We start from the raw sequence: 123,437 nt of genomic DNA on the forward strand, positions 1-123,437 counted from the left end.
CTTATATAGCCTATCATTAAGCAAAAAAAAGTTTTCCCAATTGAGAAGTACTTATGGTTGTCACTTTTTAATTTCGCAGAATTTTAGATAAAGGATATTTAAAAAATCATAAATGAGTTCTGCCTTCAACTATCTATGAATAAATCCCTTAAAAATACAGAACTAGTAATTTTGAGGTAATTTAAACAAAATAAAAACATCCCTTTTAACTTATAATTTTTAATTTCATAATTTCTGTTTTGAGGTGAATTTGCAGTTCACTCTCTGTAGCCGACACAGTATTTAACTTGTCATTATAAATAAATCAATAAGTCTTAAACTGAAGTCGAGGCTCGTCCACTAGATGGCGCTGTCGGGCTACAGGTCGGCTGCACATCCAGCCGCGGAGTGCAGGTAACATTACGGTACCGCCTCTGCTGTCGGTCCAACCAACTTGGGACAACATGCCGCTTTCAAACAGAGTCACACCGCAGCAACTTTCCCTCTGTGTCTGGATTTAAATGATTATCCGGAGCGTCTCCTCGACACAAACCGCGAACCCCACATGGTCGACGCTGAACCCTGACTCTTGAAATGTGGACCGAACTCACCTGAGAGGACTGGAGGTTCAAAGAAGACACATTAACTTCCCCGAACGGGCTTGTTTTTTTGTTTTTTTTTGGGAAGTATTAACCCGCGATTTTTTTATTTTATTAAAATGGGTGTGCTGTGGACCAACTACATTTTCTTCCTGGCGTGTTGCTCAGGATTAGGATTTGGAAGCCCGAACAGATGCGACGAAGTGCGCAAAGTTTTCCAACTCAGACAAATTGGACCAAATCAATTATTGCCTTTAAGTCCCAGACCAGGTATGTTCCAGTTCCAGTTCCAGTGTGTGTTTTTTCCTGCAGTTAAATTCCCACAAAACAAATCAGCGGTACACATTATGTAACATTTCTTCTACAGCATTTTGTACATTTTCTTCATTTACATCCTTCATGCCAACCGCTTATTCCAAGAAATATAAGCTTGAAAAGTTATTCACCACACTGTTCCTCCAGAGCTCATTAACTGCACTGTAGCTTTTAACCTGTCATTTTCTGCCTTCTTGAAGTGCTCTTTGTAGTTACAAAACACACCTTTTTAAACACATTTTAGAGGCGTGTGTGCAGTTATGATAATAATATAGACAGTGGAACTGAAGAGCTTTGAGCTGTTTAAATGGCATCTTTTTGTGTGACTCTTAAATCAAGATATTTAGAGGAGATATTGCATGAGTCTTAAATCACTGCATGAATACATCTCACAGTTGAGTCCATTCCTTTTAAAGTGATATCTTTGAGATATCTTACTGTAGTTTATGTTCAGCAGTATGGCAGGTTCATGATGAATATGACTATATTATGTCATATCTCAGATACTGTGGATGATTTTCATTGCTCTTGAAAATCTGCTTTCATTGCACTTAATGCTGAGCAACAGGATAGGTGCGCAGATAGATTTCCCTTGTGTTTGTACAACAAAACTGACTATAAAAGGTATCACTTTTTGCTTACTTACACTTTATTACCAGCAGTGCACCGGCTCATATATAATGTGCTGTTTTAATCCCATGAAACTAGGAACTAAAGCTGCTCAGATTACTTGTTGGTCATGACAGGGGAGAAAAAAAAACCTCTGCTCTTTTCAGCTGCCTAAAGCAGTTAAGTGGCTTGCAGGGATAAACAGGAATTATTTTGTGTAAAGTTAGGTAAACTAGGCTTCACTTAACTTCATGAACACCACCCATAATGTAATTCCCCATGATACTTGTCCACAAGATTTGGGGGAATTATGGGTGTGGATATTGCATGTGGGCTGTCATTGAGTGGACTGCTGCTGCTGCTGCTGCTGCTGCTGCTGCTGCTGCTCTCTGTGCTCCTCTTGGAAAAGTAAATCTAAATGGTGTTGACTGCCATCCTGCCACAAACTGCTCCCTATAAACTTCACCACCCCTTTCCTCTGCTGCTGCTGCTGTGAGGAAGCTGATTCAATTGACAGAAAACCCTCAAATACCCCTTGAACCTCTAAATAACCCTTGTAATGCCATCACCGCTCCTGCCCCTGGAATAAGCCTGTGCATGTGGCTTCGTGGATTTAAATCTCTGTGCTGTTTCTTTGCAGAAATTGCCAACTGAAAAGTACTTCTCTGAGATAAAACTGTGCAGTGGGCATCACTTGTAGTTTAAGCGATGATAAGCTCCTGTAGAAACACTTGCTACTGTTTGTAACTGCACCTCTACTGACCTTTTCTGGCAGCCCAAGTCCAAATACATCTTTACATTGGAAAGATGTAAATCGTTTTCTTCGATGGATTGAGATTAATATAGTGAAAGGCATCAGATAGGATCATAGCAAGAGGTGTAGTCGATCCTAGAGCCTGATTGTAGAAGTTCTCTATAATTGAGTGTGGGCCTGTGAAAAATAACCTCCAGAAATTCCAGGAATCCGAGAGAGAGAGCGAGCTGTTTCCATGTAATAAGAAGTGCCAAACAGCCTCGAGTTTAGGTCAGAACACAGTAAGTCAGAAGTCTGTCACTTCGGCCAAACAAAGCTGATGTTTGTGGTGTTGGAAGTGGAAATATTTCTGGGAAGCATTAAAAAAAAAAAAAAGACCTGGGGCACTTTCAAGTTGTCTTATCTGGGGGGAGTTTGAATTCCTCCACGTGTGCCATCGCCTGCTCTGCTCCCTCCTCGCACAGGGAGCTGATAGCGTCTCTGGCAACAGCTCTGCATGCTCTGCCTAGGCATGTCAGAGAGGCTTTTGCAAAGTTTTGGGTCGCTTTTAAGATGTTTTGATTGTCCCGTATGTGTGCAGATTGCTTACATTTTGTTCGTAGTGGAAAACCTGAGACACATCACTTGGAGAGGCGATAACGCTCTGATTCAGATATACTCTCAGGATGTAGGGGTCTTCTGCACTAATGGAAATACATGACCTTTTTTATGTTCCTTTCACCTCATGCAAAGAGTAGTCCTAGTATTCAGATTTGTTGTCATGTGTTTATTTTTTATGTACCTTGTTCTTGCTAAACTGTGATTTCTCTTTATTGGCAATCTCTGTTCGGTCAGTCAGTCCACCACTTTGGCTCAGACTGAAATAGAGATTATGGGTGACAGTTTTTAAAGGAAAAAACAACACAAACCTCCCTGTTTCTGGAACCCTCTCCCTTCTCACAGGTTTTCAAGTTATTTGAATCATTTTTACTCTTATCAAATCATGTAATGTCCTGCGTGAAAGCATCTGCATTTGTCATGTTTCTCCACTCATTCGTTCAAGATTTTCCTTTTTAATTAGAGATAGATAAGATAAGATGATCCTTTATTGATCCCCCTGTAGGAGAAATTCAAATCAGACACAGCAGTATAGGGGAAAAAGTACAGAAGTGTAAAAGTACAATGGAGAATCACAAAATAAGAATATTATAAAATATAATAGAAAATATAATGAAATATATATACACTATATGCAATATGCAATAACATGGGGTGCAAAATAGTGTGTACCTGTCTGTATATCCACATGGATTGTCATGAGATCTTGTATTTTTGACTTTTCCTCTATAGCGCCAGCAACAGGCTGACTTTTGGTGGTTTTGAGTGAAACACCTGGATAGACACAAGAAGCACTTTATTGATAAATAAAAAACTTAAGGTACACACATCCATGCCCCCCTTGAGGATGAATTGTAATTGTTGGTGTCAGTTAGTGACCAAGTCCGAATTTAAATGTATCCAATACCAAAGTGACTAAACACCTACAAATCTTATGGCATTCCCATCAGCCTCGGGCCTCACACAAAACTAAAATGATGAACTTGGTAAACATTATACCTACCTAACATGAACATTCTAGCGTTGTCATTCAGTGTGTTAGCTAGGGATGGGATGATATACGATATTATTGCATATTGCATTTAAAAACTGATTAATTGATAATTGTGAATCAGGATAATTATGAATTATTCTCACATGGCTGTCTAGCTTGCCAGCATACAGTCCTATATTGAGTATAGTATATGTATATATTTATATAACATTTTCATTATTGTGATTATCATGCTAATATTGTATAATGCAATTTTTTGGCCAAGATAATTATTGTCATGCTGTTGTTAGCACTGAGCTCAAAGCACCGCTGTGCAGCCTCACAGAGCTGCTAGCATCGCTGTAGACTCCCCTCTTGCTGCTGAGTGCTACCACAGGCAGGAAAGCTGCTTGTCAGTTTGGACAGTTTCCAGTTTATCATACAGATAATACAGAAGATACTTAGTCACACTCACTTATTCATACCTTCGGGCAGTTTAGGGTGTCAAATCCACCTGACTTGCATGTCTTTGGAATGCGTAAAGGAAAGTGGAGCACCTTTAAAGAGAGCATGCAAATCCTCTGCCCCAGTTTATGCCTCTCATGTATTAGTATTACCTTGGAGTCACAGAGGTAAGCATTCCTTTGTCTGAAAAATAAGTACCTGGTTATGTTTGAAAAATGCTGAAGGTCATTTAACAACTTGTACCTGTTGTTTTTTTAAACCTTTTAACTGGTTCCTGTTCTGAAGGCCTTTCCATAATCCACAATACTGTCTAATCTTGATTTAAAAAAAAAAGATTTTGCATTTTCCAAGTCTCCTAATCCATCTTTCCTAATGATGTTAGCCGTAGGTGATATGTCTTTGCTTGAGGTGAACCAAAAATGTAGTATGTACTCGTATTTGACTATACTGATGTTACTTTCCTTACTTTATATTATATTTCTGGTGTTGGACAAAATGAGTAAAGACATATGTCATTTCCAGCTCACTGGATTAGGAAATACAGTTGCAATTTGAGAAATGGGTCAGCCAGATGGTTAGAGTCTTTGAGGATTGTGGAAATTCAGAACAGAGGTAAATGTTATTAAAAGACCGTTTGGGGTTTTTCAAACATTGCTGGGTATTTATTTTGTCACAGAAACAAATGCTTATCTCTGGGACTGGAATGTAACGGTAATACACGAGAGGCACAAACTGGGGCCGTCAAATCCCAGCAAAAGATGGAAACCGAGTCTTTCTTACTGGCTGTCTTAACCCTGTGCTACCCTGCTTCTTAGTTTTGTCCCATTGTAAATCCAGGCCCCTGTTTTATGTTTTTAATCTGAATGCCTCCTAGGTTCAGACCTTCAGGTGTGCGTGTCCAAGAACCTGACTTGCTGCACCAAGAAGATGGAGGAGAAGTACCAGGTGGCGGCCCGGAGAGACATACAGAACATTCTCCAGACGTCCAGCTCCAGCCTCAAGTTTCTCATCTCGCGCAGTGTTGCTGCTTTTCAAGGTAAGCGTTAAGTGGTTTGTGTGTTGTTATTTATGTAGCACTATTGGAAAAACAGAGTTACAAAGTGTTGTATGTACATGAAACCAAAGCAAAGCAATGAAAGATACGGGGAAGAGAGACCAAGTATGAGTTTGCAAAGGCAGTATTACAGAGGCAATTACAAATATGAATGTAAAAACAAACCGGACAGAAAGTAAATAAGTAAGTAAAAATTGGATCGCCTGATACCTTCAGACAGGGCAATCTAAAGTCTGGGGTCTCTAACAGCAAATCCAGTCACCTTTTCAGTTTTGAGCCGTGAGTTTGGAGCGTGTTTAGGCGTCACTGTTGTAGAGTTTAAACTTCATAAACGTGTGCTGAGGTGAGAGCGCAAATGTTTATGTGTATAATTGTATGTGTGTAGACGTTTGTGTGTCTTCTCCGAGTTGGAGTATACATTTAGGAGTTTGGGTTTGTGTGGGTGCTGTAAAAACAGTGGATGAGTCAGTGTGTGTGTGTGTGTGTGTGTGTGTGTGTGTGTGTCGTGTGCGCGCGTGCAGTGAGACTCCACATCAGAGCAAACAGAGCTGTGTCTGTCCTCCTTCCAGATCTACCGCTACACTCTGATCTTGAGATTAGATAGGTTTGCTGTTCCTGTAGGAGACTGAGGAGGAGGAGGCGGTCTGTAAGGGTGAATGTCTGTCAGGGACGTGTACTGGGGGGTTTGCTAATAGCTTCACTTCCTACGCACTTATCCCATCATAAACAGTTGGCTATCCATCCCCACATTTGTTTTCCATTCGGCTCCATCCTTTCACTCAGCAGTGACTGACAGTCGACTTACAGGGAACAACTTGCCTCTCTCTGTGCACTCTCCCTGTCCAGTGTGGGGTGTTTCTCCCACTCCAGCTGATAGCTGTCATATGACGGCTGAAATAGGTGGGCAACAAATGCGGAGCTTATGACATGAATTGTGCAGACGTATCATTAGACCAATCCACTTTAACGATGTCTCTCTCAGTTTAAAGACGTGCTGTTATCCTCCTCCGAAACTCAAATGATTTATAGAAGAGTCTTGCATGATCACAGTGTTTTAGTTGAGGTTTGCAGGGGCAATGCCTGTTTTTTGTCGTCAGATGTTTGATGTGTCTACTCAGGCTCTGAAGTTGAACTAAAATACTCAGCATTTATGATCAAGTTTATGGAGCATGCCGCCTCTAAAATACTGTCAACTTAGAACAAAGTTGCAAACAGCCTTATAAAAGTTGTTTGAGTGCAGGTTTTTTTTTTTTTAGTTTAAGGCGTTATTTTATCTATTTCTTATTGTAAAATTAAGTTTCAAGTTATGTGGGAGCCGGTGGGAGCCGAGCTCCCATTAGAAGGGGTCTGAGTTCCCATGAAAGAAGTAAAAATCTTACGTCTGTGGGGGTTGCATTACCAAACAACCATAATTTTAATGCATAGTTCAGTGTAATGAGTATTATATCTCTCTGTATTGACTGCTTGCTCTCTATTGGATTTCCAGCTCAAAACCCAATGTATCCTCCCACTAGTAGTGTGCTACATAGGAGAGGTTACTGCACACCCACAGTCAGCAGTGCGTAAAAAAGTGACGCCTACTTTCATATGATACCAAAAAGGATGGAAATGCGTTCTCCCTTTGTGATGGGTCTCGGTTGGCAAATGTCGGTCTATTGAAACTTTGTTTGTTGCAATCTACTTGATACAATTGTTGCATTTAGTGTGTGTGTGTGAGAAAGTGTAGGCTATTACTTTTTTTTTTATCTCCACCCCTAATGTTGCTTATTTTAAACAAAGCTCAGATGATAACTCAAACCCTGTGTAAAATCCCATTAAAAAGAACAAAATCAGCTAAATGTTGCGTCATCTCTCAATACTTGTTGACCTCCCAACACTGTCTGTGGCACTCAGCCCCAAATTGAAGATGTAAATCTTTTTAAAAGCATAGGCACAGATGTATAGCCCCCCCTCATGCAATTTTAAGCAAATGCTACTTTAAGCATCCGTCAGGAGTACATTGTTGGGGACTATTTCCAGCAACGGATTAAAACATATTTAGTGCTCTAGTGAGTATTTACAACAGCAGGACGGTGTATTTGGGATTGACTCAAATGAAAGAATATGTCACAGAGTTACAAGAGTGCTCACTGATGTGTTTTTAATAGGTTTTGGACAACAAAGCAGCTCAGGAAGAGAAGAGTAAGCAAAATCAGGCTTTGGCTACAAAGACAATCTGTGTTACTAGGATCAATTCATTGTTGGTTTTGGTCTTTTTGACAGTTGGAAAATATATAATATCACCAGCCTTTTCCTTTGATATGCCTCCTTAAATGTCTGAAGGTGTGTTTTTTTTCTTTTTCTTTCTGGCCCTTAAAGTTTTCGTAACAGCCTAGGAGCTGGCAGGTATGTTCACACAGGGCAAATCAAACAAGGCTGCAAGAACTGGTAGCTGTTTAAAAAATCCTTACAAAATGAGCAGCGCTCACATGGTTTCATCTGTGGAATGGCAGCCAGTGTGCGCTCCTGCCAAACCAAACAGAGTTCCCTGTCAACATCGGCTTTCATCAGTCAACAAACATCGACGGCTGCTCCCAACAACCAGGCTGCATAATACAAGTGGCAACAGACGCTCAGCAATTTAAGTCTCATATTGGAGTCACAGCAGCAGTATAACTGCTCTGAGTATTACATTTATTAAGTCATTATGTCATGTTCCCATGGTGCTTTTGTGATTTGTTTAATTACAGTTTAAACTACGGCTGCAGCTACGTATTATTTTCATTACTGAATAATGTGATTTCTTGGTCGTTTAAATAATTGTTTGGGCTCCAAAATTTTAGAAAATAAGGAAAAATGCTCTTCACACTTTCCCAAAGCCAAAGTTGGCACATTCAGATTGCTTGATTAGTCCAAGTCCATGTTCAGTGCATTTTCTTCCTCCATAAAACATTTGCAAAGCTGATGTTTAATATTTTAAATCCTGAGTTTACATCTATGTTTGCTTGCTGGCAGTCATCTTCTTCGTTGACTTTGTCTGGACATTACTTTGTTTGTTGGCTCCTTACGCCATCAACTGTAGATCAGGGGAATAGCGCGTAAGATGCATGCATGTGCCCCCTAGTTTGTGTACATGATACAAACAAAACAGGGAACTATTCAACATTGCATCATCTTTTTAATTGACTAATCCTATCAGTTGTAATCCAAACATATCTTGCCTTAAAAGTTATTGTGTAATCATTATGACAACTTTAGTTAAAATACACATGAAGAAATGTGTACCACAAACTAAACTATTCTTCTTCACCTGTCCAACATTGTTTGTCTTGCTATTGAAGTAAATCTGTGTTGATGAAAGCTGATACTTGTTCAAATGTTGATGCAGACTTTTTGAGACTTACAATCTTTCGTATCTGTTTACTCACACACAGACAGACACACAGACACACAGACACACACACACACACACACACACACACACACACACACACACACACACACACACACACACAAACAGAGAGAGAAAGAAAGCCACCCACGTGGCATTGTTCTATTTGGCCGTAGAGGTTTAAAGAGTCTTTGTCACATGGAGAAAGCACACTGTGGCACCATATGTATGGGAACCACGGAGGGACAGAAATGTCTAGTTGGTTCTTAGGTTTTAACAGAGTGTAAAAAAAGAGCTATTTTGCTGTTCATGTGCAGACATAAAAGAAACACAAGTCAAGCATTTAATTTCTCTTTCCTATCTAGGCAGTGTTCAATGATGCTGACTTAATATGAGTAAATTGTTTGTTATTCATCTTGTGTGACTGTTTCTTTTGTTTTGGGTGTTTTCAGATTTTAATGGAAGTGGGAAAGGGCCAACAACTTTATGGATCATCTTGAAATTTGAATAACATTTCAGCATTAAGCCTACCGTTTTGCTTCACTATAAACAATTTTGTGAAGTACAAGATTAAAATAGACAGGAGGTGGGTGGGTTGGGGTTTATGCAGAAAAACAAGTCCCTTAGTTTTGGTCTCCAAATGATTGGCAGCCTGGGCTGTAATTTGAGAGACAACAGAGAACAAGCAGAGTGTATAATGCATTACAACCACAGACAGGAAGAAGGATGAGTTAAAAGGGGGCAGGCTAATGTGGTCATTTGTTTTGCGCAAAGCCTTCAATTAGGCATCTTTATATGATGCAGCTGAAGGGAGAGGGGGGGATGAAGAAATTAGAGGAATGTAGATGGATAAAAGTCTGAAACACTCAGGAGACACGGAAAAATAACACCAACCAATAAAATGCTATTTAAAATGTTTTTTTCCTGGGGGACTTGCTGGTGTTTTTGTGCTTGTAATGGGCCACAGTTCTTCCCAAATCTTCAAGGGCCTCTTTTATGTTGAAAAGCGCTCAATACTTTAACATAATGAGTAACACGAATAAGCTAAAACAAGGGCTAGAGCTGTTAATTACGAGTGGAGCTTCAAAGCGCAGCTCATCCCGCAGTAATGGTTCATTACATTTTTCTCTTTTCTTCAGAGAAATTTGCCACAACATTTTAATATCTCGTCCTAAAATGAACCTGACCGCTGCCTTTCAAGTCATTTCACAGCCAAAAGATAGCTGGGCAACTGTGGGTGGAAAAAAATAGAAAGAATAAAGACTGAGCTGATGGCATACTGTCAAGCAGACGGCCTTTGAGCTTTCCAGCACATCTTTTTTTTTTTCTTTCTCTCCCCACTTGCTCATGGTCTGTCAGTAAGTCCCCCAGGATTGCATGTTTTCATCCACCGGTTGTGAGGTTCCTGCACATCGTCCTCACAATGCACAAATATGTAGCCTGCTGAGCGGGGCTTCAGGGGAGATCTTTTTTCATTGTGCGCAGGTTTGTCTTACATCCATGGCAACCGACCTGTGCAATCCCAGCTCCCCGTAGGGCAGGAGTCAAATAAAACTCAGAAACAGAACCCACAAGGAATCAGCTGTTAAGATGGCTGAGAGAATGTCTGAGGAGGGGTTCTCAAATCGTAGCAAAACGGTCTGAGATCACCAGATCAAAGGAATTGCCTTCCTTTGGGACGAGCTTTGATTTGAGGAACTATTTAGAAAGCAGTGTATTGCCTTGTACTGACTAAAGGATACTGTGGCTTCTGTAAATGATAAAATCAATGTCTTTCCTTTGGTGATGAAAGAAGGGATGGATTTTGTTAGAACCCTGCTGGTGTGGCAGTCAGTCATGGACCAAAATGAACCTATAAAATTATAAACTAGTAGTTTCACATTTTGGCTTGTGACCTCTCGAAGGAATAGTTTATTTTGAGAAATACCCTCATCCGCTTTCTTTCAGGTGAGAAGAGCAAATCCACTCGTATGTCTATCTGTTAAATATGGCTACAGCCAGCAGTCAGTTAGCTTAGCATAAAGACTAGAAATGGGGGGGGGGGGTAACAGCGAACCTGGATCTGTCCAAATGTAACTATCTACCTACTGTGTACGGAACATTTTAACCTATTCCTTTAAAGCAAGTAATGCCTACTATGCACACTCATTTCATAGCAAACCTAAGTGCTGACACTAAGTCACTATTTTGTCAGTATTATAAAAAAAAAGGTCTTTCGTGTCCCATATTTCATCTTAAAGCCTCCACCAGTACTACATGACTGTTTGATGAGCAAGTTGAGGCTGGCTGTAATAAATTTAATTCTACTGTTACTTGAATGTTTGTGGCATGAAGCTGTTGTGGCCATTAACACTCTGTGGCTTGTGGTCTTCCTTCCAGTCAATGTCTCATTTTGGTTTGTAGCCTGGGAAGAAAAAAACAGTTCTAGACAACACGAGACACAGGAATCCAGCAGACATCGTTAGTCAGCCTTTGCTTTTTTATTTGCGCCCCTCCTAATTGTGAGCTACTGTTTTGTCAGGAACGCAAGTGGTGCTGATGAATGTAAGATCAAACGGTCAGGACTGAGTGCTGGTTTTGTTGAAGTGGAAAGCTAGCCCGTTGTGCTCAGGACTTGCTATTTGCACTCATAAATGCTAATTGTGTTTCTGTTTACCAACTTTTTAAATGATGTGCTGCCCATCTTTTACTCTTTGAATTGAAAAAGGAACATAGTTGAGTGGCAGCGGCCCCACCGCTTGACTGAGTGGAGACCACAATCAGCCATCGAATTAGAACAACTCACTCAGTGCCAAACGAGGAGGTCTCAGTAAGGGGGGGGGTAAAGTTTTTTGATTTCTGCTGATTAGACAGATTATGTATTTGTTGCAGAGTTTCAGTTCATAAATTCTGGTTGTGTTTAGTCCATATATCTACAAAATGTCAAACAAAGAGCTTAGAAAAACAGCCTTTTTTCTTTCCTTTTTGCTGTTTGACAATGGATTTTTAACCTAATCCAGTGTGTGTTAAGTGCTTTAGTTACTTAAGAAGTAACATAATTTTGTCAGCCCATTAAAGATTTAATCCTTCATTTGTTACTGAAAAATTCCAAATCACCAGATTTGAAGATGCATGCTTTTCACACAGCGGTGTATTCTTTGTCTACATTAAAAATCTGAATGAATCTTTGATAGCTGCCTGCGGCTGAATGTTAAAGCTGTTTGGTTTGGTTGTAAGAGCTGAAAGCATTCATTTGGCTCATTATTTATATCACTAGTGAATCTATTTTGACGATTAACAAACTGACTGACTCTGATGTTGAAAGCCTGATAAGAGTCTATAAGCCCCGCTAGAAGCTAGGGGCGGTGCTGTAGTATAATGAAGAGTACCCCTGTCGACCATACACTATACATAGACTGCCTGGGCGTGTAGAGTACCAAGATGTTTGCATGCAAGGCGATTTAAGGAAATCATTTTGAATACCTATGAAAAACCCTTAAGTTGTATTTATTATTGTTTTTGACTAATACATGAATCAGTAAATGCAGCTCTTGCTAGCAGTAGTATTACACAGCACATCACTTGAAATGTGGTGGATGGTCAAGGAGTCAGTTTTTTAATCTAGTTCTCTATTTCAGGCTATTGTAACAAATGTCTGACTCACATGTAAAATTTTAATTAAAAGTGTTTAAAGCTAACATTGCTATCCATATAAGGTACCTTAATCAGTCACTATGACTCAGTCGTCTCTACGACTTGCCGCCGCAGTAATGGCGGTGCCGTTAGATTGCGGAACACACAAACCAATCACTGGATTTGTGTATTGTGTCGTGTGTTTTGGTTCTTTGTGTAATGTGCTCTGGCCCATTTACTAATCACATCAAATATATTGTGGATTGTCTCATTTGACCACTGGTCCACTGTTGACTCATTGCTTCAGTTGTCTGAAATAAACATAAACACACTTCTCCTGTGTTTACTAATATTCCAGTGTGATTACCAGGCTGCTCTTCAAGGGACTTCATGCAAAGAAAAAGTTGTTCTAAAAGCAGGGCAGCAGCAGCAGCAGCAGCCACCACACTTACCTAACTGCTCCTTTGCAATCCACATTTCTCCAAGAATTTCAAGTTCAAAACAGTAATTTCTTACCAAGGACAGATATTGTGCTGTGACCAGCCCTGAGCAGCACTGCATCACTGACTACAGTAACATAGTGTTCCCTTCCAGTAAACTTTCTATGTTGGTCACAAATTGGCTGCTCGCCTCAGTCAGGGAAAATATGCAGCTTTTTATAGGACTTTGCATTTTAGGATCTTTTGTCTCGAAAATGAGCATTCCTCGTGTTAAATTCCCCTCCAACATCAGGCTGTCTCATATAGAGGGTGCTTTTTGTTTTACCGTGTCAAAGGTTATGTTACTGGTTATGAAAAAAACACCCGATACTACAATATAAGAGGCGTGAGATAAAAGGCGTCAGCTTTTCATTTTGATTGGGAGTGAGCAGCATAGCAAACATACAGATCTGTGTAAAATGACTAGTGACATATTTGTAGATCTTTTTAAAGCTGTTTTTAGCCACATCAGTTGTTCATGTGGTCCACTACTTTGGACCAGAATGCAGTATCTCAACAGCTATTAGATGGATTGCCGTTAGATGTAATACAGACATTTATAATGCACAGAGGATAAATCTTTATGGCGGGTTGGCACAATATTTTGATATTCAGATATTTATGGCCCCTAGATGAGGAATGATTTTGCTGATCCCCTGACGTTCCCACTAGTGTACGGAGCCACAAGTGAGGTCGACATTTTGTGGCTTTGAGTGAAATGTGTCTGCAGTGTTTTGATGGTTTCCTGTGAAAGTCGGGACAGATGTTTATGCACACCTCGGGGTGAATTTAAATAACTTTGGTGATTTCATAAATTTTCATGTAGTTCCATCTTCAGGTCAGTATTTCATTGTGTCCAGTATTTTGGTTTATAAAGAACTACCTGTAGAACGTATGACATTCCCATCAGCCTCAGCTGTACTTTGTGTTTAGTGCTAATTAACATGCTAAATTAAGGTGAACATGGTAAACATTATACCTGTAAAACATGAGTGTGATAGCATTTTTACTGCAAGCAAGTTAGTGTGCTGATGTTAGCATTTACCTCAACACACCTCACAGTAGAACCTCATAGGGCCACTAGCAATCACTGTGGACTCTCAGTCATAACACTAGCAAACTATTACCTCCACAAAGAATACGCTTTTTTCTTGTCAAGCAGAATGTGTGTATCTTGTTTGTGTGGAAAATGAAAGATGGGAATGCTTTACTTTCAGTGGACAAACATTGATTCTAATAGTAACCAACCACCTCAGACCCTTGCAAGATGAATGTGTGATGAATACTTGCATAAACTGAACATATTGAGTGGTTGTTGGATTTGTTTGAAGATTTCATTGGTTGATTCTCACTGCTGGTCTAAAATCCTTTCTAACCTGCTCTCTGCTCCTTTGTGTGGGACTTTTCATTTATCAGACTCTTTGTCACCGGGTCTACAGCCGTGCCTTTTTTGTGTTGTCAGTCCTACAAGAGGAGTGTGTGTGTGTGTGTGTGTGTGTGTGTATACGTTGGTGTATGTGTGTGTGTGTGCCAGCCATTGCAGGGGCCTCTCCTCGAGATCTCCACAGAATTTGGGCTTGGCTTTGTGATTCAAGGCTGGACAGTTGATCCAGGGGAGGACAGAGAGTGAAAAAGAATGTGAAGAAGAAGAATGAGCGACTGATGGAGAGAAAGTTGGGAGGATGCCAGATTCTATTGAAAGTCTTTGCACAGCGTTTGAAGTCAGAGGATGAGGATTTAGAGGGAAGCAGGATTATTCAGAGTCAATACCCTTCAACAATCCAGGCAGTTGGGCTGCTGCAAAGAAACAACGTAGTCTGACTAACCACGGCTGTTTTTTTTTCTCTGTCTCCTATTGCAGCTCCTGTGTCAGACATGCTGGCTAATGTAGCGCTTTTCTAATCTCGTTGTCTCCCTCTTTACTTAATGGAATGGTTTGATATTTTAGGGAATATTTATGTTTTGTTTTCAGTAAGAGAGTTAGATGTGAAGACTGATATCACCACAATGGCTTAAGGTCAAATACTGCCCGCTGCTAGTTAGCTTAGCTGAGCAGAAAAAGACTGGAAATAGGGGGAAATGGCTAGCTTGGCTCTGTCAAAGGTAACAAAATCCGCCGAAATCGACATCTAAATCTCACTAATTAACTCATTATATCGGGTTTGTTAAATCCGCAACAAAAAAAATGACAATTTGCCTTTTTTTCTGAGGTGCCAGAATATTTCTTGCCTGGAAGCAGTGACTTCCTGGAGTCCCCACCGGTTGCCTGGCAACTGTTTCCAGCCAAGAAATAGTCAGGCACATAACCCATAAAATGGTTACTGGTGTTTTATTTTTGTTTGGCTTAAATATTGGGGCAAAACATGTTCATTAGTGAGCTTTAGAGGTGCTGCTAGGTGGATTTTGGTTTCCTTATAGACGAGTCTTTATGCTAAGCTAACCATCTGCTGGCTATAGCGTCATATCTAACCAACAGACCTGAGCTCTATTATTCTTCTCTGCCAGAAACCAAATAACTGTTTTCATTAACAACATGTTTCTTTGCTGGAGCACATAGGTCTCATTCTTCTCTTTCTCTTTTGTTATTTTAGTTTAGTTGTTGAGCTTTTGAACTGCAGAAACCTAAGGCGTGCAAATTGCAGTCTTATATTGTCTTTTTACATAAATAACTTTTTAATACCCGGCGTCCTCATCTGACATTCCACCAGAAAACCCATGAGAGCTTTTACAGTTTCAGACGTGAAGCTAATTGCTGATTCTCCATCATTCTGCGCGTGTGTGTTCAGTTTATTGCTGCTTAGGAGATCCAGTTTAGTTGGCACACTTCCTCAAATCTTGGGACTACTGCTGTGTCCCATAGGTGAACATCAGAAGTCACACAAACTTGCCGACATGAATACACACTGACTTTCTCTGTCTTATATTTCATCTCTGTCTCTTTCAAACACACACACACACACACACACACAAACACACTGCACTGTAACCACTCACTGCATAGAGATGAGCCCTAAAAATACACACACTAGTCAGCACTTTACATTGTTTGTCTCCTGTGTGCCCGTTTGAAATGGAGATTTATGGCTGCTGGCTGTTGTCTTAGGGCCATTTTCTAGATTAGATGATACAGCAGGCTGCTAAACAGGAACTGTATCTTTATGACAGATTTACAGTTTTCTTTTTCCTTTCAGAGATTTACATAGTGTTGTGAGCTGTGTGGAGACCAGCAGGGTAATATTCCAGTGTGATATTTGTGCAGGAGAGCTGACTGTGCAGCTAAAAAATTTACAACTGTTAGCAGTGTACAGCCAATACTGAGCTGACACACACAGCTTTCCACACAGACCATGTTACTTTTGATTTTGTGGTATGTTAAATGAATGGTTCAGGGCCATAATAGGCTCTTTTTCTGGAAATAGTCCTCAAGTTAAACCAAAATTCTTTAAATAATTTAGATGTCCGGCTCAACGATAAACCAGACACAAATCATGGCTGTGCTCTGGCACATCAGAACATTTGACTGGGAAAAATGCATCTCTTTAACTTATACCAGGAGGAAACTGCTCATCACAAACACACTTTTTATGAAAACATCAGAGTGATGTTTTTTTTCAGCTTGGACTCTTGGCATGTTTCTTAGGGTTGTGCTTCTCTGTTTCACTGTAGTTGTTTGGAGAAGAGAAATCACTTCTTCTGTCAGTCTGACGGAAGGAAGTAAGTAAGTAAGGAGTCTCCAGGGATTAGTCTGTAGTCGTCTGGACGATGAAATCCTAAACATAGCAACACAAAGCAACACACCAAGCCTACTGTCTGCCCCCACTATCCCCTCCTCTTCTCTTCCCTCCCTCATCCTGTCCTTCTCCCCTACATGGCAGATATAATGGCATAATTGTCCTGCTTATCATTAGTATCCTGGTATGAGTGACAAATGAATGTTGTCCTTACTGCTGGGAGACCGGTGTCTGATGGCCGGATCAGCTAATAAGTCTGGTTGATTCTGATTCTTGTCCTTTGGAAATATCTGCTTTGTCGAGTAAGACTCAAGCGGGCTTCAAGAGGTTTTATACATCCAAAGAATTTCTATAAAATACAGACCAGGCATCTGATTGAGACCTGTGTGTATTTGTCAAAATGTGTAGCCACACCAGGCTAGTACATGACACCTGTGTCTAATGGGGACCCTGCTTTTAATTGAAGTTTTATGGCACTCACATAAGGACACAAAGGTGATACATTAGGGTTAAAAATGTACACAAAGTATAAAGTAAAAAATATAAAATAACATTTAGGGCTACTTTACAAAACATGGCGGACTAGAGGACCCACTCCCTCTATAGATAAAAAAGGCTAATTTAAGGTAATTAAAACACTACTGATTATAGTCTAATAAAAACATACCTATGAATCTTATATTCCATTTCTGCTAATAGATCCTCCTTAATGTTACACACTGGCCCTTTAATTTATTCGCTAATAACCCATATACGAGCTGAGCAGGACAACAGGCTTTATGGGGTGCTCTGTGATGTAGATTTACTGTTGTTAAAAGCTGTCTCTGATATCACTGTCTCAGGAAGGTATACTACCTTTTAACAAGTTAGTTTTGCAGGAATCCCATTGTGGAGGGATGCTTTGTCATACTCAGTAAGGGGTTATCGTAATTACAAGTTCATCGATAACAAAATGGCTCCTCTTTTGTAGCCAGTCAACGAGGTAAAATTACACAGCTTACAACTTTCCGACCCCTTGAACCTAATGTTCCATATCATCTTTTTATAAATCTAATGTAATTATCCAGTTCAATAGAGGTAATCACTGGCGTGCTGTGAGCATTAGGCTCTCTATTCAGGCTTATGACAGCCCTGTTGGCTCCTTCAACGGCATCTAACAGCTCCCTCAGGCCAGCCACAGGAAACCCTCAACAGCCTCACACAGAGCCACCTTTGAAAGCTAATGAAAGCTTTATTATAATATTATTATTTTCACTCTGGCTCTTAAAACTGTGACAGCTCACTCTCTTTCTGTCTGGGTTTCTATCTGTGTGTGTGTGTGTGTGTGTGTGTGTGTGTGTGTGTGTGTGTGTCTCTGAAAATCGAAACGTGTGCTAAACCTGACCTGTGCAGACCTCATACATGTGCAGCATGTATGAGAGGATATTTGACCTATTCATAAGAGGCACACACACACACACACACACACACACACACACACACACACACACACACACACACACACACACACACACACTTCCCTACATAGAAGCACTTGTGCCCCATTTTATTGACCCTCTCTGCTTCTTTTCCTGAACGGCATATTAAAGGCTATGTTCACAGCAGAGCTCTGTGCTCTTTGAAGTGTTCAAGAGCTGCAACAGATCCTCAAATATTGACTTTTAAGCCTTCTGGAGGAAAGAGAGAGCAGCAGAGAGAGAGATTGAGAGAGAGGGAGAGAGGGAAGGAAAAGGGTACATGCATAGACAGACAGACAGAGAGAGACACAGGGACGTGTCTTTAGTTGTAGCTGGTGGGTGTTTTCAGATTTCTGACGGGAGGGCTGAATTTGTCTAAATATGTGTTTGCCAACTGTTAATGTATGTAGGGAGGAGCGTGTTTATTGATGTGAAGGAGGAAGTACACAGAGATAAGGGCTGATGGTAAGCTGAGTCTGACTCCAGGCAAAATAGATCAAAATGACTTACGGCCTTAATGTGCCTATCCTCTCCTTTCCTCTTTTCTTCCCTGCTCTCCTCTCATTTCCTTTATTTTTTCTTTCCTTTTTTTTTTACCTCTCCTCTCCTTATCTCATTTCTCTTCCTTTCATTTCCTCCTCTCAACTAATTTCCTTTCTCTGCCTTTCCTTTCCTTGCTTTTCCTCTCCGCTTGTCATTTTCTTTATTCTCATTTCCTTCATTCCTTCTTTCCTTTCCTCCCCTCTGCTCTCCTTTCTATTTTCTTTTCTTTCCTTCTTTTCATTCTTTCTCTGCTCACCTCTTTTCCTTTCCGTATTTCCTTATTTTCCTCCTCTCCTCTCATGCATAATTTTAACAAAATAAATCACATTTCACCCCCCTCCTCAACGTCCTTCTCTGAGAAACCCCGAGCCAGAACACACTTCTGTAACACCTCCGAGCAGGCGACTGTTTTCAGTTTTAAAACAATGCCCCCTTTATGGGAACTGAAGACGGAAGGAAAAAGAAAACATCCCAGGGCTTTTTAACTTTTTCTCAGGAACAGTTTTTTCTCCTCCATCTGCAGGTCAGAGTGGTCAGTCTTGGCTGCTGTTGCCAAGTTGAAAAGGAGGCAGATCGACAATCCAGAAGGTTGAAACTTATGTAGAGAAACATTTTGAGATGGGACAGTTTGATATGGCCTTCTCTATCCTGCCCACCACTCTCTGCAAACATGCTTGCACATGCCTTAACACACACAAACACACGCGTAGATAAAAGGGCCAGTTTTACTCAGTGGTTTGTTTGTAGATCAGAGCAGGCAGGTACACTGAGCTCACTCACGCACACTGAATAACACTTTGTCCCGATTTAGCAGAAGATTGAGGTGAAACACAGTCTGCCTTCACAGCCTCTGTGTGTGTGTGTGTGTGTGTGTGTGTGTGTGTGTGTGTACAATGGTGCTGTCTTGATGCTGATTCATTTGCCTTATCTGTTTCTTGTCACTCTTCTGTCTTTTCATACGTTCATTTGCTTGAGCAGCCAGCTTACTTGTCTCCTACTGGATGTATGGTTGTCAGACACTTCGTCAGCTCCAACCTGGAAAGCTCTGTGTTGTGCTGTGTGATAACGGAGCTCACAAACTAACATGCCTGTGAAAATTTGTCATGCCAGAATAGCTAAAATAAGATTATTTAAAACTCTTATCAAAACCCTGACAGGGCTGCATTCACTGGATTTTGGTGAATAAGTGCTTTAACGTTGTAAACGTGCAACGCTGCTCCTTGCAGAGATTACAGGCAGGTTTATTTTTACGTTCTATATCCAGCAGCTTAAGAGTCTGTTAGTTTGTTAGCATAACTCGGTCAGAGCAGACCAGCTTCCAGTTTAGAGCCTGAGAGGAAGGCAGGTAATATATTAAAACAGACCTAATTTATTACCAGGTAAATCTAAGGCAACTTTGCGCACATTTTTTGGGAATGGTGATTTATAGAGAGGCAAAGTGAAAGTAAATTCTTGATGTTCGGCCAAATAAAATAGCCGTCAAAGAAAGTTGATTGATATAATCAGGTAGAAGCGCATGTGGTAACACTTTACGGGTGTGTAATTTGCAGTGTAAGAACTATGTAATTGGTACAGATTTTAGGGAAAATAGAGACAGTGTTCAATTAGTACACTTAATACATAACATACAATTAAATAATTCCAGTTAATTGCAAGAATAACCTAGAGAGTGCAGATCTGCTGAACATGCAAAAATGTGTCAACTGACAAGCACACAATTAAACTTATCTGAAGTAAAAAAGAATATACTGAATAATGAACATTTACTTGTGGTGAAAAGGAGCTTTTTCCTTTTTAAATGAAATTCAAATTTTCTTTATAATTAGTACCCAATTTATAAAAATTGGTTGGAAGAATTCAGACTTAAATAAAGAATTACCACGCTTGTCTCTCTGCACTGTACAGGAACACAATTGGATTGCAGTTGCTCTACTGTACATCTTTTTGAGTTTGACATCTATCAGTGTCAGACCTTTTCTATTTTTTTAGTCACCACAAACATTGTCATGGAACTCAGTCCTGGAACAACAAAGCATACCGGTGCTTTTTCATCCTCTAATGAGCAACAATGAAGACATAGTTTTCTGTTGACTGTACTCTCTGTGCCACTCTGTAAGTCATTGACTTTCATTGTGTGTCTTTTGCTCTGGGATGAGCTGAACCCGCAGAGCCACTGACTCATCCTCTCTAGATGGAGAATGGCCTTTTCTGCAGCCTATCAGATGTCACTGGGCTTCTCTGTTGTGGTCGCAGCCATTCAGAGAGGATGAATCACATTAATAAAAGCCATCTTTGCTTTGCTCAACAGCTCAGCTGAGGTCGGCTGTTGGCATTTGAGTGCTCGAAACCTGGCAACATGGGAATCTTCAAACAAAGTAGCTGATATTGATATGATCTGTTCACACAACACAGTGCACATTTAGGGATGCATTGCGATGTAGTACATTTACTGTATCATGCATGCCTCTGCTTATTCTGTGAGTGTGTGAGAGAGAGCAGGAGCTTTTGGTGTTTTCTCTGTTTTTAAAAGGATCTTCAACTACAAAGACTCATCTTATTTCTCATCCAGCTGACTGATCCCTTTCCTGACATGTCTATGAATACAATCACACACAGAAATAAACAGAGTCTGGTTGATGCACTATATTTACAACGCCTGCACACAAGTGTCTGTCAAGCCATTGTATCATCTGATGTCTTTGTTAAAATTGCAGTAGGCCTACCACTTTTAGATTTTGAGTTGTAAATAATATAAAGCGTGTGGGATTTGTAAACCACATTTGATGGCCATATTTCAGTGTTTTTAATGATTATTAAAGACCTATTTGCTCACTCTATTTAATATTTTTAGTCACAGAAGCAAATTTTTTCTCACTGCCATCACAGAAAGGTGTGTCTGCCTAAGAAATCCTGATATCAAATAACATTTTATTTGTTTGAATGCTTTGTGGTTAGAATTACATTTTGTAGGTGTTTAGTATAGACACCTAGAGCAAATCAGGGTGACTAACAGTGAGAGAGGAGGAAGAGACAATCAATGAGTAACAGTGTCTGTAATATTTGAGCATAAACAGGTGATGTAAGTATATGAGAATGTGTGCAAATCTGCTGGTTTGGGGCTGTTTTTATGGTTTATATAATATGTTTTATATTCTTTATGGGTGTGTTGGTTTTACTAAAGGGAAAAATAAAAATCAAGAGTTATCTGTGGTTGTTTTTAAAGATGGTGGGCAGTAGTTGAGGGAACATGCCATACATGTTTATTCAGATTTAACATGCTGTTCTGTTTTCTCCTGCTCAACATCACACCGATCCAATTTCCTGCATATTAAAATGAAGAATGTCTCCCTCTGGTGGTGAAAGCAATGCTCTGCATTTTCCTATCAGTTCACATCTTCAACTAGCTTTACCTATACCTATGTTTGTGCTAACCTTACTGTATATTATAGGTTTCATAGTGGTTTAGTAATTGTTTTATTTTGTTCATCTGATGTCTCATATGCTTGCTTTATGTCACTGGTACCTCTCAAACCAATCAGACGACAAGGGACACACACACACACACACACACACACACACACACACACACACACACACACACACACAAACACAAACACACAGAAAGAGATGGCATAATGAAGTAGAATAAAAATCATTTTTCTCTGGTTTAGTGCCAACTGCCAGAAGCCCTGACCTTAAGTGTAAGTCATCACTCAGTTAGCTACCCCTGTCACAGTTAACCAGATCATCCTACATTAAAGAAAATGAGAAGTGCAGCAATTATGGGAGAAAGGAAGAAAATGGGATAAAATTGAAAAGCCTTTTAGACATGGAGAAAAGCTCAGCTACTGAGGAATTTAACTGAATGGGCTTTGTGATTGGTATATAATAGCCAATATATTTGGAAGATAGCCGGTGATACCCAAGCTTTCAAACATTAATTGTTCATATATCAGAATTTGTTTAGCATGCCAGCAGCCTAGGGAAAAAAACCCATGCTAGTTTGTGTGGCATGTTATAATGGGTTCTTATAGTGACTCTAAACGATGCACACAATTTCCTTCCTTAATTTCTTCAACATTCATCCGAAATCAATACCATCCAAACCAGTTAAATGTTCATGAGATCAAAACAGAATATGATGAAATACATTTTTCAACGTGTGCATGCTAATTGGTTTAGGATCCTTTCTTCTCATATGCTCTGTTCATATGCTGCTCTCTCCTTTTTAAAATGTAGGCATTTATACAGGGATTAAGAGACTATTTCATAAACCAATCTCATCCCTAATTCTGTCTAACCTTTCTCTGTATACATTTAAATTTAGATTTAGATGTTTTCTGTCAAATTATGTATGCTTTTTGTTTTGTATTCACTTATAAATATATGTTTTTAGCCCTCATATGAAGAATGTTTTGTCTAACTTGTTTTATTATCCCCTGTTTGTCTTGTCTTTATGCTGTTTTATCGCTCTTTGTCCTCATTGTGTGGAACAGCAGGGACACCTGCAGGAAAACACTTTTTAAAGTGAGTCAGGCCCACAGCTGCTAATGTTTATCATTGCTCTGCTGTTTTTCCTGCTGGAAAAAAAAGACTATTCAAACTATATCCAAATATATATATATATATATATATATATATATATATACAATGTTATCAACTGCCAACACACACGCACACTCCACTCCTTCAATTCTTCCACTCACATTAAGCAAGATACCCACCATGTGTCCAGCTGCTAGTTAAGTGAAGCAGACCAGACCCTTAGACCACGTTCAGACTGCAGGCAAAAGTGGCCCAAATCAGATTTTTTTTCGGGTCCAGTGACCAGGGCAGACTTCAGAAGTAGTGTGAACACTCAAATCTTGCCCAGATCAGATTTGTTCAAATCAGATTTAGACCACTTCCATATGTGGTCCTGAATCAGAAACCAGGTCTGATTTTTTTCAATGCAGCCGCAGTGTGGACAACGACGGCGGATTTGATGCGACTTTTATGTCAATCTACATCGACATTTTACACAATTATGCGCCGGCGAGTTAATAATAAGTTAATAATAAGTCATTTGCAGCCATAACCCTGCAAAAGGCCAAAATAGCCAATTTGGCTCTCTTTCTCTTCATTCTTCTCCTCCTCAGCACCTCCTCATTAATGTTACGGCTGCCATTACACAAACATTTTGAAATAAAAGTGAAAATGCTTACTTCCTCCATAACCTCCCTAACTTTAGTGCAACAGCGTGCTGCGTAGATGTCATTGTTTTTGTTCTTTTGTACAGTTCACACTGGAATCTGATATAGGCCACATTTTAAAAGGTATTGTGAACAGCAACATTTACACATTAATGCCTTGTAATGTTGATATGGTGACCTTGTCTAAGTCCAGTATTCACACTGATCTCCACCAACTCCTGAGGGAAATATCGGACCCTTTAGTTGCTAATTGCTCCACTATGTTCACTAGCTATAGTTTTGTCTGCTGTGTGGTGCTGAGCAGGCAGCGTACAGTGGCTTTATCAAAGCTTTTTAGCTGCAAACGACTGCCTGAAAACAAGTTTGATGGGAGTGGTGAGAGGGAACCAAAACATTAAAGTTGCAGGTTGTAAAACCAAAACAGTACTAAAATGTTAAATCCATTGAGCAAGGGAAAACTGCAAAGTCAAGTGATAATTTGCTGTGGGTTTGTCACTAAGAGTCTTATCTTTTACACACTGATCCATTGTAAATATAAAAATATTGATTCGAGCAGCTTCAAAGAAACATATTTGGTTTCAGAGCGTTAGACAGGCTTGAATATTTCAGCCACAAAAAGAGATATACCTTCTTCTCACCCACCTCTTTCTAACTTCTAAGCTACATTACTCCTTTTCCTTTTTTCCACTCCTTGTGTTATTTCTGTCCTCAGGCTTTCCCTGAAGCCTGGCCTCTGGTCTAGGCCTCCAAGTGAGAGACGCTGCTTCACACATCTCTCTTTGGTGAAAAATAATGTCATTAAAACTGCCCCGGACAGCTAGCAACCACTGCGTGGGTGTTCTTCTAATACAGCAGACTTGTTTAGACAGCAGAATTACTGATCAGCTTATTACCCATGCCTTTTTAAGTTTATGGACCAATCGTGGGAAAATTGTTAAGTGACTTGATGACAAAATTACAACCTAGGAAGCTCAAGAAGAAACCGGTGAGAGATAAAATGCAGACAAATTTGTTTACTACACGTACATTCGTTATATAGTTTGACAGGTGGGATTCATTAACCCCACACTCTGATCTGGTAACCCCCCCTGAAGCACGTGTTGTAATCCCTGTGGGACCCTTCATAACTTTGCCTGCTCTGCTTCATACACCCGAGAGCTGTAATAATCTGTAACTGTACTCCTCGAGCACATAGTTTTTTTTCTCTGCGTGCCTTCTGTTTATTCCATTGACGCAGTGACACAGCATCCACACTGCACTTTCACAGCTGCCACTCTTGTCTTTGCCATTCTTAGCACATTCTCTCTCTGTTTTTAATTTTCACTGACCAGAGTGCCTGTGTGTAGGAGGTGCAGCTTCTCTTCTCATCCACACATCTTTGAGTCTTAGATCTTGTTGGACGTATCGTGTCCGTAGGAGATCACTGAAGACTAAAGACACTGTGTTTAATGCTGCCTGCTTGAAACAGAGCGCCTGCAGGCATGCCAGACCCCTCTCTGCTCCCCTTCGTAGTCGCCCTCTCCAGGGGGCTATCGGTCAATCTTTCCACATCGGTGCATATTGTACAGCACTGGACCGTCTAAGCCCTCATCACACTGGTTACCCCCCACCTCAGACTCTCAGGCCCTCACCCTGACTATTGCCTCACAACTCATGACAGGCACATGATGTGAGAATGGCCATGGCTCAGGTATTAGCTGAGACAAAAACTGAAAAAAGAGAGACAAAGGGATAAAGGCGAACTGGTGAAACATTTTCTATGTTGTTGAGGTTTTTCCTTCATGTCTAGCAGGCAAAACATGTAGAGCTTGCTTTTCATGTTTCAGGGAAATCGTACTGTAATGTGTAATATTATAATACACTATTGGTGTGTTTTAAAAATAACAACATGGAATCACACTGGATATTTTAATGCTTCTCGGTGTCATGACTATTAATTCTGACTATTAACTTAAGCCAATCTGATGAATACTTGGATACAAGAAAGATGTACCATCTGATACACTTACACACTTATTATTAAGTCAGTTTACCTTGTACAAAGAAGAATGTTCATAAGCAGTCCTATACAGCGAATAAAAGAAAGGAGAAACGGCACTAATATTAGATCTGTACTGACTTTTTTCACAGTAGGAAATTTGGCATGTCACAAAAGTTGTAATTGATACAATTAAAAACAATTGTACTCCATGTAGGTGAGCTAGTTCAAAGTTGGTATTATGCATGCTGACTCACCGTCATGGTTCACTGTATCCCAGTTGTGGTAACTGAGAAAAACTGGATCATGCTATCCCTTCTCTTAAAGGTAGGATTTATACAGTAGTTTGACATTTTGGGAAACGTGAAATTCACTTTCTTGATAGGCAAACATTGCCAAAATGTCAAACTATTTCTTTAACTGTACTTCACTTTAAATTTTGAACAGAACTTCTGTCCTCAAATGTGTCTTTGACACACCAGGACATTTTCTCCCCTTATGTGACTGTTGGATGCCATAACGCTGCATTATCTCTGCACTTTCCCAAACAAGCGTACCTGTAACACACACAGAAATGCACTCGTAAGCAAAGCTAGATAGTGCTCACAGCGCTGGCTACACTGCTGTGACAGACAAAACAGCAACAGCATGATCTGCTTTTGCCTCCTGATGCAGCGGCCTGAGCATTAAAATCCATCAGACAGAAATATTTTCAGTAGTGGAGCTTAGCAGAATTTGCTTGACATTTACTTTCATGGTGATAAAAAATTCACAAGTGGAAAAAATCATGTGCTGAAGATAGTGAATACATGTTTTTGGGTTGAAAGTGAGCATTTTATCCTTGTAAAGCATGGAGTGTGAGGCAGGCAATGATGTCTTGTACGTGTGTGTTTAATGCAAATGATATGGATATTATTATAATTGCGAATTCTCTGAGAAAATAATTTGTAAAGTATATGGAGAATACGATATTCTCCATCACCACATCTCTTCTAACCTTTCTTTTCCCTCATTTCAGTGTCTAATCTTTTGTGTTTCTCCTCCTATCTCTAAACACTGCCATCAGTGCATTAAAATATGTGGCTCATCTAGGAGGCTGTGCCTGTACTAGATCATATTTGGATCCAAATGTGCACAGATGAGTATGTGTTGTTTTTACTGCAGGTTAACTTCAGAGATCCCCCAACGTCATATCAAGTTAAAACGTGTCAGGAGCCCGACCACTGATCAATCAGATCAATCCGATAAAACACAGTAATAAGTCCCACAGGATCCTGACAATGGTTATCCTAAGTTTACAATAATATTACAAGACTATCCACTATGTTAGCATCCACACTTAGATTGAGCCTGAGCCTTACTTTCAATATTTGCGAATTATTTCTGAGCTTTTCTCAAGCTTCTTATAATTTTTTACATTTCACATTTCATTTTTATTGTATATTTTTCCTGTGGGTACTATCTGACACGCACAAACACACAAACACACACACACACACACACACACACACACACACACACACACACACACACACACACACACACACACACACACACACAGAGCGTGTATGAGTGAATGTATATGTATGAGCTTGAACCAGTGGTGAGGATGGCAGTTTTTGAGGGTGTCAAATTTCCCTCTTTTGTATATTGTGTGGAACGTGTTCCCAGGTCCCACATGCTGATTACGCGCGTGCTTCTTTGTTTTATCCACTTGTTTCTGTTCTCACTCCAAAAACTCCCATGACATATGGAGTCTTTCTCTCCTCTCCTCTCACTGACACAACCACTCATGCTGGTTTGGTAGAAGTGGTTGGTTTATTAAAACACTCTCTGATGTGTTGTAACCGCTTTCTTTTTGTCAGCTTGGCTTTTGATTAGAGAACAAATTGCTTCCCTGAAGCTCTATAAGGGACACCGTATTCTATATAGCCCTGTTCATATTACAGCACGGTGGTTTCAGCCTTTAGTGTTGCCAGTTAGAGAATATTTAGGCTTTCATTTCTCATCAGGCAGCAAGGGCAACTTAACTTTGAAGCAAGATAAAAGATGATGACGTGTGGGAATGTGTTGTAGTCCCTCTATAATCTTTTGTCTGTTTTTCTCTCTTTGTCTCTCTCCTGCTGTCCATCCAACAGATACCTTTGAGGTCCTGATGAGGCAGGCGGAGAATCACACTAATGTGGTCCTCCAGGAGTCGTACCGCAACATGGCTGATCAGGCTGTGGGCCCTGTGCAGGAACTCTTCACCGATATCGGTCTCTTCCTGCTGGGGTCTGAGCTCAACGTTGATGACTTAGTACAGAGATTCTTCGACGCTCTCTTTCCACTGGTCTATAATCACCTCATCAACCCAGGCCTCAGCGACATATCGCCAGGCTATGCAGAGTGTGTAAGGTCATCCAGCCGTGATGTGAGACCATTTGGTGGGGCGCCCAGCGTCCTGGCTGATCAGATTGCTCGCTCAGGGGTCTCCGGGAAGCTTCTTCTTCAGGCGCTGCACCTCGGCATCGAGGTCATCAATACCACAGACCACTTACAGCTGAGCCGCGAGTGCAGACGGGCCCTGCTCAAGATGCACTACTGTCCTCACTGCCAGGTATGGATTCATGTGTCTGAACTGAGTTTATTGATCTGAATTAATGAAAGTCTTTTCCCAGCATCACTGATCTCAAAGTAATTTTCTTCACAGGGCTTAACCCAGTCCAAGCCCTGCATGGGTTACTGCCTGAACGTGATGCGGGGCTGTTTGGCAAGCATGGCAGAGATTGACACCCATTGGAGGGAGTTTGTTCGCTCCCTGGAGGGCCTGTCAGCACGGATGCACGGACCTCAGGATTTGGAGCAAGTACTTTTGGGAGTTCACTCGCTGCTTCACGATGCTGTTGGACATGCTCAGAAAAATGGACCCCGCCTCTCAGCACAGGTCAGGTCATCTTTGAGGAGAGATTCTGTATTGTTTAGGATGGTGGACTTGAAACCAGTAAATCTGGAAGAAAGGATTGAAAGTGGGTAAACATTTTTACTCAGTCCTGGAGAGATTTTTATTCTGAATTACACTGCTGTTCCAGCTGCTAACTCCATGTCTGATAGGTATGTCGTGTGGAGACCAAAAATAAATTGTTTGAAATTGCTCATACCACACACAACAGGTTAGTCAGACCAGTGCAGGCCAAAACTCTCCAAAAATGCATCCATGTGGGAAGCTCCAAGGTGGTCAGAAATGTAATAGTTTAACTACCAGGCCGACAAGGATTCAGGCCAAATCCAGAGTGTCAACAGCTACTCCTCAGGCTTTGACTTATTTACTCAGGAAGTCTTTATCCTACAAAAAAAATAACACAAGTCTAACTATTAAGTCTAACCATAAAGTATTAACATGTAACTTTCTGTCTACATTTATGTTATATGTTGTTTATTTGTAGTGAATCTTCTCAGGATGTACCTAAACTCAAGTCTTTTTTTTTTGTTCTGATAGAGACACCACAGCTCCATCTAGTGGTTGTCTTTGTCCCTGCTGCTCGATAGGCTGCACATGCAGTACATTAAAAAATTCGAGATGATAGGCTTGGTTGCACTAATGGCCTTAGTATAAACAGCTGTCACTCAGCTATCTAAAATAAGGCTTATTTGTCACACACCAGTACAATATAACAAGATTTAAATAGCCTGTTTCTCTCTCTGTGTTTAGACTTGAATTTGTGTCTGTCTCGTTGGGTAATAGGTGCACAAACTGTGTGGCCCCCCAAGCAGGAAGCTTGCGCAGTCAGTCAGCATCCAGCACAGCAGCAGAGAATCCATCCCTTTCAAAGCTCTTGTCAGAGTGTCAGGGGACTCGCTCGCTGTCAAGAGAAGGTAAGTGGTTGAAAGATGACAGATGTGTGCATAGAAAGAAGTGTCATTTTCAGATTTTAGTTCATTAAATCTACCATTAATATTTAAAACACCTTGTTAAACAAGTTAATAATGTGTGTGTGTGTGTGTGTGTGTGTGTGTGTGTGTGTGTCGGCATGTGGCTGTGTTTTCAGGGACTTTCTGAATGGTCTACGTTTCTACCGTACATACTACGGTGGCCTGGCAGATCAGCTGTGTGTGAGTGAGCTGGCCTCTGGTGACGGACTGTCCTGCTGGAATGGAACCGACATTGTTAAAAGGTTTGTCTTAAATAGGTCAATAAAACAGATTGGTGACAAATTCAATAAAACCAACATCAAGTGTCTTAGTAAGGTAGAAACCACTGCCATCCTCCAGAACAGCTCCAATGCTTCATTGCAAAGTTTTTCAAGGTCTCTAAAACTCTATTGGAGAGATCTTCCAAAAGATGTCCTGTATAATAGATAATGGACAGAGCTTCAGGGTCTGAAAATTAAAGCCAGTGCGAAGTGCCTTAAACCTGCATTATTTCTTATGGCCAGCAGGGGGCGTCTCTGTTGCTCTCACCTCAGAGACATAGATCTTGGATATGAATGGTTGTGAACTGGAGCAGACAAACTGGCCTCTTTAGTATCAGTCAGCGGCCTTGTCTCCATTACATCACAGCTCTCCATCTTTCCCGTGCTGTCATCACTCAAGGACCCCCTCATATATTCTCAGTGTGTGGTTGTTCCTCTTAACTGTCAGCTGCTGTCAGCACTGTAGAAATGGCAAGTGGGCCCGTATTTCAAACTACGGTGAGGTTGGAGTTGCCAGTTTGGGTTAGACGGTCCATTGTAAAGGATGACAGCCTTGTTGAGATTGTTTCACAGCAACTGTGTGAAGGTAAGAAAGAATTGGGGAGGAGGCGAAGAAGGTCTTTCACAGCCGTCTTAGCATCTCAGAGTGTCAAGGTTAAGTTTCATTCTGGCATTGACAATTTACTCCTTTCATGTTTTCTCATTTTCCAACATAACACCTCAAGTTTCCATTACAAAGGAGGCAGCCATCTCTGAGAATAGAGATGTTTCCTATGTGCTGGAGAAAGATGAGGGGCAGCAGGCTGCATGTTGTCTATCATCTATCCCAGCAGCCGCTAGGAAATGTTTATGGTCTGTGGGCCTTCTCTCAGCTCTTTAACCCTCCTTCCTCTTTTCCTGATTCACAGTAACACTTATTGATAGGGTTTCATTCACCCCAGGTCTACTCACAGGTTTTCATTTTGATTTGGTCATTTTAAAAAGAGTAAGAAATCTGAGAATTGAGAGACATTAAGAATCCGGGGAGACAAGGGTCTGGGGAGACTATTGAGTCGAGTCCCTGCAGCTGAGCAGGCTTCTTGCAGATATACAACCCTGTGCTCCTTTCTATTAGCCTAGAACCATAGATGAGTGCCTGGGAGTCAACACAAGCTGAGACAGAAGCAATAAATAACCTCCTGCCTACGGGTCATAACCCAACATCCACTGAGAGAGAGGGGAATAAAACTCACTGCCGGATGGTGGCTGATTTACAGAAGCTTATCGAGGCCTCAGAGACCTTAAACGATTGGTTCAGTTGCTCTGTGTGTGTGTGTGTGTGTGTGTGTGTGTGTGTGTGTGTGTGTGTGTGTGTGTGTGTGTGTGAGTGAAACTGTACATTTGAATGTGTGTGGATGCCCTTTATAACAGCTCTTTGTGCATGCTGGCGCAGATTGTTTTATGGTCTTAAAGAAGTAGTGAGTAGCACCAGAGTTTTGTCTTATTTAATAAAATGGGATGAGTACAAAAACATGACACAGGGGCCTGAGATTTAAGGGAGATATAATGCGCGTCCTCATCTGGGTCCTGGTAAACAAAAAGATAAAGAACAATCAGATAAGATCATAGAGGAAGAACACAAGCAGCTTTCAACTCAATGTCTATGTGAATGTAGATGATGGGGTCTTGCTTCAGGGAATATTTGGTAAACACGTTCTTTCTCTCAGTTTGTCTCGCACTGTCTCCTGCTTTAGTCCCTCGCTCACGCACTCACATTTTCTGATTGGTGCTATGACTTATTAACACTTTTGTCATCTTTTGTGAAAGCTAATTTTACCTGAAATATACCACAATGAGTCTCTGCATTGAACTGAAGCAATGTGAAGGCTGGTGAGTTGTTATTGTGCTCACATCCAGAATGTGAAATGATAAGCTAAATGACAGAAAAAAATAAGATTCAGTCAGGCCTTGCCAATCAAGCCTTGCTAAACAAGTTCATAAAATATCACCATTGGGTAAATCTATGTGTATTTTGCGGTATACCAGAGTTTTTAATTCTGGTCTGTCTGTGGTGATGGCCCCGGTATTGGTATGACGGTGCCCTTACACTGGTCACACTGCAAGACTGATTAAAAGGTTCTTGTGATTTATGTCACTGGACAGCATGGGATCAAAAAATAAAGCAGTTAAACATCCCTCAAACAGTGGCAGTGACGGTGATCTTGTTTGGTTGGAGACGCTGTCCCCGTCTGGGCAGAAAGGTTAACACATTCCCACATGCTTTCTCTATCCGTCATGGATACACACACACTGGAAGAATGGCAGGTTGCCATGAGCTGCCCACGCTCTACAAGTGCACACACACATCCCAGCTACCATATTTCTTTGTTTCTCTGTTGGAGTAACAGACTGACAAAACCAAAATCGCTTTAATTAAAGAATTGCAGGGATCTGCCTTCCTTTTCAGTTACCACACATTTACTTCCTAATTCAGTTCGGCACCTTATCTTAAAGATGTACTATGTCAGCGTGTGCAAGGTAGCAAATCTATTTTGGATTCTATATTATTATTTTAAAAAATCATCTTTTCCCATTTCCCCTGCCAATGGGGGACAACAACCAGGAGTTATAGCAGTGCTAAAAAGCTACAGCCTCAACAAGTACGAAAGTGTGATGTTTTATTCATGATTACCTCCTCTGGTGAAGACTTGCTTTAATTCATCCCCACCTGCAGTCTGTCTCATGGCTGCCAACACACACCAGGTGTTTGGGTGGTGTGTTTATATTTTCAAAGAGCCTTTTTCTAATTGAGTACAGCAGTTTTTTTATTTTTACGATAATAAGGCAACTGACCTTGCATGCTGTTGAAATTTAACACGGAGGGATGAGTACTGCGGGACGAATGCTACAGTACGTATTGTAAAGATGCTTGAACACAGGCGGGCAGATATTAGTGTGGCCTTTCATGTAGTAGACCACCCTTCATGCTGGAGTGGCTGTTTAAGCAACCAACCTTTGACCTTTCTCGTGTCTCTTCGCTGCCCTGTTAATCCTGAAGAGGTTAATCACATGGTAATTAGAGCCCTGGAGTTGTAGTGCAGGCCTCTCCTCAATGTGTGGCCAGTTGGCAGAGGAAAAGCTTGATTCTATAAATGTTGTCTATGCTGCTCTATTCCTGTCTGTTTTACTCTGTTCTGCTCTTTTCTATTTCCCATATGACAGTTTTGTCATTTGCCTATTTCGTCATTTATTTCAGTTTTGCTTCCATCCCCCCCGTTAGACATGAAGCTCAGGTGATTTGCCTTGGCTTAACTGAAATGACAGCTTTTAAGCTCTGCTAATAGGAATCCACTGAAGAAGCATCAAGAGCTTAGGTTATCCCAGCCTGCTCTAGGAACATACTTATTCATTTGAGGGTAGTCTGAGTCTCACTGCAAAATCCACATGGTGTTCCCATCAGGGGACAGTATCTGTTGAATTTTTAATTATAGCTCAGCTCTACTTTTTCTTTAGCTTGTGACCCCATAAAACCATTTGTGGCCCCTCATCTGAGGTTGCACATGTCTCTTGGTTGTTGGCCAACAGATAGCCAAAGAGCAGTTTTTCCTTCCCGGATTGATTTATATCAGTAATCTTTAGGTAAAATTATTTAATAATTTACAAAAAAAAAAACAAAGACTCCCTGAAGTCCCATAATACATTTTTAAGCTTTCCTATTCTGTGAATCATTTTGTGACCCCTGAGATTGACCTTGCGACCCCTTGCAGAGGTTGACAACCTCTGAAATATTCATCTTAATGTTCTGTTTGGGGTCCTGGAGACCCCACCCCTCCTTTGACAACACAGACATAATATTTTTTATTACTTCATGACTTTTCCTATATTTGTAACAATTGTCATTAATCATGAACTGACATTTTTCAAAAGCTGCAAAAAAATATACATTACTTCTGTTTGAGGTCTCAGAGAACTTTTTACACAGCATTGCCCACCCAAAAAGTCCCAAATAAGTTTACTTGAATTTCTGTTATTGCAGTTTTGTAAAATAATAGATTTAACAGGGGGTCACACCTCTTTGGGGTGGAGTCAAACAATATAATTGTTGATGTGTAGCCCATATAAGATTAAACAAAAACATGAAATATCTCCACAATTCTCAATGGGTATTTCTGTAATTTTTCACCTTTACTGAATAAGCAAGTCCAGTTTGTGGCAAAGGAAAGAGTTACTACGTCAATACTTTTCTATATACCGGGTTTTAATAAGATCAAAAAAGAAAAAATATTGTTTATTTTGCAATTATTACATTTTTTTATACACAGCAGTGGCGATGACAAGTGACAATAAGGAAGTGAGGCCAGTTTCAACAAAACACAAGTGTTTAGTATAATTACTTTATGTCGGACTCATACTACATGTATATATAGAAGAGGGCTCTCCTTATACTGCTTCAAAGAAACATAATATCACAGCTGGTTGTCTTTGCTCAGTGCATATTAATGCCGGCTCTTTGTCCATTAATAAACCTGCTGGTAAAGCTACGGTGTCCCATTCAGTAAAATGACTGTGGACATTGCAGTCGTAAATCCAAATGTTGGTGCTTCAGGCCTGTTTAGTGCTGTTGTAGCTCTCTCTGACCAGCAGGTGGAGCTCTGCACTTTGGATTACACATATACCAGAAACATGCCAGATTGCTGATAATTCCACTGCTGCCCTGCATCAGTTTTGATGATGTATGCCTTGGAGTGGTGGTTCTTATGCGTGTTGGCCCTGACAGTGACAGACAGAAAACAAAATTTAAGTGATAAACAGACACACTGCAGAACATCAAGTCTCACCGCCTCCTCCTGCATTCGTTTGCAGTGATGAACTGACCTAATTTTGAACGGAAAGGAATAACCTTTTAAACATGCACTGTCAAATATATTATGCATAGCTGTCCTCTTAGTCACTCTCATGCGAGAAAGTAAGATAGTTGTTTCCCTCCATCCCATGAAAAAAAGAAAAAACTGCTTTAAATAAATGTGGTATAGAATATCTAGTACCTCAAAGGCTACCAACAGTTCATAAAGTTGAATACAAATATAGCTGAGGTTTTTCTCTCTTCCTGCCTGGGAACCAACTGGGTAATTTAATGTCTTGTCCTAGACTCAAGCTAACACCAACCATAATAGTTTTGTTTTGACTCATTCTACATCTTAGTCTTTTTGGGGAAACTTTTAAAACTAGCAACAGCCCATAATTCACAATTTTTTAAACATCCAAAAATTAAACAAAAGAGAGAAGGGCAGCGATGGGTGGGCTGATTGGACAGGGAGAGAAAGAGAGAGAGAGGAGGGAAAGATGAGAGGCAGAGGAAGAGGAGAGGGGACGTTCTTGAAGAGCTCCTCTGTATTGCGACAGCTGGCTACTGCAGATAACCACAAAACCACTGGAGCACTTGAGGTCTGGGTGCTGCATGGCTAGAGTTCCACTCCAACATGACCTTATATCCTGCCTGGGTTTAGACGCAGGGGCTCGGTCAGAGTACCACATCCTGACGATTATCCCAAGTGACAGAATCAAGAACTCTGTCTGGCTGACTAAATTGAGTTCATAAGTCCCTCTTGCATGCGCATGTAGATGTGTGTGTGTGTGTGTGTGTGTGTGTGTGGGTGTGTGTATGTGCGCGTGTCTCTGTCTGCTTTAGCCCCCCTCCGTTCTCGAATTATGCATGATTGCTCTGAACAGATATATTTTCAATCTAGCTCTCTGGAAAAGAGAGATTTCATTTATTTGTGCTCAGATATTATCCCTGATGTTGCTACAGTAACTGCCAGTGAGACCACTGTGCAGAAGAGACAGTAAATTCTGAGTTGGCTGATTGCAGGTGGTGCACGTATATGTGTGTCTATCTAGTCCCATTCATTTTTCAGTGAGTCCACTCCCTTTTGCTTCTCTAGCACTGATTTCCCCCCTCCATTGCCAAGAGTTGGACGCCTGCCTCCAGCATCTGGAGCAGATTGTGACCCTGCAGTGTGCCAGGTAGCAGGACATTAACAGCCAAGGCCTTATTGTCCACTGATGAGCTGTCAGAGCACACACCCTCACCCTTGTGTGTGATATCAGCCTGCCTCAATCTAGCGTCGAGCACACACACTCGGTCCCTGCGGAGCACTCTTCCTCTTTACCTCAGATATAAATCAGAGGCCGCTGAAAAACGGGGAACAATGAGTTGGAAAAAATGTGAAGTTAATGCTCATAAAGAGGGAGCAGAGGTAGCATGTCTTTGGTGAGAAAACCCTCCGTGCGAGCAGGATCTATTTGTTTCGTCATAAAAGACTTAAAGAATTTGAGGTGCTGACAAAAAACATCCTGTCTTGTGATTGAATCACAAGGACGCAGTAATATTGTTTCTTGCAGTTCTTAGCAGAAACTGTTCTACACTACAGACTAGTAAACAACAGACTAATAGAGCAATTTCAGTAATGGACATCTACAAAAAAGCACCTGATATTTCTTTTCTTGTTTTGTTTTGTGTATGGAGAGTTGGTAGTGCATTCCCCGAAGTATTTTTCTCTGTTACTGAGACAATGTTGGAATGAATACAGAATAAAAGCTCAATTCCTAACGTTGAATTTAACACTTTCCTAAAGTAGCTCTAAAGCATGTCTGCACATGAAGTAGCGTCATGTGCTGCCTTATCAAGGGCGCCTTATTTCATATCGACTTTATGACTACATGTGGACCATATCCATGTTGAGTTCTGCTCCAGAAGAGACTTAATTTCTCTCTCGCAGGAGTGTGGCTGGAAACAAAGACTCTCATATCTTTGTATCATTGTCTTAGTTTATCTCACAGCTGCAGGCTTTTGACAATGCGTGTGGTACCTTCTGTTCCTTTGATTTCCCACTCATTTGTTAACTAAACATGCTTCCCATTTACTGCCACAAAGTGAAAAATGTAGTCGTCATTAAGTATTCATCACCTGTGCAATTTGTTTCTTCTTTATGCACGTTTAGCCTGGAGAATATTCTGAATGCGTAGGTAGCTCGCATTTGCAATATTGACAGTTTTAGAAGGTAACCTTAATGCTGTTTAGTCTTTTTATTATTTGTAACTTCACAAAATCGTTACATCCAGTGAATATGTCCCATATCTGTAAAATGTTCTTTAAATATAACATTCTGCAGCGTCATTTCCTCAAAAAATAAAAATAAATCTTGACGGTCATTTGAGCTCTGTTTTGTCTTTATTGGGGAGTTTGTACCCACAGAAGACTCAGCACCTCTTTATAAGTGGAAACCTACCTTTTAGCTCCTGACCTAAGCTGAAAGCTAGGTGTGAATATGCTCTCATTAATCTCACCTCCCACAGTAAAAGGTCTGTGTCTGGAGGCTCCCTGAGAATTAATCTAAATAACTCTTTCATTTCTCTGACATAAACACAAATGTCTCCAGCAACAATGTGGCACACCGCGGGATGCCCTGAGACCAGACTTTGCTCTCTTATCATTGTCCCTGTAATGTTGTCCTGCAGTTTCTATGGAAACCTAGCCGGCCTTATTAAAAAAAAAAAAAAAAAAAAAAGTTTCACCTTCTCTGAGTCTGCCCTTTACCTGACAGCCAAGATAAACGAGCAGGGTCCTGGGAGGAAGGCAACACAAACATGCATCTCTGCTCAGTGGCCCGTGCTCATTGGCTCTCTGCTGGAAGCCTTTATTTACCTTAATGCTGGGAGGTGGTGAGAATGGGGGAGGCTTGAGGAGGAGTAGCCAGCGGAAGGTGTGTGTGTGAAGTGGGGGGGGTTTGTGATTACTCACAATACCTCCCATCAACAACCTTGAACCATGCTGCAATAAAAAAGAAGAAAAAGAAGCAAACAACTCTTTCTGGCCCCCATAATGCACGCGGGCCAGATGATGTCATATGTCACCTTCAGCTAATGAAGGTGATGATGACATGCATGAGCGCCGCATACGTTCACCATCTGCTCGGTTCCACCACGCTGGAGCTGCTCCCCACAATGCTGCAGAGAGGAGTCGAGGCACGTCTGTACCACAGTATGAGTGTCCCTCGATACGTGTGAAAGGCCGCCGCCTGCATCCCGATGACTCGCCACAAGTTTAATCATATCTTCACGCCACAAGCTAAAATCTCTGAGGCCAGTTATTTTATATCACCTGTGCAACCAACACAGAGTCAGCTGACACAAGAGTAGTCGAGAAAAATCACATTGTAACTTTGGAGCAACATAACATGTCACATAATCATGTGTTAAATCTTTGCTTCTATTCTATCTCACAGCTCGTTCACATAGTTTGTTTACCTGAGAGAGAGAGAGAGAGAGAGAGAGAGAGAGAGAGAGAGAGAGAGAGAGAGAGAGAGAGAGAGAGAGAGAGAGAGAGAGAGAGAGAGAGAGAGAGAGCGCAGTGGAAAGATACTTGCCCCTTCACCCGGTTCATTTCCAGAAAATCTTTCACAAGTGAAGTTGTGTTAAATAAAAGATTACTACAGTGCTTTTACTTTGAAAAAGAAAAAACTGTACTGAAATATGTGAATATGACTACCATTCGATTCTTTCACCGCCCTCTTTTGCTGGGAGTCAATGTGAAATATTCACATTGCTTGTTTTGTTCAACAAGTCAAACAAAACCAGCAGCAAATCTTCAAATTTTATATGCTGGTAACCAAGAATCTTTTATCTTTTAGATATAAATCATTAATGGATTACAGTAACATAATTGTTGTGGATTTTCCTGTCAATTATCTAATTGATTACATGAATAAAAGTTTCAACTTTAATGTGAAATGTAATGTGTTTATAATGATCACAAACCAAGAAATCAATTCAGGATCATATTCACAAGGTCACCTCACTGATACAATGTCTAGCAAATAATTCTAACAACTGATTAAGCAGGTTTGATATTAAATGTCTGCTTTAAATGTGTAAGTTTTAATTACAATTTATTTTAATAAAAGCATTCATTTTAAACAAAGCTAGTAACAGAAGAAATGAAGAATGACACATTACAGATTGATACATTTTTGTGTTTAATGTTTTATTTTTCTGTTGTAATTTTCTTATCTATCCAGTTTATACATAAACATTTGTACATTTAGCTTTATTCTCTACTCAGATAGTCCAAGAAACAGGATGTGTATCTTTATCTTTATCGGTTTATTTTGTGCTTGTGTTGAGAATTGTCTTTCAGATTGATTACACAGGGAAAAGAAAGCCACTTTGTTGTAGCTGCAGGTTATGAAAGTTTTGATTGACAGGTGCTTGACTCCAGCTGTAGAGTGTAAAAAGGGGAGCACTGGTGACTGAAGATGATCTTTAGATAACATCAGATGACCTTTGAGAGCAGCTGAAACGATCAGTCTCCACGGGGATACTCTCCTCCTCTTGTCATGTCTTGACACTTTTTTCTTCTTCTTCTCTCTCCTTCTTTCCTATCTCCTTCTCTGTTTCTCTCTCTGTGTCTGGTGAGTGGAGTTTCTGCGAGTTGGCAGCCTGTATCTGATCCTGAAGTAATTTACTGGTAGCGATAAGGAAGTGGTGCGCACAGTCTTTTCGTTATAGTCCTTCCTGACAGGGCAATCTGAAGCCCATAGAGACTAAATTGGAGGACATTTTTGACTCCAGATAGAAGGGAAACATGCAAGGTTATTATTATACAAATTCAACAAACTGTGATTGAGTGGGGAAACAATCACCAGTGACTGCTAGTTACATTTTTAGTGACGTGCTTATTTTATTGACTCTGGGAGTGGAAATAACAGCAGAGTAATAGCAGCAGGAAAGTGAAGGGTAAAGTGGTCTGTTTTCTTGTTTGTTGATGATTTGGCTGAGACCTTGACCGCAGCAAGAAATTAGTGCTTATTTGGACAATTTTGGTTATCCATTTAATCCTGACTTATAATTTTGTTGTTGATTATACCTACCTTTTGTGTTTTTGAGGAAGACAAAGAGACTTTGACTTGTTTGCCTTTGCCCATACAACCTCGCATCAGCTTATAAGTGGGTATTATGTACAGTACATATATGTGTGTGTGTGTGTGTGTGTGTGTCGAGTCCAGTTTTGCCCAGCAGAGCTCTTTTTATTTTCTCTGAGGCAGGCAGACAGGCCAGGCAGGCCAGGGTCATTGCCTCAGGGGTATCTTAGAGAAATGCTTCTCTGCTGTGGGCGAGAAGAAATATGAAAGAGACCCTAAATCAAGACACAGAGCCCCATGAATCATGTCAACAGCTGAACTGAAGAAGAGGGATGAGACCATCTGTAGCAGCATATGAATGGCTAACTGACTCACAGTGCTGTTGACACAAGCTGAAGAAGTGTGAAGAGGTTGTGAAGATTAGCGCTGCTGCTTGCTGCATAGCCCGGAAACCTGCTTCAGTCAAAGATGAGCAAACCCAAATACACTGTGTGCTCCATTCTTCACTCTGACGTTTTACAGAATTGCACGGAGTAACGTTTTTTTGTTATAAAATAAGATACATTTTCATTACAGCACATCTGTAACACCTACATTTATGCTGTGGGAATTGCTTGCTAGCCTCTCTGTGATGTTTCTCATTTATCCCCCTCTTTTAAAGGCTTCTTCAGTGTGTTGAGTGAGTGATTACAGATGCCAAGATGCTCCACAGAATGATTTAGAAAGCCTTTTGTGCCTTGTGTGTGCATTTTGACATAATTTTAAGGTTGAAGTGATTGGTTGATTAAACGCTTAGTCAATCAACAGAAAATGAATTGCCAAATTTTAGCAAACATTCACTGATTTCAGCTTCTCAAGTTTGCAAATGTTTTGCTTTCCTTGGTTATAGTTGATAGTAAACCAAATATCTTTGGTTTTTAAAGTATTCAGGACATTTTTTGGCATTTTCCGCAGTTTGAGGACAATGACAAAAAACAATCACTCGCCTAATTTGCTAAGTAATCAGCAGATTCATCGCTAATTAAATTGATTGTTATTTTCAGCCCTAGTCTTGTTTCATGTGCATTAAGGCCTCCTTTTATATGCATTGCCTGTTTTTATGCCGTACAATGCCTATACAGGAAGGTGAAATTAAGAAACCGCTAATTAGACAAAGGCAGATTTGAGTAAACACCAGCAAAAAATTATTGTATTAATTTCTACACATCATAAAAGAACTCTGGAATCCATACTTTCTTGACATCTAGCAGCAGTGTCAGCAATGTTTCTCTGCTATTAACTCAATCTAAAACACGTTGTAAAAGTTCTGTTATAATTAAATGTATGCTCAGGGTCAACTTGTAGAATGAGAATTAATTGTCACTCTGAAGAAAATCATTTTGCTCTCCAAAGTAAAAAAAACAGTCATTGTTTTGACATTTAAATTACACTGACACTACACTGTCGTAAAAAGAACCTTGTGGCAGCAGTAAATTAGTCTCTTTGAGAGAAGACACAATCTTAATCGCTGTGCCCAGCAGTGAGGGCATGCTGTTAAAGCACGGTAACAGGACAGAGGATAATCACAAAACCTCACGGCCGACCTTAGGGCTTATTATAAGAAAAACAACTCAATAAATTAACCCGTCAAACCATTGGCATACAATTCACACCGAGGGCATGAAGTGGTATTTGTCAGTGTGTAGGCGGTTTCGAGCTCATAAACCATAGGTATTGTTAAGTGATTCATGTAATGTAACTAAAAACTTGTGGTGGAGGATAATGCACAATCTCCCTCAGATAAATTATGATGATCTTCACAGAGTGGGCAGAGTAGGCCTACTTGTACAAGGCTGACAGTGGGAAGATGAATTATTTTCCCCCCTAAAGTCTATAGTCAACAAGGAAGCACAACATAGTTTGTGCTAATAAGGATCAGCCCAATTTGTGCTCTTTAAATGAATAAACATGTAACTTTAATCTTACTTTGTAAAATGGAGCGAAACTGCACGGGCTGTTTGTTGAATGTTTTGTTGAATATGCTAATACTAAATTAGCTACAAAAGCCCATGCATCAACTTTTTTTTTTTTGTGCGCAACTGCACTTGTTTGTTTACTGTTCACATGCATCACTTCTCATCCCTTTTTAAATGAATAAATGTGTTGTTTAAGCCTTTTTTGTTGGAAAATAAATGCACTGCAGCTGTGAGCGCAGCACCCAGAAGCTGTTATTTGTTTGATGTTTCCTTAAGTACAAAAACAAGTTAAACAGTGAGCCCTACCTGAGGGGAAAATATATTGACAGATTTATCACCAAACAGAGAGCGATTAAGAGATAGGCGTAATTGTGATGGACCCTGGAGGAGTACAGTATTAGCCTGAGGAGCCGTACTAGCGGTAAGGGGTGCAGTTTTGCAGTTTTATTATTCTCCTGGGATTTGCCATTGAGTGTGGGGGGGGATATCGGGAGGAAACATAAACACAGATAAGCCCATCAGAGGATGAAAGTGGAAACTCTACAGTATGTGATCAGTCAACTATAAAATTGACTTAGACCAAGCAGTTTTACTGTCTCTTAAGAAAGATTGGTGATATGACATACAAGGAAAATGTTAAACAATCCTACTATATTTTATCTCTTTCACTCTGAGCTCTACAATTCACTTTTTTAGTTTACAGTTTATTAGGTACAACTGCAACAAATGCAACATACATGTAATAAATCCTCCCTTCCTGAAGGTTATAATGAGGGCTGTTGTGATAAATAAAACCCACCTCAGCTACTCTATCATGGCTACAAGTGCCATGATGGATGGATGGACCCATCAGCCTGTATGTAAAAAAACAATCTTGATTCAATCACAGTCTATATGTTTTGATTCAATGTTTAGAACATAAGAGAATAGAAAAACTGACAAATGTTAAGGCTTCATGCTGTATAAGTTAACAGTTTGACTTATAATCAGCATTTTATTTTTTCGAATGAACTAAAACTACAATTTTACTACTGCGTTTACAATAGTTACTGATGCACCATGAGAGAATGACAGTCTGTTGTGTGTTGTCAGTCCCTGTATTAAAAGATCTGCCAGACATTTTATAGCAGCCTTTAATTTGGTGTTTTCAATTCTGTCAGCAAGGCTGCCCTTTTGTTTACATTTGAATTACAGACTCTTAAATAATATTTACCAGAACAGTAATTCATCTAGATGCAGCTTGGACAGTTTTTCTTGCCTTCTGCTTTGAATTTGTGTCACTAGACTCCTCGACTGCTTCTGAATGTGCTTTTGTCTTTTTTCCTTTTTTAACTGTTTTTTTTAAAGGTCCAGTGTGTAGGATTTAGTGGCAAATCACAGTAGCAGCAGAACGTGTGAAAAAAATACAAATGTGCCCATCTAGTGCCAGTGTTTGGTTTGTCCCTTCTGGGCTACTGTAGAAATGTGGCGGCTAAACATGGCAGACTCCATGAAAGTGACCTGCAGCGTCTGTAGATATAAGAGGCTCATTCTAAAGTAACAAAAACATAATAATTCCTATATTCAGGTGATTGTCTCAGTGTTCACACGAAGATGCAATCTCCATGCGGAGAATAAAATGAGCCATCCTCAAACTTGCGATAAGAACTGTGACAGGAAGCCCAGTCTTAATGCAGTAAAAGGTGTACTATGTGTTAATGCTCAGGGGGAGCTACATAAACCCTATTTCAGAATTGGAAAATTGGTTCAATTTTTGTTGAAACTGTTTTAGGTTCAACTGCTCTTTAATAGTATTGCGTTGTTTAGTAAAATGGTCTTATAATGTTGTCCACCCTATTCATATCAACAAGAGTAGATATATTAGAAACGTCTTTTGTATTTTCTATTTTGTATTATGCATATCACTAAACGTACTCTGAACTGAATTCGTACAAAACATTTCCACCCATACTTTTCATTGAGGTAGCTTTTCTGCCGCTGGACTTGTTTACCTTCCAGTGTTGACTGTCATTCTTTTAAATTTGGTGAATACAGCTCAAATCACCCTGACTGCTGTTATGCAGCTGTGAATCACCTAGGAGCTTTTGAGAGCCTGCGGGAGGTTTATGAGCTTCTTTACCATCAGCAGCAGATTTTTTCTTCGGCCCATTCAGCCACTGTTACGCTGAATGAAAAGAAGAATGGGGCTGAGAGCAAATATCCACAAACAGTTTCACTGGGGTGATTAGACTGTTGGTATTTTGGTCCCTTTTGCCAGTGTGTTGTTTACTGCTGTGTATCTGCAGTGTTCTCTCAGAGGTGTAGTGACAGTGCGGTGGGCTCTCTGTGTATGCGGCTGGAGAAACAGCAGATGTAGCTACTTGTTCCTGCCAGCTGTGGTAAAATACTCAGAGATGCGAGGACAAAAGCCTTAGCACACAGTACAGTTACCAGACCTCAGTGTTGTCTGTGGGGTCAATCCACAAAGTACCTATTTGCCCTTAAGATTTTTCTAATAAAATACTCAGATGCCGTTGGTGCAGTATAGGACTTAATAATCACTGTAGTCATCCCTTCTCTCCATTCTACCTGTGATGAGATCCCTCCTAGTTCAAGGTCCTTGTTCTGTGCAAAACTGTATTTAAAGGTTTAGCTGAAGCTAATATGAGGATTCAGCAGTCTGAAGTACCAAATTCCACCCTTGTTTTTCTAGTGTTTCCTTGTTGACTTGTGGCAGACGGATACTTCCTGTTAGTTGCATGTAGGTCTGTTGCAGGTACACAAACATGCAATAAACCTACACCAGACTACCATTATACAAATCTACATGATCTGGCTAACTCAAGCTCTAATTATTGGCTACTGTACATCTATGAGGTTCATAAGACTCTCATTAACATGGACTGCAACACACAGACTCCCTATGCAGTATAAAAAAGAACCATGTGTCTATCTGCTGTTCACCCTGCTGTCTGTGTCCATTTTGAAGTACCTCAGGGCTTAAACCTAGGATAACTGATCTTGCCCGCCCTCCCACTTGGGGGCAGCAGAAACAAGGTGTGAACACAATATTGACATATCATCACCTTTTCAGTTGATATAGTGAACTCATTAGCAAACAGCTGCTTATGTATTTACACATTCACCAGTTATGGAGCAACATTATCATTCATTTGGAGTCATGTTTCAGGCGACCTGATTAATTTGAGTCTAATATTAGCTCTCGTTTAACTCTGTTTTTGTTCTCTACCAACCGTTGAGGGAAATGTTTGACTCTTTAGCTGCCAAATGCTCCACTAACTGTGTCTGTCTGCTACTTGGTGCTGGGTAGGGAGTGTACAGTAGATGGTATTCACTCTGTACAGAGCAACAATGAGCTTCATTCACTAGAGGGTGACCACTGCAGTAAGCAGAATGTACTGCTTACATGTTAATTTATCAAAAGTACTTGGTGACTTGTAATGGAGTATTTTTACATTGTTGTTTTACAAATTTTTTTTTTTCTGTAAATGAGCTAAATACCTCCACTGCCCTTGCTGCAGAAATTGTGTGCTTCCTCCTGCTCATACAGATAGAGTTGCAGCACTTCTGAGCATAGCACTGACATGTAGATTTCGTGCTTAAAAAATAACAACACAAGAATCATGCAGCGTTCTTTTTTGAGCCTTTTTTGATACGTGCTCCTTTGGCTCCACTGCTGGGCCGGACAGATACCTTGTTATAAAATGGTGCTATTGTGAGAGGAAGTCCAATCATTGCTTAAGTGTTTACTTTAAACCTGACATCCTCGCTGCCTCAGCTATTTAGCCTGGGAATCAGGGTGTTGGGCAAGGCTTGTTGATTTGTTTATGCATGTTTACAGAACTACTCATACATTTTTTAATCATCCTCCTAATGTTTTTTCTCTGCATCTCCACGAAGCAGGTGTTGAAATTTGGACAAGCTCGGTCAATAGATGAAGATGGCAAAGACGACTAAGCCTCTTAAGTTTTGTGCCAGAGAGGAAAAATTTTTTTCATCAGAGTGATGATTTTGATAATCTGCATTGGACTGAGACCAAGAAATCAGTGCATGAAATTCTGCAGGATATTTATTTGTGCTCTGCAGTCAAATAAAACTTTCAGACCGATGATGGAAAAGATAGAAAACAGCAAAACATTATTTTCAATATGAGCATGTTGATCACTGATATCATAAAAGCCCTGATGAGTCTTTTATTGTCTGCCCTGCTCTTACCACATCTGTTTAATCCTGAACGTTATTGCCCTTATGGGGCATTAAGATCTTTAAAAATTCCCTCTTTCAGTGACCATCTGCTTTTATGAGGCCATTGTACCTCCTAGATAGCCAACTTTTCCATTTGTCCTTATTACCTTCCATAAAACTCAAATATTTAAGAGGGGTTATAAAAGTTCCATTGCCATTTGAGGACTTCTGATATCTATTTGGCATTAACAGTGAGCATGATGCAGTAGCTCATATGCACACAGAGCCACTTAGCTTTTCACGGAAATTACTGGTACAATATAACACGCTTTTTACAACCCTAATAATGGATTTCTGTGAATGGGAGGTAGTTGTCATTTGGGTCATCGGTGTTAAGAGAGGTGTGGTGCCATATGCTGGCACCTGTTTATGCAAATGTGTTTAAAACGTTGGAGGAATATTGTTTATATATAATATTAACTCAACTACTGATGGATATTCGTTTTGTTTTCCCACACTTGCGCCATATGAAATGCAATTATTATTTGTCATTCACTATAATATGAACACCTGTTGATACCAAAGTGTGCTTGTGGCGTGGTATTGTTACTGAGAGAAAAAATAAATAAATTCATGTATTGACTTGACCCCTGTAGTTTTAGCATACTGTCTGTTCTACCAGCTTACATCATGCTCCTCTTGTGCAGGGATCTTGGGGCTCTGTGCCATTTAAAGAGCATGTGTCATAATTTCCCAAAGCAATGTGCTTTGTACAAAACACGACTGAATAAACAAACAAACGCCAAGTAAACAAAGCCGTTCAGCTATTGTGTCATTGTTAAAGAGACTGAATGGGCACATAAACTTGAAGTCAGAAGCATTAGAAGTATAGTCAAGTAAATAACTAAAAGTGTAATGTAATGTTTGATTCATGTGGACACACTCATATCAAATAGTCCAAATAACCTACTAAATATCTTAACTAATTTGCTTTGATAAATACATTTTGGAAGAAGCATAATTGCTGCCTGTGTTGCACTCACAGTGTTCTTATATAGGATATTACAGGGAGGACAAAAAATATGTTGTTTCGGTAAACACTTAACAAATTACACCACGCCCACTTCACATCAATGAAAAGAGCCCAGAAAAAACCCCCCACAAATACAGAAAGCAGTTAAAGTAACTTCATGTAAGACCATATTTCATATTTTTTTTAGGCTTTAAACTTTTTACATTGTGGATAAAACATACAACTTAGATTAAATAATTGACTTCATTCTGGCAAAGTAAATTTTTTATTCACTCTTTGGGTCCCCATCAGGACAATGCCATTATCATAAGCTTCCATTATTCAGTTTGCTTTTGATCCAATCTTTCATCCCTCATTTCCTCAAAATTGTGTTTGTTTACAGGAGTTAGACTTCACTTACACATTCCTTCTTTTATTTGTCTCACTGTGTATTTATGAATCGGTAATTAATCTGTCTCTTCATAAGAGCAAGTCCCAACATCTCAGTACAACAGCGCAAGTACATATTCCTGACACAAAATGCCCATTACCCACCGACCAACTACCAGACCATATTAATTACCGCTGCCACCTTGCTCAAACAGCTCTGTCTGGCTAATTCCATAGTGTCTTCCTGGCACAAGTCAATACAACTTCAAGGCTCAGGGCTTCCTATTAATTGGAACAAACATGGCAGTAGTGATGTTTGGAGCTAAATCTTTGCCAGAGGCACTGTTGACTGCTGTTGTATTATCCTCTTTGTCACAGCTCTCAGTAAAGGTACACAGTTCTAGATACACATACCGGAAAACCTTGTAATCCTGATTATAATAATCCTTTATGAAAATACCTTATTACAACCTGTCTTTGAAAGTTTTGTTCGTCAGTTACTTTATCTTATTCAGAATCTAATGACTTTCCTACAAATATATTTTGATTTAGTGCACATATTGTGGAATATAAACATACACTTATTTACTGCAGGGTATGGAAATCTTGATGTATTATGTAATTACAGTGTTGCAGAGTGAATATCCTTATTGCCATATTAACTCTGGGTTATTGTACCAAACAGATGTTTGTTTGAAGCATGGCTCTCTTGTTGATTTTACACATTAAACTGCATATGTTCCATTGTCTTGCCTGAAGTATTTTCTGTCCTTTCGGGCTTTAAGTGAACAGGCTGCTTTGAAGTGGCGGACTCTCCCAGATCCTCTCTGTGCTTGGCAATGTGCCAGAAGGACTTTTGTTTCCTCAGTGACAACTTGAAGGCAGGTATTGCCTTCTAGCCTACTAACCGCAGGCCTGCTTTGTTTCCCACTCAGCCAACCATGAACGGTGTGCATGGTCTACCTCCTTCATCTCCCGAGCCACTGAACTCCTCTCTCCATAACATTTTGATGAAGGTGCTCTCAGGAAGAATAACTTTCTGCATTTAGACAGCCAACTGTTTTTTTTTTTTTATACCGCTGAGAAAGCATATCAGCTTGATCTGACATTGATTTTAGATTTTGAATGAACATAATTGGCTCTTGCCTTGTTGTTGCTTTTATCCTACTTGAACAGTTTATAAATGCCTGGCTTCACACATTAGAAAAAAAATTAAAAAAAAAAAACATTTAAAAACTGACAGTTTATGTTTAAAAGCACACCGTCTTACTTATCACCATAGTAATTATACATGTGAACTCACAATTGAAAGACAGATGGTGTGACTACCAATAATTAACAGGCATGCTCAGCTGCAGCTCATGATTGATACCTCAAAGGCAGCAGAAGCATACTAATGGATCTAAAACGGTATCGGCAGTCTGTGACCTACTAGTTAAATAATGTCGTAAATGGCAACAGCCATCAGTAAACTGCTTCCAGAAATTACACCAAGCAGATTGAAACACCGTTTGTTTATAAGCTAATTGCAAATTTTGAAAAAATGAATGTGTAATGCAAAACAGGGCACTATTTTCAATTCATTCCAAATAATGAATTTCACAAACATCAAAGGCAGTTAACGTTATAGTGATGGTGTTAATTCACAGTGGTATTTTTATAATCGCAATGTCTCTGAGGGGTCTCTTGTAGTGATGAACCTGCAGAGAATTATCACCTGAATCTGCAGCTCCCCTTACCTTTTTATAGAGATTTATATAAAGTTTTAGCTCATTGTTTACAAAGCAAAGTAGCAAAAAAGCTCTAAACACCCACTTTACACTACCTGCAGCACCAGTCCGCTGTGTAATATTTAGCAGGATCTATTGGCAGAAATGGACTTTTGTATCTGTATGTTTTCATTAGTGTTTAATGATCTAAAAATAAGAATTTTTGTGTTTTTGTTGCCTTAAAGTGAGCAATTTTTATTTACTTCCACCGAGTCTGCCATGTTTCTACAGTAGCCCAGACCAGACAAACCTAGGCTTCTCCTGCACGCTTGAAAGAGGCGGGTGAAGCGAGGGAGTTGCAAACTACACCGCTAGATTATATTATTTACAACACTAAATAACTGGAGTAAGTAACTCTGTGATCCACAAACATTGCAACTTCTGTGCAACTTGCAGCATTTCTGTATTTGGTTGTGTTGTCTGAGTTGGGTTGTGTTTTCTATATTTGCAACGTGTTTTGTTTATTGCAACTTGGTAAACATGTTTTCTTCATTTAATTGTGTTTCATCTATTTGAATGTGTTTTCTTCCAGTAAATTGCAGCGTGCTTTGTGACCGCCACGTTCGTCATGCTTAGTTCTCAACCTTTCCTTGTCACGGCACTAATCAAAGGATTATAGATATGACGATGCACCTAAGACAAAAGTATTGCAATCAGAAAGCATCAAATTCTTTACAGTTGTTTACATCCGTGTTTTAAGCATAACCACATTATTACAGTACACTGGATTGAGTATGAGAGTCATGCTAATCAGAGTAATTTACTTTGACATACCAATCCTACTCTATCGTGAAGTCAAGGAATAAGGTGAAAAAAAAGGGCCTCAGATTTTTTTGTTCCAGACGTGAAGGGTTTGCACTCAAAGACAAATATAGTTGAATGAGATAGGGATAAGAGCCAAGAATGAGATGATTTGAAAATTTCAATCTAGGGCTGAACAGCAGTGTGAGCAGAGATGAGATGCAAACCAAGGGTCCCTTTGGGGAGAAGGGTATGGATTACAAAATCCTGCTGCTGGTCCGCAGAGAAACAGGCAATCACTCAGCTGTTTGATATCCTGTTGTAGGTTGTGCTTGATGCTACTGTATGGTTTTTACTCACCCTGAAGAATATATGATGACTGTGATCAATGTTTCTTATCTGTGACACCTTTTAAGGAGCAGACCCTTATTTTCTGGTGTTGCAACCCCAGGAGACTGTTTGTGTTGCACTGCCAGCCCTGCAGCATGTTACAAGAGATTGTATGTGTTTCAGGTTATGGATCCCAGTGGCATAATGAAATACCTTGCTTACTGAATGCAAGAGGAGCTGCCTGTATGTCTGTGCGTGCATGGGTACCAATGATATTTCGCATGTTCTTCCACATTAAACTGCACTAAATTCATGCATGTCTATGGGTTTCACAATATAATTTTTTATTTTTTTGTAATAATGTGAAGTTCTTTTAATACAGATGTGTGGCCGTACACATTTTCATTGGGTGGACCTGGGCACAGATGGCTCCGATGTAATCTCTTCAATCTGCTATTAATCACACTGTACAGAAAGAGGAAAAATACTGCAGTAAAGGTCACAACGAGGTGAATTTTTCACTATTTATTACGTAGGATGTCGTCTCATGATAACTATAAACAATCTGTGAGATTACCAAAGGCAACAAGTGCAAGTGGGCACAGTAATATCCTTTCACTATTGATTTTTTAGCTTTTTTTTTTAACAAGTATATCCTTAATAATTTATGGTAGCACCTGACCCAACAAGCCTATCTTCATTTCAGTTCCTACACATACAGTCTTCATCTCAGCAGGTTTGTCCAGGGATTAAACAGAGCTGGAGGCAGAGGGATCATAGCTCCAGTATACATGGTTCAGGTGCAGTTTAGTCCCAACACATCAGCCTCCAGCCGCAGGCACCTACTGCAGCGAGCAAACAGGGCCTTCACTTTTCACGCTTTTGGTCGATCAGTATGTTTAGATGCACACAAGAAGCATAATTATTCCGAGAAATCCTGTTATGGCAGGAAACCTGAAAACTTGTTGGCATGCACTGCAGTGGGATGGGCTACTCTATAATACAACATGCAGCTGTTCAACCCACAAGAAGTCTCCAATCTCTTACATCCAGACCCCTTTTTATATGAAGCAAACCTAATTTATGAGATGTGCCGTTTCGGTTGAAGAAAGGTCAACCCACCAGCATAGTCTGGTCAAAGGCTGGCACATGTTTATATGTCATATTCAGAATGATGCTCCAGATTAAAGAGTTATCTGTACTCACGGTAAGCCTGACTACTAAGTCTTAGTATTAATTCCACTTGCACATATTTCATTTATATTTAATGTTACAGGTGATACAATAAAACTGCAAAAATAAATATCATTAAAACCCCCAGACTAAAAGTGCAACAATAAAAGCAAGAAAAAAACCTAACAGAGCAAAGCTGGGTACATAAGTTAACCAACATAACATAATAACAGAACTTACAATCTTTTCCTGAAGCTAACCAAGGAGTTATTCTTTCTATCACTGACCAAAGTTTGAATGTTTCACAATGTTAAGTATAACCAGACTCTGCATATTTATTGTTGTTAACTTGACCACAGAGCCCTGCATGTGCAAAATTGATGTATATACGTATATACTGTATATATGTGTGTGTACACACTATCTATTATATTTCTATAATAATTCAGATAAACACTAAGTATTGTTAATCATATAATTCTGGTGTACGCTGTTTACTTATATTAGTCTTGCTTGACTCTGTTGCTGTTAATCACTTTATTGTCCCTGTAATCTTGTTTTAAATTGCTTTTGTATTCTTATTTCATTCTTTATATACCTCATATTAGCTATTTATTTATTATCTGTTTTTCTTTACTTATTTGGTCTTTGTGCTGCTGCACCAAGCAAATTTCCCCCCCACACACGTAATGAAGCAAATCTCATTCACAGCTTGTGTTATAGTTTTTGTATGAATCTGTCAAACAGATGCATTTTTATGAAAGCAACTTTGGGCATGTACATCTGGTCTCTAAATTACAGAAGAACTGGTATTGTAGAAAGATTTTAAATGTTCACTTTAATATTTCATTTGATGTGGCTGCCAGCCCAAAGACAGCCCCCACAACAGAGAAAGAGAGGACAGAGGCCACAAAAAGAGAAGAGCCTAATAAGAAAAATAGTGACGATAACAGACTAACTGCTGATTAAAAAGTAAAAATGGACACTGACTGGCAGCTGTATTTTTCCAAAACCAATCCCATTTAGGAGCTCCTAGAAAATTAACATCAAAATTACATCTCAAGGACCCAGACACCTAGACTAAATTTGAATTCTGCCACCCACCTTTTCTTTTAAATAAATTAGGCACTCATGCTTCGTGCACTTTATTTATTCATACTTTTTTTTTTATTTCTGACCTTGTGTTGCTTGAAGAACACCCCAAATTTCTGTTAGCTGCTCCAAAATCACCCACCAGACATTGTAGCCACTGATTTTTTACATTTTTTAAATTTATTTTCTAATTCAGATATTAAAGTTCAAAGTGGCACCTTCGTTGTCTGCTCTGTCTGCACTGTGTCAGAACTGCTGGAAACACACACACACACACACACACACACACACACACACACACACACACACACACACACACACACACACACACACATATACAAAGAGCTGAGCAGGTCTTTCAACAATGAGTGACTTTACCTTGATCTACTAGTTTGATTAAATGATATGCTGGAGATTGAGATGTGAGTGAATTGTGCTCAGCCACTAGTCGCCATGGTCAGAGTCATTACAGCTGACAGACTGTATTAACACTAAAGAGTGAGCAGTCCTTGAGGTGAAGTGAAGCCTGTTACCAGGCTATAACAACAATGAACTGAAAGGATTAATGCCACATATTACCACATTTAGACACAAACCGTAATTGAATACTTGAGTACAATACTGGAGTGGTTTAATGGTTTCATTTCTAAGAGCGATCATAAAAAGCTTGATTTATAGTTTTTATAAAGCAGACATGGAATACGCGGCAACACTGCAGCAGAGACACACGTCCATGCGTGCATGCGCAGGTGAATCATGTCTCCTGCACATCACCGATCCCACTTTAACCCCAAGATATGCCTACAAATGAATTGTGCCATCACCTTTGTGTCTGTTCAGAATATTGATCATTTGGAGAGATTGGACTTTATTCAGTGTGAGAGTGCTGAGTTTGCTTTTCCAACACATCACCGGCATATTTCTCAGTGGTGGAAGAAGTATTCAATTCCTTTACTGATGTAAAAGTACCAATGCCGCAGTGTAAATATGTTCCATTACAAGCAAAAATCCTGAATTTAAACTATTCCTAAAGTGAATGTACAGAAGTATTATCAGTAAAATATACTTAAAGTATTAAAAGTAAAAACTGTACTGTACTCTGACTGTACTGCTGCATCTATCCAAGCTGTATTGTACTGTTGGAGCTACTCATGATGGAACTAGTTTTAACTACTTTATATATAGTTGAGACGTTTTGTGCAGTGGTTCTGAATTTTGGGGTCGGGCCCTCTCTAAAAGATCACAAGATAAATCTGAGATGTCTGCTAACAACTCCTAGACAAATTAAACATGACTAAAAGCCTCAACTAGGAACTTTTCTTTTTCTTTTTTTATAAATCACAATCTTTGACAATGCATGGAGTGCATGGATAAGCGTATCATATGTTTTTTTAATGTGTAATCTTCATGTGAAAGGTAACTAGTAAGTACAGCTGTCAAATTAATACAGTGGGGTGAAAAGTACAGTATTTCCCTCTGAAATGTAGTGGATTTAAAGGATAAAGAAAAGCACAAGTACCTCACTAACTAACTAACTATTTACCACAATACTAACAGAGCCCTCTGTCTTTGTATTTTGTATTTTGTTCACAGCTATACCCTCCGTGTGGTGGGCAATGGGATCAAGGCTCAGAGTACCAACCCCGAAGTCAAAGTGAAGGGAGCCGACCCTGTAATAAATCAGATCATTGACAAACTGAAACACATCAATCAGGTGAGCCTCTCTTGTTTTCTCTCCGTTTTCATTGTATTTTTTGCGAGTCTCACTCCACTTGAAGTCTATATTTTTGTCAAACATATGGTAAATGTCTCCTTAGGCAGTCTGCTAATTCTCTGTGCTTCGTTGTATTTGTGGAACATTCTCAAAGTATTTCTCGTTAGCTTTTGGCTTGTTCTTCAAGGTGCACACAAATGGCTTGAATGTTTCCTCACAAAGCTGAAGCCCCTTACTTCTTTGCCTTTGAATAATTCTCAACAAAATAATTCACATATATCATATTTCCTATTACCAGTAAGTATTGGCTAATAGAAAACTAGTCTCACATGCAAAATCATCTCCAGGCAATGAAAAAATGAAAAAATCAATCATTACACATTTAGAAACCCATTTGATCTGGTTTGCGTGTGTTCATATTTACAAAATTCTTTTTCTCCTCTTTGTCAAAATCAATGTAGCTTTTTTTTTTTTATCACCCAGCCTGCTTTTATGCAAGTTTGTGCTGCTGTGGCTCCTTTCAGTGCTTGTTTATCTCTCAGGATGATGAGATTAGGGCAGTTTACGGGAGCACTTTCTCTTTTGCAGCTTCAATAACAGCTGGTCTAGCAGCCTCTGGGTTGTTGCACTGCAGCAGCAGCTCCACGTGTCTGTTGCTTTGGTTTCCCAAGTGGCAGGCTGAAGGCCGGGTCATCTCTCTTGACCTCGTGCTGGCACCCCCTCCCTGACTAATTCACACCATCTGTGGGATGTCAGAACACATAAATCTATATCATAACCATTTGAGAGCTCCTGATCTGCCTTGTTGACATTCACTGTGTCTTTCTCTCTCTGTGTGTTTTTGCCACTTGCATCTTAAATGCTCCTCTTTATGTGCCCTTGTGGTTCTATGAATTTTTACCCACAGGAGAAAGTTTTGTAAGCTTCAACACTCAGAAATTCTGTATCTGCTTCATCATGCTACACATGATTTACTGTAACTGCTATGAAACAGATCATTATCATCAGCTCAGCCTGGATTATGCAATCCTTTGTAATCTGCTGAGAGCAAGTACTTCAGTGAATGTAACTTTAAGCCTTCTGTTTTATCAATTATCAAATATCTATTACACATACTCACCTCTTTTGTCCACATTTTCTGTTCCTTGTTCTGCTAACTGTTCATTTTCATTAGCATCATTAGTTTGCCACCTGTTCCCCTTGTCCTTGCATACTCACCCTTTTTTACTACTGATTTAATAACTGATCAATAATCAGTGACTCGCTCTTTGATACCAAGTAGTTAATGTATGCCTCCATAAATTAGGGACTTTGAAGTTTAACTTCAATATTATCATCAGCTGCAAGACATCTATATCTAATAACAACACTTGTACGAGTGCCTGTAATCTGCAGTAACTGTTTTTTTGGCCACTTGGGGTCAGTGTAAACACATCAATCATCACCTTTTAAGTTAATGTGGTGAATTAGCCTACCGTATCCTATTTACACATCCAGCAGTTATGGAGCAACATTATCATTCATTTGGAATCGTGTTTCTGTCCATTTGGTGAATATAAGTCTAACATTCACTCTTTTTTTTGTTTCTACCAAATCCTGAGGGAAATATCTTTCTCTTTATTTGCTAAATGCTCCACTGTGTTCGCCAGCTACCCACTAACTTTGTCTGTCTGCTGTTTGGTGTTGAGCAGGTAGTGTACAGTGAGTTTTTAGAGCTTGTTTACTGAAAACAACTGCCTGCTCTCTCTGGAAATAAGGTTGATTAGAGCGAATGAGTGAACCGAAACGGTCAAGTTGCAGCCGGAAAACAAAAACAACAATGAGCTGATGCTAAAATGCTCCATAGAGCTCAAAGGAACTGTAGAGTTGAGTGATGTTTGTCTGCGGTTTATCACAAATAATGAGCACTTTTACATAGACACATTTACATTTGATCCATGTAAAACTGATTATAGTTGTTTTAAATAAAATACAAACAGTACTGATGATGAAGACAGGACTGTAAATGAATAAACACGGCAGGTAAACAACAGTTGATAAACAGTTATCAGTTGCATTTACATGTTGGAGAAGTTAGTATTTTCTTTCTTTCTGTTCTTTTAATTTTTGTTTCTTTCTTGATTTTCATCTTATTTTGCCCTTCTTGAAGTTCCATTTATATCAAAAGCATTTATGTCCTTACACGTGCTTTGCTTTGTTTTACAGCGAGGCATTGTGTGAACTCGTTAGTGCTGTCAGAAACAGTTATGAAAAGTGACACTTGGGCACAAAGATATCGGCTTACTCATCCATCTGAGAGGCAGGTCTGTAGTGTGTGAAGACACCAACTGAGTCTGATATGTAACCAAGAAATGATGAGAAAAACAAAATACTCACAGTGTGACATTTGATTTTCAGATTCACAGCTTGTACAAAAAGCGACGTATTGCAGTAGTAACGGTATATCTAAGTTGTGACTTTTTCAGAAGTTCCTGGAACAATTCAAAGACAGATGACAGAACAGATGCACAATTTGTTAACTAGACTATGGTTTAATGTCTTGCATGTTGACATGGAAATAAAATAGAGGTAGCTTTCTTAATACATGAATAAGAATGAATGTTTGCTATGAATGTAATAAAAATCATCCACGAACCCCTCAACCAGACTGAGTCACTGGCTGCCAATTTCCCTGAAAAATCATCTGACTGTAAATTCACTGAAATGTGTTTACAGAATTTACTTTTACATTTAACAAAGGCAGCATGCAATGACAAGACAATGCAACTTCAACAGACTTACAACCAAAGCTCATTCACAACATGTGGTTTCCCCTCCCCATTATATTGGTGTTTCCTATCATGAGCCCACCTCAACTGTACTTTGTGTTTAGTGCTAAGTAGTAAATAGCTTGCTAGCACTCTAAACTAATATGGTGAACACATAATGATAGACATTATACCTGCTGCTTGAGACATTATAGCATATTAGCATTATTAATGTGAGCATGTAAGCATACTGGTGTTAGCATTTAGCTTAAATTAGCCTCATAGAGCTGCTAGTGCAGCTGTAGACTCTTGGACCTGGAGTGGTGGTGAAATTTAATAAATAATGAAATCAGTTGATACCCTAACAGATTGAGCTATCTTGTAAAATACTCTTAATTGGAGTCCCAACAATTATCAGGTAATGAAACACAAATGCAGCATGAATATGATAACATTGTTAGCATCAAAAGTTGTCAAGACAGCTGTATAAAATCACTGATATTTCTGACCAGTATGATGTTCATTAGAGTCTAACAACACAAATAAAGCTTCCTATTTCACATTTGACTCTCTTCAGGAAAGACATTATCAACCACTGTTATAAATTTTAAAAATCCCCCACGTAAATAATAACAAACAAAATATAGTGCTAATTAGTCCCACAGAATATAAATAGTATCCAAATAATATCTCTATGTCTATGTTTCTGTCATGACACACTCTAAAAATTGTAACACGGGTCAATTTTTGTGTATGTGGTTGATAATGCAAATTTAGCTGTTGAAAAAATACCTTTTCAATAAGTTCTCATGAAAATATGAGTAATTGTCGTGAATAACAAGAATCTCTAAAAACTGTAATTGTCTTAAAGGTCTTCAAATCTTCTCTAACATCACTTGAAACACTCACTGAGAAATTAGTGTTTGTAACTTTGTAAGTTTCCTCACTTCACTTTGTATGTGAGATGTAAGATTTTACATCTCTTGGTCCAGCAAGCAAATCCATGTTTAATGATTCAAGACAAATTTCGGAGGGACTGGTTACCAGATCACAATTGCAGTCCAGCTTCAAGATGTTGCTGCCATTCTTTTCCATTTACTTTGCTTGTTGAGTCTGTATAGAAGTGATTGGATGAAGTGTGATGGCTTCCTTCAATAGCGTTGAAAAACAGGATGCAAATAACCAAAAATTAATTGCAGCAACATCTCAAGTACACTCAAGCCAAATTACACTCCATCACTGGGTCAAACTGAAGGGGATGTGCTTTGTTGTGCTACTTGTACTCCTGATATCAGTTACATAATGCACTGATTTGCAAAATCCTTTATCACGGTGTATGTTTTCTCCCAGTTGCTCCTGCAAATTAGAAACAGTATTTGAAAGCATTATAGAATTTGTTCAAACATCACTGAGCTTTACAAAAATGATTTTGAAAAGTGGTTTCTATTTTTATACAGCTCTCACCAGAGAATAACGGTTAGTTCAAATGCTAACATGGTTGCGCGAATAATGACTTTCCTTTTTCAGTCTAAAAGGCAGAATTTGTGTGATGTTATTATCGTGCTGTAAAAAGTCTTATGTTGAATTCCCACCAGGTGACAAGATGTTAGCGGCACCTAAGTGATACTGAGGCGTCCCGCGATTACCCCACCCTGAAACTGACCAGTGGGGGCGTTACTATCCCCTAAACCGACTGTGTCAGTCCATCTACCAAAGCACTAAATGCCCATACTGCATCTGGAAAGCTCATAAGGGGGTACTTGATTGGTCATTATAGACTTGGTAATAAGTTCACAACATAGACTCAGAATCATAAACAGATTGTTTGGATTTTAATAGCTGACTATGTTCATAACTTCACTCAGCATGCCGGAGATAAAGAATATACTAAGGCAGTAGACTGACTTGAGCCCTCCATCTAAAAAACACAGCCCTCTCATTAACTGTCTACGTGGACTTTCATTGTCTCACTTAAGAGTATTTTAAAAAAATAAAATGCAGCTTGGAGCCTGTGTGGATAAAATGAGACTGTATCTGTTCTGTATGTGTATTTCTATTTTTCTAAACCAGGGGTCTCCAACCTTTGCTAACAAAAGAGCAATTTTTGGCTCAAGAAATAAAAAATAAAAATCTGTCTGGAGACACAAAACAGATTTGAGCCTTATCAAGCATACTTGTAAGCAAGCAGCGTTGGTGGTAAAACAACAAAATCAGCGCACTCACTAATAATTCTCTGTTTTCCTCCGAGACTTGTTTTTTATTTTTTTAATAACTAGCCTAGCTAGGGAGACTCAAGATTAGTATCCACTACTATTAAGGGTTCTGCAAGGTTCCAGGTCAGGATGTAACTTATAATGCACATTTTATTTTTATTCATATTTATAATGGCCACACATTACAACTGGAGAATGTAAAAAACATTTCAGGCCTATGATGATAAATGGAAATGTTAAAAAATAACAGTTATTCATTCACGGGGAGCCACTGGAGAGGGGCTAAAGAGCTGCAGGTTGTCTACCCCTGACCTAAACAATTTAGAAACATTTTTCATTAGCTGTGTTTTAGAAAGCAATGACAGGCGACCAATGTTTTCCTTTTTATATGGACTTTTTTTGTATAGACTTTTTTCAATAAAAACAATCTAATCCTTATGCAAAGAACCCCTGCTGTCATAAGTATCATACTCATGCTGTTGAATTCAGGCTTTCTGAAGCAGGAAATGTTTTAAAGAGACTTAATTAATCAACATGGCACATGAAATGTTTCCTGTTGAGTCTGAAGTATATTGCCTTGTTTTAAGTCAGAAAAAAGTATGGAAATTACTTGTGCTTTCATATTAGAAGTCAACATAGAGGAAGGTGAAATCGTACAGGTGATGTTGTGTTACAGACCTTTACACTATACATCTGGTACTATTAATTTAACAGCTTGTGTGTTCACAGTCCTTGAGTCTAGTTTGCATTATCATCTCATTGGGACTTGATTTGCAAATGGGTCTGATTTGCAAATAGTTCTGATTGGCATCTCATTAGCTGGTGAAGTGTGACACAAGTGTCAGCCTGTGTGTATGACCTGAATTGTCAACATCAGTTTTCAACCCTCACATTTTATTCCTCTGCCGTCTTGCTCATGGCAAGTTGAACAGAATACACGAAAGGGAGTCCCAGGAAGTGGTAATCATGTAATGCACTCAAAATGTGGCTTGATGAATACAGGATGCGAGGAGGAAGTATAAAGGGTGTGTGTGTGGGGTGGTCGGCGTTAATGGCAGCTCAGTTTATGCTGAACAAAAACATAAATTACATATATCAGTGCACATACTCATTCAACTGCACATGAGTGGTTGTGTGCCCATCTGGGTTTACACTGCACAGTATATTACTTCTATAAATCACAATAGTATTAGTGATCCTCATTAATATGATTAAATTTACCTTAAAGTACATGTGCATATGTGCATGAATGGCAGGCTGCCTCTTTGAATGACTGGAGAGAAAGAGGGAAGTGTACGCTAAAATATGGATGAAGGCAAAAGGTGATATTGTATTACCTTTTAAAGACGTCACCGTTGGGCATTTTTATGAGGATAAGAATGATGTGTCCATGCAAATGTTGATTTTCATGTTTTTAATCTACATATCAGAAATCTTCTTTACTGTTTCCATTTATTCTCCCCTGACCTTGACTAACTAAAGTGTGGAAAGCGCTTCCAGTTTCCCTAGAATGGAAATGTATCATTACTATTCTGAGACTGCAGGAAAACACAAAACAGCAATGCAGCTATTGACAAATTCATCATTCAATCTGAGTGTACAAACTCTAGATTTCATCATCTTGCTCATCAGCAGCTCTTTCCTATGAATTATTTGTTGGCTCCTCTCCTCCTTGCATGTCCTCTCCTCTTGATGTGGTAAAACCCATCAAGAATCTATAAGTAGGCCCTGTCCCTGTGTCTCTCAATCAAAATCAGGAGCAAGCAGCTCCTCACCCAGTCTGCGGGCTGAATTATTTACCAGTCATTGATGTGGTGGTTGACCAGCAGTTTTGCTTGTGAATTATTCATGCACCCTCTCTTCTTAGTCCAAAGGATTAACACTGAGAATATGTTCACATTTTATTTGTTGTGCTCCGAAATGTGCATACCACATCATAACATTTTATAGAAGTCCAGTTACGGAGCAAAGATAATCTCGGTTATAACCATCGTCCTGTTCTCTAGATACTGTATATTGAACACGCAAACACTGTGTATAACTTACAAATTCAGTTTGTTCAATGAATTCCTGTTGGCATTCAGCAAGGAATTTGTAAAGCCAGATATGTCAGGACTGTGTAAGCAAGTCTTAATTGGAGACAAACCTAGCATAATAATTTGTTTTTTTTTATACTGTCATTCATTATACCCATGAGGTAAATGTGGTAAATGAAAACATTTTAAGACAAATCCAGCTAAGCTGCATACCTGTAGATAACACCTTTTATCATTGATTATCCATGATTAAAATCCAGCATAATCCTCTTTGTGATATTGGTCATAAGTTGCATTTATCAAGGTGGTTAAAAATGCTCACACTGAACGTATCCACAATGTTCACAGTTAACATATTTCTGTCTTTTTAAATGTTTTCTTTTACCTACCACATATGTAGGTAAAGTTTAAGTATGGCTAAGATATGGCTGAGTTTACATATTTGAAAACAGTGGCATTACACTGCATCTCCCAATACTTTCTGACTTCCTCAACCTGTTTGTAACTCACCCTCATGCCCATTGGTTCACACCAAAGACATAAATGTTCAAAAAGCAGGTAATGAATATATGCTTTAATTAGTTTAAATAAAAAATAAAAATGTCCTATTATAGCTAGTCATTGTAGTTTTTAGCAAATTCTACTCAGACAAAAATAAAAGCATTTGTTGGGGACTATTGTTAACTGTGGATGATTGTTGTTTATTTACAGAAGCAGGACAGTGTGTGGTCGATTGTCTCCCTCATCTAGTGCAAAGCTGTGGCTCATTGATGTGTTTTTGGACAACAGTGAAGGTCTGTTACATAGGAATAAGATATATCAGGCTTTAAATTAGGGATAGACCGATTATCGGATCCATTATTGGATCCATTATGCAAATTATTTTCAATAATCTGCATTGTTATCGCTTCCAAATCGGTTTACTTAGTATCAGTATCTGTATCAGCTCTGAAAAAAACATAGTGTGCAATCCCTACTTTACACACTAGGACAATCACTTCATTGTTGGTTTTGCTCTTTTGGGATTTGCAGGCAATAACACAAATATAGAATATCCCCAGCACTATCCTTGAATGTTTTTGTTTTTTTGAGCCATGGGACAGAGGGTTAAATTGAATGATAGTATTACTCTAAAATACACATTATATTCTAATTCCTACTCTGGCCTCTCACTGACTGACCTCCTACCTCTTCGCTGCTGCTGCACTTGGTCTGGATAAACAGCCTGTCAGCGCAGCTGCCGCAGTGAGGGAAATGGAAAATGACAGTATGTGTCTTGGGAGCCGACTCACATCCTGACACTTTTCTCCTCTGACTGGCAAATATGATCATTGTAAGATCTCTCCTCCACCCTCTATATAGAAGAATGTTCTCAAAGAGAATACTAATGAGCTTAAAAATCCACACTGCTTGATTCATCTTGGATCTCTGAAGGTGTGATTCACTTTGCCATGTGACACCCTGCACCTCTTTAAGAAATCTACCCCATACATAATCTGCTCTGTACATTTTAATTGACTATAAATGTATGCTATTACTTGTCTTTTATAGGTAATCTAAAACTTCTGAATTCTTTGCAGTTTTTTGGGATGGTGGGAAATGTCGACTGTGTAGGCAGGATAAATGTAGTGATAATGGCCGTACATTTACAAGACAACATGGCCATCACCTTGTTCCATTAGCGTATATGCAGCTGAAGTATACCATAATGGCTTGAGGTCATAAATTGGAGTTGACAGCTGAGTGAAAATTTCAAGCTTTAGACAGAAGTAAAATGAGATTTTCTACCTGTTTTCTCTGCTGTCTTTTATTGTATTGTATTATAAACTAATACATTTATGGACAGAAATGCGTGATGTAGTGTTTAAGAGTAAATTTTTCACCTCCTTCAGTTTAACTCCAGAGGCAGATGCTGTTATTAAGTTCATCTGTCCTAAAAAAATAAATTAAAGTGTTGCACTGTGGCGCTCTCAGTCTTCAACAAGAAATAAAAAAACACAATGGATAGTATAATTAAGTGATACCTCCGAAAATACACAATAAACACAGAACTATTACACATCATAGGCACAGTTTTAGTGTCTGTGTGTGTGGGTACTATTCATTATTCTGACTACCTGTGGGAAGAAACTGTCTCTGAAACGGTGATGCGTGATTTAATGCTTCGGTTGCATTTCCAGATGGCAGGAGTGAGAATAGTGTGTGGGCTGGATGGCTGGTGTCCTTGATGATGCTTTGGGCTTTCCTTATGCAGCGGGTAATGAAGATATCATAAAGCTGCAGGAGGTCTGTGCCAGTAAATTTTTTATGCTTTACAGTGTTTTGCTGCAGTTTCCAGACCTGTACAGTCAAAACTGCCAAACCATGTAGTGTGATGCAGCCTGTCAGGATATACTCTCTATGGTGCAGTGATGAAAGTTAAGCCAAGCCTTGGTTCCCATGACAAATCTTTTGAGACGCCTCACAAACTAAAGTCTTTGTTGTGATTTCCTGAGGAAGCAGCTGGTATTATGAAAAAGTTTGTGATGTGTACAACAAGTTTAGAAATTTGTAAAATATATCCGGTGGCCAGGGTTGTTTTGGGAGTGGGGATCAGAGGTTACTAGAGAAAGGGAAGACAAGAGAGCATGTAAACAACAAATATGACCCAAGAGCAATGGGTGATTTCAAGTCTACAGCCACACTAGCAGCTCTGTGAGGCTGCACTGGCACTGTGGTGCTTTGAGCTCAATGTTAACATCATCATGCTAACATGCTCACATTTTTTGCTACTTTGCTGATATTGTTTGTTGTTCAACCACTTTCCTAATTTCCAGTACACCAACTCCAGTTGGTTCCTCTCTCACCTCGTGTAGCCATCGTTGTTTATCCTCATTATTATTAACAGCAAACAGCAGAGACTCAGCAGTTTTCTCCCGGGTGTGTTTCCTGCCATTGATCAAACAGTAACTCCAGAGGACAGCTGATGAAATGTTTACAGACATGGTGGTTGCCATGGACACCATCATGGTGTTTGCCTGTGCATTTAACACGTAACCTTTTACAAAAATCAGTACCAGATGAACTTTTGTAACTTACTGGAACATGAAAGCAATTTCTGTCTGTGGTTGCACAAGCCACTAGATATTGTTTAACACTGGTTTAAGACAAAACACACTAGAACAAATAGTTTGTGCAGAATGTAGAAGAGCACAACATTCTACAAAGGGGCTACCTTATACCGACTACATCAGAATTTAATAATCACAATATTGATTATCTTCGTCATCTCTTATATTTTCTGCCATGCTCAGGAGCAGATCTAGAGGGGTGGCTCCCGGTTTTATCTCAAATTGAACACATTCATTTACTTTATTTTAAAAATAATGTGCAAAAAAATGGAAATGAATGAAATGATAGAAGACACACATTTGGAAAATTGTCTGAAGATTTTGAAATAAAACAGTTTATTGATTTCTATTGCCACCATATTTCTAATCAATCCATCACTACATTGTGCCACAGTAATGAAATGTCTTTCAATTTATCTTAATTTTAATTTGTTTATTTTTCCCAAGCAAATATTGACCCTCTGAGTATTTCTCTGGATCTGCTCCAGGCCACTGAGTCTTGGTTGGAGAGTAGAGTTACTTAACTCCAGGAGTTCAGAGATGCAACAATTGAACTTTGCTGCCATTTTTCTTGACAGTAAAATTGTCATCACCGTAACTTCTCCCTCCTGTCAATGACAGAATCCCATTGGATACTTGTTGTAGAAGTCAGAGAGCGTAGCCATCCTCTTCATGGGAAATAATTGCCTTTTTCTGCACAGCAGTGTGAAAGGGCCTATTGTTACTATCCCTCCAATCAGCCAGTTACGTGAAAGAAATTTAGGATGCCACTTGGCCAACCAAGGGTACACTAGTGCCAGAGGGATGGCCACCACTGGATATTAGTGTTAGAAATATTTTAGCCACTGAAGTAAATGAGAATTTAATTTCTACACTAAGTCCAGTTATCTTTGACTAATTACTTCCAATTAGATGTGTTCTAATGAAACAGATGGACAAAGTGTTGTTGAATTTGCATTAACAGTAAAGAGCAGCTACAGCAAATGAACTACAGCAAATGGGAACTAAAATATATCTCCTAATAAATTTAGATCTAAAGGATTGTCTCTAACGATACTCTGTGTCAAATAAATGCCCACTTCCCTTCTTAGTTCAGGTTAAATATAATAACCATATGAGAATTTGCAGTGTGGAGAGTGACTAGAGAGCTCATAAAATATCTTTAAATATGTTGTGTTCTTTCTTACCCCATTGATACGTATAGCTATCCGATTTCTTTTAAATCTTGACATTTACTCGACCACAAGCTTGTCTACTAAGGATTTGCAGAAAATATTTTGTTCATCATTATCTCCTGTTGTGTTGGCTCTTAATTGGTGCAGCTATTTTAAAAGAAAAGAAAACAACCAATTAGCAAAGGTTATTAGGTTAAGGCTGTGTCTAGAAAATTCATCCGTTCGTTCAAATGCGCAGTAGTTTACAAGCATGTGGGCAGTTTTGTTTGTGAAAAGAGTAATTGGTATTATTTGGTCGTCTTTACCTCTCCACACACTGCAATAACAGCCAGAGGCCTGCCCAAGGGTGCTTACTCAGAGCAGTTTCTCATCTGGAGATGCACTGAATGAATCAAAGCACCTGCAGAGTGTTAGACAAAGCCCCATGTCATTCACAGAGGTGTGGTTAATAACACTGTTAGGCTATTCAGGCTCACTTCATTGTGTGTCAGAAAGAGCATTACAGCTGTTCAATACAATCAAACACAGAGCAGTTACTACCCTGGCCCTGAAGAGTAAAAGTAATGACTAGCCAGCTGATTGACAGTCACAGACAAACATGACCAATGTTTCCTCAGCTTTAGAGCAAATTAGTTTGCTATGAAATATCATCAGCAAACAAGACTTGATTAATGCATTACTAGTGTTTGATGCAAATTAAATGAATCTGCCAGTTGTCGACAATAATAAAAAAAAGAAGAAAATATAGAATATTGGGTAACACTTTATAATGAGTACACACTGTTAAGCATTAGTTAAGCATTAATAAATACTGAATTCATCATTTATAACGCATTTTTCTGACATGAATACACATTAATATGTAGTTTATAAACACAGTTAAACACAGTCACCAACCATTCATACATGTCTGAATAGTGGATGTGCGAGTGCATGCAGAAATGTACATCTAAATAGTTTATTCATCATTTACATACACTTTCTAAATGATATTACAAACCACTGACAAATCCTAAATAACTGGTTAGTAAGTGATGTATTTCTTGATTTAGAAATGCCGAATCCATCATATATAAAATATGAAAATGCAATCATTAGCACGTTATAGATGAGCTTATTAATGAAGAGTTAAACATTTATAACTGTGATTATAAACCACATAGTAATGAGTATTTACGGCAGGAACATGCTTTATAAATGATGAATTCAGTATTTACTAATCCATAACTAATGTGCTTATCAATGATGAATAAAACATTTTAACTGTGTTTATAAACTACATATTAATGTGTATTCATGTCAGAAAAATGCATTATAAATTATGAATTCAGTATTTATTAATGCTTAACTAATGCTTAATAGTGTGTACTCATTATAAAGTGTTACCGAATATTGCTAGACTTTAATTTTGGTGCCTGTTCCTCCAAGGTGTCAAACCAATTTGTAGGATCAAACCTGTGAATTCACACATGTGTATTCACAGGTTTATTTACACATACATCAAAACCATATAAGTGAATCTTAAAGCTCAGGTTGCATAGTGTCTCATATGTGTAGGCTAATTATTCTAAGTTGCGGTCCCCTCTGTGAACAGGGTTCAGAGGCGACAGCCTTTGAACTCTGGACATACTGAGCCCTCAAGTAGTGCTCTTCCTCCTGGACTGTAAAGTACAAAGTTCAATACAGTCAAACTCCCAGACCAGACTAATCTCAGGCACCACACAACCATTATTCCACATAATGTATTAAAAGTCTGGTCAGATCTCTGACATAAAAGGAAAGAAAATCATAGCAATTACACACATGGAAGGAGTGCTTAGATTGCCCAAATTCTCAATACTCTCCAATCTTCTAACCTGTCACCACTGAGGGGCAGACAGGCTAATTATGAGCACAGATATGTCCCAGCTCAGCCATGGCAGCAACCCTGACACTTTTGCTCCCCTGCACTGAACCACAACAGTAACTAATTAGCATAGACACTACCTTTCTGATCAACAAAAGCAGTCTCCCTTGTTTCCAATGACGCACCATGAATTTAAATGAGCCAATTAGCGTATGCATTTCCCCTGGTATCGAGTTCACAAAGTCTTTGATTGAGATTCTGCTGCACAGCAATACAGCAGAAAGTTTAGCTGCCCTGCAGGCCACTGTGGCCAGGAAGGGTGAGCCTCTTGTAACTCATACTATTGATTCATTGAAGTGTGGCGATCAGGATAATTGTTGATTCTCATAGTTTGATAAACATTAATTCACCAGCTTAAGAATGCATATTTTGGGCTTATTATTTAAATTTTTTTTCAAAACAAACAAACAAACAGAAAAGGGAATTTAACTTTTTATTTTAAATATTGCAAGCACTTCTAGTGCTTATTTAAGAAAGCAGGATGCAGCAGAAACTTTTACTTTAAAAATCCATTTGCAGTGCAATCATTCTGTAGATTCATAGTTTTTAATTACTTAGAGGACTGCGGCTGATTAGCAGCATAATCAGCAGCTCTTTTGCATTTTCTCCCCGTGTTTCTCTTCATTTTCTGATAGCATATTCTGTACTGTCCTTGCCATGAGAGGACCTTGTTCACTGTATTCTGCTGTGAATGTTGAATGTGAATATATACATATAATGTAGGAAATAGAACAACGTTTAAAGCATGGGCTCATCAACTGAGAGTTAAAACACACATTTTACTTTTGTTCAAAAATGATATTTTTTAACTAAAAATTCTTATTTTTCTGTGTCTTTTTTCACAACCAGCTGTTACAGGGAAAGTCCATTCCTAAACTGGGCTCACTCGACCAGATTGAAACAGGAAGTGGCGACGCAGAGGGACGTTATAGTGGCGACTGTGATGATGAGGACGGTTGTGGTGGTTCAGGTGGTAGCGAGAATAAGAGGAAGGTCTCCAGAGTCTCCAAATGTAAGTCTCATCTTTTTGTAATTTTATTGAACAATTAACCAATTAACCATATGAACCCATTGCCCTAAGGAGGTAAATAGCAAGACATAGAAAGAATATAACAATCAAGTCAGAACAAGCATTTATATGATATATATATATATATAGGATGGAGTGTAAGGATTTAAATTTAGATTGCATTTATTGTATTTTTAACTTTTATTTGTATTAATGGTATTGGTAGTGTTTTTGTCTACCTACCCTATGGCTGCAGATGGAAAGTGGCTTAAACTCGTGCCAAAGCTCTTCTCTTTGTATGAGGTTATGTTTTTTGTACATAAACCCTAACAAATAAATGTAATAAACTAAACTAAACATAAAACATGCAAAACATACTTAAGGAGTACTTAAAATGAATAAGATACAATAGGAGGAGAATAATAAAGGTTCACAAAGCACATCAGATCAAAACAATGAAGTAAGATTGATAAAATAACAGCAATAAATGCACAATAACAAGTTATACATATGGATGTTCTTATGCTTTTTTTTAATGTTCAGTGCATGCGTTGAATTCTGCCTTTTAACCATCTACCTTTCTAAAGTTGCAGAATTAGTTTTTGATCAGTGAAGACTATATTTTAATAAGACTTGCTCCAGTCTTCATTTTATGACAGCCATAATAATAGTCATTAAAGATAATAGTTGCTATGGGGACATTATTGCAATCATGGCCCGTTACTTTAAAAATGATGGCTCCACAGAGGATCAGTAACCCCTGATGAATCACAGTGTTGGAGCTCTCCTCTTCATTCTGCTACCTTTCACACTCTCCTCTCCTCTCAGCACATGGATTCTTCCTCTCCTCTCTCCTCTACTCTCCATCAAACATGTTAACAACCTGATTAATCACCTCTCTCATTTTGCCTACAGCGACAGCAAGGAAGGGGGAGGGGTCATCCAAACAAGCCGTTCAATCCGTGTAAATGTTTCCTTTACTGCTTGTCAGTCTGTCTCGAGGCTTTTGCAGCTCAGGCTCAGGGAAGCTGCTTAACAATCGCTCATCTGAGGCTGTAGGGAGGCTCTGACATTTATCACCCATTACAGTAGAGCCGCCCTTTCTTTGTCATAGGCCAGATCAGCCTGTCTCCCATATTTATGACCCAGTGTCTGTTGTGACCTCTGTCGAGCATGTGTCCTGCTGCCTGACCCTCACACAAATACTGAGGATTCCCCACCTGATCCAAACCTCTCTGGTCAGTCCCTGTAGTATTGTGCTGTTTTTTAAATTTATTGCTACAAAAAAGCATTTTTTAGTGGCTGTTTGGTGTAGGTATTTTTCTGTGGGGTTTATTGTTATAATATAATTTAATTAATCAGAAGAATTTGCAAGCCAAGGACTCAGCAGCATTAAAAACATAATGTTTCATTACTCTCTCTTAGCAGATTGAAAGTACAGCAAATCCTTACTGTACTAAAAATACTATCATCATCATCATCATCATCATACTGGAGGAAAATACTGCACTTGGGCTACAATTAACCTTAATTGAACCTTACCTTAAAAACAAATTAAATCAGTCCATCTAATTTTTGTTTTCATCTGCAGGCACAGTTTAAATAGAAAGTATAATACAGGAGATTTAATTCAAAACACCTCTTCAACCTGTAGGAGTGAATGAAGGTCACAGATAAACAATCAACCCACTGTCCTCTGAATCATTCTTCATCGTCATTGTTTGTAACCAACATAGACATGGAACAGCTTCAGACACTAACTGGTGTATAACCCGGGTTAATACACACATGTTAAACCCCCATATGACCAATTCTATGAGACTCTTTGTCGCCAATAAACACTTGGTCATTGCCATTTGCATTGCCAAGACTCTGCCTGCTAATGTAAGTCTTTGTATATATCTGCTAAGGGTTGATAAGAGATACATTTATGGCTGAGAGGAGTCAAAATTGGCACAAATATCTGTTACACAGTTATAGCAATTCTGTATTGCCAAATAATCATCCTCTATTCAGGTCAGTCAACTTACATGGAATGGATTAGTATGTGAATATTGCATGTGTACAACATTGATATTTGGTGTCTGACCTTGTCACGTGCCACAAGAAAGCACCAAGCTCAGCACAGCTAGGAGAAGGGAGTGTTGATAACTTTGCCCTCAGGGGAGCATAGGTTGCCGGCATGCTCATTCAGAAATGCATGTTAGATGGTCAAATGGCTATGGAAAGCACTTTCCTCCACACCTTTCTAACACTGGGAAGCTGTGTGCGACTGTTAACTGTAACTTTCCACATCGGATAATTTGACATTCACACCTACTTCATGCCACCATTGGCCAGCTGTGCAGAGGTGAGAAAGTAAGCCTGGTTTGATGTTTACTCTCATGTACAACAGTGCAGTTTGTCGTAATTTAGAGGAATTCTCTGGAGGTTCATGTCTCTCTACTTTCCCCTCTGGCGTCTGCCCTCTGACGAGCTCATATTAGGTAAAACTCGACCTCTTGAGAATGGCAGCCAATCAAAACTGATAAGCTGTGACCCTAACATTGATGGCAAATTTGAGGTCTTTGATTCAGTATGAAATAGATATTGATGAGATTCAATGTACTGAGCAAAATGACACAACAAAATTGCTTATGATTCCTCAAGAAGGAGGCAACCTCAACAGGGTTTTCTTTTAAATAAAAGCATTATCTGAGGTCACAAGTTGCCTGATGCTAAATAACACAGAAGTTAATTTGCAACAGCAGACAGCTCATATTGCAGGGGGAGGATTTCCTCTATCTGGGATGCATTGTGATCATCACGTTTGTTTAGATCAGACAAGTGGTGCAAATCTACATCAGCTGCACTGAGCTGTTGCCAAATGCTTTGACAGTCAATACATTAACTTTGTTCTCCATGGGTGGAAAATGTAATTAATTTAGCTTTATTTGTTGCTAGAAATACAATGAGAGTTCTTAAAAGTTACATCTCACTGTAGCAACAGTGTTGATAAATTGGCTACCATGAGTTGAAATCACAGTGGTGGTGATACACTATTAATGAACTGTGTTCGTTTTTATTTCAGTCTGTGTGCAAAAACTTCTAGACAGAAAGCCAAAGAGACAGAAATACAATATTAAATACAACTATAGAACCAGAAACAAATGTGGCCACAGAACCGAGTAAAAAAAATCCATGGAGGTGAGATCAAAACCAAAGTGCTAATAACATCTCACCAAGCTGATGATCAACAAACAGGGATGAACAGAGATTTAAATAACACAACTGTCACTGTGGAGTTCTTCAGAGAATGAAATCACAAGAAGACTGAGAGAGAAGTGTTGAGAAACAAAGTGAGAAAAATATCTGATGTGGTGGTTTGTTTTCTGATCTTTTTCATAGTGTCATTAATGTTATAAGGAGTTCGGTCTAGACCTGCTCTATTTGAAAAGTGTCCTGAGATAACTTCTGTTATGAATTGGCGCTATACAAATAAAATAAAAAAAAAATTTAATTGAATATACATTCTGAGTTTTTAAATCCCAGACTATATAGAAATGATAAGGTGCCATTTCATGACAAGCGTACAGTCTGTCAAAGTAAACTGAGTACAGTGATATTGCCATCTCAGTGCCAGATACTTAGACACCATGTATAATTTAATTTGATTTCTTTCTCTGCAATTATCCATAATCCCTTTCCTTTCTGTCTTTGATGTTTATCAGCAGAACATGGTGATAGATCGGGATGATAAGGAAATAAAATGGGAGAAGCTCAATACAGACAATACAAGCCTGATTTAAGGGATTATCCTCATTAAGCAGAATTGCTGTTATGCGAGAATGATGTGTATGTGACAAGAAGCAACAATGTGAGAAGTTCATCCTTCAGAAATATTTCAAGGATTTTTGACTGCATAGAAATTGTAGTAGGGTAGTATTTATTTTATTGCAGATCGCTGAACTACCCGATGTAGTCACTGTATTTGTAAAAGACTGGTAGGTTTTAGGGTTTTTTCGTGAGAATTACTGAACGCACACAGCAAAAATGGAAAAAGATGGATTCATTTCATCTTTCTCACAGTTCATTGGGTAACACCAACTAAAGAAGACCAAGATGTACTGAAGCATGTATCCAGGATCTATCATGCATTTTCTTCCCACATCAGGTCTTATTTTTTCCCTTCTTACAGACCTGCGCATTGGTTCAACAAACACACGTCTGACTTTTAAATAAATAAAATGAACATTTACCACTGATGAGAACTAGCACCTCAATGTCAAACCTATTGTAAGATCACAGTGTTGTGTATTGCAGCCCGTTAAAGTACATGTAAAGCATCATAACCAGGATTGAAATGACTAATTATAATAGACATAATTGGAATACTAATTAAGAAAAGCTATAATGTATCCCATGTCTGTGGAGCTGTATTGGTGTGGCTGTGTGTGCTTTGTGCAAGTGTTACACTCCTTGTATGTACATATTGCACAAATTCAGAACAAGAGAAATTGTGTGATATGCAGAACTTAATTTTAGTAGATAAGTTGAAGCCAACTGGTCTCAAGTAGTTGGGATTAGAAGTATCTCTGCTGGGGCCCTACTTTATGATTGAGCCTGATGACATAATTATACACCTGGTTTAATCACATAAAAACCTTGCTTAGCTCAGCTTTGAATATAATAAATCCAGTTTTGCCATTTTAGCTATGGTAATCATGACACAGTTGTGAGATAAAAAAAACAAGAGTACTGCCATGCTGTAGTGAGGCTATACTCAAGCTCAGTGCTGCTTTGGGCTAACATGCTCACAATGACAATGCTACCATGTAGATGTTATCGATATAATCTTTGCCATGTCCACTATATAAGTTTAGCATGTTATGTTGTTAACATTTGCTATTTATTACGAAACACAATGGTGCTACAGCTGAGGACGAGGGGAATGTCACTAATTTTGCATGTATGTTCTCATAAAGCAAAGTATTGGATGAATTAGAATTTTGACCTGATGGCGGCGCTAGATGAAAAGTCAGAGGATTATCAAATTTATTAGCATTCATCATCTGGGAACAGTTAAGGAAATTTCACTGAATGATGATTTCACTGACTGCTGGTGCCCCTAGATGAAAATGAATGGGCTCATCAGAGTCATAAGGATTCATCCTCTGGGCACCACAAATGTCTGTACAAAATTGAATTGCAGTCCATCCAATAGTATTATATAATATATTTCAGTCTGTACTAAAACGGGGGACCAATTGACTAATATTGCTATCCCTAGACCTGTGCCGCTAGCACAAAAAACATACTTACCTTGCTTGTTGCAACATGTACTTAATAGAAGAAGAAAAACAGAGGTTTTTCTCAACTTCCCTTTATCCATTTCTAAACCTTGGATTTCTGTGACCTGTCAACAAAGCCTGCAGTGGAGAACAACGAAGAGGTTTTTTCATGCTCTAACCCCAAAAGACAGCTCTGTGCCTCTTATCTTGCCTGGCGTGATTCAGCTGCAGACACTGTGACTGCTTGCAGCGTGAGCGTTGTACTGCAAAAAGACATCTGTCAGACACAGTGGCAGCAGGAGAGACGCAAATCGATTCCTAGCAAGTAAGCACAATGAAGGGAAGGGGAGAGGCTCCCTTACCATGACTCTTATTAATTAGTAGTGTCTCAGCAGGAGAGTATTTGATGTTTGAGCCTATACCTTGCAGGCTAGTGGTAAACGACTGCATGTAGCTGTTGCATGTAGAACGCCTCCACTCTCTAATGTCATACGATAATTAGTATTCAGCTGGGTTATCTGCATACAAACTAATTTTCTGTCATGATTTACGGTGTATATGTTCCAGCTCTAAATGAGAGATCTGAGGGATTGGGAATTACATCGTGGCCACTTTGTTGCACATATACAGTAATAAGCCTAACACTGGGAGCCATTTTGAGTCTTCCTAACAGGCCCTGAAATACTACTCTGTGCCCATTAGAAAGATCTTTATCCTCATTACAGTGTGAGATCAAATTAGGTCACCTGCTGTGACTCTTGCCCTCCTCTGTGCCAGTAATAATGGGATCAAAATCATTTACAGCAGTGTGTCTCATAAGCTTTTGACCAGTGAGCCTTACTGGGTTGGACTCCCAGGTTGTCTGTTTGTCACTCGATTAAATTAACCCACTGAACTAATTAATAACTAAGTTATTCATGAAAGACTTTATGTCTCAGGAAGACACATTTCCAAATAGTGCAGTTTTATGGTCACATGCTATATGTCAGTTGCTATATGGAATTCTGACTAAAGGTGAAATACATTGTACAAATAGCAATCGACTCATCTAGAAATTTAGGTGAATAATATAATTCAAAATATTTTTTGGATTTGGAATATTTCTTCAATTTACTTCACTGTACTCTCTAAGCTGTACTTTGAAAAGAAGTCTGAATTTATTAGCGTTTATTTTGAATATACAAAAATGAAAAGCTCTGTCACAAACCATATTCCATTGTTCTCACTGATTTGTTTTCAGTAGACCAAAAACACCAATCTTCACATGTTAAAATAGTATCATTATTTTCAATGAAAATGGGTAAAAAGTAAAAATGATGAGCCTTAATTTTAGCTACAGTAGTAACCATGTAGGTCAGGCTGTGTTGAATGTCAGTCTCATTGATATTGAGGAGCTGCTGTAACTTAAACTGCTACTGTAGCTGTTGGGGAATATAATGTAATTAAACCTTTAGCAGCTAATGTTGAAATATGACTTTGGTTTAGATTTGGTACTGAACTGTAGACATGCGCAAATACATGTTTCAGTTAAAGAATAATGAAGTAAAACCAATGCTCAGTGGCTAATCGACCTAAAACCAGACTATTGCAATCTTCCAGAGCAGAAGTCACCATTAGAAAAGCAAATGGGTCCTGAAATGAACCACACCCAATGGTTAAAGAAACTAATAGTTTTGCATTAAAGCCAAACACCACAAATGTATCACCAGGAGATTTCCATACTGACTGTCTGACACAATGTAGGAATGTATTGATCATGAAAGACAGCCACAAGGGAATAGCGCCATCCAACTACCGTCTAGCATGGAAACTCCTGTCAGACATCAAAGTCTTGAAGCTGAAGGGACATGTGTGCCGATAGATGACCAAAGCTCAGCAGGGGATTGGAAACAACACCAGAGGCCCAAAGCACCAGCTACTGGAAGACGGAGCTGTCACTGTACGAAGTTGAAACAGATGAACTGGAGCACAGTCTGTATACGACAGTGGTATTCGGACCCTTTACTTAAGTAAAAAGTCTCACCTCATAGACCTGCAATAAAAATATAACTTTAATAAAGGTATGTGTTAGAAGCATGAAAAATGGGCAAGCGTAAAAATATAGTAGAACCAAAAGTAGTATGAAAATAGAATATTAAAGTTGAATGATATACTATTTTATATACAGTAAATGTCAAACTCTGTTGCCAAAATTATGTTTTTAAGGAAATTGTAAAAACAGTTATGGAAATGTTTGTTCTACTGGTGTGAAGAGTTTCTGATGTACTTGAGGGAATTCATAACATGACATTGCAGTGATCCTTAGTTTGATTGCTTTATATGTAAATTTGCATACATTTAAAATATTGAGATATATATATATAAATACTCAGTTGCCAGTTAAAACTAACTAAGCTAAAACTAATGCAGTCCAATACACCAGTCCTGCATTAAATCCCACCTTCATGAAGGTTATAATGTTCAGTTTTTGTTAGAGAGCCGTTGACTCAACCTTATTGTTTGGAAGCTCTTGCTTTGGTGCTGCTGAACTGTGTTGCATTATATAGACAAGTTTTTCTATTGTTTTGTCCACTCTATTTATATCGATGAGTGTAGGCTAAATGACAGAAACACCTATCTGTATGATGCCATACAGTTCAAAAGCACCACAAACTACATCTTCCAAAGAAATTCTTATTTCCATGATGTTGATTCCAACTATACTGCTTAGCTGTAGTTTGAATAAACAACCATGAAGACTGCAGCATTAATGGATCCTTGGAATGCTTGTCTTGCATTTGTTGCAAACCTGCTTTAACCCTTTAGTCAGATAACAAAGCATGAGATAAAGGTTCATGAGGGGGGCTTTGATCTGTCATGTCATCTACATGCAAGCCATCAGCCTGAATGACCAGAGGATCTACAGTAATGCAACAGTGAAGCCATTTGGATTAGACAAATGTAGCTGGGTGGATGCAAATGGAGTGAGAATAATTGGAACTGAAAGGGTTGAACTATCAGAAGGCCACATGACAGACTTGACAGTCCAGCCAGAACCCAAGAAAGGTAAAGTAAAGTATTACCTCAATACCTACAGTATCCTCTACTGATATTCAGCTGGTGTTCTACAAGGAAAAAAATAAAATTAAAGCTTTTGATATCAAGAAAAAGAAAATCCTTACAGATTTCACCCAAAGTCCATCACCCTGTAGTGCAGCTGGAGAAGGTTAAGGTGAGCATCAAGGACACTGTGTAAAACACGAAGCAGTCATGAGTGCATTAGTAAAATGGCTCCTGTCATTGGCAGACAGATGAGGTGGCTGCAGAGATTGCCAGAAAAAGACACCATCTGCCATTAGGGATGTCCAGAACTGATTGAGCAAATGATTTGATAACAAGAATAAAGTCTTAATTCAGCTTTTATTTAAAAGTTAAATTTTTTCCATTCAGAAAGGTGCAATTCATTATGTTGGTGATGGTATTCACCAATGTGACCTTAAATATAAATTTTTAAGTAGCCTGGAAATGGACAACAAAGCCTAACTTTCTTTTTTACATTAATAAACAACAAGAAATGTCTACCTGTCGTCCATATATCAATACTAGCGTACTTCCTTGTTTTACGAATAAGAGAGTGCACAATTTGAAGCAGCCATGAAACAATCAGCTATGGTCAGCCCTGTAAAGTCCACTCGAAGGTTCCTGAACTATCAGAAAACACGAGTCCCTGATTCTTTTGGTTGAAACACAGGTTAAGTTCCTAATCAATTCCTCAAAAGGTTCTTGGTCCCCTGGGAAACTTCCTGTGTTGATATTTCATGATGATATTTTTATTAAATAAAATAGGATTTCCTTTGTGTTTTAATGCTTCAGAACCAAATGCTTTTATGTAGTCAAATGCTGTGATAGATTGATGTAGGAAGCCGAGTTACGAATTTTGTTGCAAAAGAAAAAGTTGCACTGGCCTGATGGTCTGGTCTAATGTTCAGGAATTATGTTCAAGTCGATTTCATTTTCATACTTTAACCCAACAGTATGTATTCTCAAAACTCTGACAGCAGAAATAAAACATCTATATCCAATGGATGTATCTTGAGCTGAAAAAATGGGAAAATATTTAATTCTGGACATAACAGTTCAGAAGTTATTGGCCAAACCTACGCACGCACTATTTCTCACAACACCATTGGCTACTCTGTGTAACCTTTGCTGTTTGACTAGTAGTGGAGAGCTCTGAAACTGATTCAGGATTGGTTGCTCTAAGACTTGCAGTCTTGGTGGGAGACGGTGCTGGTGGACATTGAGAGGAAAAAATCTTAACACAAACAGTATAGATTCAATCCTACAGGCTTCAACCCCTAATAACTATGTATTTGGAAATACAGGGTATTAAAAGTCAGCTACTCTTAAATTTACAGCATTACCAGAAAAATTAAAAAGGAACTGATTAAGCCTAAAATTGAATTCAGAATGTCAGGTTGTTCACAATGTTTGTTTTTCCTTCTTATATGTTATGTACACTATGCTAAGGTTGCTTCCTCATTTGAATTTAGGTTACCTTGACATGCCCTAGATACTAAACCACCTTAAACAACATATTAACCTTACTGCCTCCTACTCATCCACAGATTGTTCGAGGTTTTAGCTTCACTGTGGGATTAGTTTATGTAATCAGTCTCTTGTGACTCATCATGAACGCCTCCCCCGTTTACTGTGGGCTTATCTAACTCATATGGATAATCATGCACCTTTCTTCAACTCAGCATGCTTTCAACTATTGGAAGTGATAGATGTGAGTGACTTAAAATAGTTATTATATTTGTCACAGATATCTAGGACAGAGTGACACACTGTTCTAATATGTATTAACATCTTAATGCAGGTTTTCTGATAAACCACAGTAAGGCAGGTAACAGGTAACAGTCTGGATCAATATTTAATTTTAATTTAATAATATATCAATAACAGATTACAGACATACTGACCAGGTTACCCTCTACTTTAAAAATACATTTCTTTTTGTCCTTTTTCAAGTACACAGAAAAAATAAAGATTTTGTCGCTGCCCGTTTACGAATAAGAATATTTGTACCCTTTCACATAAGTAAGCCGAGGCAGATGGAAGCATACAGATTAATATCTGCTGTGTATTAACATATGGTCATGGCTTAGATTGGATTCTGTTTCAGATGAAATACACACCTTACGTATGTGCTTTGAACATCATTGCCTGATCTAACTCAAACCATGCTTGGATGAAAACAAAATGCAATTGCTTTTTGATTTGCCACAGCAAACATAATGACATTTTTATTGTAAGATAATAGAAACCTTGCATTTTCTTTATCATTTCCCGTCCAGGTGTTTTTGTTTTTTTAAGCAAAGCTTTTTAACCACAGTAAATTGTCATTATCTTCAACGGCACATTCCTGTTTTTCAATCATTTTCTCGTACCGTGGATGATTTAATGGCTGGCTTAATGAGCTGCGGCTTGCATGTGGAAGGACATCTCATTGTGTTAATGAACCATGAAAAGGGCAAGCACACATCACTGTGTGAACTGTTTTAATAATCAGCTTGGTGTCAGACACACAGTCCATCTACCAAAAGTCTGCTATATCAATAAGCACAGATGCTGAACGTTTTATTAAGACAGCTTATTCTGTGATGTCCCGGCAACCAATCGACACTGACCCTCTTCTTACCGCCTCTCCCCTCCATGTCTCTCCAGCTTTTACTCACTGACTGTGTGCCACCAAGTAGATACTTTCAAGGCCATATTTGACTGGCTGTTGTGAGCTTTGATGTGATCTTAAAATAATAGCTTTCCTATGACATGCTGTGATGAAAAGTCTAATGAAAATGTTGTATTATGAGACCAAATCACATGAGCTTTACTCTGATGTAGACTGCTGGGATGTATCAGTTGTGCATATAATTTCTTTTTTTACATAGTGGGCCCCATTTTATATTTTGATTTTGCATTAGGTAATAATTGACATTCTTAGTTTTTCATTAGGTTGTCCTTAAAGTCACACTAGGTATAATTTTACCTTAAACGTAAAAACAAGACTACAGCCATGCTAGAAGCTCTGTGAAGCTGTACTTAGGCACAGGTGTGCTTTAAACTAAATGCTAATGTGCTCAATATGACAACACTAAATACAGTTTAGTTTGGTGTGTTAGCATGCTAACACTTGCTAATTAGCACTAAACACAAGGTACAGCTGAGACTGATTGGAATACCATTAGATTTGCAGGTGTTTGGTCATAAAGGATATATCAAAATTTTGATTGTGGCGCTACATGAAGAGAGTACAGGAGACATCACAATTCATCCCTGGGTGAATGTAAATGTAAAAAACATGGCAACCTATTCTACTGTATTTGTGGAGATATTTCTAATGACTAAAGCTTGTGGTGGTGCTAGAGGTACAGTCATCATAAATGTCATGGATGTCTATACAAAGTTTCATAGCAATCCACCCAATAGTTAAGATATTTCAGTCTGCACCAAAGTGGCAGACTGACCGGCCAAACAATATTTCCATCCGGTGAGCCACGCAGTTAGCACCGCTTAAAAAGAAATTGGTGTAGCCTCAGTGATATTCAATTCTGAAATTCAGTTCAGCTGCCTTGCAGCACCATTTCATGTTTGAGAGTGGGTCAGAAGTGGTTGTAAATGTTCTAAAACCCACTTCACTTTTCCCTTGTGAAAAAAAAAAATCAACAAGGTCATAAATGTAGTTTTTCTCTGGAAAAAAAATTATTACCACTGAAATTCTAACAGAATTGTGTATTGCAGCTTGTGGTGACATGAAAGTAGACTTTGCATGACCCACACCACTTGTCAGCAAGGTGACATATGACAGGCAGGTTTCTGTCTCTTTCCTCTTCATGTCCTCCTAAAATTTCACTCAGCCTTCATCCTCAGACCTCCAAGGTCATCCTTAGATGTGCATCAGCAACCCTGGCAGACCCACGCGCTGCTCTCCCATCATCCCTCCTCTCTGTCTGCCTGCCCTGCCAGGCAGAAAAAACCTATCTACTGTATGTCTGCTGCAAAAGCCCTCAGCTCACCCTTTTCCACAATCGTATGCACACCCACAGCCACATCTATACACCAACATGCATGGACACACACTCTCACATACACACTCGTTGACAGAAACACGTCAGGTGAACCGGTGAAAATCTTGAGTCGCCCAACAGGAACAAGGTGTCTGAATCTACTCAGACTGAGGTTCTGTGTTGACCTTCAGTGATAATGGATGAGAAATAATGGAAAAGGCTGATATCCAGGCAGGAAACATTGCTGCAGCAGCTTGATGTTTGTCATGGTCACAGAAGAAGAGGACAGGGTTGATGATGTTACATTTTGAGGTTAAATTGTGTTTGTGATTTATTGCACTGCAGCTGTAACATTATCATTAAAAGCATGGTTTCTCAATGGACCCTTGTCTGGCTTCAAATAAATGCTTACAGAATGATTCAGCTTAAATAATCTGCTTTTGGTTACCATGTTCCATGTCTGCCTCAGTGCACTGGAATAAGTGCTGGATGATTTATAAAACTCTCCATTCTACTCAAACCTGGTCACAGGTGACTTCTATCGTGACCGTAAACAACATATTATGTTTTAGGTATTATTTTTTACTACTGCATTAAGGCACATTGGTTCTTTCCATTTTGTGATATGTTAATTGTAATAAAAGTTAGTATCAGTTAGTTAGCTTAGCTTTCCAGTGCTGAAGGTGATAATTAATTAGTCGACCCAAAGTCTGCAGCTATTTGGATAATCGATTACTTGATGGGCATTTTTTCAAAAACAAAAATGCCTAACATTCACTGGTTTAAAGTCATTGTAAATTATATATCTTTATAGAGTTTTGGTCAGACAAAAAACGAAATATGAAGACCTCACCTGTGATGTAAATATTTCCACTATTGTTTGTATTTTGTAGAAAAAACAATTAAAACAAATCCATTGATAAAAAAAAAAAAAAATCATTATTAACCTAGTAAATAGTTGTTATTTGCAGGCCTATATCTTCCCATAATCAGCCAATCACACAAAATACTCCTACAAGACTTTTTTAAATTTCAGAAGAGAACAGAGACCATTCAGCATAACTCAGACCATCACACTGCTGTTGGATTGCTGTAGTCTACATTATTATTCTATTGGCTTTTTTTGGGGGAAAGCACTTTCCAGACATGAATTCACAAGTTGTTTTGATAGGAACTTTGGATTTGGCAATGCATTCATTCATGTTAGGTTGAACTCTGGAGACTGTGAAGGCCAGTGGAGTAGACTGAAGTCATTGTCATTTTCTTGGAAGCTTCTAGAGAAAATGAGTGTTTTGTAACATGGTCCATTATCCTGGTGGAAGTTTCCTTTTGAAAAAGGGTAGACTGTGACCATGGAGGGACGTTCCTGGTCAGCAGCTGAGAATGGTGTAGCATTTAAATTATGCTCAGTTGGCATTAAGGGGGCTAATGTGTGCCAAGAAACTCTACTCACAGAACTACACCACCATCAGACTTGTTTGGTCCTTCGACACAGGACGCTATTTACAACAAATTCTCACACTACGTCAACATGTTGAAACAGAAATCCAAGTTTTTCAACATGACAAAGGCTTTCAATTATTCAGTCATCAGGTTTTGTGAACATATGCCCTCTGTGGCCTCATTTCCTTCTCATTAGCTGACAACACTGGAACCTTGTAGGGTCCTTTGATGCTGCAACCCACACATTTTCAAGGTTCAGCAAGATGTGGCACTGTAACATCCTCCTGCACCTTGCTGTTGTGCTTCACTTTTGTTCATGTACTTGTGGCCTTCCTGTTAGCCTGAACAACTCTAGCCAATTTCATTTGACCTCTCTCCATGATGAGATGTTTTGGCCCACAAAATTGCTTCTGCATATTGCTCTTTAGTATTACAATTGCTTTAAGGGGATGGCTACTGGATTTGGCACCAAATGTCCTTCCCATTCTTCTGATAAATCTAACACAGCTGACCGCTTGACTCTGTCTTTATACACTTTTATGTTGATTTTCAACCACGTAATTCGAAATTCAGAGTACATGGCTGTTTATGTGTACTGTTAATAATAATGTGGATTAGATGTTGCTCCTCTGGCAGAACACGACTCCATCAGTTTAATAGCAAAAACTCTCTCTAAAAATTATAAACCTCAGAAACAAGCTAAATAATATTGTCAGACTTGAATGTAGCTTCTTGAGCTGCAGAGACTAAGAACAAGACAGAGCATTTGACAGTGATAACCATCTGGAACAGAAAATGTACCAGTGTCAACAGTGCTGCAACCACATGATCATATCAGTCAGATATCAGAGAGCTGATATGTGTCAGTGATCTCTGATCCCCCTGTGGGAGTCACATTTTTCCTGGGTTTTCCTCCTCAAGACCCACAATTACTCATTTTCCAAGTCAGAGTGATTGAATGTCACAACACTGTGTGCTCTCAAACACTTTCACTTCTCTCAAATCACAATCACTTAATATGCAAGACACACACACACACACACACACACACACACACACACACACACACACACACACACACACACACACACAGAATACACCAGAAATTTATAAATAAGTACACCTGCAAGCTTTTCTCTGAGCAACATTAGGTTGAATCTAGTGTTTGGAAACTAAATGAAATAAATTATTAAAATGAAATAAAACGTAATGGCAAATGCAAGTATTACAGTATTTTCTGTGCTATATACTATTTAGATGCATAAAGTATCGTACAATACACTGTGGTTCAAAGCTGTACAATCAGCTCAACTTCAGTTTTAACTCAAATTTTATTATATATATATATATATATATATATATATATATATATATATATATATATATATATATATATATTTAGTATTACACTTTTGTTTTGTTTTGAAGTTGCAAAAATAAAAAATAATATTCATGTTTTGTTTTAGGACTAAATTCTCCGTAACAAGTGCCTGCTTCCACACCAACTGTGATAAACAACAGCAATGAATAAAAATTAAGCATTCGATATTACAGAATACACACCTTACCGCTATCGTTTTACGTTGTCGAACTAATTGATGATTTATGACTGCCATCCATTATATACACAAGGCTTCATACTCACTCTTGTCACAATTTGCAAAGCCGGAATTTAGATATATCATGTTCATAGATGCTTTCAAATTCACCCACTACTCTGAAAACAGAATTATAGCCTGCAGCAAGAGTAAAAAAATAAGAAAAATGTCAGAATACTGTGCTAATTGTACAGGGCGTGTCAACATGTATTGCCTAACAGGAGCAAGAATTACTAAGATATCCTCACCTGTTGCAAGGCTGAATGAATTTGGTGATAACAGACAAACCATTACTTTAATGGAGGGAAGTAATTAAGATTTTAACCCTGAATTAGTCTGCCCCCGGGCTAAATTTCTGCAGAATCGGTTGTCATTTGATTGGTCACGATGCTTCATTAACACATCACATGGTGCTGTTGCACCATTAGATGGATTTCTGGCATGGTAAATTTGTCTGGTCTCTTCTATATTAGAATTTCACAAAGTAATAGTAATAATGCAGCTTTTATCTTTCTTGTTAAAAATTTCGAGGAGGTGGTTATCCTCTTTTAATAAACCTTATTGGAATTCTGAATAGACAAAATCATGGCCAAAACGTAGGCCATGCAGAAAGGAGAATCCAACTGTAGTATTAGATAACACAAAACGTATAAAAACTTACAGTTTATGCCAAGATTAAGTAGCCTAATTTATTTTCTATTTCATCCAGATTAAATCAGAGGGTGATAGTGAACACAGAGGTTGTGCTCAAGCAAAACATCTTGTAGGCTACAATTCAAGCTGTAACAAAAACAACAATACAGAATAAATCACATGCAACAGTAGAGCTTTACAGTTGTTAATGTGAAATCAAGCACAACGAGTGACTAGTGTGAAAAACACATCTAGTCACACATATGTCAAATCCTGTCACACATGTACCCATCCTGTACCTGCTCTGCTGTCATCTAAGCTGCTATTCCATTTGGCATGCATATAATCCACACAGCACTATTTACTTCAGTGAAACATCAACTGGTGGAATTGCTTTGCATGTTACTCTCATAATCTTGCTGCTAAAATATACTACAGAGGGTGGTATAGTAGGTGGCAATGCAGACAATGCAAATGCAAAGGAATTTAGTTTTAAATTACAGCTTCCTACTGGATTTGATGCTTGAAGTGCAAAAAGTGACTCCTAAAGATTTGGAAAAAAGGTTAGTCACTACAGGAATTGATAAGATTTCATTAATACCAATGCCAATATCAATTTTTTTTTATCAGTTTCATTGAAATATGAAATAAGACAGTGTTGTAAATACTTCAGTAGTTTAGGTTTTGATGAAACATAATTGTAGGTTTCAGCCACAGTATTGTACCATGTTGTCACCTGCACCACACAAACAACACATAGAGGAAGTTGGTAGACCCCAAAGCTGAGCCGCCCAGCAGAGTAAGAGCCTTATTAAAGCAAACAGTTTAACTGGCTTTTGTGCTTCTTCTTGGAGCAGGAGAAAATGTTTTCCATCTCAGGCCAAATTTCATATTTTCATTTGAATGCCTCCAATGAATGAATGATTGTGCAGTAAAAGGCACAGATGCCAAAACTGGAGCAGTTGGCATACACAGGAGATGTTTTTGTGGTTTCTGCAATAGGTTTTCTTTATTCCTTTTCAATTAACTTTGAGGGGTTCAGGCTGCGCCTAACAATGAGAGAGACATAAAACATTTTTGGAATAGCATATCCTTATTTTCCTAAAGACCTGAATCACAGAATGCAGTATTAGTCGACACGTGTCCACCTTTGCCAAAGCCATACAAGGAAAAAGCACAGTAATAAAACAAATGCTCTAGGTGTTTTATATGCAGTGAAAACCTGTTAATAGGGTCAGCTTTTGCAAGCTGTTTAATGGTCTCAGTTTGTTTGTTGCCAATGAATGATGAACATTTACTCACCAGTAATTGTTCCATCAAACATGAGAGGCTAATGTTCTGACTTAAACACATTTTAAATTGAGTTTAAAAAAAGAAATGTCTCTCTTTGGCTGTCAGAACCGTACATGTATTGTGCATATTTATGTGCCTTTGGCAAACACAATGCAGTGGAACTGTATAAGTATTTTTTCTTCATCACTTATCATCCTAAATGTTTGTAATCAAAGTAATTCCTCAATGACCTCAACATTTTGCTCGAAATTGATTTCACTGCTGTTCAGTAACACTTTCTTGTAAAGTGAAATAAAGTCAAAGATAATGTTGTGGGTGGGTTTTGAGCAATTAAATTATCCATTAAGACTCATGTTGAAAGTGTCTATTATCTCTCCAATTGCTTTTTGAATTATACTGTAGAAAGCTGACATTGCCGTTATTATGTATCTCCTGGATATCGCCTCCTAAAGCCCCATATTGCAGAGGAGGTTTCATTACATTTCACATTTCTGTCAGGAAATGAATGAAATCATTTTTGTGGATCCTGTGAGTATTGCTTCACAAAGTTTAGAAAGTAACATCCAAATTCAATATGACATAGTGACATTACTAAAAGGAAGATGAAAATGAATTGAGTGCTCCAACAAGGTTTGGCAATCAAAGTCAATATTATGCCACTCTCTACACCATCAGCAGCACTTTTTATATGTTCTAGTGTGTTTTATCTGCTTCTTAATATTCTAATGTATCAATCATATCCAGTTGAGTGGATAGGGTTGAGTATAGGTTTGGATTAATTAAACAATTTGCTGATTTGGTCTGTTTTTGCCAGTTGCGTCATGGAGATTTATTAGGGCTATTCCATCCAGACTAACAAGGGTCTTGGGTTAAACATAGGAGGCGACCTATTGAATTTAAGTTGGTACAATCAGAAATTGCCTCTTTTTTTTACCACATTTTATTCTAGACTTTGTAGACCTTTTTCTCAGCAGACATTTTTACATGTCTTAGCAGGTGTAATTAATACCATAAACATGAATACAATTTAGTTTAGCCAGTTCCAGCATCCTTGCAATGCGCACACTGGCTCAATCACAAGGCTTACTGTGAATAACCTTGAATAAATCTAATGAATTCATATTCTGAAACAACATATATTGTATTAATCTGCACCTGTGCTTCCAATACTGACAGACAACAATTAGTGTATTGTAATGTTAAACATGTTATTTGGTAACAGTGTTCTCAGTAGGGAATGACTCAGTGATGGTGCATTAAAGTGCCTCATCCCTATCACATCATGCATCTAATCCAATTATTACATTTCAGTTGAGAGTAAACAACCACGAGTTAGGTTACCAAAATGATGAAATCGCTAAAATGACAAGGTAATTGTAATTAGCCTTTATCATAATTGTAATGTGTCTCTTCAGGCTCAGTTTGATTTCTGTGAGAGCCAACTTTCTTGTTGTTTAACTTGTGTGTGTACCCTTATAAGTCAAAGAGTTAGACTTTAAATTACTATGTTGGAAATTACAGCATAAGACAAAGCAGTTGAAATATAACATATGTGCTGTTGATTTACCTGATAAGAATCTTCTTTTCTGAGGGTTATTAGCGAGACATGATATGTGAGGGCTTCACTGCAACTAGTGTAAGAAAGTCCAGTCTACCTTGGGGCTAGTGTGGGCTAAATGTTGTTTGAAATGCTTGAATGCTATGCCGGCCAACAGTACTGGACTTCGTGTGCATGTTGAGTCATAAAAATTAAATATGTTGACATTATCAGCGGGGGCCGAACTGGATTCAGCTGGATTGGAGGGAATGAGATTGAGATGTCACTCCATCCCACTACAAGATAATCTGTACTGACCTTCTGTCGCTTTGGTCCCAAAATGTGTTTGAGTCAGCTCAGACTCTGTAGCCAAAAGAGGCTGAAAGTGGAGGAATTACATAATCTTTCCTCTAATAGTGAAAATAAAGGATATGACTAATTTGTTGCAGATGACAACATCATCTATTATTTATCTAAAAAAGTCAGCAAGAGGAGACAATTTTAAAACCATGAAAAATGTGAAGGATTAGCAACAAATGTAGTGGTGTAAAGTGGTTGTGTCCTTTTCCCTTTGGAGCAGTGTATTCCTGTTAGAGCAGAATCTGAGAGGATGGACATCCATTATCTCCGGTGCCGTGGAGGTAGAGAGAGGATTATCTGACTCCTGCAGGTTTAGCTGGCATCCCACAGTTTGCAGACATCAAGATCCATCTCCCAGCTGTCGATCAGAGTCTGGCGCGTGTCTCCATTAGCACCTTGTGGCAGATGTTTTTCATCCACCTTCCATCGCTTAGTGTCACACATCCTTAATTGGGCATGGTAATTATCCAATCACACAATATTAAGTGTCCTATTTGTGGAAATGTGGTTGCTGAAAATGAATAGTTATTGATTAGCAACACTGACATTCAACTTACTCCTTTTCGCACATTAGCCTAACATTGATTGCTGGCAGCACTTCCTGTGTGCAATACTGAGAATCGACCGGATTCTTAATGTGCGGTCCAGGCTTGACCATTAGAACCATCCATTATCACGCTTGCCATCCACAGGCTTGTCACTAAGGCCTGGTGGGAAATTGGCAGGCAGACATGATTGTGACTGTGAGGCAAAAGCAGATTTAGGTTCTCTAGTTTCTGTCAGCAAGCTATTGCATAATTAATCAATTATAGCCTGTACTGTATGGGTTTGTTGGAGCTTAGAATATGTATGAGTTTTGTTTCATGTGTTTGAGTTAGCCTATTGTTTTGTTATGTGTCAGCCACAATATGAACATTTTACAGTATGCATTAAGCTCGTGGATTAAGTCTAAGTGTTGAGTCTTGTTGTGCGTCTTGTGTAATGTTTCTTACATTGCTTCTTAGAAATGGATTGAAACATTGATCTTTAGCCTATATACAGTATGTATATGTCTCCCTCATGAACATCATATGTATTTGCAGTGGTCATGACTGGATTATGCTATATTATCAGTTGTTGTGTAGTTGTATATTCAAGTTTTATTCCATATATTGATTTAATAACTTCCTAAAGGGCATACATATCTGTATATCTGTGTGTGTGTGTGTGGTTACTCGTGGCAACTGCAGGTACTCATGTCAACAGCAGGTGTGATTTAATACTCATATCTGGAGACACCAAACACTTCTTGAGCAACTACTTTATCAGAGATACAACAGACAAGAAACTGGTTTATAACTCTTCTGCTGTCAAAAAAAATCTGAAAATGACTGTGTCTTGTTTTGTAAAATTCACTCCCATGTTTTGCCGGTTGAATTCTTTTAAAGTGAAACAACAGCAGTACTGTATGAGATGTTGGATTTGACTGTAGAAGAGTAAACAGTATTATGACTGAGTAGCTAGCTAGTAGCTAGTATTACTGAAAAACAATTACAGTTAGTATTCACAATAACGCTCGGAATAGCTGACTCCACCACTGATGATCAAACTATTGGAGTGGCAATTACTGAATGTAAATATATTAAATTGCTATTGCTGAAATAAATGAATACCATAAATGGCATACAATGTTTAATAATTAGTAATTCCCCTGGGCAGTTGCCAGTCTAGAAATTAAGTGCACACAATGGTTGATGCTAAAAAGTCTTAACAACTTTGAACTACTTTGATCATGATAAATGTAAGTGAGATGCATGGATTCTGTAGTTTAAGGGGCAATATTTTTCATCTCTTTTAGCAGATTTGTCCTTTAGAACTTCAAGACATCACTAACACATATTATCATTAGGATGTATTATTTTATTCTTTTTTATCATTGTCATGTCGCTATCAAAGTCAAACACAGTCAGCTTGCAGAGCTTATCATTCTTTCACCTCCAGTTGCCTTCTGTCCAAATAGAGACCCAGTCAGCTGTGTGCAGCCTGTTTTTACTGCTTATACCGGTTGTCCGCACAAGCAATCTCTTTATGTTCTGCATTTATGGGTAACCTGGGCTTGCTGGGGGTCCATAGTTTGGAGGAGATCTATCATCGTAACACAGGTAGGCAGTTTAATAACGCTGCTGTGGACTCCTGAGAAAAGCTAGGCATTTATTTAATGTAACATGGGCAATGTTGGGGGGCTGACAGATGGCCTAGGCAGGAAAAATGATGTCCTGTTACCACTGCCTGCTGAATTCGTATAAGACAGAAGCCTGGCAACGAATGTGCTGCCTTAAACTCTTTATAAGGATAAAAGTGTGAATGTAAATGTAGATTCTGACTCCTAATTTCGTTGTGCCCATTTCGGAAATATGATAAACACTCTGGGATCACACTGCTAATAAGCTTTTCCAAATGCACTTGGGAACGTAATTGTTTTTTTTCTAATACATGAAGTGTGACATCCTGATACTGCACACAGACGTCACAGGGAGGTGGCTGGGTGAACAAAACATACTGCAGACTGGTGTTTACATCCCGTGTCCCTCACCTTGTTATGTTTAAGCTGCTAAAACACTTGGTCAAGGTTAGGTAAAGATTGTGGTTTTGGTTAAATAATGAATGTCGCTTTGCTTCAAGTCAACATTGACGTCTTCAATATTTAGCCAAGACAAAGTCAGAGTGAAACAGACGTTAGAGCGTCTTTATCTTCTGTATTGTGACATATTTACGTGTGGAACAGAATATGTGGTTTAAGAGGCATTTAAAGACAATCCTACAGATGTGATTGGGTCGTTTAATCGTAGGGCTTATCTAATACAGCACCCTGTAGAGATATACAGCGATATGGATCTCAGGAGCTCAGAAGACTTTTGGCCTCCCCACACCTCTCTGACCTGCATTGTTATATCAGATGGAGGATAAGGGTGAAATGGATAAAATGGAACTTGGAAAGTTTATTTTTAATTTCACTGTGTCTTTAACCAAGTACTTAAACAAAATCCTAAAATTATTATATTAAAGATTATGCTTTTGATTCCAGTAGCAGATATTGTAGGGAAAACAAATACATTATGTTGAGATAAAATGCCTTATCAAGTTTTCAGTATCAAAGTTTCCCTCATTATTTTGATTATTTATAAAAAAAAATAGGTATATGTCATATGTATTTGCTAATGCAAATTAGTTAGTATATGCATGGAATTTTTAGACAGGGTTGTTTAAGTTAACCTTTTCATCCAAAAGAAAAGTAATTAACTCACAAATCTTTTGTAACAGTCAGTAACACTGAAACCTTGTTTTCAACTTCAGCCTCAACTTTAACTGTGTTGTTCCCAAGAGAAAACTGATCTTGCAGCCAAGTGAAACACAAAACACACAGGCTTGAATACAAAACTAAGATAATAAATTCCATAAAAAGACATATGCTCAAACCAATACAATGTGCATCAGTAACAGCAAAACCCCCAAAAATCCAACCATTGTGCACCCACCTAGTTCTCAGTGGTTAAAAGAACACCATCATCAGCCAACAATATTATGGAGGACTGACCATCAAATGGCTCATGAGAATTTCCCTTAAGTTTAAATTCAATTTGATATTTTTGATGTGTACTGTCAACCCTCAAAATAATGCTTTAAGCCAAAGAAATAAATAATGAGAAAAAATTGTCCTTCAACTGCTAAATCTTACAAATGTAAGAGCATCAAGAACCTGACCATGTAATCTGGCAACACATCAGCAGTGGTTTGGAGGAATACCTTTAAACATATCAATTTCCTTAATCATGAAACAGCCAAGTAATACTCTCTAAATTTCAGGAAAAAAGACATCATTCTCGTACAGTGCACTCAGCCCATAGTAATAGCAGTCGTTGAGTTACTATGAATGTCAAACCGTTTAAACATACCATCCTGTAAACGGGGAATCTGTAAAATCTTATTTTAGTACAGACTGCACCAGATTCATCTTTATAGAGCATATTCATTAATAAAACAGGAGGGTTTAAAAAAGAAAAGGTGTCCTCTGCAACTTAGTGCTTCCCACAACAGCAAAGGTGTTTATATTTTGCTTTGCTTATAAATATTTCAAATGAAATTACAAAGGCCTTTTAACATAAACCTTCATTTCATCCTGATATAGAAAGATTGAAAAAAAAACAGTTCAAGCACTTTGACATTTCATTGTATTTAGTGCTCTCAGATATGTTTGACCTTATGCATAAAATATGCTGCATGTTGGCATAGTCCACATTGCATTTGTCAAGATTTACAGAGTGTTGCTGCAGAATACTTGCTTCCTCTGTGTGCTGGCTGTGTACACCACTTCACATTGATGCTCCTTATTGCGTGGAAAGTTTGCTGTGGCAAGAAGCCCGCTTGTAAATCATGCATATTGGATGAGACACGCAGCAGATGAGCCTGGGCCCTCCAGTCAGGCCTAGCATTAATTAAATATCAATTGGCCCTGCTTCCGTACCTCATTTCATGCCACATTCACACCTTGTCTGGGCTTGTTGAGGAAAAGTTAAAATGAAAGTTGTGGCCTTGCAGCATCATATAATTCATAGCACTGCTTGGCTCAAGCATCATGGTCTTAACACTATGAATTCTGACTTGATTTCTACAGGGAGTAAACTTTGGGGTTGGAATGAAACCTAAATGCAGTCATATTTTCTTCTCTAAAATATGAGAAATGATTGCAACTGATTGCTAGTTTAAAACCACATTCTGTTGATAAAATGAAAAATTGTGTGAGATGGTAAACAAATAATATCTGATATAAATGATTGTGTCACTATTCTGAGAGACCAATTTGATATATAGTTTACATTCGTGACTAAACATAATTCCTTATTATAAAAGAATTCTGCATAGATGCTTAGTGATGACAAATTAGCCTCCTGTCAAAAGCTGTGGCTGTGTTTTGCCCCAAGGTTTTCTATATTTATACGATGCTGAGAGGTACTGTACATGGTGGCTGAATATATAAAGGGGTTGCAGATGTAAAATTTAACATTATGTTGGGCAAGTGTCCCTTGCGAATAATCCACATTTTCTTTTCATTGAAGTATTAATGCCTGGATTATGAATGTACTAAAATTAACATAATTACAGTTAATTTTAGTGTCCTCTTAATAATAACACAGATTAAAGGTTTTGTCTTCTTACAGTATTGGTACCTTAATCTTCTTTAAAGCAGAAATATATTTTAAAGAATTTAATAAATATTTTTATATTATAATATATTAAGTTAGTTGGGTTAGTTTTGTTGTTTTATGTAAGATACAATTTTGTGGCTTTCCCAAGGCGTCCTTACCAGCTGCATTCAGAAGGGTTACGCAATCATGATTTTAGAGTCCTCCACACAGCAACATTTTTAATGCAAATAAAAAACCTACCAAATTTATGTTTTTCTTTTCAGTCTACCCATGTGGGCTTATTGTTTTTCTGGGTTTGATTGCAAGAACAGCTCATAAATGCAATGCACTTTAATTGCTGACTCCCAAACCCAATGTTAAAACAGCCTTGAAAAGACAGACAACAAAGACAAAACAAATAATGACTGTGATGGATTACTTGTTTCAAGAAACTTTTTGTATGCTGATTTTCATAGTGTACTGAAATACCTGGAAAATAATAGTTTTGGAAAAGATTGAACACAAATTTTAAAGGTCCAGTGTGTAGAATTAAGTGGCATTAACGGTGTAGTTGCAGATTGCAACTCCCTCGCTTTACCCTCCCCTTCCAAGTACAAGGGAGAAACTAGGTTTGTAAAAATATTGTGGTTTCTGCATGGTGGACTACATGGAAGGTAACCAGTGGTGTCTGTAGATTTAAACAGCTATTCTAAGGTAACAAAACCGATTAAATTCATGTGGAGGAATTCAGGATGCAGGACCCCTCATTATTATGCAGACAATGCAGAGGGGGACTACCTTAACTTCGAAAAAATTATATTTTTTTTGTGCATACAATTACTTAAGCTGGAAAACAAAAACCTTTTAAAGTGATTTTTCTCAGTTCTACACTGGCGAGTTAAGGGATTTTGCCTTTGTAGTGTATACCATATATTTAAAAAAGAATCTTTATGCAAGCAAGAGATTTGGGAAACTGCAAGTTCACAAAGAAAAGACATATAGAAAGATAATATCAATAACAATGGTAATAATAATAATAATAATAATAATAATTAGTTTACTTGCATAGCACTTATCTAAACAAGGTTACAGTCCTTACAAGATAATGTTGACTTATGAAAGATATATTTCACCAAATACAAAAAAGTGTTGATGAACCTTTAAAGATGTAAAGTCTGACCTGAATACTGCAGGTCCTTAAAAAAATGTTTTGAGCTGGTTTAGTCTCAAATTAACTAAAAATGAATAAACAAACATGTATTTGATATAGTGTTTTTAAAAACACATTTTGTTTGCTTAATAGAGCTTTCAGGACATGCTCATATATGGATGTCTGCATGTCATTCTTCCCGACTGTTGGCTTTATTTGCCCTAACTTAATCTCGTTATTAGTTACTGGCAGTAAATTCACATGTATTTTATATAAACATGAAAAACCTTTGGTGTGAACAAAACACGTACTTGACCAGCCTTGGATTTGAGCATACTCTTTCTTTACTGACACTCACCTTGGAGTCCCTTTGATGATGTCTAAGGGATTCCCCTGATCCTCGGAGGGTAGGGTGGAGGGCACTTTCTCCCTGCTGAGGGGATGAAGCCACTTAATGGATCACAAAGTTAATCAACCGCAGGGAGAGCCTGACTGAACTGGAGGAATAGGTTGAACCATTAGACTGGAGTCCTCTGGGACACACACATACACACACACACGCACACACATACACATCACATCTCATCATGCTCTGCAAACCCAGTAAATAACAAACAAGCAGTTGTCAGTATATTTTGGTAGACCTTGCTAAAATAAATTTTGCATTAGTCTTAGCTACAATGGCATGTCATAACATTATACTAATATGATAATATTTTTTTAAATGTTAATTAAATGTCATTGTAGAAGCCATACATCAGTTCTATCAAAGAAACAAAGAGAAAAAACTTTCAGTCTTAATTCCACTGCAGCTTCACAGGGTCTTACTATACTAAAACATGTGAGCCTGTAGGCACTCCATGACAGTCGTGTATGCACTTAGTGGTGAAGTGTTTGCAGGCTTATAGTGTTGCAAGAGTGGTTATTCGTATGCGCTAAGACAAGAAATGCAATTCAAGTAAATACTTATTTGCATTCAAAGCTGTAGGATTTGCATATAATTGCTATAATAGTAGCTGAAAAGAGGTGCACATCTGTTCTATCAAGCATGAAATTTGTTACTCTATGAAAAGAAGCTCACATGGGACCAACATGCACTCTTCTTTTCTTCTTTAATTATTTATTTATTTACTTACTTATTGTTTTTGCATGCTTTAGTACCAGACACCTTGGCTGTGTTTTTCTTTAGCAGGTTTTCCCAGTAGCAGTTGAGTCATATGTGTCACTTCCCTGTGGAGACACAGTAAAAATGGCTGTTTCCCATAGAAAAGCTTAGGGAAGTTGCCTTATCTGAGGTGGGGAAGTTAATCAGACGTGTATTTGCCAAACCAACTAGTTAGCTCATCATTCATCCTTCTTTCTCTTTCTCTATATATGTCTTTTGTAAACTGAAAAAATACTGTTGGAAAACAGTTGGTAAAGCATAAATCTTACATTTGTGTTGCCCCTTGTGGTCGTTCGGGGAAAACAAGACCCACTACAACTGTAGTTCTGTCAAGTAGCAGTGAATTTTATTAGCCCGCTACGAACATGTCTACACTATGAAAACTGGAGCAGTGGATGAGACAGTCCGAAACAGGGCTGAGGTATGAGGTCAGGGTGGTTGGATGGGTCAAAATAGCATGTAACTTGGACATAAGAGACCACTGCTTCATTACTATTTCCAACTTATAGTCATTTTCCATGACTGTGATCATCTTCAAACATGACTATGATTGATTTCTGACCATAACCAAGTCTGAAGTTTTTATGCCTAAACATAACTAAACCTCAACCATAGCGATGTCAGTTTAGCAGTTATATGCATCATTATGTAACGGTTGTATGTAACAGTTTTGGCAGTCAAATCAGTAGTGCCTCTGTTGTATCACAATTAGTGAAAACTTTTTCTTTTTTTTGTGAGATGGCCACCAGTGAGTACTAAGTTCTTTTGATCTATTGAAAACTGAAATAGTGAGCTAACACTGCCTCATTAAATCTTTTAAAATATCAGTTTTCTCCTCTAAAAAATCTAATTCTAATTCTTCCTGGAGCTCCAGAAGGTCTCTTTGTTTGTGTTTGTTGTTTACAGTCTTTCAGCGTTTCTTTGAGCTTTGAAATGTCATTATTCTTGTCAATTCTCTAAATAAGAGCTGCTGAATAAGGTCCAAGCCATGCATGTCGATCTGTCTGTGGATAACTATAAATTTCATGATTTTCTTTTTTCAAATGTTTCTGCCATTCGTCCCTTCCATTTACAAAAAACAAGCAGTTACAAAAATGTCAAATTTTCACTTATTTTTGAAACTTTAGAGAAATTGCACATGATGTTTTTTTTTTTTTTTTGCTACTGAGCTTTCTTGTTTGGTTTTTTCTTCATTTTCTTCTTTAGCACTCTTATATCAGAAGATACAATTTAATTCCACTGAATGCATCTCAGACAAAATAATATCAAGGCTTCAGTTTAGAAACACAGCTTTCAAAGTTGTCACCATTGGTGTTACCTCTCGTATTGATTTACCAATCATCAGTATATCCCTTAAATTACCTGTGCGAAAGAAGACATGCAGACTCTTAAAAAAGGTCTAGTTGTAAGTTGTTTTGTAACCTCCTCGCTCCCAAGTAGCTTCTACAAGATCTTCCTCCTGGTGAGGCGAGCAGCTATCAGTGGTCTAATCACCCATAAGCAATTCCACAGCTGGTCTGTTGAATTTGGGCCAAGCCTTTTGGTGTGTGATCCCAGGGAATAATGCTCAAAGCTGCCTATGTTTATCTAAAGGTTAATCGAAGGTTAATAAGACAGGGAACGGTGCAAATTCAAAAACCTTATTATGTAAATTGTGTTTTCCGAATAGAGTAATATCTGGTTGTGATGTGGTCGTGCTAATTATCTCTGCACTGGTTAAAACAGAGCCAACTTTAAGTATAATTTAAGAAAAAAGATCTCCATTATTTATGAAGCTGACATGAGCTGATAACTCAAACTGTGAAATAATAATTCTTGATCGAGGTCTTTCATTATAACCTGTCGTACTGATGGTGAGCTGCTTGGCTTAGCAATCTCCTTTATTTAATCAACTATTTTTTTGACTGTGTGTGCATGCTTTATTATGCACACAACCTACACCGGTGCGTTCCAATTGGTTGCTGATGCGGTTAACGTCATGCTGAGCTCAGCATCTAACCCATACATAATGCGAGGCTGGAACGGAGTGCAATACTTCCCTCTGATTCTCATTTACAGTCAGCAATCCCCACAAATAGAGCCAGATGGGAAATTATACATTTGCCAAAAAAAAATTAAATAACAATTTGATTAACAGTTGAAAATATTTTTAAATCCTGGTTGGTTTCAATTATGAAATATTTCTCTTCAACACTCTGTAGAACTGGTAGCCTTTCACTTTTACTTTATATTGTATATTTACTGTGTAATATAAACTGTATGTATGTATGTATTGTGTTTTTTCCCACTGCAAATGTCTAGGTTTGTTTGTTATTTGTTTTTAATGATTATTATCATTGCATTAAGAAAAGTTTCAATATAAAATCTTGAAAAATATTTGTTCATAAACAAATATCCTTAGTTTAGAGTTAAACAACCAAAATCTCGGATAATCTGCTTCATCAAGACTGTGTAAAAGTGGTGTGATCATATTTGATTGACAGTGACATTTTTTTCAACCAAGCCCCGCCCGCAAACCAGTCACTCAAGCTCAGAGAAAACATATTTTAAAATTGTTATAACTTTGACAGAACATTTAGTGTTCATGTGGGACTCCATCGCTTAGCCGAAGAAGGTGATTGAGAAAATAGATTTTCAGGGCCTTTAATGCTACCATTCATTGTTGGATATCTTTCTGAAACAGAGATGAAATAGACGTATGACCTTGTCCTGTTTATGTGGCGCAAGAGGTTGTTAGTTTGCTGTTGCATGAAGTTGACTTCAGTGAGGGTTAACTCTGAGGATATGAGCTGCTGCCAGTAAAGAAAAAGGAGGAGAAGGAGAAGGGCAGGTTTGAAGAGACCTTTACCAGTGCATGTCAATTTGATCAGGCCCATATGCTTTGTTTTCCACAGAGAAAAAAGGAACTGCGCATGAAAAATTGAACACATCCCCTCCTTTTGTTAACACTCTCTGACTCCATCTGATACAATATTAACAGGGTTGTTTTGAGCCTGTTTTTTTATCACTCGCCAGGAATGAACACAAGAAATTCTTTTTTTGGTGTTGATTTTGACAGTTAAAATATTCTAATTAGATTGAAACAATGACAAAAGTTTATATTGCCAATGCCTCTAAAATGGCGACAGTTCATCCCAATCTTATAGGTTGTAACTATTTTCATTATTGATTAATTGATTAGTCAGTAAGGTTACAAAATGTCAGAAAAAATCCCACAGCACAAGGTGAAATTACCTGTTTTATTCAACCGTCACTCCAAAATCCAAACCCTCACATCTGAGAAGCTGAAACTAGTGAATGTTTCCTTGAAAAATGGCCAAAGCAATTAATTGATTAGTATATTACCTAAAATGTGACTCCTTTCTAATATGAACAGCTCATGTGTTCAGGCAAGTTTGTCCAAACAGCAGCCTGCTAAGAAAAGGTGTGGACACAGAGCCGACGCAGAGCTTTGAGTTTTCCAAGCTGATTTGTATTCTGCCTGTGTGTGCAACCTGAGAGTGACTGACTGGCGGTCAGAGCCCAGTATTGACTGCTCTGAGGATGTAATAGAGGCTGGGGTGATGGGATCCAGGACATGAACACTCTTACTGTGGCATGTGCAGCAGAGCTATACAGGATATAGCCAAGGCACTTAATCATCCTGCTAGCTCCATGCAGAGATGCACAGGGCTCTGTGTTTTAGAATAATGCTTCTGCCTTAAATTAGATTCCATTGATCCTGCTTTTCTCTATAATTGCACAAACAGGATGGATGCTGGTTTTATTGGGGGTCAGACCAGACATTTGAAATACTTTATCTTTAAGTACAGGAGGTAAATTAAATCAGACAAAAGGCAGGTTGACCTGATTCAAGGTGATTGGACTATTAAGGGGCTGTCAGACAATGTTAATCGGAGGAGAGCACACTTGTGTCTTTGTTTTAGTTATTCAAACTCTTACTGTACAAACGTTCACTGATCATTTGACTTTACTGCACTGATTTATTCTTAACTTAATCACTCCAATGTTTTATCTGTTTAACACAATGTAGTTACTTAACTGTGGTAGCTAACTTTACATGATGGCAGTCACAAAAGGCAGCAATATATATGTTTGTTTTATCTTCTCTATCCAGTCATGTGATGTGTTGTCAGTAAACACAGTATGTTTGTGTTTACCAACCTGGCCAGTCTATGATTGCTTTTCAGTAAGAGGACAAGAAATGCAGTAAATGTACCATAAAAGAGTCCAGCTGTCTCAGGACAGAGCGGTCACTCTGCTGTTACATATGTGTTTATACTTTTTGACTTTTTGATATGATAAACAGCATATGTGTTTGATTTAAAAGATCAGCTTGGTGATGTCTGATATTACTGCTAAAAAATGAATGCCTGTGTAGCTTAATCCTGATGTAGCTTAATTTGCTGTGCCATAGAGCTTCTTTGTTCACTGTTGTACTACTGTAGGTGGCATGTTCCTTGTAATCTATTTTAAGTCAATCACATATACACTGGCCTGCTGCTACAAATACTCACTAATGCACCCGATGTGTATTCATCAGCCACTGAAAATAGTCACCAACAAAGGCACTATGTACTCTTGTTTGAGAAATGTTTGCTAAGAACTACAGTGCCTAGTTGTTTTAGGCAATTACTGAGCTTTTTTCTTTACTTTTACTTTTATATAGATGTGTCACCCGTTTTGAACACTCTTTGTGAGTCTTACTGACAGGAAAATAAAGTAGGCTATTGAGAGACTAAAGACTGTTGGTTCTGGTCCCTGCTTCCTTTAAGATGAGATCAAATAAGATAGAACTTTATTTTTCCAGAGGGAAATAGTTGTGCAGCAGCAGAGCTCAACAGTGACCTCCTACTTTTCGAATGGCTCTGGTTCTGGAAGTGAATTTCCCTTTCATTCACTCCTTTGATGTTTCAGAAAATCCTTACATGAAGAGTTTTAAGCCTGGAACCAAGCCAACCAAGTAAGAATTAAATCGTGACAATCGAACATTTGATCCGGAGAAAGAAAAAAGAAAATAAGGAAAATGGAAAATAAGGCAAAGGTACAATAATTATGAATTATTTTTGAGTGAAGAAACTCCCATAAACCATTGGTCAGATTCAGATTCAAGTGTTTTGCAACTAATATTGCCTCCTCTTCTAGCACTGCTACACAGTAAACATATGTGGCAGTTGAAAAATTCAGATGTGACACTTCATGATTATGTCAACACTGAGAAAGAGAACATTCATGGCAGATCAATCAATATAAACTGGCTATTCATTAACACTATAATTGTACAGACGACGTAAATGAATGAAATCGTGCAAAATGAAATGATTTTTGTGGATAAAGAGTTAATTTATTCCGTTTTCTCTGGGCGTCTGAATCTAATTGAAAGGGGATGCCGTCTCCAGCACAGAGCTATATTCAATTGTTCTGTTTGAGAATGGGAGCACTCAGCCTTCTCTCTAAGAGGGTCTCAGGTGGTTTCTCTTCATTTAGCTTCTTTCCTCAGTTGATCTCGTTCTTGTGTAAACAAAACAATTCTGGAGGAAAACAACTGGCTGAGAAATATGCATGTGTCTTTTTATTTACACTTATCCTGCTTGTCATGCTCTATATACCATACATAGATTGTGCTATACAATGATCATTAAAATTCATTTTAAGAAGCTTAACTGCACGCAGCACAAGTATGCAGGTGCAGTGAGTGAGAATAAACCCATCTTTTTCTCAAGGCCTTCTTTATCGTCGCCTACAGGGTCATAAAGAGAAGGGTTTCTAGCAGAGCTGTTGTGTCCTCTTGCTGTTACGGCCTTCTGAAGTTGTGGTGCAGGACAAAGACATTGGTTTGGCAGATGATGTAGCACTTCTTCAGTGGAAATCTGCAACCACACAAGCAGTTAAAACAAGACATAAACGTCTTCGTCAGAGACATGACGACTGCCTACACCTTTTTAGGCTATCTGATTTGATGAACAGGATAGGGGACAGAAGCATTTGTTTTGATTTTTCTATTTGTGGCAAATGATAGAGACAGTTTCTAGAAATAGGCTCCTTTTTTGGGAGCCCTTACCGTCAAGATTAATGGAGATAGCGGAGAGGGTGACAACATTGTGGAGTTTGTGTCAGACTCCTTAATGCTGCATGTATCAGACTCTTCATAAGAAAGACCAGTTCAGATGCAGGGGAAATGCAGCCAACGCCAGCAACACATCTTTTGTCACACATGACACCCTGCAGATTTGTATTTATGTTCCTGAGACATGAAGAAACAAATCAAAATATAAATATGAAGATAAAGTGTGTCCCCTGAAAACCAACTTGGTTGAGATACATCATTGACATTGATAAATCTGACCTTAATAAAGTTAATGTTTTTGTTGAATATGTTTTAGAGAGGCGTTGATTCAACCTGTGGACACTTTTAGAGGCTGTAGTTTATGGTGCTGTTGAATTGCACTGTGTTATACTAGGAGGTGTTTCCAATATTTTGCCTACCGATTTATATCATTTAGAGAGGACTGAATGAACATTGTGAAAAAAATGTACATCTGCTTGTGTCAAACACTTTGAACAGCCTCCATCTGGCAATGACACCTTTTGTGCCCAGGTTTGTTTGAATGTATATTGTTGGGTGTTGGAAGTTTTTGTTACAGTTTCCACAACTTCTTGACTTTTATATATTTCTGTGTTTGCTTGCGTATTCCAAACCACTGACCATATAGAACATTTATAACTGGACCTTTTGATGAAAAAGTTTGAGCACCCTTGATATACAGTATTAATATACTACTGGTACACAAAACTAAATTATGTATTTTTCAAAATGCAACTTGTCAATAGCATTACAACACATAAGTCAGAAATTAATCCCCCAGTCAGACCAGTTCTTGTATCATTATCAACAGCAGCTGCTTGTAGAAGACGTATTCGGGATTTTGGGCATGATTTATCAAACGTCTGTGTGTTTTTCTCCAAATGTTAATAGATTCCCAGGCTGTTATATTCACGCTTTGTCCTGCTTTTGTCTGTTGTTTTCTGAATGTTTAAACTTTGTACAAAGGGTAAAAAAAAAATAGCTGTTGCTACATATTTAATTTTTTGATGAAGAATAAGAAGGTGGCACAATCCCAAGACAAACCACATTTAGCAACTGTGTTATCATTATTGGAGGTGTAAGGAGGCTTTTGGGAAACACTTCACACAAACAAACTTTCACAACGCATGCATTTGCAATCACACAGACATTTTCACAGTCCCATAGACAGATTATAAGGGGATCTCTACACTTCTTTCACTACTACAATAACTTTTACTGTCTTCTATTATAGTATTAATGTTGGATTCTTATAGGATTAAAATGTACCCAAAAATCTCCTTTGAGTCTGGATACAGGGATATTATTTACTCAACCTCTTACCATCAAACTATATTGAAACATTTAGGAAAAGAGGGATTAGAAAATTGAATCACTGGTTTTTGCTCTCGCTTCTTCTTAATATAATGCTGCTGTAATCCCTCTAACTTTACTTGTTCACAGCAGACTGAAAAGAAGATTTCTACGTCTTCTCTCAGGTTCAGTTCTCAGGTTCTGGCAGCAGGCAGTCTAATAACGCTGTCAAATAACACAGAAATCAATGTGGTTAAATGGTGGTGAAGCTCCCACCCCAGGCAGGAGTCGACAGCAAGCTGAAGGGTCCCAGCTCTTTCACAAAGTGACTGTTTAGTTTGGAAAACAAAAATAACCCCAAAGGAAGCCTATTTACATTGACTGATATTTGTTATTTTACCCATTTTTTTTATTGAAATGCAAAATGACAGATAGGAACAATACTGTCAAGTGTTACAAATACATCTGCCAAATAAACAGAGGTGGGATTTTTTTACTCACTATGCAGAATAAGATTTTGCATTCAACATGAGGCAAGCTAATAAATAAATAAATAAAACACTGTCAGTTAAACATCTTGTATTGGGGTATTCTTGTGGTTGCACATACCACTGTAACCACGATGTTCTCAGTTTAGTTCCAGTCAGGAACCAATACTGTCGCACTGTCAAATAAAGACAAAATGGCCTTCATTATATATATATTATTACATATTGTACTGCCAAAATGTCTACAGCTTTGTTTCAGCCTCTTTGATATGATCAGAACAGCATGCAATTTAATTTGAAAGCATGAAAATCATATTGATGCATTGCTGGGGCTTTGCAGTAGTTCAGACAGAGCACTGAAGTCTTGCATTAGCTAATCTAAGTCACATTCATGGTCTGTATTATTGGCTCATTGATGAATCATCTGCCTGGCTTCCAGCGAGTAACATCCAATCACATTTGTGTACTAGCTGGGCTTTATAAATCATAATTTTTTGATTCCTTTGTGCAACACCGGTTGTTGCTGCAAACCACCACATGCTAAATGATGTAAAAGTGTACATTCTAAGCTTGGATGAACATGTATGTTTTTATCTATCTCTCATTGTATGTCATAATGTACAGATGATATAGCCATACCACATTTGTCTAAATATTTCTAAATCCTTGTTGTAAGTGTGTCTGACTGAACTATAATTTGAACCCCATAAACATATAATAAAGTTACTATAATTACATCTAGGGCTATCTGGATGTTTTACTTTGAAATATTGTTTACAGGTAAATACATCATTTAATTGCCAGTCTTGAAGAGATTTTTCTTTGTAATAAGTACTTTTCCTTTTAATACATGGATATATTTTTCGTGAACACTAATGCAACCCTGATATCCTAATCTAAAGCAACACAGAACGGCTCAAACTGTTGCAAAACACTTTTCATGTCATCTCTTGTGCAGCTAGATTTCATCTGTAATGAATTTTACAACTGTTCTCTGTACAAGCTGGAATCAACAGAAAGTGATAGAGGATGAGCTGACAATGTGCATGTAGGTTATCTCTCCATAGTAATACAACTCCTAAACTAAAGGAATGGAAGAAGTTTGACAAACTTGAGCTGTTAATAATAACCAGCTGAAGATGTGGACATAAAGCTCTGCCGACCCCCTTTAAAATCACACAAAAGGCCCTTTCCTTTGCTGCAGTTGTTTTGCAGTGTTTTTTCCTGGTGCACTTAGTGTGGTATTGATCATTGTTGGTCCAAGTCCTGAGGAATCAGCTTCTATTGATTTCACTTCAGTTGTAAGCCTCTCTTTCTGACCTATGTCTCTTTTCAGCCCAAGCACCTTTTCAAACATCCTCACCTCTCTGCTGAGAGTTTACTAAAACATGTCATTACTACAGCACTTTCCAAGCAGATTTCCAAAATCGTTTGTTCTTGGATTCATAAAAAGGAGAGGCCATTATAGCTATTTTCAGCTATTAGCTGTTAGAGACTAAATTTTTGGCTTGAAACACAGTAGCACAAAAAAAAACTATGCTCTGTTGGGTTGTTGCATTGAGGATGCAGTTGTGCTTTTAGAGGGATAATATGCTCCTTTGCCTGGACCTTCATTATCATTCATAAAAAGAACCCACTTATAGTCAGAAGATTCAGCAGTGATGATACTTATTAATAGCTGCAATGCAGTCAGAGTCAATATTGTGTGTGTATGTGAAGTATTAAGTAACATGTACATGTCTGTGTTTTTAATCGAGTATGTGTGTGCCAAATGAAGAGACCTCCATTACTTACATGTTAGTTTGAAAAGATTGAAGCTTTTAGAGCTTATTTTTAATGCACTGCTGGGTGCTTCATTGCAGAATCTTTAATCCCAATGAAGCAGAGCACAGTGTAATTCTGCATACTATTTTTTCCTCCCTCAGTCTCAACCTTCCCTTGTCTGATTGTATATGCATCTGAAACCGAAAATGTGCAACTACAAAACTCTGCAATGTCTTCCTCTTTCTGACCATTGGCATTGTGGGCTACATACAACAACACTTGATGTGTTTAACTGGAAGATAAATAACATGAACAGTAAAGGTCTGTAATGTGATATTATTATCTTATCCACATTGCATGATACACTCAGTGGCTGCTTTATTGTGTACGCCTGTACAATCTAGTGATTTTGTTGGATTTGACGATTTAGTTTGAGAGTCTACCCTTACGGCATGCTTTACTTGGTGTTTCCTCTGCAATTAAAATACAAAAGTGGTTTCAATTATGCAGAATTTGTTCATCTGAAAGATAGATTTTGTCATTGTGTTTACAGAGTGAGTGTTGCTGTATTAGAAACCTTGAATCTTCGGTAAGAGGAATTGATTGAGGTGTTGAAGTTGTGTGCTCTTGGGTGCAAAACTCAGGAGGGCTATCTGTGAGCTGTAGACCTTCAATGGCTGTCCTGGGGACTCCTCAGCAGTGAATCAATAGGTAGTTAATTTCAGGCCACATGCTTCAACGGTAGCTCAAGTATGGGCCCTTACATGTAATGACTATAGTTATAAACCTTTCTATTTCTACATTAAAATGGAGTAAAATCTGCAAGTTAGAAATCAAAAGTGGTCATTCATACACATTCATACACAAATTTACTACAAACAATGAGATTAGATATAATAAAATAAGATACAATTATATCAAATTGGATTAGATAAAATTAAATAAGATTAAATTAGATTTTAATGATCCTCTGAGGGAAATTCAGCCATTACAGCAACAAGTAATTGTTGTGATACCCGCTTTGGGGAAAATGAATTACAGGCTATTTCTGCTGCACCGTAAAAAGTGGAATTGAAGTCCACGAGGACAAATGGCCTCTGCAGCAGGTCTTATTTTTCTGCTAGTAAGATAAAGTTTGATAACAGAGCCTTTACAAACTCTGAAAGTGTCTGGGTTAGACTAATCCTGCCCACGACAGACTTATGACCCTTGGGCCTAAGTGAGGAACTCGAAAGTCCATGAGAGCTGGTCATCTATCGGGGTTCAGCTTTACTCCTTCCCTGTGGGGATGAACCAGGATGGAGTCTGAGGTGTACTGAGGTAACACAGGCAGGGCTAAAGAGGACACTCTATTTCACTCAGGATGGGACACTTCCCCCTTCAGCTGTTGATGACTCCAAAGAGATGTGAACAGTAAGATGGATGTTGACAGCTGGTGTGGGGCAGTTTTCTGAATTGATATCTGTTGCTGTTAAGATGTAATTTTCAAAGGGGTAGAAAATTGGGTGTGTTTGAGTTCAAGACCAGGCAATTTGAGGTATATAATGTGAAGGTTAGAGGAAAAAAAGCTCAGCTATCTCTCTATTTTTATAGCTTTAAGTCATTATCAAGGCAATATCTTGTCTTGTTTAAATGTTGTCCTTACACTGTTCTATTGATGACAAAAACAAAATTAATAAATTACCTCCCTAGATAATTACCTTATCTACCTTTTCTGTTTATCCAAACAGTGTCAAAGCTGTGATGGATTGACAGCAACTTACTTGTATCAGTATTATTTTCAAATGGGTTTTAGTGATGCATGTCTCAGAAACAGTAAAACCAGCATGAAAAACCAGAGTAATCTAGATACTATAGTATTCATCTGTTAGCAAAATATGGTAAAATAATAGTACAATTTGACTTCTGCATAATCAAAATTATATTCTAAAATAGCAGGATTGTTTTAGCTTTTCAAAAGCTCATTCCATAATTTTGGAATCCTGATAACTAGCTAAATCCTCTGCTGGCAATTTTGAGTGAATGTAAAACTGATATCTGGTCAGCATCAAGTTTGGATTGTTTTGTATTATTTCTGTCATTCGATTGCTAGATGTGATGTTTAAATTTAAAAGTACATCAGATACTTTTGTACCAAAACCAGTCAGGATTACCAGGTGTAAAAAAATATAAAGAAATATAAACAGCATATCATCTGCATGGATGGAGTGTTGTGTGTTTACATATTTTGTGACCCAATGGTACCATTTAAAGAGAAAACATTAGATAAAAAAAAATGCCCCTTGTATATATGTAATATATAGTAGAAAATTAGGAGTTACCAAGTGGGGGTCCTGGTAGCCTAGTGGTCAAAACCCAAATCCCCTATATTTGCATCATCTGGTCAGGGAGTTTTGTGCATGTTATACCCTCTCTCTCTGCTGTCATCTTTTCTGTCTATATCTCTTTCTTCTCTTACTACAAAAAAAGCAAATAAACAGAACATCTTAAAAAGGAGTTAATGAGAACCTAGTATATGCTACCACACATTTCAGAGCAGAATCTGAGATACCTTTTTATTTTTTACAATAATTTTACAACATCATTATCCTCACCGTTAAATGTCACATTTTCCTGAATGTGAATAACAAACAAGGATATTGGTCTCTTTCGAAAGTGCCATCTCAGAGGCTCTAAAAAGTGGAATCTATGCAGAAATTAAAAGAAAAATATTTATTGCAAATAAATCAACCTGTTGATTACTAATAGTTTAACTATTTTAGTTTGAAGTGTGTATACGTTAAGCCTTAACACCTCAGCACAAACACTCTGTTTGACACAAAAGACTCAACCCATGATGCCCTCCGCTGCATCTCTGGGGGATAAGATGGAGGCTCAAGGTGCTCCATAGTTACTTCAGCTCATTACAAATAGGGTGGTGAAAACTTGACAAACTCTCTTAATGGTTTAGTAGGAGCACTCATGTATTAGAGCTGTTAAAGTTGTGTGAAGCATTATGGCTAGTTATAATTGAGAAAAAAAACCCCACCAAACTGCAAATACATATCAAGTTAGACAAAATAGTTTAGGTAATTGTGTAAATCTTTGAGGCACTTGTAATTCAAAATAAGGTTAATACGCAGCTTGATTCAGTTTGTTGTCATGGTTTTATGTTTTTTTTTTCCTGAGTGAAGGGCACTGTAGTTTATTTTGAGTGTCCTGATGCCATTATCATTACAGCACCAAATGTGTATTATTTTACCACTGAAAATAGTCCTCAACAAGTAAATGATTTACTCATCTTTAAGTAAGGTTTACTGAAACTACAATACCTAGCTGCTGTAGGAAATTTCTTAACTGACTTTTAAAATGAAACATTTTTGAAGATTTACCTCTTCTATAGGACCAAATACCAAAAGCTGACTACCACAGACAGTGGAGGGAAGTTGGAAAGTATTGAGCGACTGACTAACACACTGTGGTTTTGGTTTTAGTGTTTTCATTGGATTAGTTCAAGAAGAAGAAGAAGAAGAAGAAGCCTTGTCCTTCATGTTAACATGGCAAACAGTAATACTGCCTCCGATGTTATATTGATAACGAGAATCCGTCTGACTGACAATTTTCGGTTTCTGCTCTCTCATCAGTGAGTCCAGATGTGACCAGTGATCACAAACATCATCATCATCATCATCATCATTATCCACCTGCCGAGGATTCAGAAATGGAGGGCAGATCCAGGAGCCTTGGACTGACTGGAGCCATCTGGGTCTTGATATTGCCTTGTTTACATATGCTCCTGGCCTTGTAATAGCTGCCTTTTTGCAGCATGAAACTTTCAAGACTTGTTTTCAAGCTTATTAATCCAGAAGTGAAATGGCCAGTGGACGTAAAGAGCTCCAGTATGTAATGGAGCACCACTTCCACACAGTGCAGGACACGGTAGGAGTGAACACTAATGTTTATGTGGAAAATTGCAAGACACTGTGGCTTATATGTAAGACAGCCTTTGGTTCAGCTTTGCGAATATTAATTATTTTTTATCAGTTACCTGGCATTCATTAACAGTAAAAATGACTTATTTATAACAGCCGATGTTAAAACTAAATACAGCATAAGTTGTAAACATTTGGTATTAATTTAATTGTATTTAATTGTATACAATCTCCACAGCTTTTACAACTTAAATATTTTTGGCCAAATGAAAACGGCCTGTTTGTCTTATACCATCCTAGGAATCACCTATATGTATAAACCTATGTTTTTTTAAAGACATTTTTATACAAATGTGCTTAAGATTGTGCTTCAGATAATTGAAGGCTCTCAGATATGTATTATATGTCCTTATACATTCTGCTAAAAGGAACAAGAAATGATTCAAGGTATCTGCTTCCCTTCACTTTAAATAGCTGCCATGCAGAGTCCATTTAATTGGTATATTTCAATTGCAAAATTGACCTGTAATGCTAGTGCTGAGAGAAATGGTGAAAGGAGAGGGGTGGGTAGGTGGACACTGGGGGCAACTGAGGGAATCCACACTTCTTTCTTCTTTAGAAATAGATTAGTTTCCTTAGGAATCTATTATCATCTTTCAAACTCAATCCTCCTCTGCCTTCATGTATGCCTGGATGGGAGCTGATAGCTCTTGGAGCCACTGGTGAGGAAGAATCCAGTTGCTTCTACCTGATACCTGACTGCATACTGCTTGTGTGTTGCTGGCAAGTTTCTGTGCAGAGAAAAGGAAAATGATTTGTTTCACATACGCCATGCATGTCTGGTCAATGGCTGAGAGAGAAAAGTACTCAGCGGTGCCGAAAATTGGTTCCTTGGCTCACATATGCTGGGGAACTTCTTATAGAGCTAAGAAAAAATAATCTTTTGAGATGCTGCAGAAGCAAAATTATACTCTTTATAATTAAATTTCACTATTCATGTATATATTCTGTATAAAAAAACACAGAAATGAACAAGAAAAACATTAAAGCTGCTACTGTAAATAGAAGACAATGTAAACATTTACTGAAACATTTAATTACGGCTCGGGAACAGCTTTTTATTTTCCAGCCAAAGGTACAATCTCCTCAGGTACTTGTTTGATCGTATATGATCATATTTCAGAAGCCTGCGACCTTCCTCTCGCTGCTGTTGTCCTAAAACATGCATATAAGTTTTGTCATTAGTCATTTTCTCTTTTAATGTACCAGGTTAGACTTTTATCATGATATAAAGCCAAGACTGTTTGAGCATCTGAACCACTTGAGTAGCTTGGACCGTTTCCAATGACACTCTCAAGGTTTAGAAATGATAACTTTGAGATTAATTATAGTCATCATTTCTTACCGTGCTTTAACTTTAATGTCTGTATATTAGGCTTTTTGAGGTGAGATTCCCAAACGACAATAGTCACTGCTTAACGGCTTTAATACAGTTGTTTAAATGTTGTATTCTTAACTACCTAACAAGTCACGACTGCTGTCAGTGCTATTGTCATCTGAACAACTGTGTTAATGACACTATTAAAGTGTTAACTCTCTTACTAGATAGCGGGCAGCAGGCACAGAGCCAAAGGTGCCTTCAGGCTAAATATAGATGTCAGGTTGCACTCATTCTCCTCTACTTAAAGGAAAAAGTTCAGTTTGATATCGAAGGTGATTCTTATCGCTACATATCGGCAGTTATCCAGAGGAGGACGGAAAGAAAGGGCCAGATGCTGATGCACCCACCTCCAGACAGGTGTCATCCTGCAGGCATTGCAATGTGTCAGAACCTCTTAAATAACATGTTTACCCTATGATGTTATGTTCGGAGAGTGACTGTGTCATCTGAAAAATAAATTCTTGTAATACATGCAGCTCTATTTTGACCCAGACTGTAATGTATCCTGCAAGGTTTTTTTTGTTTAATACAATGGTCTTTAAAGAAAAAATGCTTTTTATAACATTGGACTTGCCAATTGTAATTGTAACAATTGTAAGTGCTGAGAACTCAACAGCTTTGCTGAAAATAGGTCAGGCGTTGCAACAAACATGAGTAGTCAAACATTCAGACAGGTTGTAAACAAACCCCCGGGTTAGTAAAACTTGTTCGGAAGAGAAAATAAAGGCAAACAGAAAAATGATTATCCAAATGATCCATTGTAAACAGTTAAGGGACTTCCACTGACCTACTTAAACTTTGACCTACCATTCTTGCTGTAGTTGTGCACACTGTTCTACTTTGCAATGATTATTAGAGACATTACTGCCTTTGGTTTTTACCTTCGAATAAAGTTTTGGCATGTTTACGACCTGATTTTCTGCCTTGCTTGTGTTTGTTTTGTATTTTTAGCAATGTCACTACGTTCCCAGATCTCAGCAATTGTTTAGGTGAGTAGTTCAACAAACATGGTTGTATTGGTCTGTACTTGAGTTTAGGTTTATTTTTGTCATATAATAATTCCATGAAATAACTTTAAGCCTGTGTTCTAGCGATATCCCAAGGCTTTGGGTTGTCATCCATCCTTTTTGTCTTGCTTTATTTCTTACATTAACTTCAATTGGCAAGCAGAGCAGCCCAACTGTCCTTTTACTAAATAACACCAAGTGTTCCCCAGGCCTTCAGCTTTAAAATGATTTCTTCCCCTGCTTTACCTTGGAAATGCGGAGTTCTCGCCTTCACTGAAATTTGATTTCAAAAAGAAATAAGAAAATGGTATGTACTTATCTTCTGTCGGTTCTTTAACATATATTAGATAGACATGTTGATAATTTTTTAATAAAATAATGAAAAATAAAGATTATACAACAATTCCCGATCCCATTTGACCTGTTTCTTTCAGTGCTGATTTCAGGCATGTCACGCTGTTCCTTCATCTCGACACCTTGAATCCGCGATCTCACTCTTTGGTCAGTCGTGACTACAGGTGAGAGTTGGAACAAGGTTGAGTAATAAATTTAGATCTTTGATTTTAAGCTCAGCTCTGTCCTCACAGCCAATGCACAGCCAGTTTCCCTAACTGGCTGTCGGTCCCACTGGCAAAAAAGGCCCCACGATACTTGAAGTCCTTCATTTGGAGCAGCTCCTCCCTTCTCAAATGCTGGTTTTCCACAAAGTGATCGCTCACCTCTACCTAACTAAGTATAACGTGTTTCATGCATGAAAACAGTTTGCCTTTTGTAAATCAATAAATGAAACCAAACATATGGCACAAATAAGGAATGTAATGTAAATAGAAATACATATTTAAATAGCAGCAGGACAAGATAGAGTTACCCTTCATATTGATATTGCACTATTTAGTTTACCAAAAGATTTAAAGGCTGACAGCACAGAATAGAATACTGTGTGAAATGTTTAAATATTTTTAAAGAATGTATTTATTCTTTGTAGAAACTCTGCCATTGGCATTTTTCATCACTGGTAATTGGGAGTTGAAAAACCTGCACAGTAACAGTGTTCACTTTCTACACCAAGACCAAGAAATGAATGGAGATATTAATGAACTCCTGCATTTTAAAACAGTTGAAGACAGTATTTTTTGAATAGCTCTCATTGCAGTAGTTTCTCTGTGCAGGAGTGAGTCCAATTACAATACACTTTGGTGTCTTCAAAATTACTCAGAGGTAAAGCTTCAGATAGTATGAACCGTTGTCTTTGGAGTCTTTTATCTCTGCATACTGAAGAGGGGCTCCTGGGACAGTCTAAGGAGAATAGTGCTGAGCACTGCTTAAATGTATACAGAGATTAATTTCATATTCCCATCGAGGTTTCTGTTTCACTCAAAATTATTACTGTGACCTTGACAACAGCTAACGTTTAGCCTCAATGTAGACGGGAGCTTTAATCATCACAGTGCAGACCCAGACAGAGCTTTGTATCATTCCTAAAGTTGTTCATGGTAAAGCCAGTGTTTTCAGAAGCTTAACTCTGCACACAGGACATGCCTTCCAATGAGTCAAGGAGATAAATTGTTGTGAAATAGGAGTGAGGTCATTTTTAACTAAGGAATGCTTATTGCTTATTTCCCGAACAAGTTGTTTTGGACTGATTTTTTGTATTATACAGTGTCTAAATAGTATTAAAGGCAAATTCAGATTAATTATATGTCTTTTAATAGTTTTCCCCCTTGGCTTGCTACATTTCCCCATTCAGTCGGTCGACCACAACTATTCAACTACTCAACCACTATCTGATGGAAGCTCATTTCATTTTGTCAAAGCATTTATAGTCCACAGAGGATGAATCCTAATAATGTTCTGACTTGGTTCTTTCACCACCGCCAGGTCAGAGTTTTCACATTATCCAGTGAAATATCATTACATCTACTCAATAAATTGGCTTGTAAAGACATTCAGATGAATCCTACTGACCTATTTTTTTCATCCAGTGTTACCACAAGGTTGGTATTTGTCATTTTGAGTGAAATATTTTTACATCTATTGAATGGATTTCAATAAAATGTGGGTCAGACATTCATGTCCACCTCAGGAAAAATTCTTTTGCTTAATTTTCCACCTAGCCCCATTGTTGAGTAAAAACAAAAAAACAACCAAAACAATAGCATTCCCATCAGCTTCAGCTACTTTGTATTTGGTGCTAACAAAGTAAAATTGTGAACGTGGTTAACTTCTTACCTTACATCAGCATGTTAACATTGTCAAGATGAGTATGTTATCATGCAGACATTTGGATTTTGTTCGAAATCTTCACAGATCCACTAGCCTTCCTGCCTCTGATCATTATTGCCAAATGAATTTAAATCATTTTTATGGGTTTCATCACTTTATTCAGTAATAACTTGTACTTCCTGTGTCTCCCCATTTTGCTAAGAAACCTGTACATCACAAAACTGCAGTTTTGAAGTAAAGTAATCCCAGTGTTCAGCTTACTCACAGGTCCTAGGTCTTTGTAGCATTGTGTGAACTTTTGGTTAAATCTCTCCTACACAAACCTAAACAGACAAGTGTGACCATGTACAGGTGAGCACATTTACAAATACAGTTACTGTCACAAACTGAAGTAGGGAACAGTAGTACTGATGCCAACAGGGGTAGCTCAGGTCAAGTGCTGCTGTTGACCCGCTCAGTGTAAAAATACAGAGATATTATGGATAATCACAGGTATATTTTACTGAACAACCACGGCTTGGATCCAACAGTAAGGTTAAGAACTTGCATTTATTCATGACTGCGCTGTATGATTTCTATTATTCATTTATTTCATTTTTCATTTTCAGACAGAAAGAGAACAGCCACATCAACGAGCACCAAACTGAGCCACCCTGCTGCTCCATAGGTACTTTTTACATTTCTTGTGTTCTCAGACATTAACGACATTAAGAACTGGCCCAACGGGACACACAGACACACACACACACACACACCTCCCACCACCTGGAGATAGCGGCCTCTACCTTCTCACTCTCTTGTTTTCTGTGTTCAAGCTTTTTTTTTCTCTGAGAATGGAGTAAACAGTCCCATCAATATAGTGTTTTCCCGCTGTCTACCCACCCACTGCTTCCAGATTATCAGACAGGACTACAGCACAGGTTTCACAATAAATCCTCCCGTCCCTTTCCTCCCTGGCTTTCTTCTTCACTCATCTTATTTTTTCATCACTGACTTTCCTCCTCGCTCTTTCACCCTCTACTAAGGTTTAGTTTCACAATATAATATTTTACTATTTCAGTAATCATTTTCAATCTTTCTTTTTCACAAACATGTATCTACAGCACATAAATGAGGGTAACATATAACATGCAACAATTTTATAAAAAGCTAAATTACATATATTTACATGCCTTATATTATGCATGAATTTAATTTAAATCCACTGCCACACTATCAGTAGGTGTCTGCCAATTCGACCTAAAATCTAAAATTGGCAGACTTGCTGCGATGTGAGCCATGAGTGCTGGGTTTATTCTCCGTGAGCTGAGAACTGGGATCAGGTGTGAGGATAAGTGACCATAAATAAGCTTGAAATATGTGTGCAGGAGTCTAGCATTTATGAAAATGTTATTTGATGTACTGCGGTGGTGTCAAGTGAACCTGCTGTCTACTAAAAAAAAAAAAAAAATCTAGGACAGTTAAAGGCGAAAAACACCAGCAGATGACAGAAAAGGACAAAATTGAAGAACATGGAGCAAATAAAAATATATTAAATTAGTATCAGATCTCAAATGGTGGCAAGACTGGAAACATCACAAATAGTAAATAACACAAAACTCAGTTTGTGATTTTTTAGCGCATTTAATAAGATTATTTACCAGCTGTGCAAAAGCAACATAATTTCTTCTTCACTTTTTCTACATAACCTAAGAGGTTGTGACAGATAATACAGATTCCTTCCTTGATAGTCTTTATCCACATGTCTGCTCTTGGAAAGTCAGTTGGCCACACAACGCAATATTGCAGAGTGTGTGGCACACAACAGAGAGCTAATTTGGCTCACGATGAGACATAAGCTATGTTGCTGCTAATCTCTGAAATGTGAAAAATCACATATGCAGTACATGCTTTCTGATTAAGGAGGGAGTAAACTTCCCCTTGTTAACCCTAAAACTCAAAATAAGTACATAAAAAAAGTCACTAAGAGCTTATTTATTTCTGTGTATTAATCAAAATCTTACAATTGTATCAGCTTTAGCATAATCACTTTCAATTATGTTTTGGGAGAAGAGTTCCATTTTATTTACTGACCTACTTATCACAGCTCCCACAAGCATGGCTGCCACTACTAAGACCATCCCCATGGCCACTGACCCATTTGTCAGACAAGCCAACCTTCGATAATTTCAAATTTTTAGATCAAATAAGTCATGCTTAAATCTCCTCCTCTCCCTAATATTTCTCCTCTGCTACACACCACCACCTAATATCCCCCTCTTCCAATTCCCACTCACTTTCTTTTCCCATAGTTCTCTGGTTTAAGGTGGGTGTCCCATTTAACATCAGCTCCTGACTGAGATCTGACACATCCTCTTACCGCATCCAGGGCGGACGTACTGCCAGTTCCATTTATGACACAAGCCGATACATTATTCATGCTTCTTAATTAGGTAGTGAAGCGGCAGCTTATACTGGTGAGACATTTAGCAGATCAGGGTCTTGGATGGCACTTTCATCATGACTTTGTCACTGCATACAAAAGCAAACATGATAAGAAATGGCAGTGTGACAGAGGTTGGAGAGGATGTGATAAATTTGGCTACAAGCAATGATATTGTGAACATTTTAGGAAAGGTGCAAATGAGCACAAAGTAATCAGTACCAGTGCACAGAGAGAGAAACTCACATAGAAGATTGTAAATATTATAGAGGGCATTAGGTACACCTGAATATAAACAGGTTTATATAAACTGACTGAATGGTCGCTCTTAATGGTGCCAAATCAGAAAAAGCATGAGCTAAAAAGGGTGTAGCTAAAAAGTAAAAAATGTTTTTTTGTCTCACAATATACAGTTAGTTAGCATGTATTGTTCATAATGGACCGCTACATGAAAAGAATCAAATTAGTTAGAGGAAACAATAGAACACACAACCGACATTTAGACTTTGGAGTCTGTGTTAAATCAAACACCACAGGATATTTTAGATATTCACATTTCACACCTTAGTGTCAGTCTAATTGGCCTCCATCAGTCATTAAAGAATTAAACTTAAATTAGGATATTTGAACAAGAACACGATTAATCATTTAGTCAATGAAATGTTAAGAAATATTTTTATTATTTGCAGAAGCCAAGCTGACATTCTAAAATGTTTCGTTTTATATGTTCAAAATACCAAGATATTTAGTTTACAATTATGTAAAACTAACAGTAAACGTTTCAGAAGCTGGAACCTGAAAATGAAGAAAGAAAGAAAGAAGTGTTTGAAAAGCTTGAAAAGTGATCAATGATTTTCTGCCAAAAAAATCTATAATTTCTGCTCTGATTTTAATATTGTTTTGAAATATAATTACTAATTGGTTATTGTGAGGAGGAGAATGAATGTTTTTCTGTGTAACATGGCATTAGGTCATATTAATCATTGTTAGCTATTAGCTGATTAAACTTCAATCAGCTCTCAGTCTGTATTTTCATAAAATGTATTTATCCATGAACATATCTAACAAACCAGCTGAGCACCAGCTGCAAATGTTGTATTTTCACAGCCAACAAATCTGGGCTGCTCTGGGAGTTAAGCCTTTTAGTTTCCTCTCATCAGTAAAGAAAAAAAACGTAAGCCGGCATGCTGTACCTGTTGGCACTGACTCTGCCATGCCTCTGACATGACAGTATGCAAAACCTTGTTTCTTCTTCTTTCTCTTTTTTTACAGAGAACAGATCAGTGTGGTGACAGGCCTAATATCCACTGCAGGGGCCCCCTAGATTTCTCTCTTTCTCAAGTCAAGTGGTGGGTCAAAAGGGATAAAACCGTTTCCTTTCTATTCTCTGATGCATGCTAATACGCAGTCTGTCAGTACTGAGGTGGCAAGGCCCTCAGGGAGGGTTTTGCACTGAACTATTTCTTGTCTGTAGAAAGATCAGGGAGGGTAATCTCTGTCTCTGCTATCCAGGACTGTTCTGCTGTGTAATTCAGTCTTTATCCTAAATCCAGAGAGAGGAAGACAGCAGAGAAAGGGAGGGAGATAGATAGAGAGAATTTATTTGAAAACCTCCAATGCACACAACCAGAAAACAGAAAAGAAGCACATTTGCAAAAGTAACATGATTGTAAAGGGGTTAGGGCATTCACAGGGGGACACTTTTTGAGATGTGGTTTGATGGAAATACATATTCACAAAGGCTCTTTTCATGGATACAATTCAAATTGCATTTGTATAGCACCATCTCATACAAAAGCAGTTCAAAGTGTTTTACATGAAAAAGAAATAAAACAAAAAAGAAACATCCATGTATAAATACACACATACTGCTCACATATGGTGTGTTCATTTAAGAATATGCTGAAAATGAGTGTCAGAGCAAGTCTAAGATCAGCAGACAAACTGTTCCATTCCTTGCATGCATAAATGTTGAATGTTGAAAGCCATCTCACCAGACTTTGAGTCCTTGGCACATGGAGGTGATTCCCAACTTGTGACCGGAGAGGATTGTAACTGACAGCATGTCTGAAATGCACTGTGGCGCCAGACCAGCAAGTGCTTCGAAAACCAAGAGGAGGATTTTGAATTGTTTTCTGAAAACAACAGGTAGTCAGTGAAGGCTTTGGATGACTGGAGTTTTGTGGTCAGATATTTTTTGTCCTGGTTAGTACCTAATCTTAAACAGTAAGTAAGCAGCAGTTGTAATTTATGGATTGTTTTGTGTTGAAGACCCATAAACAGAGAATGACAATAGTTCAGTCTGCTCATAACAAATGCATGCATGAGTTTCTCTGAGTCAGACAATGAGAGAAAGCCTCTGAGTTGGAGATGGGCAACCTTGGTGTTGCTGTTGATATGATGATGATATTGATTAGTCCTATGAAGCAGTGCACAACGAAAATAATATTTCAAATTAATTGTTTTAATTGAATTATTCCTGCTCTCTTATCATTCTGTATTTCAGGTGTTAAAGGAGGCCTTCAAAGACAATAAACACTGCCGACCAAGGTCATGCCAATATCACAGCAACCAGGTGAGTGGGTTGGTGTTGAACCAGCAAAATTGGTTTTGAGGTGAAGCATAAATACACAAGAGAGTGGGTGGAGGAACATCAGCCTCTGGTCTTACATGTTAAATTATGAAGTACAAAATAAAATGTTTTTAATGTTTTATTGAAGCCTGTCCAAGAGAAAATCTGATACTTGAGATTCACTTTGAAACGTATTTATGTCTTATTATGCAGTACTGGGTTAAATCCATTTAATTGCTCAACTCTTGTGGGAGTGAAAATTGAAAACCAAGGTTTAATTTCATAGGTCTCTATTTTCAAGGGATTTTTCACTGTCTCTAAAGCCCTCACACTATTACTTGTCATGTAAAAAGCAATTACAATCAGTGCTTGGGTGAAATGTGTCATCGGAGAATCCATTAACAATGTCCTCAGACCTTAATATTTACAGTCACCACCCTACTTTCAGAGGCAACACTGAGTTTTATGAGTTTTGAAGGACAATTAAAAGGCGTTGGTCTCATTGTCAGATCTGTTTTGTTAGGCAGTCTATCTGGGGCAATTATGAGTTCACAAAGGTATTTATTGCAGTACTATTGTATTGAATTAAATTATACAAGTGTTCCCGTTGTGTCCAAGACTTGTATCCGACACTAAGAAAACCTTTTGCTCATACTTTGCTGTTGCTTAATTAAACCAGTGCTACTATAACTGTGTGGGTGCAGTAAAAAAAAAAAAATAAAAGTGAAGGGAAAACAACATTAGATTGTATCTGACAGTTTTCTCTCTTAGACAATAACCAATACCAATAAAATTTAATATGCACAAGCTTATAGTAAACTCAATCTCAAAGGAACGGTTCATCACTTATTCATGTCTTTACTGTGGCAAGAGTGTCTATATAAATCAAACTGTTTAATATTAAATAAAACCTTGCAAGATTAAACCTTTGGTTAACTCTACTTGTTTGCTATGTATAGTTTTGTATAGCTAATGCTGGTCAGGTCAACAGTTGCTCCGGGATCACTGGTGTAAGGGAGCATGACCTGGAGACAAAGGAAGTCTAGGGAATTGTATGGAGGAAAAAAATGAAATGCTTTTAGAGGTAGACAAGAGGAGTTACGCTGGATCCAGGCTGCCTACAATCAATATGAGAAAAGGCATTTAGCTCTTTTTTATACTAGTCCCTCATCCATGGGAAGTGAAAAGGTACTCAGTGAGATTTGAGGACCATAACAATTAGCAGGGAACTGGAAATCTACTGAAGAGACGTATATTCCTTTTAAATTTATTTGGGACATTTGAGTTGGACTATGTAGGCTCTAGAAGGATTTTGTTTTTGAGTAACCTTGTTGAAATTCACGTGGACTTTACAATTGTTGCTTTGTTCACTGAACTTACTTTGGTGGTTGTTGTCTTAATAAATTCTGTCATGTATATATAAGTTTACATTTATTACATTTATTTGTTTTTGCCCAGATTATTTAAATCTCCCCATCTATATAGATCCTAATAAAAAAAATCACAGTAGCTCTGGATAGGCTTAATACGTCTATGATCTATTAGCAGAAATGGCATATAATATTCATACATACATGTTTTCATTAGTGTATGATCACCTGAAATCAGAATTTTGTGTGTTTTTGTTACCTTAGAAAGAGCCGTTTTTTATCTACAAGGGGGAGCTGATCCTCTTCTACTGTTGAACCACCATGTTTCAGTTCGGCAGCTCTAGATAGGGCCTTAAGCGTCCTAATCCTGCACACTGGACATTTAAGCTGATTGTTAAGTATGAAGCTATAGCCAGCAGTTAGTTAGCTTTAGCTTAAAATAAGTAGTTAGGTACCAACTGCTCCAACTGCTGACCATGTTAGCAGTGCCAAATACAAAAACTTCCTAGTGTTTTTAGGACACAGGTCTTGTGTCAAAGCCTGTTTCCCACTCAAATAAGGCTTCCCTCCTGTTTCTCGTACTGTCTGCCTCACCTAAGCCCGGGGGAGATGTGCCTCACAAATCTCTGCTCCGAAAAATTTCAGAATCAGGCATAAAGCACTCAACATGTGCAATTTGTATGTGACTCTATAATATTAACTCCTCCTCAGGGTGTCAAAAATTCCCAGAAAAAATACAGACATGACCTTGGTGTCCTAAATCACAAGTTTTTGGCTTGGTGTACCTTGTCATCTACTTGTCTATGAGTTGTGACCAGTTCAAGAATTTCTCCATATCCCTTCTCCAATTGTTTTATTGCATTATTTTGTAGATAGGGATTTAACTATTCACCCAACTCACCATACAACACACAATACTGTAGGATTACAATAAAATACGATTTTCACAATTATGACTGAAAATATTATTTTATTTCTTAGACAAAAATCTACTTTATTAAATTAAAGTTTCTTTTTTTCTTTTTCTTTTACTGAGATAGGGTATAAACTTTGTAAAAGTGAAACCAAAAATATAACCCTACCCACTATGGAAAACAGTCTCATGTCTCTTGCCATCTCCTGTCTGTTATGTTCTTACCTTTTTCATTTTCTGAGTGAGGAAAGCCAAAAGGCTGCCGCACCTCCAAACTGGATGGTACATCCTCACTTTCAAAGTCTTCACCTGCAAGCGCCATGTCTCTCTGCTGTTTAAAAGATTATCACGATTAAATTTCCTTTTCACCAATTTGAATCTTCACACATTTACATCGCAATTTTACTGTCTTTTGCAGTGTTGGGCAAGTTACTTTTAAAAAGTAATTAGTTACTGTTACTAGTTACTTCTAACAAAAAGTAACTAAATTAGTTACTCAGTTACAAATTATAAAAGTAACTAGTTACTTCAGAAAGTAACTATTGCGTTACTTTCAAGTACATTTTTAAATGCTCCAATGTGACCCCACCTCCACCCCTCTTTAACAGAACTTAAAATACATGTGCATGTTCAATTATTTATGATAAATCTGAATATTATGATGAAATGGACACTTAATACAATACATTATTAACAGAAACAATGTAAACAAATCTAAACTATTTTAATGTTGCTGTGGGACAAAGTGAGACTAGCCTCCAATCAAATGCCATGTGTGTAGATATTATATTTATATAGTGGATCGATACAAATAACACAATAGATGTTTTGGAACTTTTGATATTTATTGCCCCTCAACAGGCCACAACTGGGCAAAATTAAATTATGCTTGTTAAGCACTATACCAAAAATAAATAACAAATATATACACTCTTTGTAGTGCAAATAAAACAAAGCAAAAACTTCAGACAATTGGTAGATATACTGTACTTCAAGTAACAGTGTAACAATATGAGGTGCTTTCAATCTAACATAATAATAATAACATAATGTGCATTTCACGATTACATTCGTTCCTTTAATTTCTTGGAGGGAAAAGTAATGGCTATACTTCCATTTAGAGAAGGCTACTTTTGGATTATTGGGGCTCGCCATACCTGTCTCTCGTTGACTGACTCGCTTGTGTTGTTCGTTGTGTGTCCGACTATGGGTGCTTTCGAACACCCGCCCAACTCTACCTGTGACTGGCTTACCATGAAATTTTACTCAACCTCAGCCAATCGTCAGCATTTATGCGCACTGCCCACTAACCAAGGAAGAACAGTAAAAAAAAGTATTTGCCTCTCGGCTCAGAGATCTAGTTGGTCTCATGAAAAAAACTGCTTCAATTAAAGTAAAAGGCCCGAAAGTTTGGCAGTAACGGTAACAGCGTTATTAAGATGGGAAGAGTAATCAATTAGATTACTCATTACTGAAAAAAGTAACGCCGTAATTAACGCCTTTATTCCCATCAGTGGTCTTTTGATATATTATTACATCCCGATTTCAGTCAGGACGACTTTTGTCAAAAGTAAACTTTATTTCCAAATTCAGAATGTTATATTTGGTGGCATGGCTCTATTTTGGGAGCACACCTCCATACCCTTCCATGTGCATATATGGAAAGCTTAGGACAAGGAGGGCAGCAGCAAAAGACCCCCGGGGGGCAGAACGGAGAAGGCATCAATGACAACAAAATTGACATGGATTAAATCAGAAAATATAAAAATCAGATCATAAAAGGAAAAGCTGGAGTGGAGGCAGGTTGCAATGTGGCTTGCAGAGGAAGCAGCAAAGGTAAGCAGGCTAAGGCAGCTTGAATAAGGCACCCTGACTGACATTTGCCAATTGAGCTATCAGCTGATGTGTGTTTACCAGAGCTGATGCTGACCTCCCTTGGGCCCTAAGCAAAATTCTGCCTCGTAAACCATGTTAACTATTTGCCATTGCCTACCTGGCATTCCAGTGCTCCCACTACAATCCTCCCTCATTAAAAGAGTTTGCTCCATCTGTCTGCCTAAGAATTAGTAAATCTATACAGAACAGAATGAGGTATAAACAAACAATATTTATTCAACAGGATATTTCTATAGAATATGAAGTGAATATTAACATAAACATTGTAGAAAATGTATGTAGAAAAAACTGTCCAGTCTTCACAATATAATACAACTAGCTTTCATTGTGTGCATGTGCATATGAATGAAGCACGCTAATGTTGTTCTTAATTTGTAAATGCCTGAAGAGGTAAAATTATTCAGTTCATTAGAAAAAAAATCAAACTCTTCTTGTGAACCCTCAGATTCACACAGCAACACCTTGGGACGGTTCCCAGTCTGCAGCCCTGCTTAAACACACTGACAGAAACAAACTATACCTTGCAAATTGCACATGTAAAGTTTAGTTGTTAGTTATACGCTACTTAAAATATTTTGAACACCATTTTACTGCATACTGCATGTAGATTCAAGATTCAAGATCCTCATGAAATAAACCTCTTGAATCTTGAATCTATATGCAGTATGCAGTAAAATGATGTGCACAATATTTTAAGTGTATATATTTTGTATTATACATTTATAATATTTTTATTTTGTAAAGTTTTACTTTATTGTACTTTTACACTTCTGTACTTTTGCACTACATTCCCCTATGCTGCTGTGTGTGACTTGAATTTCTCCCACGGGGATCAATAAAGGAACATCTTATCTTATCTTATCCAGCTCCTCAAACATCACAGTTAGACCATTATTATATGTCAGCTGCATAACTGCTTATTTGTAGCCTTAAATTGAAACGGAGTATGTGGACTGGTGACAGTAAAATATGAATTAGTTTCTTAATGGTATTTACCAACACTCACCATATTATCTCTGTTGGCTATTTGTAACATTATGGCCTGCATGCCTTAACA

General features: G+C 38.2%; 1 protein-coding gene across 1 annotated transcript; it reads left to right on the plus strand.

Annotated features, from left to right (window-relative positions):
- The first annotated feature begins 421 nt into the window (after positions 1-421).
- Positions 422-110,892, plus strand: gpc5a (glypican 5a). The gene is made up of 9 exons (XM_051379037.1): positions 422-848; positions 5,166-5,327; positions 27,846-28,306; positions 28,400-28,633; positions 29,432-29,562; positions 29,736-29,861; positions 54,019-54,139; positions 68,176-68,338; positions 108,249-110,892. The coding sequence occupies exons 1-9, from the start codon at positions 698-700 to the stop codon at positions 108,410-108,412; spliced, it is 1,713 nt and encodes a 570-aa protein (XP_051234997.1). The 5' UTR covers positions 422-697; the 3' UTR covers positions 108,413-110,892.
- The last annotated feature ends 12,545 nt before the right edge of the window (positions 110,893-123,437 follow it).

Source organism: Dicentrarchus labrax, unplaced genomic scaffold (genome assembly GCF_905237075.1).
Source record: "Dicentrarchus labrax unplaced genomic scaffold, dlabrax2021, whole genome shotgun sequence".
NCBI lineage: Eukaryota > Metazoa > Chordata > Actinopteri > Moronidae > Dicentrarchus > Dicentrarchus labrax.

Coding starts and splice junctions, on each gene's coding strand:
- gpc5a (XM_051379037.1), top strand. CDS start 698: ATGGGTGTGCTGTGGACCAACTACATTTTCTTCCTGGCGTGTTGCTCA. Junction 28,307..28,399: donor ACTACTGTCCTCACTGCCAG/GTATGGATTCAT, acceptor TTTTCTTCACAG/GGCTTAACCCAGTCCAAGCC. Junction 29,563..29,735: donor TCGCTCGCTGTCAAGAGAAG/GTAAGTGGTTGA, acceptor CTGTGTTTTCAG/GGACTTTCTGAATGGTCTAC.